The following is a 139794-nucleotide window of genomic DNA, read 5'->3' as shown; positions in this document are numbered from 1 at the left end:
TACTTTAGGCATACACCAGCCTGATAAATATTAATGTCAAAATAAATCATACACTCCTCCTGACTTCCACAGAAAATCATGCATGAGACATTAAGAGAGCTGGTAATAGGAAAAAACAGCACAAATGGGCAGATGGTGTTGTCAGAACATTGCTCTCTACATGCTGATTCTGTAACACTCCTAGTGCAGATCGTGGGATCTCTTTTGCGTATCTCATTTTGGGCTTGGATGCTTTCTACATTCATTATGTTTATCTCACAGGAAAATACGCTAAAAATAAAAAGCCTCTTACTGAGTTTATAAGTACTTCATAAAGCTGCTTTTATATTTAGCTTTTGAATTGCTACTATGAGCTCCTAATATGTCTGAAGATCCTTTATAAACAGATTAAGGGAACCTATGGATATTTCCGTACTTGTTTGGTTTTATCTTTTACAGTACTGAAGATCAAAAGGAGTGGGCTGATTACTGATTTCTTTCTAAAGCAGCTGGTTTACCTTCAGATCTTGACCAACATATAGCAATTTTATGGGAGGATGGGGTGGAGAATTTTTGGTCTTTAACATATGAAAGGTCAAATCCACACTACAGTGCAAGGATTACTTTTGTATCCTCAGGAAGAGAGAGTGTGGAAATAACAGGAAGGAGAGCATCTGTAATTTCTATGTAAGAAATACTAATCAAGAGATCTAATTGCCATGTCAGCTGGCATCGCATCACGGCAAAGAGACACTGCATGCCAGTCAAGGAAGAAAACTGGGTAGATATTGAAGTCTTAAGAGGTTTCACAGCTAATACTTAAGCTGGATATATAAATCACTGCTGCATGTGTGTACACGCTTGCATGCACGCACACATTTTCTCTGTTGCCCCTTTTTTTATGGGGCTTACTGAGCTGGTTTGTTCTGTTGAAAAGCCTGCCTCTTGGCATGTTTGCACATCTGGACCTTTCCTGTCATGCATTTCTTTGTCAAATACTATACATTCACAGCAGGATTACTTCTTGCTTATGTGTACCTATGTAACTACTCATATTTAAAACTAGTTCAGCAGAACCCATATTATTTTCCTCTCTCCGAGAGCCTAGAAAAATACACATAACCTGTTTTCTGCATAGAATATTGAGCCATTTGGTTTAACTAGACAGACTTCATGATGTCCAGATTATTATGTATATATTGACACATTTCATGTTCTAAACATATCATTAAGTAATTGAGGTGAAGGTAAAAAAATCTGCCCCAGTTTCTCATACAATGAGACAACAACACTTTTTCACTTTTAATCACATCAGATTAGGACTGTAAAAGCTATCTAATGTTTTGGCATTCCTCTTGGGAATTCAGTATTTATTATCTTCAGCATGACAAGAAAAGTGAATTATGCAAGTTTCATAAACCTTTGAGATTGAAATGGGATGAGGCAGACAGCTGGCAGAGGTAGTAGTAGTATCCTAAAATTTCACTGGAAGTGAATTTTGTGTGAATGAATCAAAGGATGAGATGCCTGTTATACTAAAATATCTTATGCACAAGTGGATGCATGGGAAAGACTAAAAATTATTAGATAACACACTTGGTCATATGGTAGTGGCCATATGCCTGAATTCCCATGGCTGTTACTGCAGGCATCTAAAACTGTGTGTAGAATTATCTTAAAATAAAAAGCAGATGGTAGGTTTTAGAATATCAGCTGAATTAGCATTGCAGTTGCATTTTACTTCCTGATCCAAACTGTTGAATGACAGTGCCTTTAAATGCTTGACTGAAAAGCAGCTAGAAAGGCAGGAGGGATTCACCCACAGTGCCAGGGAAGCATAACTACCTCCCCTGCTCTGGATTCTCCTACTTGCATTGTCTGTTAGAACTGTAATGTAACCAGTGAGATTTTATATTCTTTACTTCGTCCTCTGCTTGTTAGATCAATATGAACCAATTGGAGGTGAAATGATGGAAAGCTGGAAATACTAAGGATTCAGTGGGAGAAAGGGAGTGGGGAACTGGAAGGCAGCCACAAGATTAAAAGTAGAGAGGTAGACAAAAAAAGGAAAAACTCCTACAGGATACAGCCCTAAAATGCCACTGTCACTTGCAGATTCTTCATTCATTCTTCATTCCTGCCTTTGCTTTTATCAAATTGGCACCTGACACTGTATTGCCATCTTCATTGGCTTCTCCTGTTCTGACTTATCTTCCTTACTATTTTCATTTCCAAGTTACACAGGAAATAATTTCTTTATTTCCCTTTAGCTGGCAACTAAACCCCACACAGTTTCTCACTCACTACTCCCTTGTGGGGAGAGAATCAGAAGGATAAAAGTGAGAAAACTCATTGCTTGAGACAAAGACAATCTAACAGGTAAAGCAAAAGCCACGAGTGCAGGCAGGTGTTCAGCCATCCCCAGGAAAACCGGGCTCCATCGCGTGTGATGGTGACTCGAGAAGGCAAATGCCATCACTGAGTGCCACCCACCTCCCACCCCTTATTCCCCCAACACTATATTCTGAGCACGACACCATATGGCATGGAATATCCCTTTGGGTCAGTTAGGGGTCAGCTGTCCCAGCTGTTTTCCCTCCCATCTTCTTGTGCACCCCCAGCCTCCTCACCAGTGGGGCGGGTGTGAAAAGCACAAAAGGCCTTGACTCTGTGCAAGCTCTGTGCAGCAATAACTAAAACCTCCCTGGAACATCAGTACTGTTTTCAGCACAAATTCAGAACACAGCCCCATACCAGCTACTGTGAAGAAAAGTAAATCTACCCCAGCCAAAACCACCACAGCTTGGAAAAGTCAACTGCATACAACAGACTGACAGTAGTCACTGACAGAAAGCACTTTCTGGAATAAAGTGCTGTGCTATCTGTCTTTGTGTTAATCTGGATGCCTGTTTATAATAGCTATAGTTTCATGATACTTTCTAAAGTGTCCCTGAAATATACAGATCATGAAAGAGAAGGAAATGCAAAATTTTCACACGTGAAAATAATTTTTCCTGTTAGGATTAATACTGCAGAGTCTGCAGCTTAAGTGAAAAGTAGCAAGAGGGTTTTCTTTAATGGGGCAAATTAGAAAGAAGGAATAAAACCCAGCAGCAGCAAAACTCCAGGTCTAACTGGAAAACTGACTGATGAAAGTGGACAAATACATGTGTCTGCATCCTATTATAAGGGGCACCCTCTTATTTGGCTGACAAACTGGCTTTTGGCATACCAGCTAGCTTGTTTCTAAACCTTAGGCACATCTGCCCTTGCCTAGCATGGGCGTAAACCATGTAGGTCTCCTTGGGCAAGTAATCAAAGTAGGATTGGAAAGTAGCTGTCTTGTCGTGTTTTCTTTACAGACAGGCAGAACAGGAGCCATCTGTTATGACAGTGTTATGTTAGCAATTGGATGGATGTCAGGTCCTACTGGTGCTGTATCTGGCAATAGTTCAAAGTGAAATAGTGGATTCTAGTTGTGCTATACAAGTTATGATCAATACAATTGTCACATGTGCCCAGTAATAAAATGTCACTTTCTCAAGGAAACACTTGGGAAGTTGCTCCAGTTTAAAAGCACGTTCTCAAGTTCTATGCTCTGGGGTGTTTTGTCAAAGATATTGTTCAACAGCAAAAGGTCATATTGTTAAAATAAGTAGAATGAATTTAAGATTCACCAGAAATGAAAACTGCTTCTCTGATGCAGCAAAATGACCTGGTAGTGAAACTTCATAATTAAAAATCATTTAGATATACATAAGGCCTGAGAGTCTAAAACTTTCCCAAATAAGTCTGTATCACAAATATGTTTATTAAAAAAAAAGCACAGCAAGATATCAGATTGTATCAGCAACAACTCACTTATTTCAATATCACAAATAATGTACAAGTTAACATGTAAAATCACTGTCCTCAAAATATACCTTCTAAAAGGTCAGAATCAAAGTCAAACAAACCTTTTGTTGCAGCCATTTTAATTTTTTTTTTTTAGTATCAGCACATCTAACAACAAAAGGAGTAAGAACTAGCCATGCTGCTAATAGTTACATAATTAAGTATATGAGTACTGTCTAATTGTTAGAGACACTTGGTGCTCTAGATTGAGCTCTGTATGTCTTGCCAAGTTCCCTGCACTATCAATTTCATGAACATCAAAGCCTTAGAGTAACTTGCATAACCTATAATAGGATTATTTTATATGTTTATCTGTTGTTTTCACTCTGTGCATTTTGAATAGATTACACATTGTGGATTAGCTGGGAAATAACTGGCAAAGATGCTGTTAGTGTTACACAGTTTTTCTGGAAAATGAATTTCAGATTTATAACAACTGGGTGTTTAGGATGACAACACAACTGTAGGAGTTACCTTCGTGGGGCAAGTGTCAGATGTCCTATTTCCAACCAGCATAACACTGACCTGAAAGGTTGCAACACCATACAGAAATGGGTGTAGTAATAAGCATTCCCAGAATATATTTTAAGAAATAAATGTGTTCATATGACTGCTTAAAGCTAGTGCTCATTATAAACTCTGCTTATATCTATTAAGAAATCCATAGAAAATGTGTTATACAGGCTATTTTCTAGCCAAAATGGCAGTGAACTATCTCCAACTTGTTCCTAAATATGATACTAGAGAGCTGAAAATCAAAAGTCTAGCAGATTAATGTTGTTTGAGTCAGGGCTGATGTTTACTGCCATTTGTAATTATCCAAACAAATCATAACTGTGTTAGTGGTTGGTTGTATGTGTATGTAGACCTTTTTACTTAAATGTTTTGCTCTGTATATCACAGTTCTGTTGCCTGGGCAGCTGGACCTCTACATAACTCTGCAGATGTTTGGGTCTTCTTGCACCAAACTACAGGTCTCTAAAACCTGAGACTTTTACTGGCTTTTCAAGGTGTATGTCAATGCCTTAAGGTACCACCACACCCAATCCCGCAGACAGGGATTATCTTCTGCCACACTAGTCTGACAGTCACAAGTCACAGCCCATCCATGTGGCTTCAGCAAAGCAGAGAGGCTGTTTTCCTGAAGTTTAATGAATTAATGGGTTTTACTTGAGTCAGAGGTAGGTAACCTTCTGAGGCTGCAAATGATGAATAAAACCTCAAAGGCACCTTTACAAAGGTTTTGACTGTGCAGGGAGGTGCAAACAGCCTTAGTGTGGCTCACACTGATGGCTTGGGTGGTCTTCCATCAACAGCTGACAGCTGTCTGGGTGAGCACTTTAGGTCACTAGGTTTCTAAAAGGGTACCCACAAGTGTGGGCTGAGAGCAGACAAAGAGCTACTGCAGTGTGGATACCATACTTCACTACAGACACAGGCCAGGGTAACGTGGCAGTATAGCCTGTAGCAAAAATGGAGGCAGTTTTGTTTGGGAACTATCAAAATAGATATGAGTAATATGAATAGTTGAAAATCCAGAAAGTTGGGTAGAAGATGCTGGTTGGGATTAAGAAAATAACAACTTGATTTGAAAAGACAGATGAAATCCTGCCTTTCTGGTGCCATCTTAAATTATTGTTCCCTATGAAAGTTAACACGTCTAGAATATTCTATCCCTTAATCTGGACGAGAGTCTCCCCACATAGATCCTGATGAATGCTTAAGCAAAGCTCACAGTCTCAAACTGTAGAAACTATCCAGGACCCAACTAATGTGCCTGTAGCTTCCCTCCATGCAGCCTCTGGCATGGGAGAAGGACGGTCATCTCACTTTATGTCACTGAACATACGCTTGAGGCCGTGAGGGAAAAATAATAGCCCTGCAGTAGCAGATTAGGCTCAATCATATCCATCTCCTCTCCTCGCTGAATATTTTGCAAAGTGCCTTTGAGATTTATGACAGAAAATCAGTCCCTTGGTCTGCAATTAATTTTGTTTGCAGTTGCAAAGGCTTGTTAGTTTGGGGGGAAGGAGGAAGAAGGAGGGGAAATCTACCCCAGTGATGCCTTTTTTTTCCCATGCAAGTTATGAATTTGAACCATAGATTTTTCTGGTTTTCCTATTTTTATGCAAGTCTGAAACCTTCCAGAGAAAGTTTTATTTTTCTGAGTCCTGAAACAAACATTTCTCAGTGTGAGTCCAAGGTTTATAATTTGTCACTGAATTGGTAGATGTCCTGTAACCAGGAGATTTACAAACCAACCATTCTCAGCAGTGCAACAGGATGAAAGACCAGGAAGGAGAAAATCCATTTTCAAAGCAGTTTAGGGTTTTTACATCTAGGAAGCTCTTGTATTTGAAATTATAGATGAATATAATTAAAATTACTCAGTAGAATCACAGATCTTAGCAAATTACAATCACAGGAAAAAATGGGTTTTATTGTACAACCACACAAAAATGGATGTTGTCAAAGTTGAGTATTCTGGGCTCAGCTGCACACTTTTGTAACTGCTAAAGTTGAAGTCAGAGGAGTTATTCTGACTGAGATTTGGAACTGAGCTCAAAGTCATCAGAAATTCAGTCTAAGAGGAAACACAAGAAGCTTTGAAAGCAAGAGGCATTTTCCAATAAGATATGTATTCGATATCTTTTCCACTGATACAGATTTTACTAATCTTCCTGTGTGTAAGTGTGTGACTGTTGCAGGATCTTCCTTTCCTTTAAGTACAAACTTCTTTAGCTTTATTCTATGACTGGTCATTCGAATTACCTGGAGTTGTTATGATGAAGAACAATCTTTAAGAACCCTATTTAGAAAGTCTGAATAGACACTGTGTATATGGCAATTAATTTTTTATATAATTAGAAAAAAAAAAAAAAGCTTGCTAGAGAAATAAAATGCTCTCATTCAACTCAAGTATTCCCTTTCTTCATTATTTGGTGCCCAACAACAGGCTTAATCAACATGATCTACTTTCATTTAAATATTATACACTGTTTTAAGTACTAGTACATTGTTCATCCATGTATCCATCTGAGGTGAGATGTGCAGACTTGATAGGGAATCGGAGGAGGGGAGAAATGGGAGCTGGCTCTTACATTATGTTTCTGGGAGAAGTTTCTCCAAGTGCCATTCACTGTTTTTAAAAACAAGATTTTGAAGGCTTTTGGGGAGACAGTTCTTAGATTTGAGTTATTTCATTAATAGAAATTTGCGTTATTCTGAGTTATTTTAATCCAGCAGAATAACGATACATAAGAGAGGGAAAACTAAATTAAAAATTAAAAAACCAAAAACAAATAACAACAATAAAACCCAAACAGACCCAGCTGAGCGGAGGGGGAGAGATTAGAAGGGAATGCAGGAGTGCCCCCGGGAGAGGAGCGGTGCAGGGGACAGGCTCCCGGCGGGAGGTGCCGCGTTCCCGAGGCCAGCGCGCCTTACCTGAGCCGGGGCCCCGGCCCCGCGGCGGGAGCTCCGCGCAGCCTGGCAGCCGGCCGAGCACTGCGCGGCCGCCGCGACGCGGGTTCGAGCCCGCCCACGGCCGGGAGTGGGCGGCAGAGCGAAAAGGCCCCCCTGTCATTGTAGCTCAAGCCCCCATAGGTGCCTCCAAGCAGCATTGCCCCTTCCCTGCCCCTCCTCCCTTGCTTAATCTCGCTCACATCCCTTTTCAGTTTGCGGTGTGTCTGGGGGAAAGGATGCTGGGCAGAGAAGTGGTGAGGGATCCCTGACGGATAAAACTCTCTGGGGAAACGCTTCCCACGGCTGCTTTGTTTGCCATGCCTCCGTGGCAGCACATCGCAGCTACTCTGGGTAGAAACTTCCATCCTTGATGTCTATTTGATGTGGAAATGTTCTGGGCATCTTTAGGTAACATCGCTGGAGTCCTTCTAGGACTGACTGGAAGAAAAGTGTTGGTTTTGCAGATATTGCTTTCCTTTCTGACCTCTCACTTCAGGAGCTGTTGGCAGTTTGCAGGAGATGAAAGTACCAGTTTCTCTAAGGAAACACCATTCCACACAACACAAGATAAAGGAAGCCACTTACGGGGTGTGATTACCAACCTAGGCTGTGTTAGAAAAAGCAATATCTGACAGAATTTAAGATCTACTGTCAGAAATCATTGCCTGTAACTAAAATATTGGGGCAGGGGGACAACACACACACACAGGAACACATGAAACCCTTCCTGACGCTGTCACCAGTAGTATTACTGGTATTACACAGTATTACTGGTCAAAGGTGTGAAGGAAAGGAAAGAAGATGATTTCAACTATTTCAGTTTTAACTCCTGGTGCTGTTTTGGGGATTAAAGATTTGATAATTGTTGAGGAAGGCAAAGTCTGAGCGGTCCCAATCCTGTATCTTCTAGTAAAAGCCCTCCTATTTTACTTCCTAGCACACGCTAGTCACAGTTTATGTCAGGAGTAAGCATGCTTTTTCATAGAGTTATAGAACTATTTTGGTTGGAAGGGATCTTTAGAAGTCATCTAGCCAACCCCTCTGCCATGGGCAAGGATGTCTTCTGCTGCATCAGGTTACTCAGAGCCCTATCGATCCTGGCCTTTAGCACTTCCAGGAATGAGGCATCCATCACCTCTCTGGGCAACTTGTGCCAATGTTTCACCACCATCATTGTAAAAAATTTCTTCCTTATCTAGTCTGAATCTACCTCCTTGTAGTTTGTCCTTTTTCTTAAATTTATTTTAAAACTAGTTACTGACGTGTTATCCTAAGGGCCTATTTTGACATCATGTACCTGCTGTGACTGCACTGGAAGCTCCTCCATAAGCTACAGAACATGAGAAGGTCTGAGGCCCAAAATAGGAGAAGAAAAACACATCTCTCTGTGGCAAAAAATGGAGCAGGTTTCACTACTGCAGTTTGCCTTTCTGCTATTGTTATTTTTAAAGCTACTGCATCTGTGAGAGAATTGAAAGGAATGTAAAAAACATTCTTTCCTGAATGTTGATCCAGCTATGAGTCAAGAATATGTGCTGAGTGTGTCTGTTCTGGGGTGCTCCCCCCACTTCCCCCCACCATTTCACTCGAACAGTCTGTCTACTGTGTGAAGTATGTAGTGTTTATCTTTCATTCATTTACCAAGTAGAAAGAAGCTTGAAACCCAGTGGAAAAAAAAAATCCCTGATTGTTTCTATTGCAGAACAGTTCTAAGTGGGAGAATCAGAAAGTTTGGTCTCTTGTGGCATTTCATGGCATTAGAACTGAGAAAACAGCTTTAAAGACAATTCTGTTAGCAACTGGCATAGAATCAGTGCTGGCGTTTGTCACTCCCAATAGAACTCCAAGCACAGGTTACATATAATGGACAGTATTAGAAATCCTGAAATTTCTAGGGATCTCTTTCTATGTACTTCTTAAAAACTTCTTTCAAGTTCCCACTAATTGCAACTCATCATCTAAACAGAATGAAAACATTGTTTGAAAACTCAAAGCACCAATGTGCTATTGCCTGTTTCGGCTCACAGTGCTCAAATGGAGAATTCTGAATTCCCACTTTAAGATGTTATTTTTCAGTATTTCAAGGCTCTAAGGCAGCTGTGATGCATTTGAAAGTCTTGAGCAGCGCACATTCTCCTCTTCATACAAGAGCCCCGAGCAGAAGTGGTCACTGGGACTCCAGATCACCTGAAGCAAAACCTGTGTCATGACTGCTGGAGACAAGCAAGTAAAAGACAATATTAAAATTTAGTTGCTATGGCCTGTAATAGTAAGGGTGGCAGAAAAACTTACTAATATAAAACTATATGTTGCATCCTCAGCAAGGGGTATGTTAGGTTAGGAGCAAATGGCTAACTGTGGGTCTGTCCCCATGCACAGACTGTCACCTTGAGACTCACCTGGCAAGTCCACATTCCCTTTGTGCTCCCTGCAGCAGTAGGACCTCTGAGGCACCAAATGCACATCCTGCCCTTAAGCTAGTCCCAGAAGGGGACAGCTCAATTATTAACCAAACGCTTAAGTCTTTGAATAGAGCCATTCATCAGCTGGGAAAATCAGCTGACTCCATCCTCAGGCTGGTAAAGAGTAATGAAATTGTTCTAGAGAACAACTTGCAGAAAAGACTCCTTGAACACAAAAAATTTAGATGTCCACTGTAAGAAATCATTTAACTCCGCTGTGCATTTAGTCCTGTTCATCTGTATTGGAGCCCATGTTGGGTAAGTTGGCTTTTTTAGTAGCTTTTCCTCACAGTTTGTAACCTCAGAGTGTTGTTGTAACAATCGCAGCACTGATTAAACAGCGTTGTATTCTGTAATGTCTTTCAACAGCTGCAATGCCAAGAATAATAGAAAGCACATTGAGCTTTTGGTATTCCAGAGATTCCTGGAGATATGTTAAATTCTGATCAGCAGTCTGCCTGTGAGATTATTTGGTGCTTGAACTGTTTGTCCAATAATACATAACCTTTATAAATCAGCAAACATTAGCATTATCACTTACGTATTATATTAATACATTAAATAGGGTGCATCATAAATCAAAATGTCCCCATTTTTAATTTGATTAAATTGACACTTAATGGATATTATTTTGGACCTATTAAGGTAATTGAAAATGCTTGGAATACTGACCAAATGAGTACTGAATAAATGCAGTATTGAGTGAGGACCTGAAAATTAGACCAAATAATACAATTTTTATCTAAGCAAAAGGCAAAGAAAGAGTGAGAAAATACCCACTGATCTATTGTTTTGATTTAAATCTTCCAATTTTAATGAAGTAACAGGTAATACTAATGTTGAGGACTTTCAAAATCTGCTAATAGGGGAGCATTGATTTGAAATTACTAGAAACAATTCTATTTCATTGTCCAGTGGCCCAGTTTAATGTTTAGAAAAGAAAGAAAATAACACAATAAAATGTGCTCCATCTCTGGAATTCTTTAAGAAATAAAGTTTTCTGATTACTATAAATTAAGTGGGAAGCATTCTAATACATGGTACAGTCTACTTTTAAATACTAATGTTTATCCATGAAAATCCACATGTATATATGTATATAAACATAATGAATAGTTGCATTTTAAATTATTATAATAATAGCCCTTACCTAGGGGCTACATACTCAGCAGCCCTTACAGATTATTTGAGTGGAAGATAATGAGCATATAAAATGGATCAAATTTAAGGTCCATATCTTTCCTTTTTCTGTCTTGTTGCCCAGTCACACAACAAATTCTTTGAACATTAACTGTAGAAAGAGTCACACATAAAATATAATTATTTTTATTAATTATTTGGTATCTTTGTTGAATTTTTTTCTCCTGATAAGCCTTTACTTGCCAAGTGAACTTTTTATATCACTAGCTGCTTTTTTCACTGAAGTAACTGAAGCTCAGTGAATTATCTTAATGTTCATCTGACCTTTTGTAGGATTACTCATGCCAAAATTAAAGTATATTCTTAATAAAATTGAGGCTTCCTACACCACCTCTCAGTCTGGAGCATTATAGCTCTGTTACCTTGAGAGCTGCAGGTTGCACCTTGCACCTAAACATCTTCAGCTCAGACCATGCTTTTGGGCACTGTGGTAACCTTTGTTCTTCCCACCTGGAGTGACAAAGCACTCCAGGATGAACCTCCCTCGAAGCACGGCATCTTCATCTGAAACCACTGTTTCTTTAAAGGTTGTTTGGAGAAGCACATACTTTTGATTGTATCACTTGTAAGTTGATTCATAACAGCATGGCTGCATTTGTCATAGCTTTCTTAGCTCTTGCTACACTATTGAATATTTCCAGGTGTTGCCTTTAATGAAGCACTTTTGTTTCCATTATGCCTGGAATAATGTCAGTACTCGAGAACTAGATTAAATGAGTGACAAAGCTGAGATGAAGACAGTGGATTTGATTATCTTGGGTAATTGATTTTATTTGCATGATGCTGTCAGTGTCTGAAAGGCCAGGTGGATTAACTGAGTCTGTCAAGAACAGGAAGGCTTGTGCTAGTCCTGCATGATATAAAATTTTCCCGTTTATTTTCAGTAGCACAGTAGAAATGTGTAAGCCTAAGATGGGATGTCTCCTGTTGTTTTATAAGACTTGGTTTGATAGGATTTTGGTTTTGTTTTTTACTGGCCTAAAATGCTTACTTTTCAAAGTGTACCTCTTCAGCTATCAATAAAAAAGAGCTTTCAACAAGTGTGCTACTGAGACATCAAAAAGCTGGTTTCACAATCCCCATTGCCACAGGGAACTGTACAGACATTAATGATATGTGCTGTGATCACATCACATGTGGGTATTACATGGGGTAAGACAAATACACTGAAGGTAGTTAGCACATCCCAGTTTTAAGCAGGACCAGGAAAAGCTGTGAGGTACCAAGCTCACTCTAACTGTCCAGCCAGACAAACTTGAGTTGCTGTTGTGTAGTCCTAGAGATAAAGTTGAAATGCTGGGAAAAGGTTGACTTGTCTTCCTCAAAGAGAAGCCCGTGTGGTTACGGGACCTTTCCTACATTTCCTCATGAAAGAAGTGGTTCTTGGAAAAGTGCCGCTTTCCCCTGTCCATGTTTAGTTTGCCTGAAGATGCCACCAGTGTTCATGAATGTAATGATTATCTTATCATCAACTCAGAGATATACTGAAATGGTAAGAATTAATATATCACAGTTTTGTTTCTTAAGCCCTACCTGCTGCGTGATCTGAGAAAGACTAAAAGAATTGATGACATAATATCAAAAATCTGCTTTGACAGAAAAGATGTTTTTTTCCAGCCCAAATGGGATTGCACAGTGCTGTGAACAAATACTGCATGGCTTCATCTGTTTATGGTTTAATTTTTTGCATTATACTCTATACCAGTATACAAGATATTATAGAGCCAAAGCTTAGGGAGAAAGAACATTTATTTTGTTTGTTAAAGGAAATAACTCATTTTGATTCTTCCTTTAATTTTACATGGTACTTTTTTTACACAAGAGTTTTCTGCTATTAATGTACTCTTAGCAGCTTTTAAAGCTTACTGAGGAAATTAACACGTCTCTTTCTGTAGTTGGCTTTGCACTACCCCATAATCTAACTCCTACTTATACTAAATGTAGGCTTCAATGTGCTATTTATTAAGGCTTAGTAGCTACTTAAAACACAAAAAGGATTCACCAAGATTTCTTTTAAATTTAGGTACTAACATGGAGAGAGTATTTCTAACAGACACTTGTCAGGCTTTCACTTAGTGTAAAATTATGCAAGGAGAATAATAGCAAGGGATAATCCTTTTTATGTCAGTTGAATTATGATCTCTTAAATTTATCAAATTAAAATGTAATATCCACTTCTGTCTGTTTTATGAATATACTGGGTATGAACCTCATTATATAGAAATATGAACCCACAAGTATTTAAACCAGTAGCTGGTGAAGATAAAATTTCTACAAGCTCATTTTAAATACGTGATGACAACAATAATTTTTGATTGAGAATACCTCTTCATAAGGCTGTCATATTTGGAGCAAAAATTTACAGGGAAAAAAAGGAATTTTCACTTTGAGAAACTATGCACTCAATATAAGCTATGTGGCCTTTTTAGGAGTGTTACAAGGGGAAAATTGGAAGCACCTGGGCAAAGGTAGTAATGTGCATTTTCCAGGAGCTGCCTCAGCAGTCCTTTGGAGGACACAAACAATCCACTCAGCATTAAATGCCTCCTAGAGTTTGCAGTAAGGAGGAGTCCAGGCAAGGTTAGAGGAACACAATGGTGGCAAAATCTCAGGTCCTTGTAAAGAAATAAGTAACCTGATGCTCTGGCCTTCCTCACGCTGAATCTTGTGCAGTGGGTGGAGAACATGTGTCTCAGTGCCTGTGATTTTGACTGGAATTACAGATTCTAGAGTTAGTTGGCAAGAGTATGAAATAAAGACAGAATACTGAACTAGGTTTCCAGGCTTAAGCCTAAATATCCATGTTCTAAAAACTTTACAAGAGGCTGAGCGATAGCTCTCATACCTTAACATACCTGCAATTTGAGTCATGAAAAAGATTTTCTCATGTTCCTGTGTAAGTCAGGAGTAAAAATCTAATCTGTGTAACAACAGGCCTTATTTTCACAGAAAAATTGTTATTTACGTTATTCTGGGGGCTAAAGTTTTAAATTGCAAAAAGACCATGTAAGAAGGTAACACCATGTAAGGTGTGGTAACGCTCAAATCATTTTTTGTTTCCCTCAGGAGTGCAGGGGAACTTGCTATAATTCAAAAGAGATAATATCTTTCTGATCTATTAAACTAGAAGAAAAAATAATTCTGAGAACAGAAATGGCAAAGGCAGTTCAAGGAGTTATAGATGTACATGACATGAAAATCTCCCAGCAAAAGTTAATGCAAGTCAACATCTACAATGGTCTTCAATGCCACATTGATTCAAAATCATACAGTTATTGATGAAATGGGAATGAATTCTCTTCAATGTCTCTTTTAATGTACTCAGCAGAGAATTTGGTACAAGCCTTCTAAAGGAACAGTCCTTGGGATATTAAGCCTCATAAACCCACTGCTTTTTTAAAGTGTGTGTATGTATGCTTAGGGTATTCCAAATGCTAATTTTTCTTATTTTGTGGGGTTTTTTATTATTCTTGTAGTACTGATGCTGCCCTGTGTTCTTCTCTTCTGTTCTTTAAGTGTATTATACTGAAGTCTCGGAATTTAGATGGGAAATCGTCTTTTAATGCTTGAAGTTTATGTAATTATTAACCTTTTGGTCTGATTTATGTTACTCTATGATCAAACAGAGTAATAAAGTTTATACAACTTGATTAAGTTAGTTTTACAGTCTAATTTTCAGACCACTATACAGGAATACTACTGCCCTGTATTAACGGAGAAGCCTGGAAAACCAGTGCAGTTGGGCAAAATGCCCAACCCTTGGATCTGGGCTGGCAATGAACCGCTGGAAGATAAGAACTGCCTGTAATAATTAAGTTATTAGGACCAGATTGTGAGAATACAGTTCCTATATTTGGCCCATGGATGTAATCTCTGTTGTCTAAAAAGATATTTGGGCTGATGGTTTTTCCTGTGACTGAGGTATCATCAGCTCTCAGCTGGATACTTCAAGGGCCAGAAAAGGTTCAGCATTTTGCCTTTCTTCTGGGGCAAAGATAGCTCATCTGTTCTACACTAAAATATATGCTCTATTTCCATGTTTATGTGCATGAAAAATTGGCTAATTCAATATATTTGAGAGTAATTATCAAATCTGAGGCAGATTAATGAATGCCTCAGGAGAAATTAGGTGGGCACTGAGAGATATTAGCTAATAGATACTCCACATACTTTATTTCCTTAAGCAAGTAGGTTGAAAAATAGCTGAAAGCTGCAGAAAAAGTGAATTTCAAAAGTGAAATAAAACAGTTAAGTTTTGTCAGTTCTGTTATGACCGTATGATTACACAATGTCTAGAATTAAGTGTGATAATTAACCTAATTTTTTGAAGTAGTATCAGGTTTATCTCTGAAGTAAAAGAAAACTTTTCAGGAATTTTATTTAAAATGTAAACAAAGTAGAGAAAGTTATCACACTTTGTACAGCTAAAATTTAAGAAGAAGGCTAAATTTTTTAATTTTAATTAAACAGTTTTGCAGTAGATATTCTTTTGTCGTTTAGTTATTAAAATATATATCAACAAAAAAATTGGGGTAACTGTGAACCTAGAAAATTGAAATTTTGCCTCCTGAAGGTGAATATGGAACACTGGTTTCTGTGAAGGAAAGTTACTTAAATTAGTTCATCTACTGTCATCATGTAAACTAGTAAGCTTTAAGAAAAACATCATTTACAATATATTAATATATTTTAGATTTAGAGTGTAATACCAACATGAAATTAGAGGGGTTTGGCCCAAGCTGCAATTCTAGTTTACTCTGTTCTGCCCATTTACCTATTGATGATCATTTTTCTGATAAAAAAAATTTGAATTTCTGAATTTGTAAGACAGAAATCTGAAAAGAAAAAGAAAATGTGACTTCAGACCAAAAAAAATGCAGATGTCACTCTTACTCATAGATTACACCTCTTTGACACTGTTACATATCTGCCTATGTATAACTGAAGAGTCCCTGAGGTTCATTAATGAGCAAAGCAGGCATAAGTGTCGACACAAAAGCAAGCCTGTACAGACACTATTTTGTGACCTGAAATGTAATAACTGATTAAAGAAAGAGCCTGCAGGGAGGAAAAAGCATATGGGCTTGAAAGAAGTTTAAGCTATTACTTAATATTTCTGAAATTGCAGGTTTTGATCTTTACAGATGTTGGCATACTCTTTAGTGAATGAGAAAACACAGTTGACTCCAAGACAAATAATTATGTGCCCTTCTGAACTACTTTGAGCATTACCTTAAAAGTAAGATTATATATAATATTTAAAGAAAACAGGATAAGAACTTCTAAAGTGTCCATTATGTCAGCAGAGTATCTAGTGTAATATTTTATTATCAACTACATAGTATCAAAAATTGGTTTTCCTGGATGTATGTGTTTCCATATGATTGTACAATGGGAAAAGAAGAATCAGTCAGTTCTGGCTTATTTTCAATCACTGTGCACCTGTGAATAAGACATATCAAAGCTGGTTTTTAGTAATTTAGACAGGCTACTTACTGCAGTAGTTGCTCATCAGTTCCTCGGTACCTATTGGCTTCCCACATTCAAGAGGAGCCTGAGCAGAGCATGGCAAACTTTACTGGCGCAGGTACTTCACGTCTTCGTTCCCTAAGAAAAAGTCCTGCTCATGGCAGTGACACACACAGTGGATGGTAGATGGGTTTATTACTCACCGAAAGCAAATTCAAGTTCATTTCATCCTTGCCTTTTGGAAGGAGGAAAAGGTTTGTGTGAAGGACGGTACTTCGTTTCTGCAGAGGGTGGCAGTGTGGTACCATCCTCAAACTCCGGGAAACCCTCAGCTGCTTCAGCAGCCTCCAGACTTTGGAGGGCAAACGTGCATCATCCTGCGCTCTCCTAGGCCGGGACCGGGGCTCACACTCCTTAAAAAGACCATATAAGAAGGCCTGACCCAGGTGAGGTGCATACAGCAGTATCTGTAAATAACTATAAAAAATAAGTTTTTAATGATAGATTGGCCAGGGCAGGTAGTGCGAGGATTATCATTGCCAGGGATGGTCATTCCAACCCCAGAAAAAGACCAACCATGATAGTTTTTTAAAGAAAATTCCTTTCCTGTGGAGCTGGTGGGTATACAGGTGTTGCTGAATTGGAAGCATGAGAGCTGGAGGTCAGCATGCTGGCACATGTAACCAGCTCAGGTAATGGGCACAGCTCGTATGAAACACCACCACGCCTTAGTTTAAAATGGTTGATTCACCAGCAGGAGCAGGACAGATGACAAGCTACTGATGCAGAGTTTTTTTAATAACTATGGACTGATGTTGAAAATATGTTGAGCAATGTAAAATTTGAATCTTCCCCTACTGTATTGAATGTAGTTCAGTCCGTAGCCAATGTTACAGGTGTAGTGGTTTGTTTCAGGGAGGAGCTTTGTGTAACTAGAATTATTTCCTTGTAGATGTGTTTAGATACCGCTTACCTAATCAGACCTCTATTGCATAAATAATCCTGCTTGCTTGAATGTTGATGAGTGTTCAGGTAGTTCAGAGTGGGATTTCTATCTTTATAAACTCTATAGACACCTTTGGCTTAGTCATGCAGTACAAGCAGTTAACTTGTTAAAACTTTCTTTGACTCAGGTAAATGTCTTTTTTTTTTTCATTCTTTCTGTCTGTATTAGGAAAAGACTGCCTAAACAACGAGGAAAACTAATTCCATTATTTAGATTTTAGTAGTTTCATGTGAAATGAAACTACTAAATACAGAAGCTCCACCACAAAACTGATTTTATTTGAGAGTAATTTCTTTCTATGATAACATCTCAATGATGTAATAAAATTGAGTTCTTTTCTAATACATGCTTATGAGAGTTCACATGGAAGGAAACAGTGCACTGGCACAGTTTTATTTTGAAAATAATTTGAGACAATTATTAATATTGGAAATAGGAAAGTTAGTGTAATTAACATGAACAGGGAAAATACGACACACTGAGTACTGAGGGATTTGTATAGGTCACTATCTTCAGTGATTTAATGTAGGTGAAATTTCAGAGTAGCAGAACTGCAGCCTGGAAATACTCCAAGAACTTTATCCCCTGTAAAGAAACTTACACATGAAAGTTAGGGGAGCTATTTTTTTGCTCACATACTGTCAAATATTAATTGATTTTTAAACAACTATTGTTAAACTTTAGATATCTACTTGCTTTGTGTTGCATAGGTGGTTTCTTTTAATGCCTTTCCCAAACTGGAATAGGCTTGTTACTGTGATTTAAAAAAAAAAAAAATCCAAATATTAATTGAAGTCAAATTCACTTGCAGTACTTTGCTGCTATAGGTCAAGGTAAGCATGGCATATTGGCATTAAAAAAAATCCCTCTAAGTTGTGTAGTAAAAACTTTCACAAGCCCAAGGGAACAGGCTGGGAATAATGTTAAGGTTTAAAAAAAAAATTGCATATAATTAATATTTGTTTATAACTTGGTTAGCTTTAAACCAAGTCTTTAGCAATATTTCTGCATTTGTGCACTATATAAGCGAAGTGTTGCAAGTACCAATCCTGTTTATGCTGACCAGTTTGTGTTTAAACACTGGAATTGTTAGTATACCATGTGCAGTTAAAGGCCTAAAGAACACAAAGCCTTCTTATCACAGTACTGGCAGAGTTGTGCTCAGTGCTACCATACTAGGAGAGCTCTTTGCTGGAGGTGGGAGGGTTCCTAGCTCAGCAAGTAATTATAAAATTACTTCCTAGAGCAAATGTTTTGATAAAACCTTACATTGTTTAAGCTAATACATTGGTGAAATAATTTAATTTTTTTTAAGGCAAAAAATTATGACTGAGAAATTAGCTTATGTGGAGTAGTTATTGTTTTTATCTGACATGCCCAGTGTCACCATGGCACTCTAAATCATTGCCTTAGTAGTGACATTGCCTTATGTAAACATCCAGAGATATTCACATACTTTGTGAGATATGCTACTGTATTTAACCTGCAATATTCATATTTTAGTCTCCAGAATGAAAGAAAGAGAACTATGAATGCTTATGTTCCTGTTTCTACAGGGTGATATAAATGCACATAATTCATTTTAGATTCTCTTTTCCTAGAGAATTAGTATTTTGGCGCACCTCAAAGAAGTTTTGGATATTATGAGTTAAGCATTGCAGCACATGGACTGGCAAGTCAGCATTCAACTATCACCATGTTTTTTAAATATCTCAAAATATTGGCTTTCACTATACTTAGAAATGCTTTATTTGGAAAAGTTTCTGCTTAACCACTTCTTGGAGCTTTAAGTCATCTCAGATATTTCAGTTTGAAACTGCTTCCTGACCTATCCATCTGCAAGAGCTTTTTTGTTCACTTTTACCATCATCTTGAAGAAATTAGGATTATATTAACAGTAAAATTCTTGAAATATTTCTAATTTGCTTGCATCTGCAACTCTACTTTTTTTTACTTTCCATTTGCTGTGAGAAGCAGGGTTGGGGAAGCATCCACCACTTGGATTCCTTTCAAGTCAGACAGTGAGTTTAAGAAGCAATTTTATTTTTTTGAGGTACTTGAGGATAATACCATAAATAAGTAATTCTCAGTCTGTGACATAAAAGCAATAGGCCTTTTAGGAACTATCCAAAGCAGTTCTGAAATATGATGATAACAGTGCACATGGAATCCACGCAAGTTGCTTTCCACAAGTACGTCTGAGCAGTTCAAGCAAGTTTGTGTTTTAATTCCCTTTGGTGCTACTGCTTAATTTCCACACTTGAAAACACTAAGCCCAATATCACGTCTGGTTGGCCAGTTTTAATCTACCTCAACTTTAAGTGATGTACTTCAGTGCAGGTTATTGGAGTGAACTAGACTGAAGCAGGAGCACACCCAGAGTGTTTCTAGAGCTCCTACAGAACCAAATTTAACTCAGAAAATGCATATTAAGGGGCAAGAGTGTCATGTCCTCACTGATGTTGCTGTGCTGGTGCTGGCTGTGTTGAACACCATGGAGGAAACTCTTGCTGCTCTGCCATGGGACTTAGAGTAAAAGCCCATCAGACAGTGTTTACACATCAAAACATCTAGAGGCTATTCATATGGGAAAATTCTTTCAGACGCTGGCAGTGGCACAAACTAAGACAGACAATGTCTAGATAGCTCTCTCCATGCATTTCTGATCATTTGCACTCTTGCTTGGCCAGTGGTGGACAGCCTGCAGGGCAGCCCTCAGCCCAGGAGAGTTTTGCAGATAAAGATGCCCAAGGACATGGACCAGACTGCTTCTGGGATGCCAAGTCTGGGACTGACTATATCTAGACTGCAGTAAAACAGTAAACTGCAATTGTTAACCCACTGATGCTCACTGTGCAAAGATGAGGTCTGACTGGAGTCACCTGTTAGCCATGGACACAGCGCTTGCAGTGGATGAGCCATACAACCCTTGCTGTCCTCACCAGTACAGTTCATATCAATATACTGCATAATTGCAGCTCTTTAGAAAATACACTTGTACAGCCCCTGCAAGCCCCTGTCTCTGAGTTTCTCTGCCAGGTGATTTAAATTCCAATGAGACACTTGTTTCTTTCCAAGAAACTGCCAAAAATGCTACTCTGATAAAAACAAAGAATATTTTTGTTATGGTAAGGATTTAAAAATCTGTGTAAAACTGAAGGAGGCACAGGCAATCCTGAAAAGCACTGTGCTTTGGAGATGCTTCTCAAATACCATCCCACCTACTCAGTTTGTAAAAGACTTTAGGCCCGATAGAGGCATGTGGTCTTGTCACAAGAACTCATGACATTCAGCTGCACCACTTCAGCAATGCTTTTTGTTATATTTATTTATCTTTTCTGCAGAGAAAATAAGAAAGACCTATATACACCCTGAATCAGGAGACCAAAGAAACAGGTAATTACAAAACCAGCTTAATCCTGGTTTGTTTGGGTTTGGATCTTTTTTTTTTTTTCCCCCTGTACTCAAGAATCTTGAACATTACAGCAGGATTTTTTTGTTTTGTTTTGTTTTGTTTTACATAAATGAACTCTTCATGAATCTTACAGTTTTTAGACACTTGTTTCAACAGTAATCCTGGGGCAGCTGCCTAGTCCCCAGTGCCCAGGCAGCAGCACAGCTCATGTGGTCAGTATCCTAATGCTGTGGCACTCACAGAGTGGCTGCCAATTGCTTTGAGTTTCCAACTCCAGCCTGAATGACCAGTATTATTTTACTCTTGTGCTGAATTTTGGCTGAAGTCCTGAATTCCTCTTGAACTCACTTTTTTTGAATTGCAGCTGAGGGTGTAAGATCAGGACTTGGGCAGCAGGTCCTGAGGGATGGTGTTCGGTGGGTTGGCATTAGGATTTGGTGTTGCAGGACTTTTGTTGCTTGTCTTATCCTTGCCTTTATTTCTTTATAGTCACATAACAGTTTCTTAGAGGGTAAGGTAGGGTTATAGATTTCCTTATTGAAAGGGTAATTGAGGAAACAACTCAAGGAAGATGGTTTATTCAAGAGTAGCTTGGCTGATAGATTCATGAGGATGCTAAAGGTACAGAAGACTACCTGGAAAAGGGTGATGCAATGAGACCAAGAAGGTAAAAAAAGGAACAGTGAGCAGAACTGGTTGAGTGTGGAGAGGTGATACTAATTACTGCTGAGACTTGTCCTCCCCACTATAAATTAATGGTAGGATTAAGTTGTCTATATTAAATCAAACTAAAGGGATGGACCATAATTATCCAACTTCCACTAGAAGATGAAAACTACCTGGAAAAATTCCAGTAGAGTTATCATTTCTTGGGAAACTTGTACAGATGTGAGTCTAAATATATAATTTTAATGTAAGTACTGCATTCCTGCATTTTGTTATTGCTGTACTGCATTAAGATGAAAATAGGGTCAATCTGCAGAACTTTTGGATTCATACTTTGGGATGAGAAAAAGGGATGAGGAAAAAAATTGGGGATAAAAATCAACAGCTGCAGTTGTCTCCTGCAAATAAAGAATTAATTACTAGTGAGGATATGAACAGTATTCTGTGGCTTAAATGAGTGCAGTTATTAGAATGTTAGCAAATACTCTAAAAATTAAAGATTGTACATGCCATCTTTCTGCAGGTGACAAATAAATCATTTCATCAAAGCAGCTATATTGCAGGATGTTTGCCAGGTCTCAGTTATTGGTAGTCATTTAGAGTAGTGATGACAAGCTGCTGCATAAATTATGCAACATTGGTACACTGTATATACTGTTGTATTTAACTTTAACATCTGGAAACAATTTAAAGTAATGTTATTACTGTTTTTCTAAAGTAAAACAAGTTTTCATACTTTAAACCTAGTTTAGCAGCATTTCATTCAGGGTTTCTTAGGCATAAAAGCACACCAATGGTAACAACTGGAAGACGCTCAAAATCCTCTACAGAGAAAAGAAACAGATTAAAACCTCAGGTGAAAAAGCCTGATATCAAAATATGAAAGGAGGAAATATTTTTAGGAGAAAAGGACTACTAGAAAATGAAAGAAGGAAGCACTTAAAAGAGAAAGAGCAACCAATAGATGGAGAAGGGAGCAAAGGAAAGTGAAACATTAAAAAATGAAAGAAAAAATACTGCTGAGGCAGGAGCTGAAGGATAGGAATGGAAACTATGCAAGAAAAGACTAACAGCTTGAGGTTGGCAGTGTTTGTGTTTGTACAAACTCACGTAGCCCACCCAGCCCCCTACCCCGCCCCCTCCTGAAATTCTAGGAGCTTGATAAGTTCAAGTGAAAGGTTACTCTGGGAAAATGCATTTTCCTATTTCATACTGCTAGGCAGGCCTTTGTCACAGCGGTAGGTAATGCTTTTCCCTGAATTCCAGACTGTTCTTTGAAACAGCGTATAAAAAAAAATTAAAATGAAAAGCACTCGGAGCAAAAGAGAAGCAAAATAGACCAGGGCTAATCTGCCAGCACTCAGAGGAAAAAACATCTTTCCCCAGCACAAAGAACCCTATTGTTCCCATGTTAAGTATTTAATTTTGCCTGCATTTAAACCAAGCTGTCTTAAAGTCTGTTTTCTTACGATGGGGAAGCATGTGCCAGTTACTGTGGCAGTGTTCAGTGGCTCCAGGGAGGAGCTGACCTCTGTGCTTTCCAGGGCTGTTCAATTTTATTCAGCCTGCTTAAATTGATCTTTGGTGGAGGAGAGTGTGACCCTGCCCTTTGTGGCTGGGAAATCTTACCACCTGTTCAGCATGTAAAAGTTGTTACATGAGGAAAAGAAACCCATTAGAAATCTGAGGATTTTGGTAAATGTTGAGTATTAATGACTGATATACATATATGTCCTCCTAGTAAATCTTATTAATGAACCTTCGGTATATACATTTTTCTAGAGGCTTTGTCACTGTGTTGAAACTCAAATTTTCATTTGTTCTGAGCTAGGAAATTTTTGTGTGGATTCTTTACATAGCTAACAAAAGTCAGGCAAGTATCAGTACGCAGTGCATTTCCCTGGTAGGGCGTCAAGTTAGGGAGCGTCTCTCTATCAATATTAGAAGAATTTCTCCTTTATTTAGCAGAAATGAGGTTGCTAATAATATAAGCAAGCTGTTATTAACAGACAGTTACTCACACGGTACTTTCAATTATTTCCTCCTACAGTCACATTCACTCACTCGCTCGCACTTGTTTCCCAGGGAGGAGATGGAGAGGTTGGCATGCTATTGTGTTTGCTCCAGCAGACCCATTTAGCATGCTCATAAGAGAAGAAACCAGGAGAGGACCATCGGGGAACTGTCACTACACAAACATGTTTTAACAGGACCCGATAATGAATGTGGATTGTTATTGCCATAGCACTCTCGCATAGCACTTCTGCCTGTGACTACAGCCTGAGGACTTTAAGCTATGAAGAACATACGAAAACATGACACCCGGAGAAATTACTGTTGTCTTCAATTCAAGTTTAGGCTGCCACTTGGAACTTGTGCTCTCAATATTGCAAATTATTTAAAGCAGTGAACACTGTCTTGAAAGCAAGTGAAAAACACCATTTTTCTTAAACCAAGCTTAGTTTGTAAGGATAATATGCTTAAAGTTCCTGTACAACTTTGAATGTTTGTGTACTTTCTTTGGTCCTATGGAGTATAGATTTGTGAGTTTAAAAAAAAAAAAAAAATCGTTCCAGAGTAATGTAGTTTAAAAGTATTGTATTTTAGACCATAAGAGGCTAAAACATCTGAAATCTCCAAAGTGTACTGACCTGGTATATTTTTACACTGTGTGGTATTGTTGCTTGGAGAAGTTCTTTGATGCTAAAAATAATAATTTCTAACACTGTTTTCTATCTCCAAGGTTACTAAATCTTTTTAACCTAAGCATAATTAAGATTATACCTACAGGAGATATTTTTAGCCTATTAGATTTTCTGTGATGTAATGTTGTTCCAGTAGATACAGCTGTGCTTCAGGAAGTCTGTTCTATGTGAGAGAGAACAGTAGAAGTGAAATCAGTAGTTCCTAAAGGCAGTTGTTCTTTCTGCAGCTTTTTGCATTGGTCCAAAAATATTGCTTAATGACCCAGCTACCCATTTAGAGAAAGAAACTTCCCGTAAACCCTTATGACATTTGAAATCTGAGTTAAGATTGAAATTTTGATGTTCTAATGGGTTTGAAACTGGAATTATTCACTGGATTTACTTTTTTACACTAGTTTCTTGCTCCGAAGTCTTTTAAGAAGTAGACTGAAAAACTAAAAGTGTGAATGGAATTGATGTACCTGTTAGTTCAGACAATTTCAGAGGGCTAAAAACTTTTTCTTTTTTTTCTTTTTACATGCTGTATTTTGATGTTTAGATGTGTAAGGGCTGAGTAATTTGAAAATCTGTTGAAAGCCTATGAATCAAACAACAGAACTGCTGTCCTAAAAGTCTGACAGCCATCCTGCAGAGTATTTAAATTAATATCTGCTCACAAATTATTGCCTTGAAGTGGGAGTTGCTATCCATTCCTTGCAGGGTCTTGCTGGTTGCAGTGGGGCTGGAGCTGGCAAGGGCTGAGCTGGGGAGCTCTGGTGCAGAATCCCTTCCTGATCCAGTCTGGTGCTGCTCCAGCCCTGCCACCCCTCCTGACCTGAGTGTCACCCAAGGCTGTGTATTGCTTTTTGCTTCATTACTGCAATTGCTGCTGTTGAATGAAATCTCTTCTGGAAATATCACCAGCAGGATCTGAATGGGTGGTTAAATTCTTATTCCAAGTGTGGTGAGCACACCTGGGGAAGGGTAGCCTCACGCAAATAATAGGGTTTTTTCTGCAACTGAAAGCTGATTGCAGAGCCTGCTAATTTTTAACTGAGATAGTTAAGGTAACTCATTTGTGAGGCAAAAAAAAAAAGCCAAACCACTGTGCCAGGAAGTGTGTTGCGCAAAATCTTTGGAAATGTGACAGTTCCCTTGGAAAAGAAACTTCCTTGAAGGAATTTCTTAAAAAGACAGTCAAGCATATTTGCCTAGTCCTTCATAAATCTTTTTGGTTGGGAATAATTTTTCAGACATAAATCTTTCCTTCTGCATACCTATTCACAGCATTTGGTTCCCTTTCTAACTTCCTTTTTTTCCAAAAGATGCTTGGGTGAAATACTGACATAACTGTTTCATACATACTAGAATAAAGCTGAAAAAACCTGAAATAACTATTGTAGAAAACACCTTATTGAATGGAGATTTGAGTTAACAGAATTTATTTTAGTGGTGCTGTCAGATTGAAGGTTTGAAGAGTTAATGATTCAGCCACAGAATGAGAGAAACAGAGATATTTAACTTAAGAAAGAAATGCTTTCAACTTGAAAAGACTCAGCCATCTGATGATGCTGAGAGATGTAGAAAGGCTATTTCTAGAACCAAGACTGTTGGACAAGAATATACTTACACATTTAAGTAGGTGAAGACACTGTTGAGATTATATGGGGAAAATACTGACAATAAAAATGACAGTTAAGACTGGATGCCAAGTTGGAGACATGTTCATGGGAAAAGTGGATGAAAGAATGCTTCCTGCATGCTGAATGATTAAAGCTTACATTTGGTATATAGAACAGCTCATGGAGAAATGTGCTTTGAAATGATCTAGGTATATTTAGTAAGGAGGCAGATCTGTGCGTAGAATACAGCGTTGAAGTTAATAACTTGTAGTCAGTGGTGGAAAAATGGAATTACACTAAGGAATTTAGAAGGGTTGGAAAGCCATTTATATCATTTAGTCATTATATAGAAATCTATGGAGCTCAAACCAATCCCCTTTTATAAATATATGCACAAATTCTGTATTTCATAAACTAACTTAGTGTCTCAACATTGAATTGAGTATGAAGCTTGACATAACTGAAACTTATCAAACTTAACCTTTTTCCCCAAACTCATAAATCAATGCAAGTACTAAAAACTTTAAAAAAATGCTTGCTTTAAACATACAGTTGTTTATTTTTTTCAGCTAATTCGAAGAGAATTGAAATGGGATGAAGACTTCATATAAAGCAAAAGGACTAGAACCTGTGGAAGTAATAAATGTCAATCACCAATAAACTTAAGATATATTATTTTCTAATTCAATATTTCTTTGAAGTCTCCTTTTTCTCTGCATTTATGTAGTCTATTGAAATGCAAAATTAAAGAACAGGAAATCTCTCAACAACTCAATAAAGATGACCACACTGAAATGCATGTAACTGAAGTCTTGTAATACGTACATAAATTCATAGAGAGAAAAATCTCCTAGTGGGAATCCAAAAGAAAATCTGAAAATATCCAAGACTTGCATCTCTATATCTGATAATATCCAAGACTTGCATCTCTCTTCTTCGTGGTGCTCATGGACATGCATAAACTCAGTGCAGGCACATAGTGAAGCAAGGTGGGATGTAGAGAAGGCAGCAGGTTTTTACATCTGTGAAGATTTTAATAAAGGATAGTAAATAATCAGACACAAACTGATGTTTAATTATTTCCCAAAGCAAAGTTTACATTTGAGGCTTTCTTAGAAGGGAAAACATTTTATGCTTCTAGAACATAGGAAAGTAGGTGGGTGAATTATCATGGGTTTATTTATGACTGTGGTTAACAAACATATGTAAATTAGAGATGTTTGGGGGTTTTAAAACTTCTGCCTTTTTACCACTGTCTTCAGATAGTCCCTTTGGATGGACACAGTCAAATTCTCTTCTGCTGTTGACTGAGTGACGTCTGATGGGCAATGCATCAACGTGCTGCAAGTGGTTTTCCTCTGAAGATGCTCACTTATTAAAGACCAAATCACTTAACAGAGGGTGAGTGGGTAGTCAGGCTGAATTCAGACATTTAAAAAACATTTCTTTTAAAATTTTTCATTTTTTGCATGTTTTCCACATTCTGTCTACTTTTATCCTTTTGAAGAAATATCAAAATGAGTGACTTAATCTGGTCTAAATATGTACAGTTCTTTTTTTTTTTAATATATGCTTTGAGGTGATTTGTATATTTATTTTTTTCTTAGCTACTAATGTGTTGCATGATACATTCAGATTTAATAAGACAAAAATTAACTTTGGTCATAAAACCATCGAGATGGGCTGGTAATAAAATGGTCTCCTTTTTTCAGTCTTAAGGTATCAATTATTCAAGGCCTATATGCATGCTGCTAATCTACTTTTTCTTATTTTTTTCTTTCACTTATTAAGTTTGGGTGGTATTCTGGTTGTTAGATGGAGCAACTGGTACTCACTGTCTTCCCTTAATTATTTATGATGTAGTTATTGTTCTGATACTTTTTTTTCCTTGTTATATCCTCTTAGAGCTTTGAGAATATTTTTTCCTATGTTTTTCTTAACTTTTTCCTTCTCCTACTGGAATACCTTTTCATAAACTATTTCTTTTTATATATCTCCTTTCTCTTCTAGATACTGGTGGCTCCACAATATTGAAAGTGAGACATAGGAGGTTAAGGTTGTTATTAGCTGGTCCTGAGGGCTTCCTACTCCGGGAGCATTGGAAAGCTGGAAATTTTTGGTTTAGTGAGCCATTATTAGGGATTGTCTGCCTCTCCCGTCAGATGAAACAATAGGAAGATGGAAACCATTAGACTGAAAGACCGAAAGACTTGGAAATACCACTTACACTCATGTATTTGCTAAAAGCCAATAATAATAGTTATGCCTAGCTCTGTTTGCAGTTGCTTGGAAGGAAAAACAAGAGCTTTGTTGCCAGCAGGGACATACTGATGTGCTGTATAAATACGATGACTAACAATCTGAGAAGTAGATTTTTAGGGCAGGGTGCTGCTTATGATTGGGACTGTGATGGTTTTGTTAGCATTGCCAAGCACATTGAAGATTCTGTATAATTTGGGTTAGCATATTTACTGCTGACATGGGTAAAATATCCAGTGCATGAAATAACCTGAGCAGAAAGAGCAACTGGTGTTTTGTTAATAGGCACTTGAATAATGAGCAATATGAAATGTTTCTTTGAAGCATATACTTTTTGGTTTTACACTAAGCTGTACAGCTTATGAAGACTGTTTTTACTTTTACTATGTTAATGTGTCTTTGCAAAGTTAAATAAAGTAATAGAATCTTTAATGATATTATGAGACACTAGTATCAAAGGTATGTTGAACCTATAGAATAAGGCACTGCAAGCATGTTATAGAATTATACCTAATAGATAATTTGCTAATGAACATGTAAACTGGGTGGGCAGTCAAAGGTTGAGAATGGGTCTTTAGTACCACTTCTTTCAAATGACTGTCAGCGCCCATCATTCATGTTGCTTCTGTTGTTCTGAGGCTGAGTGGGAATTTGTTTGCATGTTTTGCTGAAGTTTTGTGGATTTTTAACAAGGGTGTTAACTTGTTTCATTTATTGAGTAAAAATATAATTTTTCTTCAATAGCTGGGAGTGTTTAGAAAACCAAACCTAACAAATTAATTAGAAAATTGATTCACCTCCACAAACAAATACAGGAACTTTTTCTGACAGTTTCAATGAGCATCATTACCTCTGTGCTATTCAATTTTGTAGAGATCATACAAACCCAGGAAATAAGTAATTAACAGGATGCTCTGCAGATGTCATTGGAGCACTATGATCCCTATATCACAAAAATAATAAACAGAGGTGGGCAAACGCTATGAAATCTTAACATTAACTGAGAAGAGAACTGCCAACAGAAATAATGACAGAGTAGTAGCTGAATTTCAGACTAGCTAAATGGCCTTCTCTGTTGCACTTCAAAACAAAATAATATCAGGATTTCTAAGGAAATTGAATTAAAGTGGAAAAGGAACCAGCAGTAGACATATGGTCTGATGCAAGAAACAGCAAAGAAATTAAAGGGATTTATATTAGAGAGGAATGGTAAGGGTGACAGTCATGTTTACTGATGACTAAAAAAAGGCAGAGATTTAATACTGTAAAAAAAGGTGGAAGAAGAAGAATCATCCAGAATATTCTGAGTTGGAAGAGGCACCATGAGGATCATCAAGTCCAACTATAAAGTGAATGGCCCATGCAGTTCTTTCTGTGGAAACAAGCTACTTGTGCTTCTAATGCCTGTAAGTTTGTTCCCAGGCTCCCTAACTCTTTTTTTTCAATGGCTGTTTCCTTTCCCCATCCCAAAGCTGAGAGATTCTGGCCCTGGATTTCAGTGTTTATCACCTCGATCGGTCTCCTGTTTTCTGGAAATGGAGCTAAGATGTCCCACTGCTCACTCACTCTTGCTCCTTTTCTGAGTCCTAAAGGCAGCATACCTCATCTGCAAAACAGCAAATTCTAGACATAATGAAGTTTCACATTTTTAGACACAGGCAAACACACACACAACTTGTGTAAACTTAGAGCAAGGTGACTGCCACTAAGTTCTTACTGTGGCTAGGAAAATGGATATCCAAGACATATTTTGTTCCTCCAAATCTGCTCAGGATGCTGTTTTGTCCTGGGAGTAGAAGAGTGGCACTCTGGGTTTTTGCTATTCTTACCCCCTGCTCAAGATGTGTGGAAACTACATCCTGAGCTCTCTGGTTTCCTCTTTTTATTTGTGTTTTCAAGCTTCCTCCTCACAATGTCTGGAGCCTTATCTAAGTACAAATGCCTGCCTCTGGGGCCACTTTTTTTCCTTATTTTGTTTTCTTATGGAAATGACTGTGACAGAATCTGTTGAAGCCTTTTGCTAGTTTGTGGATTGCAGGCAGGGGTTTGCCCAAAGGCAGGAGGAGCGTCAGAGCCAACAAAACTGCTCTGGCAAATGTGGATCTGACCCTCTGCGGAAGGGGAACTCCGCATCTCATGTCACATGAGGTTATGAAGTCCACCCTTCCCTTTAGGCTGTGACAGAGGAAAAGTTGTCCTTGTTTCGTTGCTGTCCCTTACACCTAAACTTAATGGCTGCAGAATAGAATACCATTCACTGCTCTTGTAGCTGTGGGAATACTATTCACATGTTTATCAGTCCATCACTTAAAGTAGATCATTTTCAACACAGAAATCTGTTCCCTGTAACTATGTGAATGACCTGGATGCTTTTAGGTGTAATAGACCATAACTATCGTTCATGGCAACCCTTCCCCATGGAGCCCATACGCTCCAGGTAACAACTTCCCCTTATGTGAAAACACTGCTGTCTGTTTCGTGATCAGTGACTCTTAGTGTATCATCCTTCCCCATAAAAGTTTCATCTGTCTCAGTTTGAAACTGAAGTTCCTCAGGAAAAAAACCCTAACCACAAAACCTGTCACTGGCAGATGGGTAAAAAAGAGCTTATTGTGGTTTGTCAGGTATATATACATTTTGAAGGGACTTGAAATACACCAGTCTGGGCATCCTAAGAGGTTCAACATGGCATGAAGTCATGTCTATCTTTCTCTGAGAGGGGCCTGTATATACCTTCTGCTTGTTAAATTTGGACTCTTCAGCCCTTAGGTGAGCTCTTTGGTAAGCCCAGCTTAGATTCTTGAGTTTCTACCAGTAGTGGGTCTAAGCACAGCATTTGAAAATCAGTCCTAAATTCCAACTATTTTTTAAAACTACTGTTTGGTTGGGTTTAATTTCTTTAATGTGTGGTGTATATATATATATATATATGTGATTTATTTCCTACGATGATACTCTACTGTCAAGCATTCTTTACAGAAATCAGTGTGTGATTGGTTCATAAGCATTCATACTTCTATCAGTCTTGTTCCAAAAAAAAAGTATTTCTTACTGATACATCTGTGCAGTTATTTACGATAGTGAAGACATTTAAAGTTGCATTTCTTAACTAAACATTATATCAACTGGACTCTTATTTTTTTTAATAATGATGTTTCAAGGTGAACAAAATTACTTCTGCCATGCTAAGCCCTCTAAAAATGTTGCTGCATTATCATTGCAGGTTAGGTCAGTTGACCCTTGTACTTCCCAGGCCAATTTTTCTCAATAAGATGATAAATACTTAAAGTTTACCTTCAGCTTCATCTGCTAAAACACTTCTCCTTGAGCTTTTAAACCAAAGCTAACAGTAATTTAGAAAGAATCTACTCACTAAAGCCTTAATTATGTATATTGTTTTATGATGTTGATCCCTATTTTCCTATTCCAAGAAAGATTATAAACAGGAGTGTTGTATATTCAGTTGGAGTGATGCAAGCCAAGTGAACGTTTATTTGTGAAGGAGAAAGTACTGGTCATTGTTTGTGACAGGGCTGCAATAATGGAAGGGATTTGAAAGCCCATGCCCAGGTGCAGTTTGCCAGGTCCTAGCATCAGAATCCTGCTCTTCCTGCCTCTCTTTGGGGCAAGACCTCTGGAAGTTGGTGCTAGGCACAGAGCCGTATGGGCTCCAGCTGTAGGGCTGTGCACTCACTTGTCCAACTGCAAACATAAAGTGACACCTCTGAGAGGGGAGCAGGTTCTGGCACAGGCAGGGCACAGCAGCTGGCTGCAGGTGCTCATGGCCTGTGCCCCAGTGGCTTCACCTTCCGGGTAACTCGCAGGGAAGATGCTGGGAAGCTGGTCTTCACCAGTCTGAGAAGGAAACAAAAGAGCCAGGGTGGCTGGCAACTTCCTTTGGAGTGGGAGGCTGACAAATCTGTAGGTTGGGAGTGTGGGGCCACTTGTGCCTAGAATGGGACTTGAATGTCAGAAGATATGGAGAAAAGTTGCTAAGACTCTTCCACTGTCCTATATTTCTTATTTGTGTGAAGTCAGTCAGGGATAAAAAGTGGTGTAGGGAGGGTTCCCTTCAGGCCTTCCAGGCAAGTAGGCTAAAATCAGCTCTTTCCTGAAGTTCCCCTGGAGATGCAGCTGGAGGTGAGAGCTCATTCTATGAGTGAGGTCGGTACAGGAGATTACTTTTGAGCAGCTATTGCAACTTTGTCTCCTTTCATGATTTGGTGGGGTTTTTTTCCTGTGGGCTGGACCTCATATTTGGAAATAAGGAAGGTCCTCTCCTCTCAGGGCAGTTCCTGTGTCGATGGAGTGTACCTGCTCGGTCTTCTGCGAATTAAGAAAAACAAAATCAAACAAACCTTCCCCCCAAAAAAAAAAAATCCCTAACAAAAGACTTTCTCTCTGCAGCCACAATGCCGTCTACCCCCTGCCCCGAGCCAGGGATGCAGTCCTGCTCCAGAGCACGGCCCGGTGGAGCCGGCCGTCCCCTCGGGTAGCTCCGGACGCGCTCCGCTGTCCCCGGCCGTGCGGGACCCTCCGAGACGGCGGATAAACCCGAGGTGCTGGTAACGCCGTAGCTCTGAGGTAATCTGCTTTGAGGAGACCAGGAGGTCAAGCCTGCAAGTTAAATGGATTTGAGTCATGTAGAGTTAAACTAACCCCTCCCACAGCCATGGACCACTAAAGCGCCCATTTTCATGAGCACCTCTCACTAAGGCAGCTCGGAGCCGGCGGAGGCTGAGAGAGGAAGAGGGGGGGAGCGAGGAAGGAGGGAGCGAGCACCAGCACTGATGGACGAGCCAAAGGGTAAGGACAGAAGCGAACCGCTGATCTCCAAAGGCAGCCCTCACCCCCGGCGAGGGGCGCGGGGGTGCGGCGGGGCTCCTCGGGGAGCCCCCAGGGTGGCGGCATCCCGCGGCCAGCACTCGGGGGAGGCTGTGCATATTCATGAGGAGCTCCTTAGGATGTGCCAGTCAGGCGAGAGCCGTGGCTGCGGCATCCCCGGGCGGCGCGTCCCTCCCTCCGCGCCCGCGGAGCGCTGCGGGCGGTGGGCGAAGGCTCCGCGGCGGGGGCTTGCCGGGGTGGGCGCAGCTTTTGCCGCAGTCCGCCCCCGGCTGACATCATCTTCCAGCCCTTGGACTCCTGGTCGCTCCTGAAGGGACAATGCCGAGTTGTGACTGGGGGGGCCGGGCGGGGGGCCGGGGGGAGCCGGAGGTGCCCGCGGACTGGGGGGTCCCCGGGCGGTGCAGCGGGGCGGGCGGGAGCGGGGGCTCCGCGCTGCCGTCTGCCAGAAGTTTGGACGCGTCAGTGCGAGGGATTCCCTCCCGCGGCAGGGAAGAGCCGGCTGCGAGTCCCGGCTGCCGCCCGCGCTGCCCGCGGGGCCGGGGCCGCTCTCCAAGGGCGAAGGGGGCGGGGAGGGAAGAGCAAAAACTCAGTGGAAGTGTAAGCTGTTGGAAAACCGCGGTGGGAGGCAATGGCTCTGAGGCTGGAAGCAGTGCTGTGCTAGGTACGAAGGGCTCTCAGTGCATGGTCTCGAAAAAAGAGGATTCGCGATTGGGCAGCCGGGCAGCCCTCTGGCCTTAACTACTGTCGTGGGGATCGATGGAGGGACCCGGCAATAGCTCTGTTGCACCGTGATTTTTCTACAAGATGCATGTCTTGTACTAGGCTTTGCCTTTTATAATCAGCTGACACGGTGCACGTAGCAGCAGTAGTCACACAACGTTTGGCAGAAACATTTCCTAGTTTAGTATCAGCTTTTGTCTATCTGGGTGCCTTACCCTCTGTTTACAGCGCCTTCTGCAATATGGTCCGTCTTTCTATACTGCTGACAGCACTGTGCTCTGCGGGGCTTTCGAACACAAAGCAGGAACTCAGACAAATAAGCAAGAAGCAGTACACTGAAAAAATATCTGTGCAGAAACTTAGCCTTTAAAATGAGCGAGAAGCTTAGGGATAATAGTTTCCACTATTTTGATAGTTTCTTGTTCAGTACCAGGTGGAAGTCTCTAATTTATCATTGTTATGACAACAGGGAAACAAAATGTGATTGCTTTTTTTCCCCTAGAATAAACAAATTGGTAAACTAGACCTCCCCAAGGTTTTAGCTTCATAGAATGTAATGAATACCATTTGAGAGAAAGAAGCATTTTCTCAGTCTGACGTACATCAAAATTTAAAGCAAAGAATGGCAGAAGGAGAAGGTTAGCTCATTAGTTTATGCAGTCATGAGTAAAGCTGGAAATATTTAGAGATAATTTGCCTCTGCTGAGGAGGGAGATAAGAATAGCTTTGAAACCAGTCTTTTAAAAGTTTCATTCCAAAAATAAAATACAATGCGTGAATGGAGATTTCTAGTGAGTGAGGAATCACAGGGAAGAAACTTAGATAATGAGAACTGATTTAGCAAAGAGGACCAAATAAGTCTTCTTTTAGAAAGTGGAATTTTAAAGAGACAGAAGGAAACTGAAGAAAACTGACAGTGCTCAGGATAGTTGCAGAAGAGTGGTGTCAGAATGGACTGACCTGCAGAGCATGCAGGTCTTGCAAGAACCTAAAAAAAATTAGTGCCATAAATAGCAAGAAACTGTGTTTTGTGTGTGGGGAGAGAAAACACGACACTGTTTTTGAGAACTCCTCTTGCAGTATCTTTTACAGAGGCAGCAATGGGTTTGACATGGGGGAGTCCAGGATAGGCGGTATCTATCAGGTATCAGGAAAGTTTTCACCTTGAAATAAGGCACAAATGCACACCAAGGCCATGTCCTTTAATCAAAAAGGAATTATTAGGGAGTGTTTCAGTAAGAGGCCTGTTCCTGTGAGCCTTGCCCACGAGGACTGTAAAAACCAGGTTTGAAACACTACTATTTAGTTTTAGGAAGCCTGATTTTAAATACTGATGCTGTCATCTCTGCTTTGATATTTGGATTAACATACTAACATGGCCAAGGAAGGAATTCTGCTTGGGATGCTACAGAGCAACAGGTTATATTAGAGATTAGTGTTGACTACCTTCTTGGACAGAAAGCATGACTACCTGAAAAATACATGTTACTGAAAAATACTTAGGTGTGCTTCAGTCCAGGGAGAGCATGATGGTGATCTCACTCAGCAGTGAAAATCAGTAGACCTTCTAAAATATATCTGTTTTAACCTAGAAGGTACTAAGGTAATAACTGTGATTTGGAGCTCTCTATATACATGATGAATTAATCACTGTCAGATGACCGCTCTCTATGGATTCTTCCAGCATACAACAGTAATCAAGTAAAATCTGATGGGAAAAAAGAGAGGAAAAAAATGTGAATGGAAAATCACAAATTTAAAGAAGACATACTGAACAGCACTTCAAAATCAAGAATGAGGATAACTTTGACTTGTTCATTCAGGCAGTGAAGGCAGCAAGTAGAAGTTAACACAAGTAAATGGCAAGGAAGTGGAGAAGGAGGAACTGGAGAACATCTGATGAAAAATACAGACTGTAAATTGGGGAAGATTATTTAGAGAAAGTAAAGATGTCAGGGGAAATCTAAATTTAGCAGGACCAAGCGCAATTCAAAGGAAGCATTTTATGTGTCTTAGGAACAAAATAATATATATATAGCAATTGTCATTATGGAGGTGGACAGGGTTAGATTTTAATGGTGATGCAGGAAAAATCCTGGAAAAGTGTTAGTTAAATACTTTTTCAAATTTGAGGGGAGAGAAATGAATTCTGATATGAAGGAATATTTCATGGACATACGATAACTAACTAGCTTGTTTTGTAGATTAGCATTTTGGGGGGCAATAAAGTTTTAAAACAATTTGAAATTAAATATGCCAAATACTTACTGAGAAGATCTATACTCAATGATTTTCATTTTCAGCAAACTGGAACACTAGGGATATCTCAGGCAATGGGAAGAATAGTATTGTTGATGCAATATCCCAGCAGCATGATGGTGGGTAACCTGGAGAACTATTTCCAGTTTAGGTTGACATCAGTTTTATCTAAATTACTGGATAGATCACCTCAATAATCAGGTTTTAATAGCTACTATTCTTTTGATTTTGTAGAGCACAAAACTTGTCAAAGTAGCGTTCAGAATAATGTTGTAGAAATCGGTAACTCTGTCAAAAGGGATAACAGAATGAATGCATTGAAAAGGAAATTACTCATTGCAGATGGAAGCAAACATATGAGTTCATGTAGTTCCCTCAAGTGAGCATATTAATCTGCATCCTGAAAAAGAGAGTCCCACCTTCAAGAGTTGGCAGCAAGAACTTCAAGGATTGTATTTCTTTTGGGTTTGGAACTTGGTTAGAGAATCCATTTATAAGAAGGGGTGATGGGAAGTATTTCAAGTACTGGCAGATCTTTTTAATTTGTCTTTGCTTTCTTAAAGGCTCTTTTGCTTACACAGTAAGTCAGCTGATCGAACAAAATAGATGTCACACAAGCCTGGTGTGATTCTCATTTGGGAAAACAGGCTGCATTTTGTCTAATGCATGTTTTCATTTACTGAAGTTCTAGGAAAAATTATGTATTCTTAAAAGCTTAGTGACTTTTGAATAAATCTTGACTCTAAGTTAAGGGACTGTAAAACCTGACTTCCTTGATAGTTAGGAACTAGTGTACAAAAGGGGAACTGGAAGAACTAACTTCCCTGGTTGCTATTTTATAGCCATGAGCTGATTGTAAGTGTAGGACTGGGAAGGCACTGGTCCTTTATTTTCCAAATAATTATTTGCACTTGTTCTATTTTTCAGAGATAACAAATGTGGTTGAAAACAGCAAATATTAATATCTTCCATGTTTAAACTTCTTCACAATAGATGAATTTCTGATGTTGTTGTGATTATAGAAGTCTCCCTTTGACTCTCTAGCAGAGAATGAGCTAATGGATTATTAATAATTAAGACCTGGATAGCAATAAACCTCAAAAATATTCATCAAAGGAAATAATTACTAAACAGCTGTGTTTCCAGAGATATTCTGCAAGAGGCCCAATGGCATTAGACATTTTCAATAATGATCTAAAAAGTATAAAATCGTTTCTGATTTACAGATGGAGCTTGTCAGTGCTAGGAGGACCAGTACAAATACCAATTAAGTCAGAGGAAAAAGTCTAAAGAAGCCAAGAGTGGTTGGAAACATAAAGAGCAAATAAAAGGCTTCAAGCCAAGCTTGTAAAGTACAGCTAATGTGACTTTGGGAGGAAAATTGGCCATTCAAACTCTGAATAGATTAGAAAGATAATGTTGTCCGGAAAAAAATATGCATAGGGGTGTGTGTGTGTCTGTGTCTGTGTCTCCGTGTGTCTGTGTATATGTCTGGGACAGCCATAACTCACAGTTTTAATTTTTTGATGTATATACTCAGCTACCTTACCATGGACAGAGAAGGTTGTCCTCTAGTAAGCTTTACTGTGACCACTGCAGTAAGCTTTTTGTTTGCCTCGTGACTTCTAATTACCAGAAGCATATAGAAAACCCTCAAGGAATTTCTAGAGGAGAAAAAGTAAATTTAAGAGGCTGGACACCTGAAAAGGGAAGGGTTATAAAAGCTATAATAATTTATAATCTTTTTGGCTTTTCTTACGTTGCATAACTAGCTTAGTATAGTGGAAAAGTATCACTCTTGGTCACACTTCTTCTTTTCCTAAGACATCTTTACACCTTTAGCACCTGTTGGTTTGGGAGCAACTAGGAAATGAAAATTTTGGGTTAATACCCTCTGGGTAGGTATTTTGTACCATCTTACTAGCTCAGTGCTCACTAACAGTGTTCCACAGAGCTGGATCTGGTTGGAAGTGTGTTGATACAGAAGATGAGTTCTGAGCTTGGAAATTATTTGTTCAAGGTAGTTAGGATGTTTTTAAAGACAGAAGGGTTTGAGCTAAACGTTGGGATGAAGTAGATACGCTGAGATGACTTTGGGGAGCCACCCCGTAAGGGATTAGTATTGCTTGAGACTGATCAAACTTAAATTGTAAAATTTGAGATCATGTTCAAAAGAGAAGCACCACTGTTGGTTTTCTGAAAGCTGGGATAGATGGGGACCACTTCTAAAATTCTATTTTCTTATTGTTTTGTTATCTAGATGTGAGAACTGGCTTTATCTTTCAACTCAGTGGAAACTTCCCTTCCCTGAGCAGAGCTGAAGGTTTATGGCAGGCACTTCCATCACTGTCTCCTAGTCACAGAGCTGTTGCCAGTACGCTTTCATGGAGAGCAGCAGAGTCTAAGGGTGTACTTCTACAGCTGGCGTAATCTGACATAAATCTGTGCTGCTGAAAGAGAAGAGAAAAGGCGCCTGTCCTTGTCCCCTAGCCTTGTTCTTTTTAATCTGCAATAACTTTCAGCTTGTCTAACTTGAAAGCCACCACCAGCCCAAGTGAGAGAACAGAAGGAGGGTAAGTGTAAAAGTCACTTAGATTAAAGTTATTGGGGGGGAGGGTGGGGGGTGGAAATCTTCGCTGCAACACAAGGAGATTCACAAAAACAGCCCTGTGCTCTGAAACAGTGCTGCATTAGCAGTACAAATAAAGAAATGAGTTAAGGGAAAAAGTGTGAGAGACCAGATGGAAGGGAACAGAGTCGACTAAGTGCACACTGAACAAATTCATCTGCTCACATCCTCTCATGCATTCGCTGCCCCCAAATGTGGAAAATGCTGGAAAGATCTGTTTCCCAGCCTGCTCTCTGGGCTCCTTGTCCGTCTGTCCCTAGTCCTGCACTGGCTGCTCACACTCAAGGGTGATGCAGGCAGTGTCGTGGTCACTGCTGTCACTACTCTGCTGGTGTTTAGCCACCACCAGCAATGCTACAACTATGCCTCTTATATTCTTGTCTAAACCCTTTGAAGCCCATATTTGTCCCTTCCAGCTTGGGAAGAGCTTTCCATGAGGATGTGCAGAGCCGCTTCACTGTTTGCCTTCACGCTGCCTTTCACATTCCCCTTGTGATGTCAGCATAGGGATTAAGTTTCTGAAATGAGGAGACATACGTCCATCAGTCTGACCCATGCTGTCCCATGCTCCTTTGTGACCTTCATCCAGCTGTATGCTACATCTCTTCTGACCAAAAAGTAACCCTTATGTGGTGGCTGAATGGTTTACAGGCTGGAACTTGCACCTTTGACCAAACACTTTTATTTTGCTTAAGTAGAAGTTAAAAGCTTTTAGTTGATTTGTATTCTCTCCTTTGTTTCTGATCTTCCTGAGAGTCTTGGCCCTGATCACATAGGATGGTGAATGCCAGATTGTTCTTGAGGGAGAAGATGCGAAGAAAATGGACCCTTTTTAAAAAGGAATGAGAATTAGCTTGTCTTCATTAACTATCTGCAATCTTTCAGCCAAAGCTCAAACCATCTCTGGCCTTTGAGCTCTGTGCTGACTGGAAAAGGTGACTCAGCAGTGCAGGATGCAGAAACCACTTCAACCCCTCAGATGGTTCACAGCACTGTCACATTCTGCTCGAAGGGCACCCGAGACGGCGGAGTGACAGGAACGACCACTTCAGCTGCTGTGGTTTCCAACGTTCACCAGAAGTGACAGTGCAGATGGGGGCAGGGCAGGCAGCAGCCTCCGCACCTTTCTCCCAGGGCTGTAGCAAAGAGAGGTAGACTCCTCCAAAAGTGAGGGATGGAGGGAATTTGGAGACCCCTCAGTACAGCTAATGGGATGGAAACATCCAGAGTGCATGCCCAGGGAGCAGGCAGGCAGCAGGAGAGAAGATGGAGCTTCTATGTGGGGTGTGGGTTGCTGGTGAGGACAGGTAATGGAGTGGCATTTGTTCCTCTGCTGAAAACTGTCCCTCCCTGCCACCTGCTCTTTGCCAGAATGGGAGGGGGCAGCTCTTGCCAGGGAGAACATCTGCTCTTGGCCACAATCAGCCTTTGGCTGTTGGCTCCAGCTGCTTTGTGGGAAAGGCACTGGAAATCTGCAATTTTGTCTTGAATTGAATGTGCTCAGTAAGCTGATCTAAAGCTTCTATATATTTAGTTTCACTGCCTGAAATAATGTAGGAAGCTTATTGTTTGTCATCTTTGTTTGAGACTGCAGTAAATATGAAAACAGCGGAAGCTGAAAAGAACTTCATTCTGCTAAATCTAGTGGCCAGGCTCTTGTTTACAAAACTTAGAAATACTGTTGTGACCAACGGCATGAAAGTCATACAGAAAAGAAGAAACGAATGTTCCAGCAATGTTGTTTAGGATTTATTCTTTCATTAACCAGAGGGAATTGGGACTTTATTTGAAAGGTGGAACTATGGCATAAGACAGAGGTACTGTGGTCCCTTTCTGTGGCGGAGCAAACAGCAGTTAAGCAAACTGTGAAGTTAAACCTTTGCACTTCATCTTAAAAATAGTGGTTTACAATAGAACCTGGCCCCATGCTATGAATTCCATGTTAAAGACAGTAATTTTACAGTTGCTTTTTAGGTTACAAAGCATGTCTCAGCTGCAGAGACTAGTAATTTCTCTGCCAATTTAAGGACCTTCCAGTTTTTTGTCCACTTGGTGTCTTAGAATGCTAACTGGATTCCATAGGCCTTGCTGGGAATAGATGTCCTTCTGTAAATAGGGATTTGGAGAACCTCTTCTGCCCCTTTATTTCTCAGAAGACTATAACTGTAAATTTACACATCCTGGGAACCTTTGGTGTGATGTAGTGGTTAGTCTTTATGTTTACTAGCATCTTTCTAATGTAGTAATGAACACTTTTAACTCTGATGGTTTCTCTTTCCTCCGTCCCTGAAGTCAGACAGCAGGAAGGAGACACAGGGAATGCCTTTTTTCCTCCATGGGACTCTACTGGCTTTGTTTCTCTTTTTCAGCACGTTTCTCCTAACGTAAATGACATTTTCAATTTTTATCGCCTGTTTTTAAAGTTGTAGCAGAACTGCATAGATATTGTAGCATGAGTCATGTGTGTACTTTACTAGACCATTAATCTCCAAATTGTTGTTAGTCTGGCAGAACATCAGAGAATATATCAAAATGATGGAAGATGAATTTAAGAGTAGTTGTAGTCAAAGTGTGCTGCTCTTTCCCTGGACCCTGGGAATTCTGCCTCTCTGCAGGAAGGGAGTGTGCTGTGAGCCCTGGCACATGAGAGCTACCCAGACAAGTGGATGAGGTGGTCCAGAGGACAGAGAACCAGGCATGTGCTGCTCCCTTAGGCTTTTTTATCATCTGGGGAAACGGGGCTAATGGTGCTAACCTCTGGCAGCATATGGGTCAAAAGCACTGTGACGAATTTAAATGTTTCAGTTTGTTACTAGGGAAAGGCTGAACTTCAACAGACAGAAGTATGATGGTGGCCTCCAGTATTACCAGTTTTGTATTAGTTTCCCATATGTTGTGGGCAGACAGCACTGCTGAGAACTGGAGTCAGCTGTGTAAGCCACAAAGTTGAGGGGAGCCTGGGAATAGTGGGAAAGTACTGAAAGAGTCCCAGCCTTTCTTCGTGTCTGTGTGCTGGGAGAAGGCTGGACTCATAAGATTGTGTGCACAAAAGCCTCCTTGTGAGCATTGTGGTTCTGCTATGGGAGAACTGCAGCTATCCTGTCTCACCAGAGCTTTGTGGGAGAGGCTGAGGTTAATGCCAGCCTTACCCTGCAAGCCTGGGTATAAGAACGCTACCAAGTCTGCGCTACACTGGTGACAATGGTCTCACCCTGTGCTGTCACAGGAAGCTGCTTGGCACAGGACAGACTGTAAACAGCTCCAGCTTTAAAACTGTCAGTAGATCTTGGGTGTAAACTATTTTAAAACCTTTGTGGTGCGTCTGGTAGTGGCACCCAGGAACAGACTGTATTGTTCCCCTCCAGAATTTCAACATCCTCTAACTTCCAGAAGACTGCCACTGCTGCTGCGCTCATGCATGCTGTGCCACAAGCTCCGAGCAGGAGACCTGGCTACATCTGAGCAGCAGACTGAGCAGCATGGTTACCACAGCAGCCCTAAAACCTACTGCCTTTGCTGTTGCTGTAACCTAACCAAACCAAGGAGACCTTTTCCCATGTGTGATGATGGCCTGTGCAGTGAAGCTCCTGGTACACCATGCATAAGGTAGGCATGCAGCTGGAGAAGCAGAAATACTACAACAGGCCTGAAGGAAATGTGAATGAAGAGTGTGTGTGTGTGAGGAGTAGAAGCAGCAACAGATCAAAGGTTAAAAGAATGGTCTGTATTGATAACCAAAGGACACGACCGACTGCACTAAAAGTGGATAAATGCTGAAAAAATGTGTTTGTGACAAGTCCAGCAGCCTGCACCCCGATAAGGCTCACATGGTCAGCAAAAGGCATGGGTGCTGATAAAGCTCCTCTGCGGATGACTCTTTGGGGAAGAAAACTGTGCTCCAGTAACAGAAGGATCACAGTAAGCTCACAGCACATCCTGTGTGCAAGTTGTCCTCCTCCTCTCCCAGCAGGAAGACAGACCATGGGAGCTAAAGTACCCAAAATGAGAGGGGAAAAAAGGCAGTGAGCAGCCACCTGTCCCAGGTAAATGAGATTTCAAGGCAAGTGGATCACACTGTAGTATCCGTTAGCTCCTGAAGACGGCAAAAGACCTGCTCAAGAATTTTTAGCTTGCCTATGAAGAGGAACCCAAGAGATGCAGTGAGGACTTGGTATCTGGTACGCTTGGTCTCATCTCACATGGGATCTTGCCAGAGTGCCTGGGCAAGCTTGGTGCCTGTGAGTACAAGGAGAGTGAGCAGGGGTGAGAAAATAAGTGTGACCAAAAAGATTTTTCAAAACAAATATTATCTTCCTGTTTCATAAGGTCTTGCACTGTTGCTGCATTAATTTGCTGTATCATAGCTACATTAAAAACTGCTCCATTCTTAAACAAAGCTTTCACATCTTTTTCTCCTTTACAACTGGTAATCAGAGCTTAAGAAGCTTTTGTTTTGATGTGATCAATGGTGCAAAAATATAATGAGTTCCAAGCTGAGCTGTAAGAGGCTCTGAGGGCTGAAAAATACTGGATGAAAATATGAGACAAAAGAGGAGGGCAAGAAAAGTTGTCAGATGTTTTCAGTGATGGGAAGTGCAAAGCTGAAACTACTCAAAAGCCTTTTGCCTTCGCTGTTCCCACCCAAAGTAAGTTGACTTCCCTTGTGTCTGCATAAACAATGAGCATGTCATGACCCAGGAAGAAACTCACTGCTGAGAGTCATCTGAATAAGAGTGCTGTGGGAGCCCAATTTATAAATGGATTTTAAAGCTAGGTCTCCCACATCTGCCCCATGGGGTTACTGTAGAGCTCCTATTTCTCCTTCAGCCTCTAGCCTTTATTTCCATACTTCACATCTCTTTAAGTGAGCCCCGATCTCTTTGGGATCAAATCCTGCTCTCAGTGTTGTCCTTATGAGTATCTGAAGGTGGAGTTGTTTTTCTCTTGTTTGTCTTTTTATGAATTTTATTGTTCCTGTGTAAGATGGTGGTTTCCATAGATACTTCGAACATTATTTATCTGTCCTCAGTGGACATACAGTTCCTCCCAATGAATTACAGAGCAATTTGCCCCTTGTGCTTGAGGCCTTGACTCCTTCATCCATATCACTGCTATACTGAGCATTTTAAAACACTCTTGTTGTAACATGGAGCCCCTGGTGGTCTAGGGGGTAAAGGCGCCGCGCTATCACCGCGGAGACCCGGGTTCGATTCCCGGTCAGGGCCACTCCCGGGTAGGTGGGGCTCGTTAGCCCTTAAAGGCAACCCACCTACGTCCTAAGGACCTCGCTGCCACCGTCCAAGCTCGCTTGGCCCCGGCAGATGAACCTTAGGATTAAAGGGTGGGCTCAGTTCCGCGCACACTGTGTCTCACCTAAAAAATCCAATGCGCAGGCTGGAAGGTGGAAAGACCTTCCCCGGATCTTCGCTCGCGAAGACTGGCCATTATTATTATTATTATTATTGTTGTAACATCATCTTGATCTGTTGCCTTGTGTTCATTACACAGCTTTCAATCCATGACAGAACTCTTGTCCAACCAGTTTTAAATTCAAAAATGGTACATTGCATGTCTAATTTAGAATTTGTCCTGATAACTATTGGAAACTTTAGCTCAGCTTTTCTCTGCTATGGGTAACTGTTAAACAAAACAGTGTTTTGTTTTTCTTGTTCTCCTTCCCCCCCCCTTGAGAAATGTTATCAAAGGACAAAGTCTGGCAAAGTATTCAGGACTGGTATGCTCCTATATGAGTGCTCAGCTAGCACCAACTGCTGTTCTTTCAGACAGCTCTTGCATGAGTTTTCTGTCTTTATCCTGTCTCCACCTTGTCCCAGAGGAAAGCATATATCCTGGATTGCAGAGATAGATGCTTATGTGAGTCACTGCTTGGTATTTCGTGGTGAGAACACTATCAGTCTCCCCAAATCCTAGCAGAAGCCAAGAAAAATCTGGATGTGGCATAAGTTAGTTCTTTCTTCTTTGGGTCTATTCTGCTCTTATCAGGGTATTTACTGCACAAGTGGGGCTGTTCTGCTGACTCAGCATCACAAGAAGTGATGCCAGGCCAGCTCCAGGCCACATTTAAGGAATTACAAAGGAGACCATTAGAGTCACAAGTTTTCTCTTTTGCTGATTTGTAAATGGATTTGTTTCCTTTCTTGCTCGTTTGTCCCAGAGCTGTTAATAAATAACTATTTCAATGTCCCTGCTCCTGCAGGAGATGTGAGGAAACTATGTGCTCATGTGAATTTGTTGCAAGCTCTGCAGCTGGGCTGGAGATCCTGCGGCTGGAAGGTAGGTTCCAGCTTGAACTTGGGACTTCCCATCCCACATCAGAGGGAGAATGGTGCTGAAAGAAGCTGGGAAACACAGTGGCAGGAAGGAAACAGCAGACCTGTAGCTACTTTTTGAATGGGCTCAGGTTTGCTGGCCAGTCCTTCTGCTGGGGAGCTGTGCTCATCTTCACAGAGCCAGCTGGTGTCTCTTTTCTGTGCTATGGATTTGTCCTCTTTCCTGTAGCAGCTATGTCACAAGCTTGTTGTTTCATCAGCTGAAGTAACCTCTGTTTTGTTGGCTTTGACAGTGGGGAGTGTTGATTTCTGTGTCCCAGTAAGAATCTTTGGACTCCCAGGCTAGAGCATGGAAACCTGGAGGGGGTGTGGAACTTCTCAGCTTGCATCACCTTGCTGGGAATGGAGAGCAGCTGGTAGGAGCTCCCCCTTTTACTTCTCTGGGGGAGATGCAGTGAGATTTCAGAGCTGTGAGGTCCATTTGCCAGGTCGAGTCCTGGGTGCAGTGTCTGCAGATGCCTGGAGGCTGTTCAGTCACCCAGAGGTGATGATGCTTTGGTGCTTCTGCTGCAGCCCCTTGCACATAATGTGCGCAGATGGGACAGCTGACCCTGAGATCAGCTCAGTTGGTTAGAGCCTGGTGCTAATAACACTGAGGTTGTGAGCTCAATCCCTCTGTGAGCCATTCACTTAAGAGTTGGACTTTGATGATCCTTGTGGGTCCCTTCCAACTCAGAATATTCTGTGATTAAGCTCGTGGACTTGTCAGAAGGATGGGCTGCTCTGACTGTCCCTCTGTGCCCATGCTGCCTTATCCAAAATATTTTGTGTTTGTATTTTGAAATATTTGAGGCAAGGACAGTGGGGGGAGGTGCAGGGAAGATTAATGAAGACATACGGACTGAAAGCCAAACTGTGGTTTGATTAAATGGGTTTCTTTTCCTGAGCCTGATTTCCCTTGGGATTCACTGCACGTCCCAGTAATAAGTAATCTGAACTTTAGAGATTAATAACATCCTGTGCCAGCCCATTCATCCAGCAAAACTCCTTGGCTCTTTTGTTACATGTCGGCATGAGGCTCCAGCCTTTTCAAAGTGCTCTTCTGACTGTGAAAATTTAGATTCATATTTACCTTATTACCTTTGTAACATCAAGAAATATTTCTTCTCTTACGCTCAGGAACTTTGTCAAGGCCTGTGCCCCGCAACAGGCTTTGATCCCGTGTTCCTTCCCATTGGTTGTCACTAGAAATGCCACAGGATAATTTGTTTCCTGCTATTTGAAATGGAAATTGTAGCAGGATGAGGAACAGAGCATGATATTCATGCCAAATATCATAAACTGAATTCTCCTCGTTGTTTGTGGGAATCCCAGTTATTAAAGTTGACCTCTGAGAAATCAGTATATTTTTCCACAAGGCTTGGACAGTGGATGTGCTCCTCATCAGGAGACAGAAACTATTCCAGCTGTTCCCTGTCCTGTGCTGGGAAAAGAGGACTGGAGATAGCAGTGCTGACAGCTGGAGGTATGGGGGCAAACTGGGAAGTGTTCAAGCAGAGTGCTGTCTTTTTTATCCATGCAACCCTAACCCCGGCTTACTGAAAGGAGGCAGCAGGGCTGCTGCCCTGCCTGGATAGCCAGGGGCCTTTGCTTCATCTACTAGGATAGTTGCAAATGGAAGGTGCCTACAGTTTTCTCTGCTGCAAATGGGTGCTGCGCATGTTAAGGGAGGAAAAGCTCCCTGGGTATCTTGCAGGATTCAGATATGCTCCTCAAAGAATGTAGACAAAATCCCAGGCACAGATAAGCACTGCAGCTTATGCACTTGCATGAGGGGCTGCTGTGGAATGGGCATCATCATCCAGGGGCTTTGCCAGTGGTTCTGTTGATGCTGCACCAGCTTGTAACAGTGTTTGTGCTTCTGTGGTCCGTCTCCAATTGTTTTTGCTCCTGGATGGGAAGTGAAACTTCAGGAGAAAAGCTGATTGCTTTGCTGTGCAGAAATACTCGGGAAACTCGCGTTCCTGCTGGCTGCACAGGCAGTGGCTCTGCTTGCTCACATGTGGCACTTTGGACAGCTGTGTTTTTTGTTTGGAAACCAGGGAAATGAGCCCCTGCAAGCAGGAGTGTTGTTCAACACACAAGGTGATCCCAGGAATCTGCAATTCAGAGAAAAACATCTTCGAGATATTGCAAGAGGCTTGGCGGCCTCAGACCCTCAGTGGAGAGGCGTACAGGGAAACTGGTGGCTTCTGGGTGTTGTATTTCGACACTGCTGTAAGCTCTTGAGTGCAGAGTGTGCTGTGGGTGATGAGGGATCTGTTTTCTCTGCACTCCTTCTGCCTGTCAGAACTTCCTGTGGGGCATAGCAGTATTTGCAGTGCTCAGGACTTTGTGTTCTCCAGAAAGTTTCTGAACTTGCTGGCCCAGTGTAGATATTGAAGGGGGGGGGGTGGAGCAGTTGTTCTGGAAGCTGCTTCCTCTCTTTTGTTTTTCCATGACAAATTGTATACTGCTCTGGTGTGGGTGGTTGGTGGGACATGGGGAATGGTGGGCTGCACTGAAACGGTAGTGCGACTCACTCACCACCCATCTTCCAATATAAGCTGTCTTAAACAGCAACAATAATTCAATAGTTGTACACAATTGCTGCCTAGTGCTGAACCGGGACTACGTGACCAAAGCAGGTGAGGTTTAGTGCCTGTTACCACCTGGAGACAGGGAAGGGAGTGACAGTCTATATTGGGATGAGGAAAGCTGATACAATGGTGGATTTTAGTGGAAGACAGGGTAATTCCTCAAAACTGAGGTTGATCATTTCATAATTTGCAATGCAATACTTCCAGCTCAAGAGAAATGTATGTTGGCCCGTTTCGACACAAAAAAGAGACATTGCAATGAGAATGTTGAATTATTACAAAAGCAATTCACAGTTACTCTGTGTCAACAATGTCTAGTTGTTAAAAGAAGTGACTTCACAAAATAGAAAATACTTTAGCTGAGTCAGCGGAGTATTTTAAGTGGGCAAATAGGAATGCTAATCAGAAGGAGACTATTAATTTCTTATGCTCTTCCACAGAAGCCATAATCCAACTGTTGAAAGTTATGTCAATTTGAAAAATAATAAAATATCTTAAAGATGAATATTTAGAGGCAAAAAAAGGGAAGATAAAATTAGTGCAAATTTAAAGTTGGAAAGCGTAAAAGATGGTCAAAAGAAACATAAGGTAAAAATCATGGCCAGAGATTTAAGAAGAGCAAAGAAGAATGTAAGGATCTTGAGCACAAAAGGAAGCCTGGCAGCACTGTGCACCCATTGCAAGGCAGTGTATTAGAACTATCAGTGACAAAGATGAAAAGGTGTCAGAGTTTGACGTTTCTTCCCCCTCCTCTCGAAAGACAAATAAACACCTTCACATCATGTGATAGTCAGGTATATTCAAGAAATAACTTAGCTGATAAACCAGGGAGGAGGGGAAGCCATCTGGAGCTCCCTGGATATTTTCTGATGAAACTTCAAGTTTTGTGCATAGTGGCAATAAATCTCCAGTTAAAATACAGCTTTGATGGGCTGGTAGCAAATTAATACCAGAAGTTTCGTGACAGGAGACTGATGTAACTGATAACAGTTTTCTTTTCCGATTTGAAAAACCTCTTTGAATTGAGAATCCTAAAGAAATGAGTACAAAGCAGAAGTAGGGTACAGGCACAGAAGTTCAGTAAACACCATATAAATATGAAAAATAACTGTCTAAAGGTCACTGTGTCAGCAGTATCCTACCGCTTGCTGGTTGTATATTAAATGTCTGGGTCTGACTGCTGCAACATAAGCCAGAAGAATATCTTCCTGCTGAGACACTATTTAATCAGCAGGCATCGGGAAAGCTTGGTGGGGCCAGTGTATAGTAGCAGGGAGATGGGCTGTGATGCCAAGGTGGGAGGCAGTGTGAGTGCCTTGCAGAGAGCCAGGGAGGCTGAGCACCATACCCAGCACTGTAGGGCACCGTGGGAAGGTCTCTGACAGGGGAACCTGCTTTGTGCACAGGGTGAATGGGGGATTTGTTGGTGTGGCAGTCCGGGTCACTGGGGCTCGTGCCCAGAACCTCCCCGGGCGTTGCCTCTCCAGCAGTGTCGCAGGGCCGGTGTAAGCAGGGCCGTGGGACTGCCCTGAGCACAAAGCCCCTCTGTGCTCTGGGCAGATGCAGAAGGCAGAGAAGGGGCCTGTGTGCTACCCGCTTCTTTGTGTCTGTCTCTTGATGCCATTGCTCAGCTTTTGCTGCCTCTAGCACCTGCCAGCTCTCCAGGATTTCCATGTACTTTTCTTTTTTCCAGGAAAACAGGGCTCATCCAGTGTGTCTTGTGCAATTTCCCAGGGTCATATCCCAGTCACAACACTAAAAGCAGCAAAAGGATGAGTTGCTCCCACACCAAGCAGTGTTGTACACATGGATAGCATTTTGCAGGATGGTTGCCATGACTGAATTATGACTGAATGCAACCTGGGCCTTTGCTGGGGAAAGGAGGGAACACATTTATTCAACTGCATCTGTATCCTACAAGGAGAGCATAGGCATTGCATTGGCCTTTGCTAATAGCACAGCTTACAAGTTCGTTGGCCTCTTTTTGCTGACACCCTGCCTCCTGAACCAAGGAAACAGAGCTGGGAGAAAGTCCAGCAGCCAGCCCTGTCCTAAGGCAGGATCAGCTATCACAGTGCTGGCAGATAGAGATGTCATTTGTCTGAAGACAATTAATGAGTCTCCCTTGTTCTTTTTTTCCAAACTTAGCAATACAATTGCTTCAATCTTTCCTCATAGGTCAAACTTTTAGACTTCTGATCTTTCTTCTTACTCTCTTCTGGAGTTTCTCCAAGTGGTCTACATCTTTCCTCAAAGGCAGTGTCCAAAATTGGTCACAGAACCTCACGGGAGACTTTACCAGCTTTAGATGGAGGGAAGGATTACTATAAACTGCTATATCAGCAGTAATGTTTTCTCTAGAAGAGCTACTTAACAGATTGCTTACCACGCTGTCTTTGAGTGATGGCTATTATCTAAATATCATATTTTCTCTTGTCCTTAAGTGAGTTAGGCTCTCCCCTATTTGTCAAATTTATTTTCAGTTCCAGTCCTATGTGTCAGTGAGCTTTTCTCCTAGCTTGGTGTTATCTCAGAGACAGGCATACTCTATCTTCCAGCTCACTAGTGCACAGGTATGTGTGTACATGGGACAGATTAGTTCAAGCACTCTGCCCGGCTATGTAGCCTCGATTCATAGGAGTCTGCTAGGATTTGAGACATGTAGGGTTGCGTGATTTCAGTATCAGATGTCTCTGAAAGACAGTATCCAAAAAACCCATTATGTTGTTTGGATTATCAGTTTTGCTGACACTTCAGTGTTTGTACTTCAGCACTTACAAGTATTTAAACATAATCCAGTAAATGTGTATTTATTATTCTACATAGCACTACTAGGAGGGTCAGAGATCACACCAGTATTTAGGCCACAATCTTTGCCATATGAATACTTAAAACTTGGAGCAGAGTCTCCCACGCCGTTCCATGTAACAGTTATAAAAATCCTGATCTGGAGCTTAAATGCTAATTTTAACATGCTCAATGTCTTGCCCTGAGATTTTGAAATAAACCCTCTTAAACCAAAGCCATTGACTTACTGTATATGTGTTTGTATGTATATTCTAAGCGAAACCTGAGCCTCTCCACAGCCTAAGACACGTTGGCCTGAAACAGGTGGTTTACATTACTTTGCAAAATCTTCCTAGGTAACCTGGATAAGAGCATGTTTAAATGAAAAAGGCAGATGAAGAATGGGGAAGAAATCAGTTGGAGACAGAGGAAATTTCATAAAAGGGTTGATAAATGAAAGAGTGTGGTTCTTCTGAGTGTTTATGGTTTCAAATGTTTGGTTGTGGTGAGTCTGAAGACAGGAGTGCCTTTTGAGTAACGTGCATCAAAACCTGATGCAAGTTCAGCAACCTCACGGAGTAATTGGTGAGTTTTTCAGGCGATTCAGCCTGAAAAGCTTAATGACTACTGAAATCTCATTTTCACTCTCCAGGAGGATAATGTGTGTATCCCCTCTCCACCTTGAACGGCAGCGCTGCCTGGTCCTATGCCCTTTCCCTGACATCAGTGCTGACAGAACTCCACAGACATGAAACCCTGCAGATAGTAAATGAGCACAGACTGCATTGCCCAAGCCCCTCTCTACTAGGTGGATTTCCTGGGATTCTATGGAAAAGGTGCTGCATTGACTTAGCTCTGGCCATTATGGTATATGGTCATGTTTCTGACGTAGTACAGGTCCCTACCTCACTTCATTTTGGGCTGGAACTGTGTCATGTCCTGTGTTCATTACTGTGCAAGGCTAGCCTTGTGGCCCTGGTCAGAATGCTCAAGAAAAATAAAAGCAGATTATTCTGCATGCAGAGAAGTGCTGCTGGACCCTTTGGGTAGATGGAAAAGGTTGGAAACACAAAAATCCAGAAAGGATCACTGTTTATAAGTTGACTAAGAGAATAAATTCCAAGAGGATTGAGAGTTGCAGAAGTTATGAGATCAAAGTGAAACATAGACAGAAGGAATAGACTAGCAATAAATAAATAAGGACCAAAAATGAGAATGTTTCTGAACATACAGAGGTGTACTGAGAGCATAAAGATGATGGTGGGAACTGTCTCTGTCAGTGTGGCACTTGTGCAGTGTAAGAGTGATGGCCTTGCTTTACAGTCTCTTGTGATCTCTTCTGTAACAGACTGAGTGTGAACACCCAAAGGAAAGATCACACATCAACTTTAGCTGTTGTGCTAAGCCAGAGTTTACAAAAACATTTGTATTTATTAGAGATGATGGGTTACAGTGAGGTTACCTGAACTCAGCATGGCTTTGGACTATGGACAGCATCTTTCCTTGATAGTCCTAATTTCAGTCTTCAAACAAGCCTTAGTCGCTCCTTATTTCATCTCTAAAAGCAGCTGGTTGCCTGATTCCTTTTAACTTTTGTTCCTAAGTCTTGCTTGGTGAGAAGAGAGTTGGTAGGTGTGCAGCCTTGGCTATGAGTGACATCTCCTGGTAGAGAGAGCTGCCAGTGACTTAGTGTCATTTGAGGGGTAGTTTCATATTTGTCTTGAGGCTCTGGAAGACAAAGGAGTCAAACCTGCTTCCTTGCCTTCACAGAGCTGTCTCCCACACTGGTGTGGTCCTTCCTGGGTTATGCACAGAGCAACAGGGTTTCTGCAGCAAAACTGCCATCAGCTGGAGTGGCTGACAACATCCTTCTCAGTTCTCTGTCTTAGAGACAGAAAGGATATTAGATCTGGTTGTGTTTTGAGACCATCACTGGATGGAACCAATGGTAGCCCTTACAAAAAAAGCAAAGAGACCAAAATTAGAAACAGACAGAGATGCCTGAGCAGCTGGGCTGTGCTCCAACATCTACAGAGTGCTTAATGCCCATGCAGCCGGGCAGGGCTCCAGCACCAAGCAGCTCTGAGGCTGGAGAGAAGAAAAGCAGCATCATTTCTATGCCTACTTATGGCCTTATGTTTTTGTCACTGCTTACAGAGGGCAGTATGGGAGAAAGAGTAGAGATCTGTCTCTATTTGGGGTCTAGCTGGGCACAGAAACAGAAGATCATGTCTGCTTAATCTTTAGCTAAGGAAAAACTGCTAATGGAAGAAAAGTCCTGGAGTCTGGCAACCAGGCAGTCAAGTACTGCTCCACTTGGTGGACACTGGGAAGTGTCTGCATGACAGTGGTGTGAATTTAAAACTCAAAGGAGCTGGAAGAAGTGAGAATAAGTTCATTCTTTAGCCACTGCAGAACCTAGAGCTGATGGAGGTAACCAAGTGCACAGAAAAGGGAACTTGTTGAAATGCCTCACTTTTCTGAACAAATGGCAGGTGAACTTTTATGACATTGAATTCCTTACCTGGATTTGCAATGTTGTTGTTTGGTTTGGGTTTTGTTGTTTGGTTTTTTTAAATAATCAAGTATTCAGTATGTACACTTTGAGTACTATTTAGAAGGTTATTACTTTGCTAGGCTGCCTTCTGGATTATGCTTATCATTCTGTACATTCTTTTCTTGTATGAAACATTTCAGTAAAATGCTCCTCAGTAGCATAAGAGTTCACAGATGGATACTCTGATACGGGATACAGCAATGAAATCACATCTCTACAACCCGCAGAGTCCTGAAAAGGTCTCATGATCCTGAACTAAAATTCAGGCAAGAGTCATATTCAGGGTTAAGGAAATAAAGTGCCTTGGCAAAAAAATGACTGATCTCAAGCTACAGGTGGGACGCAGACAATTATCATTATGTCTCTGCCTACAGACAAGGGATTTCTACAGGTGTTTATTGGAATGGTCCATTATAGGGAGAAAATTGTTCCTGCTTTGCTGCTAATGCTGGTACTTTTCGGAGTGTGGCTGCTGAAAAGATACAGCAGTCAGACAATACCCACCACAACAGGAAATTTGAAAATCTTAGAAGTTGTGCAAAGTCACCCAGCCTTCGTTCCTATGACAGCAAACACTCAACAAAACTTTTAGTGGCTGCCTTTAGGCAAGATTTCAGAGTAAGGGTGACAATAATTGTGTGAATGTGCTGTGCAACTGTCAGCAGCACTTTCATTTTTCAAGCACGCTAACTTATCTATACTGTGCAGCTAATTTTACATTACAGCATCTGGTTTTGTTCATTTTCCTTGGGTTAAAATAATCTTTGTTTAACAGACATGCTCAGTGCTATCGTAACCTGAGCCAGCTACTCTCTCCAATAAGAAGAAAAGTCTCCCAGCTGTCACGCTCTGCTGTTTCTAATCGCTTCAAGCCTTGGGTTCTGGGGCATTTTTGAATAAAGCTGGATAAAATACATTCTTACTTCCTACTGTCTGGTATGTGCACTAGACTATTTTTTCAAGCTGCATTCTTGCAGATACTGGCAAGCATGCTGTGCCCCTAACAGGCACTCACAAAATGTGAGTGTAACAAGCTTCCAAATTTCACAGTTAGCCTCAGCAGATTTACATGTGAGTGTGATGAGAGGGAGCACAGACCTCCAGGTCTGTGTTATGTTTCCAATGGACATGTCTGCAGCATCTTCAAAGCAAGCTCTCTTGGCATTTCTAGGTTCCATTTTCTCTAGGTAGGTGGGAAGATGTTATTTGTCAATAGTTAGAGATTTCCAGAGGTGCATTGCTTCTTTTCACTTGGGCTAACTTCTGAAAATAACTCTAGGATTTGGGGTCATTAGTAAGGTCAGGTAACACTATATAGTTATGGCGCCTGGGACCCCCTCTCATAAAACCAGACCAGTGAGAAGATGGCCCTGATCAGAACTTACATGCTTTTCATAGTTGCATGCGTGACATGAGGTGCCAGAATGGATTTGGAGCACTGACCTGGTATCACCTGAGGTCTGGAGACTGCTGGAGCCCCAGTTCTGGCATGCAGATGCAGAACAGGTTCAGTCACCTTACCTTATTGAAGTGTGACAGTAGTTGATGTAGTTGCCTGCACTGAAGTATTGTCACCATCCTGTAATGTATTTCTAAACATCTCCTACAGTATTTGTGTATAAGGAGAAGAGAAATTAGTATCCATGTGAGCAGTGATCAGTGCTTTTGAGTATGGAGCATCGATATGGGTAGAAATGGATTTCTTGTCACAGTAAGAGCAAGTATGTCCACTAGTGCTATTTAGTTGTTATATCTGTTGAATTTACATCTAGATTATAAATCTGGGAAATACACTGGGCACAGGGCGGATCATGGAGATGTGGCATGGCCCATGAATGCACATCTGCAGGACACCGGGGACTGAGCTCTGCCTCTAAGAAATCCCACACAAGGACGTGGAGTAGGAGATGGGACAGGGATGGACAAAGGCTTCATAGTGGAAAGAGCCTGCAGGAATGTGCCTAAAGACCTTTGGAGTGTGAGGTAAGATGAGCTACTGGAATACTAATATCTTTTTTCTGCTCTAGTCACAGGTACCAAACCAAAGATGTCCTCGACAAGAAAGATTCTACTCATCCTGGGATTCCTCTCTACTTTGGCTGTAATTGCTTTAATTGCTGTAGCAGTGACCCAAAACAAGCCACTTCCGAAGAATATTAAGGTATTATAAGCTGGTACTCTTAAAAGAAAACAAGCTGGGGAGTTAGGTGTTCATAGCGCTCAAGGACATGTTGCTGCCCTTGCTGGGTCTGGCTAACCTCTTTTTCTGGCTCCATGCACCTCAACATCTTGTTTTACATCTTTGTCAGGGGATCATCTCTTAAGTAATCAGTCTCAATTTTGCTGCTTTTCTGCTCTTGTATCTTTTGGTGGAAACTTTACACTGAAGCACTACCGCTAAGAGTAATGACACACATTGCCACAGCTGCCAGATAAGCTGTTCGCTTCTGGTCCCGCCGTGTGTGGAGGCCAGCACATACTGTGTCTGGTTTGGTGCCTCAGGTGTGATAGTGGCTCTGTCTTGCCCACAGTATGGGATTGTGCTGGATGCAGGATCGTCCCACACTAACCTCTATGTGTACGAGTGGCCAGCAGAGAAGGAGAACGACACTGGGGTGGTGAAGCAGGTGGAGGTGTGTAAAGTTGAAGGTAAGAGGAGGAAAGGGAGCTATGGAAGGGGCATGGGATGAAGAAGAGAGAATGCAATCAAAGGGTGGGGGAGGAGAAACCCAGAAGAGGTCAATATTGAAACAGTGTTATGTCACTTAAGAGTTAGACTTGATGATCCTTGTGAGTCCCTTCCAATTCAGAATATCCTGCGAGTATTCTGATTCTGTAATCTGTGAGCTAATGTATATCCTACCTCTTCCCATGGGGAGCTGTATATGTTTGACCTTCCTGGGGGAAAAATGGATCCACTTTTTCCTTTGTTTTTAGAATGCTTGGAACTAAGTGCTTTTTGGAAAGATCTATACTAAAGAATGTATTTAAATAAATAAAATGTCAGCATGCACTCTTGCTGAAGTGCTGATGAACATCAGGCAGTGAGAGGGGAGGGCATAGTTTGCTCTTTTTCGAGGCTTTTGTGCAAGCTAGGCACTGGACTTGAGGCCCAAGGTTGCTCAACTTAAGCATGTCATGGTTTATTTTTTATTCTATTTAATTGCTGTGTAGATATTTTATGGTTCAGGAAGGCATAAATGAAGCCTGAGGGTGCACACAACAAGGAGCAGCACAGACTGTCATGGATCATTGCACTCTGAAGGGATGAGAGGTGTTGTCAGACGTGCCTGGGGTCTTTTCAAGCCCCCACAGTGTAGGGAAGAGCCATGCTGTTATCAAGCTGCTGCAGTAGCTGCTCAGCACTGCACCATCCCATGTCATGGGCAGCACACTGAGCATATGGAACCTGGAGCGAGTGCAGCCTGGGCTTCACTGCTGCACAGGCACCGGGCCTGGGGCAGTTCAGGGGACATGTGGTAGAGAAGGACAACAAATTTTTCTTTGTGTTAGCATGAAAGGCAATAGCTGCAAAACACCCAGTGTTGTAGTGTGACTGTAAAGTACACAAACAAATGATAGCATCTGCCCCTTGAGGGCCCAGCAGAGTGAAGGGTCAGGGATTTTCAGGCACAGATCCAGGGTACTCCCAGGCAGACAAAAAAGTCTGCAGTTGTTCAGGACATGCTCAGGAAACGGTTTGTTTCACTGCAGTCCTCATTACCGGTTCATAGCCTGCTTCTTGGAGAACAGGTGGCAGATGCTGGGCACTGTGGCCATCCTCCTGTGCATTGGGTTTAGTTGGTGCTGTAGGACTTCTAAAGCCTCTCAGGAATGGGGTGCTTGAATCTGATACTGCTGCCTGTGATATGGTTTAATACACCTGCTCATGGCAGCATTGTGGGGTTGTGCTTGGAGTTGGAACAATGAAGTGTCTTTATTTCTTGCAGGCCCTGGGATCTCAGGTTACTCCCATGCCACAGAGAATGCAGGTCCCTCTCTGGCACAGTGCCTACAAAAAGCAAAAGAGGTGATTCCCTCAATGCAGCACAAAGAGACACCTGTCTACCTCGGAGCAACTGCTGGCATGCGGCTTCTCAGGTACTGCAGGGCCTGTCCCGTTCTCCTGCAGCACTGCACCTGGGATCACCATAGATGCTCAGTGGGGGCCTCTTGGGAAAAATCCTTGGAGATACTAACAGCTCACACTGTGCCCAGATACCCTCTTCTGAAGCTGACCTCTCTGAACCCTGAGTCCTCCTGGCTCTTCCCTTGCTTGCCCAGCTTGCCACTCACTCCAACCTTCAATCATCTCCTGCATCCAGATGCAGCACAGAGACACCAGGAGATCAGCAGTGCCCAAGCTGATGCTTAGACATCCCCCACATCAAAGGGATGCTCAGACATCTCCACAATCTGGTATTAGGCCTAACCTAGAATTTTTAAGCCCAACCATGTTGTAACTCCCCACATATCTTGACTCTTCCTGGGGCCATCGGAGGATAAGGTAACTTTATAATCACATAGTCCTTTAATTCTAATTTGTGATTTTCGTGAGTGTGCCCCAGAACTCTGGCTATAACCCAGAGCTGATGTTATGTATATATTGCCTGGGAGATCTCCCTGGGGATACCTTCTGGATTTCTTCTCTAATGGTGGTGGTGAAGAGTGAGAGGAATCTCCTCAGTGCAATTCCTAACAGGACACATGCTCCAGGTGAACAAGAGCTCTGGTCTCTGCTCGAAGTACCACTCTCAGCTCCAGGGTCTATAAGTGTCAGACCTGGTGGCAGCTGTGCTGTCAAGGTGTTGACAGAGAGGGACTGGCCAGCTGGAACTGGATAACCCATATGAATGACTATTCTCTTATAATTAACATTTCGTGGGTAGTTACAGCCTGCCTACTCAGAGTAAAGCTCATAGACTACAGAGAGCTGTCAGCCAGAGTCACTCCATTCTTTCTTCCATTCATCCAGGTTGGAGAATGAAAGTGCAGCTGACGAAGTCTTATCCTCAGTAGCGAAGACACTACGCTTAGCTCCCTTCAACTTCCAGGGTGCCAGAATCATCACTGGTCAGGAAGAAGGGGCCTATGGATGGATCACCATTAATTACCTTCTGGGCAGTTTCAAGCAGGTAGTATATCTGTAGCAAGTATGTTTGAATAATTGGCTTGCAGCACTTTGTAAATCATGTCTTCCAAGAAGCTGTTGCAGGCACTATCTTCCCTTGCAAGCCATTTACCAGGGATCAGGAAGCTGCACATCTTGCCTCAGCAGTTACTGCAAGTACATCCTGATATCAGGCTGCACCACTGTAGTCAGGCTTAAAGCACTGAAATAAAATACCAGCATCTTCAATAATTTTGCTTGGGTACAGTGTCCTCCTCACTTCCTGATCTAAAATACTTCTGTGTCTGTAAAGTCTGACAGTGATTCTTTACTACTGAGCTTATAAGTCATCTGGGATCTGAAACAGTAAGTTGGCTGTCTTTTTCTCATAACAATTGTATTACATTTCATATTCTTAGTCCTCCTGCAAACACTATGACTTGATCGAAGTTCTGCATTTACAAGCCTGCGTCTTTCTTGTGTCTTGTTTCAGCTCTCGTGTCATGCCCCTCTCCAGGACTTCCTGTGTCTTCTGTATTCTGTGCTTCGGCTTCTCTTCTCATAAGTCTTTCTCTTTTTTATTTTTATCTCCAAAATAAAATCTTCTCCATGCCTGATATATCTGTTTTACTTTGAAATTAATTGTTTTTTCAAAGTCTGGCTGGAAAAAGCTTCTGCATTCCCTGAAATCCACAAGTGAGACATCAGGAGCGCTAGACCTTGGAGGAGCCTCAACACAGATTACCTTTGTATCAAAGGAAATCTCTTCTGAGTCTCCAGAGAACCAGCTCTACTTCCGTCTCTATGGCAAGGATTATCAAGTGTACACACACAGCTTTCTCTGCTATGGGAAGGACCAGGCTCTGCAACAGAAACTGGCCAGGGACCTACAGGCAAGTATATCTACACCTGTAATTGCACATGGAGACCCTGGACCCTCCCATCTTTGGCATACTGGTGCTGTAAAAGTTGCTGTGTCCCAGATAAATGCTTCATTGCTTAGTCTGGATTAGGGAAACGTCATTGTCCTCCATAAAAACTGGGCATGAGATGCCCAAAGAGGTGACAGTCAATACTTTCAGAAGTACTACCAATCTGAGATACCTTGATTCTTGGGCACAGGACACCAAGAGAACTGCATTTAATTGAAGTACTCAGGGGAGGCGACATTTTACCATCTCTGAGAATCCCAAATCAACAGCACCTTCACAAACTGTGGCTGAAAGTAATTTGCCCAGGGTCCTACAGGGAGGCTGTGGCAGTACCCACATCTTTCCTCTCAAAGCCAGTGTCTTAAGCCATCCTCATTGCTTTGACCTGATGTGTGCACCTTGATGTGATGTACTTGATGAGACAAGTGCCTTGGGGCCACCATTCCTTGTGGCTCTTTCTCAGGGTGTTACTCTAGAACAAAGTGTAACAGCTTGAGTTGATTTTTACTTTCAGACCGTGGAGAGCAGCAGTCTCCTTGACCCATGCTTTCACCGGGGTTATCAGAGGACTATAAATATAAGTGACTTCTTCAAAAATCCTTGTACATCAGACAAGAAAAAGCAATTACCTTTCAGCCAGCTATACATAGAGGGAGAGGGGGATTATCAAAAGTGCCGAGAAAACATCCAGAAACTCTTCGACAAAACCAGCTGTCCTTACTCCAGTTGCTCCTTCAATGGGATATACCTACCTCCATTACAAGGGGATTTTGGGGTGAGTCTTCACAGTTTTCAACTCTTTGTAATTCAGAATGTCAGAAGAGCAGAAGCTCAGTGTAATGCTACAGTGCATTCTTCATGACTGAGGCAGGAAATAATTTATAAGGTGACTTTTTGGACATATAACTACAAAATTAGTGCTGCACTTGTGGTGAGGATAGACATGAAAGAGCTACTGCAGTAAATACTGGCCTGCCAGTACTGCACTGTTCCCATTCTAACCCAACTCCTCGGGGTTCTGTATTTACTAATTCATTTTTTAAGCAGTCCTTCCTGATGGCCAGCACCAGAGGCAGGAGAGACTGCTGCAGGCAGGTCCCCTGCTCCGCAAACCTTGTCTCCTGAGGTCAGTGGTGGAACGAGACCTGAAATTCACCCAGAAGTGTCTTGAGTGCTACTAAAACCAGTCAGCTCACCTGTCTGCGTCCCAGACATGATGAGGAGACAGTGCACACTCCGAACACACATTATGGGTGACCATGCTGACCATCAGTCCTAGAGCTGTAACTCTTCAGTGACTTTGAGGTTTTCTGGGGAACTATTAATACCCCCTTGCCCTGTTCATAAACTGCCCCCTACCTATCAGCTACTGGCCATAGTCAGGGGTTTTCTGGACTCTGGATTATATGATGGGGCACTGTACAGTCCTTTCAGACCATCACCTCTGCTCTTTTTGGTGATATTGGTTGCACGTTCACCTCATTCAGTTGCCGAAATTGGATCACAGTTGTGATGGCAATCAGCGTTCACTGTATGCCAATGGCACATGTAAAGGTGAGAGATTACAGAAGTTCTGCAGGATACCATAATTCCTACCTCCACCTCTCAGCAGTTCAGTGGGGTTGTCTCAAAATGACATCAGTCTTGAAAGTATACCTGCTCTTATGTGTGGGATGTTGCTTCTTATATTTCTCCATCTGTAAACATACTGATTTTTTTAAATGGGATTTCTGCTGTTCTGCTCATGTGGAGGCCCAGTCAGATTAAAACAATCTTTCTTCTTCAGGCTTTTTCTGCTTTCTATTTTGTGATGAACTTTTTGAACCTCACCAGTGAATCAAGCCCTGTTCCCCTGAACAAAGTGACCAGAACCATTGAGAGTTTCTGTGCTCGACCTTGGCAAGAGGTGAGTAGTGCTTGTTGCAGTAGACTATGGCTGCTAATACTTTGATGTAGGATAAATGTCTGGGGTTAATTTCCAAAGCAAGATGGGGAAGATTCCCCCATCACCTGCAGTGGATGCTCAGGCCCAAGCTGGAACAGTGGGAAGGTGTGTTTAACAGCCTGGGGATTGCCTCCTTCCCTAGGTGAAGACAATGTATCATGACATCAAAGAAAAGTACCTGAGTGAATATTGCTTCTCTGGAGCCTACATCCTCTCTCTCCTGGAAAATGGCTATGAATTCACTGACGATAACTGGCAAAGGATCCACTTCCTTGGACAGGTTTGTATCGTGGTGGGGAGGGCTCTACCCTACACACCCTTACTGCACAGCCTGGCCCTGTATCCCCAGGAGGTCACTGCCCCAGCAATGCCACAAGCATCCCCCGCGTCTCCCAGTGCTGATTCTGCTCCTCTTCTGTTTCAGATCGGTAGCAGTGATGCAGGTTGGACCCTGGGCTACATGCTGAACCTGACCAACATGATCCCTGCAGAGGAGCCAGCTGTGCCCCCTCTTTCCCACGGCAGCTACGTGGGGCTGATGGTGCTGTGCTCCCTTGTGCTGGTGTCTGTGCTCCTGTTTGCCTGGCTTCTCTTTCACAAGCCCAAGTGCCTGCAGAAGGGGGTTGTTTAGGAAGAACCCGGACGGGAGAGGGGCCATGTCACCCTGGCTGCTCAGGGCTAGGAGACCCCAGCAGAGCAGGCTGTACTGCAGAGTTCCTCTCACTGAAGCTACTGACTGTACAACAAGGGCATTTATTTCTTCTGACTCACACTTGCACTGAGAGATGTTGGGACATCAGGCTCGCCGCCTTTCTCTGCCAAGGACAGACAAGCTGGTGTCCCCTCCTTGAATGGGTTGTACTTTCATTCAATGAAACTTTGCTGCTTGTTGGTTTCTGCCTTGTGCACAGCATTATAAAGAGAAAAGTGGCAGCAATCTTTGGGAGCCAGTGCTCCTGCAAGGGTAATCTCAGGGTCACACATCCCACTGAGCTCTTGGGAGCTGTCACACACAGGGTGATCCTGCTCCTTCTCTGCTGAAGTTGTTCCCAAGAGCCCTTTCCACACCAGCACACCTCTGCTCACCTCCCCGCACCCTGAGCTCTCGCAGCCCTACAGCTGGGTACAGCACTTGCACCTGGCTGGCCCCTGAAGGTGGGTCAGGCGCCCAAATGCCACTCTGGGAAAAGAAGGGATGAGGATGAAGAAACTGAGTGTGCTGGTGGTCATCAGCCCTTAGCCGGGCTCTGGTGGCTGTCAGTTCCTTTTGCAGGTGGCAAGAAGCCTTTTTCCCACATCTTCCTGATGTTGTTGCTGGACCAAAGCTGGCTCACTGTCACACTGAGCCATTCCCATGCCCCTAGGGTACATCAAGACACAAGTTCCCAGCCAGGCATTGCTGTTTTTCGCAGGAACAGCTTGTACTGGCCAAGGGTCCTTGACCAGTAGTGAGTGCTTATGCCTACAGGGACTCAGCGTGCCTACTGGTATAGACCCACTGAAGCAATCCAGGGTCACTATGCTGATAATACAGCAGCCTTCAATCTAGGGAAAATGTTTATTAAGTAATATTCCTATAGACAGCTGGCAGCAGTTAACCAGCATTGGTTAACTTTGCTTTCCACCAGCAAAATTAGTGAAAATTTGCCTTTCCTTCCCTGATGGCATAGGCTTATCCTACGGCCATAAGACCCAGGGCTTGTGAGTGCACATACTGAGGCCCATCTTCTAGCACACAACTAGGATGATGCCATTGATTGGGTTTACAAATCACTTCCTTCCATTTTTCCACTCCTTGGTCCAAAAAAAAAAAAAAAAAAAGAGGTAAGTCAGAAATCCATCTTTGTAAAAACACTCAGAAACCACTGGTGCCTGTCTACCTCCCACAAAATCTTGGATATCTCTTCTCCTAATGGCCTGTAAGTGCTGGAGGTCAAAAGAAAGCAGATATTATAGAGAAAAAGGCATAGTAAACACATAACTTCACATGTTTCCCCAAGCAAAGGTGCAGGCAGTGAGGAGGGCGTCAGGATGTGCAAACCCAATAACACCTTCTCCTTTAGGCAAGCACAGACACAGAACTTGGAGTTTTCATGCTCTCCCAGACCGTTCTTTTGCACAGTCCAGGCATGAAAATGTCCCCCAGTTATTTCTGCTTCATGCCTGGAAGTAGAAGCCCTAACATATTGAAGGACGTAAAGGTAAGGGAAAAATCTACCCTCTCCCATGTTAAGATTTTTGGGCAGATCATTGTTCTTCCAAAACTTTGTGTCTTATTTTTGCTCTGAAGTAGCTGGCTTCAGCTTCTGTTGGACCTTGTTCTGCCCATTTCCAAAGGACTGAGTAACTCTGCTATTAAAAAATCCCTTTTTCCTTGTTGGTGCTTGCAAGTTGTCATTATATCATATTAAACAGGTTGATCTTCAATCTGTAAAGTGCTCTGTGCTGACCTCACTTGTAGCTCTTGACTCCACTTCTTTTAAAAGTTTTACATCTTTCTGAAATTGGGACACCAAAGTTTTTATCAGTGAGTGACAGTAGAGTCATTAACAGCGTGTATAAAGTAATATCCTCTGGTTTTGGTCTATACTCAATGTTTCCCATTTATCTATTTCAGGGCCAGGTCTGCTCACTTAACAGAAAGCTTTGAGGCTGTTTTGTCCAGTTGGACTATTGCAACTCTTCTTTTTTTCTCAGTAATTGCATTCCAGAACAGCTGCTGCTCCACATTGTACATCACTGTCTCTCAATATGAGCTATTTTGCCGTCCATGTAGCTCCAGTGAAACACACACTGTTCAAAGAATATTCCCCCAAGCAGGTTATCCAGTTCAATCCACAAATGACACTTTACCACACTGTTAGTCCATTCATCATTTTTTGTTTGATCTGCAAATAGATTGAGATGTTGGAATTCAGCTAGAGATGCAGTCTTCCTTAAGTTTTCTCAGCAGAGGTAGGTAAATGAGAGACTAACGGTAGTTTTTGGTCATGGCTGGAAGGCATTCTAGAGAAAAGTGTGATTAGAGCTGCTTCTGCTGCCCAGACAGCCCCATTTGCAGCACACCCTGTCTTGTGCCACCTTCCTTGCATACGGAGTCTTCATAGCAAAGCAGATGCCCCAGAGAAGCTCCCCACACGTGCTGGTGCATCCTTTCTCCCCATGAACAGCATGGAAACCTGCAAAATGGCAGTTCCTCTCCTGAGATCCCTTTGGGGATCTGGCAGCTGCTGAGTTGTGTCCATGAAGAGAACTGGCAGATTCATTAGGACATTTCAGAAATTGATGCAGAAACTCCATGTGGAAGCTGGTGTGGAAAGCAAGCTTGTGCCAGTCTGCTTTTCTGGTCCCTGCTAAGGGTTTATGCCAAAGGACAAATACAGAACCCGTGAGAAGAGCTTTCATAAAGTTTTGTATCTTTATTGCAAGTCCCATAGTATTAATATTGTTAGCTCCTGATTCTAGACCAGGTGAGCAGCTGGTGTCTTCACTTACTCCCTCCCGTCTTAATTATCTTGCTTTTTGGTTTCAGTTTTGGGGTTTTTTTAAAGCTTTAAATGTGACTTGAGTGTAACCTAAAGACCCCAAACTAAGATAAATACAAAATATGTTAAATTTTTTTAAACCTTGTGATTTTTAGACCTCTCCAGATCTCTCCAGAATTAGAATTTTAAAGGTGACAGCAGACATGCCATTTGAAAAATCACTTGAGCAGACTGAGGCTGCAGGAACTGGTTGACTGAAGGCATCCTGTCAAGAAGGGACCCTTGCATATCACTGCCTGTATGTGAACCTTCACAGAACAGTCTATCACTTTTTTTTTTCTCCCTATTTCTCCTGTTATTGCAGGACTTTATTCATGGAGGCTACTCAAAATCCTTGGTCAAAGAGTTCAAGTTTAATGAATATTCATTTCTTTGCTTCTGTGTTGTGTCTGACCCAGCTGTATTCAGCTCAAATGTATGTTTCAGAGCCACACAATGTGTACAGGAAGACCATTAATGATAGTGGAGGGAGCGTCCAAATATGCCAGTAATAATGTATCACTTCTCTTGTTAATACAGTTGATCTGCCTTGCTGATAATTATCTGTGCCTTATTTCTAATTTGATAGCTTCTGGCTTTAATTTCTGGCCACTAGCTGCTGTACTGTTTTGCTTTTCTGGGGTAAAGCATCTTTTAACACCACATGTTCTTGTCTAGCAAATATTTATTCACTATTCAGCACTGCTGAGCTGCCAAGACTCCAGACCTTGATCTCTCCTAGAAGAGAGAGCTCTCCTGAGCTCCTAGGAAGCCTTGAGATGTGCTGCAGCAAGGTGAGATGTCTCTGTTTTAGGTTCAAATGTTGATAGGTCCATTTTTGGGAAGGTTCCTTGCAGGGGATTTCATAGTTTTGGATAGTGCAGGAGCAGTCTGGTCTTGCTGGGACTGATGACTTCTGTGACCTCTCCCATATTCACTCAAGTGTCGGGTGTGGGGCAAAGCCAACGGAACATGTCAGAGGAGAGAGCCTGGCTGCCTGCAGCACACTCACCTCTTGCAGAAAACAACTGGCTCTCATCACAGGCTCTACGTACCTTTCACTCTCCTCCCTGATAAAGCTACCTCTCCTCTGTGCACGGGCTACAGCTAATTTCTCTGGCCCTACAGCAAAGCACAGGGGAGCCTCCACTTGAAAGGAAGCTCTCAGAAGTGGGGCCATCACCTCTGCAGTGGGAGGCTGATTTGAAGTGTCTGGGCTGACCAGGGCTCTCCAGCTTCTCCAAGAGCAGCTCTGAGCCGGATGTGTACCCCTTCCTTCTCCACCCCAATTCTTCCCATGCACTGTGCCAGGAAGGATGTGTAGGGCTGCCAGCTTTGTCACAGGCTCTACAGACTGTTTAGGAGGGGCTGGGGGGACATGCTGAGGACAACAGTTCCTGCCACCCAGGCCATGTGTTTTCTTTCTGTCGCCCAGCCCTGAAGAAATGGATCTTTGTTTTGATGCACACACAAGTCTCTGTATGCTTATCATAATAAAGACTTCTGAACTTATGCCAGAAAAGTTTTCGTGCTCTTTTCCAGAAGATGGGAGTTTGTCAGTAGTGGAATGAAGCTTCTGGCACTAAACATGGAAAAGTCCTGAGATGTGATTTCCTCTCTTGTCAGTTCCTTTGATGTTCTTCTGGGTCAGATCTGAAGTTCATGGTGGATGGTAGCATCCCCTCCTGGTAGGGAAAGGCACTGTGGTCTTTCCCAGGCTCTAGGCAAATCACACGGGTGGCCTCATTCCCGGGAGGAGAGTATTGGCTACTATTGTTAGTAGCCAAACCCCATCCTTCCTTGCTTTAGCTTCACCCTGACCTCTTCAAAGCAGCTTGTTCTCTCCTGCTGCTAACTAGATGGATGCAGTCCTCTGTCCTCATTTTTCCTTTCCCTCCCCCAGGCAGCACCACTGGCATCATGCTGGCACTGCAGCCCACCCTCCCATGCCCCCAGACAGGTGAAGGAGGGTGGGCCTGTGCCCCTTGTTCACAGGGCTGTGTGTCTCCATGTGCAGTCAAAGCTGTAGCTCTGCCAAGGCAAACATGCTTGCCATGGTCTTTATTTTTCTTTCAGCATGAACTCTCCACAGTTTGCTCGTTCTTACAGCTATTAGCTTGAACTTTCCTCAGATTTTCCATTCTTCCTCTGGTAACAATATGGCCAGAACTAAAAAGAACTCATCAGATGGAGTCCTCCCATGGCTGGCTCTGGAGGGATTGGCTCCTTGCTGCCTGTGACCACCAGCCATGCAGCGACAGAGGGGACAGGACTCACATTCACATTCCTCTCACTCTCCCCACTGTGGCACAGAGCATTCCTGCTTCCTCTCCCACTGCCTCAAGGTTTCTCCATTTTTGAACATCTGGATGGGGGGTGGGGGGTGGGGAGTATATGATCCATCCCAGATGTATTAGCCATAGTTTCCAAACTAAGTCTTTATTTACTTCCTGCACTGTTTCTAAGTTCTAACATCTTATATTGTTTGTTTCTGCTTTCATCGTTGTTTTTAAACATGTCCAAATGTATCACTGGATTAAAGCTTTGTTAGGATGTCATTTTCCTAGAGCGTGTAAGAGTCATGCTAGGTCAGATCAAACAGGCAATGCTTTGGCATTCATCCCCAGCTGCATGGGGGAGCAAGGATCTAGAGGGATAGTTAGGGAAATGTCATAATCCTTCTCTTCTATACATAAAGAAATTTGTGATCAAATGGCTGCCTCAGGATCTGATAGCTGTGGATACCCCTGTTCTCTGTGAATTCATCCTATCCTCTTTTGCATTCATGTAACTTTCAGCTTTGACAAGGTAATTTCAATGTGTCTCCTGTGCAAAACTATTTCCTTTTGTTTGCTTTAAACCTTCTGCCTGATAACAGGCTGCCTCCATCCCTATGCTATGGATAAGGCTAACTCCCCAGACCTAGTAGTGTGTGAGATGTGTTCTGCACCCACACAAGATTTTGCTAATGGCTCCTTTTTAGGCTCTAATGGTCTCACATTTCTCCTTTTTTACTGTTGTTTCTCACATCAGTGTTGCTTTTCTCCATAGGGAAGTGAGAGCTTTCCTCATGTATCCCTTGGCAGCACTACAGTTCCAACTTTGCCACTGCTGTCCCAGGCTACGGAAAGCAGCCTGGGAAGTGAAAGGGGAGGGGGGAACAGACCAAACATGGACTCTGTGCTATTTTACTATAGCCCTGCTTAGCACCCTCTGGCTGCCAAGTAACACTGGCTAGTGCTGGAAACCTGCCCAGGTCTTTCCAATTGCCTTCGTTGCTGAAGGCCGGGAAGGAAGCAGCTCCATGGGAACCCAGCAGGCCTGGGAGCAGGGATGTGAAGGAGGCAAGGGCATTTCCCGCTGCAGTGTGGGCTGCCAGTTCTGCAAAATACCACCAGATGTGTCTTGCTGTAGAGATAATAGCTGTCCTACCATACCCATGCTCACCATGCTCATGCCACAGCTTCAGCTTCTTTGCCTTCTCTTCTTACATGTGCTGGGAGAAGTTGTCACCTCCAGCACTGATTCTTGTTACCTGGCTACAGATGGCTGCAATGCCATTCCCGCTCCTGAATGTGTGATGCTTTCATACTGGCTGACAAGCAGGGATGCGGTGGGATGAAGCTTAACTAGGAGAAGTTATTAATATGGTTACTGCTGTCTTTATATATGTTTGATATTTTTTCTTTTTCTGATCATGTCTCCAAAAGGATGTTTTTTCAAAAACAGTAGGAGAAGGGAACCTGTGCAGATGGAGCAGAAGATCAAGAAGGCACAAAGATAAGGAGGGAAAGGACCACTATAGTAAGGGTGGGGCAGAAGAAAGTCGAAGCTGGACACAGTCTTAGTAAGCCAAGCCATGAGCAGGCAAGCCATATGCTTTGCCCACCAGCCTGTGCTGTTTGCACTAGAGGCTATAAACAGGGACTCCCTGTTTTTACCACTGCTTTTCCTGGAAAACTGAGGTAGAAAGCCATTTGGCAGCCCAAGCAGATGTGGAGAACAGGTAGGAAAGCAGTGGTGCTGGGCAGCACTGGCAGAGGTTGCTTTGCTGGGGGAAAAGGCAGCTAGAGCAGACACACAGTTAGGAGCAATGCTGTATGGATCCACCTCAATGTTGAAGGGAAGGCAAATGTTTGGCATGGCACTGAGAAAGCCCATTGCTGATGGCAGGATGAGCTCCTTTCTAGCATGGCCTGTGCAGAGCAAAATAGCATGTTACCAAACGGAGCCTTTCTCCTGGCCTGTCCAGCCGTGATGGTAAATTTTTTGGCTGTTTGTGCTCATGTTTGGGCTCTCTGTCAGGGTTGTCCTAATAAAGATCTCTGTCAGAGCTGCTAAGCTGCTGGAGTTTTAGCCTCGTCGGACAAGGCTGCAAAGCAAAGCTGCCTCCCCCATCTGTGCTGTCTGCGGGCAGAGCACAGGGACCCTGAGGTGTCTGCCAGCCAGAGGGGTAGAGAGGAACCAACTTCCCCCATAACCAAAAACAGTTTGCAACTCTTTGTTAGCAGACAGCACGGCATTTTCATCTGTCTTTATGCTGTTGAGCAATCTCCTGCTGCTCAGTGCCTGCTGGAGTTCTTTCCCATGCCCACTCCCAGAGCAGAGCAGAGCAGGGTGATACCAGACCACCGAGTGGAGCTCTCCGTGCTGGTACCTGCTCAGCAGACAACTCCTGCATCACACCCCACGTTGCTCTGTCCTCCCCCCGCCCCGTCCCAGCTCGGCAGTTTGGGCTGATGGCTGTGCGGAGGGTGATGCGGTCCCTGCCTCGGGACCGACAGGATTGCTCCCGGGAGCAGTCGGGTGAGCGGGACTGGGGCAGAGGATCGGACTGATCCACGGAGTCCGTGGCGTCTCCTCGTCTTCGTCAGGAGATGGGGCAGGAGAGGAGGTGCGGCGCGGAACCGGGGCCGGGCCCCGGGGAGGAGCGGCGGGAACTGCCCGCGCTGGGCAGGCAGGGGCTGGGCAGGGCTGCGGGAGTCGTGCGGGCATTGAGGACGGCCCAGCGCCATCCCCACCGCGCTCCGGTCTTTCCCCACGAGAGGGCTCGACGACGGCATCCCTCTGCCCGCCGCCCCCCTCTCCTCTCCTCTCCCCCGCCCGCCGCTCTCCGTGCGCTTGGCAGCCCCGACGCCCTCCGCAGCCAGTTTTCCAGCCCTGCGCTTCTTCTGCGGTGACAGCCAGTGGCTGCGGGGGCCTGTTTGCTGTCCGGTTAATAAGTGAGCTGGAGCGGGGGAACTCCCGGCGGAGAACGAGCTCGCCAGTGGGAGGGGGGAGCATTCCTGCGCCGCGGGGCCCCGGCGCGCCCCGCTCCCGCCGCCCCCCGCCGCCCCCCGCCCGCAGGTGCAGGGGGCTGGCACTCGGCAGCTGGAAAGAGCTGGTTGGAGTTTGCACTTTAAGCTCACGGCTTGGAGGGAGCCGGGGTTGGGAGCTGGTCCGGGCGCCCAGCGCCGCGGGAGGATGGCGCGGTGGCTGCGGCCCCTGGTGGGAGCCCTGCTCCTGCTCGAGGGGGCGGCCACCCTCAGCTTCCTCCACCATCGCTACGAGGAGCTGGTGCAGGCCCTGTTCCGCGTGCAAAGCCAGTGTCCCTACGTCACCCGCATCTACAGCATCGGCCGGAGCGTCGAGGGCCGACACCTCTACGTGCTGGAGTTCAGCGACTCCCCGGGCGTGCACGAGCCCCGTAAGTACGGGGGGATGGGGACAGCGGCTCCGAGGGGACGGGCTCGCTGCCACGCTCCCTGCCACGCGGCACTGCTGGGGCACCGGGTGGGGGGTACTCCCGTTCCAGGCAGGACTCCTGGCAATGTCCAGGAGTCGGGCAGTGCCGTCTCCATCGGGGACCCCGCAGCCAGCCCAGGGGCGCGCACGCCCAGCCCGCACGCCTGCACTGTCCTTGCGTGAGCTGCAGCTTCAGCGCGGCCCGGGCGCGCACTTTGGACGGAGCGCTGAGTTTTCAGCGCAAGCTAATGCGAGAACCCAAGCGAGTGTGTCCCAGCACCCCACCTGCCCTGCCACCCTCTCCCTCCCAAAACAGTGTTGCTCAGGCAAGGAGAGGCAGCACCCACCCTCTGCCCTTTGCTGCTGGGGTATTGGCAGGGAAGAGTTCGTGCCTTCCTCCTCCCGACCGCAAAGCCAGGAGGACAGAGAGCAGGGACCCCGGCAGAGCAGGCGCCGGGCTCCCAGAGCCCTGCCAGCCCCGTGGGCTGTGCAGCCCCTGTGACAGGCTGTTCTCAGGGATCTCCACCTGCTGCCACGTGGCCCTGTGGAACCTTGGCAGCAACGGCTCCTTGAGCTGCTGCCTGTGCAGCGTGGAGACATTGCCTAGCCAGACCTTGCTGACAGCCAAGTGCCACGGGGGGCTGAGGGGACCAGCTGGCTCTCCAGGCTGGGTGGCTGCACACAGGACTCCCTTGCATCCCTGCCCGGTGCCCCTGGGCTGCAGATAAGGACAGAGCTCTGCCTACTTTTTGCACGATCTTTGCCTTTTCAAATCCTGGCTGATGTGGTTAAATGTGAGGGCCAACAAGTCCAGGCAGATTAGTCACGTGGAAAACTGCCAGCAGTGCTGCAGGGGTGAGTGGAACCTGAACCTGCACCTCCCTCAGTGGAGCAGCCCCAACAAACCCCACAGCACCCCGTGCCTAGCAGCAGCTTACCCAAGGACACACTGCACTGGGGGCGTGCTGATCCACTCCTGCGTCCCAGAGTATCATCTTCAGAGGTACCAGGAGGTGAGATGGGAGACTTCCCACCCTGACCACCTCTACAACAGCCCTGTTGGGCTTCCCAACAGGGAAACCTGCTGAGGATACCTGGGGCACCACTACAGTGTATCAAGGGCTGATTCAACACAAGGAGTGAGCAAAGGGCACTGGCAGTGCACCACTGGGTTTTCCGCTTGGCAAAACCACAAGAGACCAGCTGGAAAGGCCCAGACTCAGATCTCCCTTGCCCCAGGCAGGCAGCATGAACCTGTGGCCCTGCTTGTAGCATGGGCCACCCTCAGGCTGTCACTTTCAGCTTGTGGCACAAGGAATTTGGAACACTGTAGATTTCCTTAAAGGACATGGAAAGTAACTCCAAAAAGTAAACCTAGAGTCAATGTGTTTACATGCAGTAATTAGGGCTTGTGTATCCATGTGCATAAAGATTAGGCGTTTGCATACTGAAAAAGGCTGACAAGTCCTGCTGCACACTCAAACAAAACAGAGAATCCCTGCTGAGACTTTATTTTTTTTAAAAGGCTGCACATATGCCCAGGATTTTTCTATATTTTTAGTAACTGAATCATCTAATTAAATGAGTTCTCATGTCCCTGAAATCTAATAAGGTCAAAATATGTTGCCCACTTCTGATATCTTGCACTGAGACAAAAGATTCGTAAAAGCAAAATCTTTAGTCAAAATTAGATATTTCTTTTGGATGCAGTGTCTCCTCCCTGTGCAGCAAAGGTGCAGGGGCTTTTGCAAGCAGGAGCTCCAAATGAGGGGCTGCAATGCCTTGTACCCCAGGGACCCTCATGGACACCATACGTAGGAGCTTTGCTGCATTCTGCCACTGCGAGTCTGATCCATGCTGGTGGCCAGAAAACTCACTGTTCAATGGGAGTCTCAAGTTCTGGCCAGCCAACATTTTTAACAAAACTCTTTTCTTTCCTGACCCTTCCATGTGACAGTCAGGCTACCTTTTTAACTGAGTTCCCCTGGTGACTTTCATCCTACCAGTGCTGACTCTAGCCTGCAATTTGACATTTTTTTTTCCCACAAGTAACTGCTTTAAAAAGACCCTCTGGGAAAGCATAACCCATCCCTCACGTGTCCTACCTCGCTTTCAGCAAAGCAGCAAGTCCCGCTCTGGGCATAGCCTGTGGTCTCCAAGTCTGTATTTTGAGAACTTATTTTAGAAAAGTCGGTGGTAAGAGACCTTTTTGCTCATACTGGAGCTGCCTGAGGGACAGTTTGATTCATATTCAACTTAGCGGCTGAGGCTTTCTCCAGGCTCTTGTCCCTTCAGAGTGAGGAAGGCCTTAAACCTTGACCTTGGAGGGAGAGAGGAAACCACTGCTGCCTCCCATCAGCACAGGAGTCAGGGGCTGATGACAGCAGTCAGAGGTGACTGCGCTCTTCCAGCGAAAGAGCACATCTCACCCCAAGCCAGGAATTGGTATTATCCTGACAAGTAATGAAAAACTCCTTAAAGTATGCAGTCAGGAATGTGCCATGCTGGTGAGAGGCACTGTGAGCAAACTTGGAAGGGCAGAGGTGGGAGAAATGGCCTGTCTCCTCCACTGCCATCCACCACATTGCTCTGCGGCCCTGGCACCCCAGGGCTTAGGGTGGCAGCAATCCTGCCAATGCTCCCTGGTCCCTCTGTGTTGCCTCTCCCCAGTCTAAGACAAAATCACTCCTCTTGTGTGGTCCAAAGGCCCAAAGTAACCTACTGGGGAGCCTGAACTGCTTCCAGGAGTGCTGTGGCAAAACAGAGGGGAGCCCAAATGAGAACTGTGCCACTCTCCCTCGCTGAGGTTTGCATTTTCCAAGGGAAAGGGTCATTTCACACCATTTACTGGGTGTCCCTTGGGCTTTGCCTGGGGCTCCCTGTGGTAGGAATTTGCTCTTCCCCTCGTCCCGTCCCAGCTCTGGCTGATGGTGTCACTCTCTTGCTCTCTCCAGTGGAGCCAGAGTTCAAGTATGTTGGGAACATGCACGGGAACGAGGTGCTGGGCCGTGAGCTGCTGCTGCAGCTCTCCGAGTTCCTGTGCGAGGAGTACCGCCGGGGCAACGAGCGGATCACCCGCCTCATCCATGACACGCGCATCCACATCATGCCCTCCATGAACCCCGACGGGTACGAAGTGGCTGCCAAGCAGGTACCAGGCAGCGATCGCCTTCTCCAGCTGGGTAGGGGCAGAAAACCCTTCCAATCCCTGTGGGATCCCCTTCACCACAGTTAGGAGGAGCGGGCATCCTTCCTCTTCATGCCCTGCCAAATTTGTCCCCTCAGCCGGTGTTGCTGCTTCTCACCTCCCATGCCAAAGGCTTGCGCTGTGTGTCCTGCCACAGGTGACCTTGGAAGCTGATTAAAGGAGACTTCCTACACCATCTTACTCTCCTTAGAAGTTTTTTGTCACAGGAGGGTCACTGCAAATCCCCTGGCCCAGACTGGGGCAGTGGCAGCTGAATGCCACTGTCAGCAGCAGGCAGGGACATGAGAGATGGGGGAGGAGTAAGCGTCCTAGTCCTCCCAAAAATCTTCACCAATTTCTTTGTACTGCTAGACTTCAGGGAGATATCCATGGCTCTTTCAGTTAAGGCAAATTGTTTATTTGTCCCTGTTACCCTGGAAAATTAAGATATTGTTACTGACTTTCCCTGTCAGTACCAATATTCTTTACTGTCCTGCCAGTAATAAGATGTGTTGTGACTCAAAGGCACTGAAGTGCTGTTATGATGGCCAGTCCCTGCCTTTCTGACACCCAACCTGCCTTCACCCACCCCGTACTCACCCCTGTGATGCACCTTTGCCCTGCAGGGCCCAGACAGCAACGGGTACTTGACAGGGAGGAACAATGCCAATGGAGTGGACTTGAACCGCAACTTCCCTGACCTCAACACACTCATGTACTACAGCAGGGAAATCAGCGGGCCAAATCACCACATCCCACTGCCTGACAACTGGAAAAGCCAGGTACCGGTCTGGGAAGCCGTGAGAGCTACAGCATCCTTTTAGAGTGTCTCAGCATGCAAGCAAATACCACTGTCATTTGGCTTGCATGGTGCTTGACTCCTCTGAGCCTTCTGCATGCAGAGAAATGGTGTAATCCTGGTCCCCTATCACGGCTTGCAGCTCTGCCAGGAGAAGGGGCTGGCATCACAGCACATGCTACCTAATGCCTCTGTCTCAGGTTTTGGGGTTATTCTGGGACAGCTGTTGCAGGGTATGCACAGGAGGAGCCTGCTCTGTGTATCGGGGCAGGTGGTGGAGAAGAGAGGAAGCTGCAAGGGCTGCAGCAGACACTTTGCAGGACAGGGTCTGACATGACTGACCACGCCTCAGCCCAGGATGGAGCAGCAGATGGCCCAGAGGTAGCTGAGCTCTTCTCTCCTCCTCACAGGTGGAGCCAGAGACACTGGCTGTGATCCAGTGGATCAGCAGCTACAACTTTGTGCTCTCAGCCAATCTGCATGGTGGAGCAGTGGTGGCAAATTACCCCTATGACAAGTCTCAAGATCAGCGGTTCAGGAGCCACCGACGCACGGTCAACACACCTACCCCTGACGACAAGTTGTTCCAGAAGGTGAGCGCAGCCACATGAGGGCATTCCCTGGCAGGGTGCAGTGTGTGAGAGCTGGATGGGAGTCTCTGGTCACTGCATCATGCAGGAGCTGAGCCAAGAAACGTGTTGGAATGAACCATTAGCAGACTCCGGCATTTCTGCCAGCCATCGGCTTGTGAGCCAGGTTCAGGTCAGTCCCACTGTGAGCCGGTCCCACCACAAAGACAGGCCAGTTTTAACCCTCAGGAGCACCTTCCTTGTCTGTGCTGTGCTTGGGTTCCCCATAACCCCAGTGCCACTGATGTCTTCAATACCAACCTGCTCTTCCAGAGCTGGAGCCTGCCCCCAGCTTTGCCGCACCATCGTGGCATGCATAGGATTCTTTTCCTAGAGATGTTGCAGAGTCTGGCTGGGGGTCTGCTGAGAGCAGGATAAGGAGGGTGGGTGCCCAGCAGGGCTTGCAGGTGGTGAAGAACAAGAAATAGACAGCAAGAGTACCAGGAGCATAAGCAGACATCAGGACATGTATCAGTCCGTGCAGCTGATCCTGTTAGCACTAGCTGCAGCCTGTGGTTTTTCTCCATTATCCCAGAAAACAATGCCTTCAGTCTGTTTCCCCAGCACAAGAAAAAAGCAAGTCTGCGTCAGAACAGTTAATGAGAAAAATAAGTGAGATAGAGTTCCGCATTCTCTGGAAGCAGAATCTATGCAGGGGCTTGCCAGGACCTCCTGGGATCACGACTGTACTCAAACCCAGATGTAAAGAGACTGCAGTCTGGGGTGTTGGCTAATGATACCCACATAGCCTCAGAAGTCAGAAATGTAGAGAAGTAACTGTTTTCTTCCTGAAAGAATGAGATTACACCGTAATACCATAGTACAAGAGTACACAGTTTGCATTAGAAAATGAAAATGCCAGTTTCTCTTAAACTGTGTCTTATGCAAAGGACTGGCTTTGGAAGCAGCAGCATAGTTTTAGCTCTGTCTTCATGTCTAAAAATAAGCAGTAATCATAATAAGGGCAATAAAGAAGTGGTTGCTAGAACAAGAAGTTGTCCAAACTCTTTCCTAATCCAAATTCCCCTGATCTATATGGTATTTGCATCAGGACTGATACTGGTGAGTTTTCTTCGCCTATCTTTTTCCCCTGTTAGTGCCATTTGCTGTGTGGGGCCCAGCATCAATGAGGCTGAGTGTCCCTTCATGGGCCCAGTGCCCTCTGCTCCCCCTCTTCTCAGTGGGAGCAGGGGAGAAGCTGCCTGTGACATCAGCAAGCTTCCATCTTACCAGATTACTGCTCTTCATCTGCCTACATTTTGTAGAGGTCCTGGACACCTCATGTTGTATTTTGTGGCAGTAAAATGCAAGATCTCTCTCCTGTCTGACTTCCCTCCCATACTGCTCAGTGAAGCCCATGCAGGAAGGAGCATGTTTTGTCCAGGGCCTGGCAGGTTCCCCAGCCACACGGGGCTGGAGCGGTGACCACTGGCTGCTCTCCCTCTAGCTGGCCAAGACCTACTCGTACGCCCACAGCTGGATGCACCGAGGCTGGAACTGCGGGGACTACTTTGCCGATGGCATCACAAATGGGGCATCCTGGTACTCTCTCAGCAAAGGTAAGGGCTGGGCAGGTGAGCACCACCCACAGTAAAGTGTTGAGCTGAAGAGAGGTGAAGGGATAGAGAAGAAACCTCAGGATAGAATGTGTTGGGAAGGAGTGTGGTAATAGCACTGTGCCCATTACTGGACACCATTCTGGTGTCTGCATCTCAGACCAGGAAATGGCTTGGGAATACTGGAAGTGGCTTGAGAAAGAATCACAGAAATAGTCAAGGTCTACAGAGACATGCTGTGTGCTGCTGGATAAAGGAAGCATTAATCTCTTAATGTATTTGAAAATGCTACAGCATAACTCCATCAAAACCCAAAACTGACCAAAGGGAAGACATCTCTTGTAGCTGCTGGTTCCTGAAAAATCTGATTAAAAAAAGGCACTGAAAAATCAACACTTTAGGCTACAAAAAAGACTGAAGAGGAACTGGACAGAGGTATTTAGGCCCTGTGGCACCCAACCTCCCTGATCTTTTGAAGGCAGAGAGGTGAATGATATAGCTGAAAGGAAGAGTTGGGCAGCCACAGGGGGAGGGCTGCATGGGGTGGGGGGGAGGCTCTAGTCACACTGTCGTGGAGGGAGGAGGCTGCTCCTGTGGTGTAAAGGAGCGTGGGATGGTACTGGTTGAAGAAAGACAGGGGCCAGGATGACTGGGACATGGGAATAGGGAGGGAAGGGGGCCTTGCCCTGGCCACAGGCATTTCTTCTCTTTCAGGCATGCAGGACTTCAATTACCTCTACACCAACTGCTTTGAAATCACCCTGGAGCTGAGCTGCAACAAGTTTCCGCCCGAGGAGGACCTGGAGCGGCAGTGGATGGCCAACCGGGAGGCCCTTGTTGCTTTCATTGAAGAGGTAAGGGGGCAGTCCTGAGATCTTCACCTTTCCTGCAGGTCCCTGTGGGCCCTGGTGGTAGGGGACCAGTAGGCTCTAGGGGTGGAAGGGAGGTGGTTACAGAGCTCAGGGGGTGATTTAGGTGGGGAGGATGTTGTGTCTTAGAGTGGCTCTGCTGGGGATAACCAGGAGAGCCAAGGGTACGGAGAAAGGTAGGGTTGTCACCAGACCTCTGCCCTCCTCCACTGCTCAGCAATACCCTCTTGAGCAAGGGAGGGCCCTTGACCCATCAGTCTGTCTCCCTCCCTGCAGGTTCACCAGGGCATCAAAGGGCTGGTGTCAGATGAGAACAACAATGGCATTGCAGGAGCAGTGATTTCTGTCCAGGGAATCAGCCATGACATCACCTCTGGTGGGTTGCTGGTCCCCTTGCATGCTGGGTCTTTTCAATACAGCCTCTTGGAGGCTATCTGGATATGTGGGTGGAGGTTAGCAGGTGAGGCTATGTGTGGCCAGCATGGTTTGTTTCCCAAAGACAATAGCTGTGAAAAATATGCCTGTGCGCCCTTGACCAGAGAGGGCTTAGGAAAGCCTAGGGAAGACAGAGGTGAGAACTGGAATGCAAACCTTGTTGTAAAGGACTTCAGAAACTCAGCTCCTATTTTATCTGAGAGACATGATTGAGGGCATAATCTACTCAAGTATCTAACTATATACAAAGAGCTGAAACAATGGATAGGAACTACTATGACAGCAGAATAAGATAAAAGGCTGAAAGTTCAAGCCTGACAAGCTTAGACTGAGAATGGAGTGCCACTGTAGCTTATCCAAGTTGTAGTTGTTTCTCCTTTGCTGTCCAATTTTAACCTCCTTTTCACGAACACCCTCCTCTAAGCAGACCAAACATTACAGACCGGCTGCAGAAAATAGTCGATATTACAGCTCTTCAGAGGTCAGACTACAAAATAATCAAAACTACTCCTGGCTACAGATCTGTGACTCAGTAACACTCTAATATTTGGCACTTTTGCCAAGCTGCATAGGAAAGGGGAGTGTGGAAGAAATCACAGAATCACAGAAGAACTGGCTGCCAAGGGCCCTCTGGGGTCTCCTGTCCAGCCTCCTCCTTGGAGCAGGATTGTCCCCAGCATTGGCTCTGATCAGCCATTGCTCCCTCTGGCCAATTCTCACTGACCCCAAGGATGGTGATTTCACAGCCTTTCTGCTGTTCTGTGCCAGGGCTGTACCACCTTCACGGTGAAGCTGTGCTCCCCGATCCACCCTGAGGCAATTTGCAATACTCATCTAATTCCATAGATGGGATTATACTCCAGTTGTCAAAGTGATCCATAATGTGGTGCTACCTCACTGTTGGTTGTCTCCTGTCCCTGTTCTTGCATCTATTTTCCCTAGGCTTTCCTAAGCCCCCTCTGGTCAAGGATGCACAGGTATTTTTCTCACAGCTGGTGTCTCTGGGAAGCAAACCATGCTGGCCACACATATTACACCAGTACACGGTCCACCAAACTGCTCCTGGGGCTTTCTTATGCAGGGAGAATCAGGGAGGAGCTGAGCTGATCTGCAACTAAAACCCTGCTAACCCAAATGTGGCAAAATTGTGTGTGACAGGAATTAGAGATTGTGTTATGCATAAGGAGTCAGACTGGAGCTGTGATTGCCCTTAGGTCTGCTGTCATCTGACCGGTGAACGCTCAGATTTGCAGGCTCCCTACAGACACAGCCAATGCTGCCGTACAGTCCCCTTTCATTTGGCATTTACTTGCAGACTGACCTGTCCTCCTTGGCACTACTGAGACATCACTTGCAGTGTACCAAAATGAATCCAACCTTGCAGTAGCCAGCAGATTTGAAAAAAAAAAAAAATTCTTAGTTTTGAAGGCTACACATCCTAGAGGAAGTACCTCAGCAAGAACAACTGGAATGTCTTTTGTTTTGCTCCCTGAACATCCTGAGTGCTTTCTCTTCCTACCTTGTGTTCCAGGTGATATGGGGGATTATTTCCGGCTGCTGCTGCCTGGCACTTACACTGTCACAGCCTCTGCAGAGGGGTACCATCCCCAGACAGTGACAACAACAGTGGGCCCAGCTGCACCTTCATTGGTGAGTCAGGCTGCATAGTCACAAGGGTTTCTCAAAATATCTTCACCCCAGGGAGAAAGAAATGCAGTAGAGGATGATAAGTGAGCAGTAGAGAAAGGAGATGGGATGTCAAGCATTACCTGTGGCTATAGGCTGTCTGCTTTGGCAGATACAGGGCTCCTTCAGCTCACAGAGGGAATCAGAGTGAGGACAATGCCATGTGCCTTTCAGTTCCTTACTGAGGGCTCGCAGCTGCCCTGGGCTGCCATGCCAGCTTCTGTGTCCCTCTGCCACTTGGCCATGGGGAGAGCCCCTGACTGGCTGGGACTGCTGCTCTTTAGCCCTCCCTCCATTCTCTGCACTCTCCAGGATGAGATGATGTGGAGATAGCACATGTTCCCTGAGGTTCAGTTATCCCTCTAGCTTTGTGGGTTTCAGCACTGATATCATCTGCATTCTGCCTGGGACCAAACACATTATCGAACTCATAGCAAGAGGCTGAAGTCTGCCTTTCTTTCTGCTGAGAGCACCCAAGATAGATGGAAATTGGGTGCCAACAAAGAACAGCCAAGCACCTTTGGGAGATGGGAGATGAAGTGCTTTTGACACTGCTGTGTCATCTATAGTACCTTTCTGAGGGCAGACTGATACCTAGAAATTGGTTATAAAAACAGTGGGTGGTGATCCCTGCCCCTGCTGTTGCCTTGTGAACATGGTGGAACCACAGATACAGTCTCCTCTAAGGACCATCAGGAACCCCCCCGTGGCATCCTGGTACATCATTTGCTTTGCTGTATGTGCACTGGTCAGGCTCTGCTGTAAATACTCTGTGGCTGTTCTCCCACCATCCATCTCTTCATCCCACTCTGCCCAGCCTCTGAAGTTCTTCCAGAACTGCCCTTTTCTCAGGATTAGAAACCTTCTAATTTTCGTCCTAAATTTACTTATGGTCAGTTTATCCTCATTTGTTCTTACGCCAATGTTGTGCTTTAAATAGCTACTCTTCTTCTCTGGTATTTATTCCCTGGTGTATTTATAGAGAGCTGTCAAGCCGAGTCCTAGCCTTTGTTTTGCTAGGTTAAGCACCCATCTCTTTCACTCTCCTTTTTAAAATAGGTTTTCTTTTTACTGTGTTACTGTAGAAGACTGATTTGTTCCCCGATGATCTGATTTATGCAGATCTCCTCTCACAGCAGCCCTCCTGTCCCCATCTTGGCAGTACCTCCCATACCCACTGCTTACTCCATCCCTCCCTGAGGAAGCCCATACAGCCCCATTCCAGTTTCACCTTTCTGTATGGCCTCCCCATTCCCCATTTATCTGCTGCTGTGTTTTGCATGCTTGTTGTCCCCTTTTCCCTCTTGTTGTACCTGCTTGCATGGCTGGGGTGGATGAGGGTTTCTTTCCTGAAAATTTTTGCCTGGATCTACTGGAAGCACTGGTTGCTCAAAGACTGATTAAGCAGGATTCAGCTAACAAGATGAAACTGAAAAAGAACTGTCTGACCTAAAGCATCCAGTGTATTAAATATTCACAGAGATGCAAAGTAATGCTATTTTTCTGGCAAGAAAAGGTGAAGAAAGAGCATAGGTCAGTCCCTTGCCTTTTACAGTTCCTCTTCCAAACCATCCTAGGACATCACAATGCCATAGGAGCAATTCTCTGTATAAGAAATGCCGCTCGTTGTTTGTACAACATTTTCCACAGTAAAAAAAGAAAGTTTTCAGCTGCTTCAAGAACTGAGTTCCCTGAACACTGGCTGAGGCCCCTTATTGTTTGTCTTGGCCCCAGAGTCAGCTTCCAATGCAAGTGGTAGAAGCAGGTCCTGCAGACCCTGAGCCTGCAGAGCTCATGCACCGGTGTTACACAGTGTAAGGTGATAGATAAGGCCACACAAAAGAAGAAAAAAACCCTCCTGATGGTTTCCTGGACCCCGCCCGTCCCTCCACCCAGCCCCCCCCCCCTGCACTTGGGGACACATTCCCAGAAAGGGATAAAAGGATTAAAATGAAGAAAGGAGTGATATGGAGATAACAAAATGGCCTTTTTTTGCACACATCCTGGTCGCCATCCTGGCTGACTGGAACTTGGGAAGTGGATCCTTAAGTCTATTTCATCAAAATTAGTTTATTGACTATAGCCACTCAAAAACTGCCTCAGGAGAAAGGTATAAAAAGAGATTTGACATAAGCAAAAACTGGGGAGACGTTCCATTAATGCTGCAGAGGTAACCGATGGGCTACCTTTTTGGCCTCCACCTTCTTGGGACACCTTGGGGTGAGCAATTGCTTTATACACATACACTGATTTTACTTTTGCTCCATAGTACATTAAAATCTTTACTTATTCTTTGTTTTCTTTGTTAGTTCTTTTGCTTTAGGGCAGGTGCTTAGGTTTTGCAGTATTAATATTCTTTGTAAGCTGCTTTTACTTTAGCATTTGTGCCTATGTTTTGTATTATTATCACTATATAGTTTAAGTGTGCTTTTTTTGCAGTTAGACCCTATTCCAGACACAGCAAATCCCATAAATTGGCACAAATTTGTATTAATAAACGTGTTATTTCATGAACTGTTAGAGTCCGTTTTTAGGTGCTGACAGTTCATCGACGGTGAAATAACTCCTAGGAAAAACCTGCTGAGGGGTTTTTCTACTGCTGTTCAGTGTAGTCCTTATATAAATAGGTATCACACAGTTATTTTCTATCTCCAGGTGCATTTCCAGCTCAAACAAGAAGTGGTGAGGAAGCCCCCGGAGCGTAAATCCTCAGGCACACGCATGAACAACAAAGCCCTTCAGAAGAAAGTTGTGCCAAGAGCCACCCACCGGGGGACCCAAAGATGAGGACAGCTCACTTGGCAGAGAGCTGGGGGAAGCCGTTTACATGAGGTCTGGCTGATGACTCCAACAGTGAACTTTCCAACAGTCCAGCATGAAACTAGCCCACATTATTAGGTTATTAAACAAGGAAGTATTTAATCCCTGATCAAATTGTGAAGTCATTCACAACAAAATGGGCCTGGGCTACAGTTCCCTGGGAACTGTGTCTGGTATCTGTGTGTGCTGAGTTCTTCTCCTGCAGTCACTCCATCCCAGAGAGCTCTGTTCCCTTTACTCCTGGACTCAGTTGCTACAGCCCACCTGAGAAGCCCAGACACTAGTGCCTTACAGGGATAATGAATCCAGGCCCTGGTGTATGTTGCACTCACAAGCTGGGCACAAACGAATCTTGGCACTAGTCCTCTGGGCGCGAGTGCCACACTTCTCCCTCAGGTAAGGACATTTGCTGCCTGTAGGATGTGAAGTTAGGGGAAGGTCAGTTTTAAAGCAGACAGTGATGTGAGCAGCTCTGAAGACAGTTTGAACCATATGCAGCACACCTATTGCTGGTTGGCAGCACTGGGAAGTGGTGGTCCAAGGTCATGTCCTGATCTAGATCTGCAGATGGGACTTTTTAGTATCTGGTTTGGATTATTGGTAGTCAGACAGGCTGAAATGATGCACGCTGGCAAAAGCCAAAGATAATCCCATCTCCTTATGTCTTCAGACCCAAACCAGATCGTTTGCTGAGGGGTCTGCTCTAGCAAACACAAATTATTAGTCTGAGTACAGGAGCAACTAGGTGAGGTTTTACAATTGGTGAGGAGTAGAAGTGCAAGCCAGTTTATTTGATGTTCTTTGAGACAAATACCCTGAACCCTGGTCCCATCAATGTGCAGCACGGAAGTGTGCATGCTTGATGCCAGCAGTGTGCTGTGCAGGTACCACATAAGCCATGTGAGTTGTAATTGGGTTAGGAGAGACAGGATCCATTGTTCAGTGAGGTGGGGTACTACACGCTGAGGCTTAAAATGCTGCTTAGGCTGTGCAGACAGGTTTGGAGTGGAAGCAAGAGTAGAAATGAAGCTGGTTATTTCCACGGTAAAAATATCTTAAGCAGGCAAAACCTTCTGAGCATTCTTCATTGAAAATAAATAACTCCAGAGGGATAAACAGTGTTCCCCAGTGACTTCTTTTTCCTTGGCTGCTTATCCCCATCTCTCCCCATACAGCCACTGTTTGTCTCTCTGTCTCAAGCCTGTCCAGAAAGTGTTCCCCAAACATCCCTTTGCTCCTCCACTTTTCAAAACCTATCTTCATTTCTTGAGAACAACCTGTATTACCCTTCTGCATAAGCAATATTCTGCATTTCATTCCTCATTGTCACCTCCTCCTCTGCCTGTGCAACAAGATGCTGGTGGCATTTTCAACATTAGCAGCACACACACACTTGTAGCTCTGCTTGCTAACAGAAGCCCTTTCTCTGTCATGCCAGTTCTTGTAAAGGCAGAGGAAACTGTCTCTTGCAGGTTAATTATACAGGCTACAAAGTGCCAGGAATGGTAATGCACTTAATCATGGCTGAGTGATTTTGGTCTGTAGAGGCCAGAGTGGGTTGGAGACACTGCCCAGTTCAGCAGTCACAGCCAAAACTGAATTCCAATTCTTCAATTTTATCTTTTTTTTTAAATTTTTTTTTCCTGTGACAGAAGAAAATTAAAAAGAATGGCAAGGCTGAGATGCTCAAAATTTTGTGTGGTTTAACACCTCTTCCACTGGCCAAGCCCAGCAGCATCACTGCAGACGCTGGACCCTCCTGCTTGAAGCCACATGTCAGTGCACATTCACCCAAAAGATTTCCTGGTGGACATGCAGGACGAGGGAGGGCAACCCGTGTCCCACGGCCTAGCCCCATGCAGCGCACAGAGGGGTCTCCTGTCACCTCATGTCCAGCCCCTGTGTGGAAAGATAACTTCTGCCCCCCAACTACGGCACTAGCTCTGCTGGCTGAGCTGACTGCTGACCTCTGTGGATGTGTATGAAGCTGAGAGGAACAAAAGGGCTCTTGGTTAATTCAGCTGGGCGGTCCCTGGATGATGCTGAGCCCACACACAGCAGCCCATTCCACCTGCATCCCAGAAGTATCACAGGTTACGTTGCTGAGCCTGCTGGCTGCAGGGTGCTCTCATGTTGCCCTCTTGTGGTCCTAGAAAATGTGGGACCATCCCAATTCCACTCACTTTCCAGGGCAGTCAGTGGAGGAGGGTTTCTTCCCTAGAACAGGACAACCAACCCAGGAGGTTGCATCACCCTCACAGGCTGCTCTGGGGCTGTCAGTGCAGCAGAAAATTTACAGTTTCAGTCACAAACTTTTTTGTCTACAAGAGGGTTCCTGCAAGATACAACCCTCTAGAGGACTCTTTCTCTAGGCTGGGATTCGTCCAGCTTATTCTCCTCCCAGCTCTGAATATTTTTCTGTTGAACAATTTGGTAAAGCTCCACTTGGCGGTGGCTGAGCTCTCCACGTGAAAACATGGTTACAAAATATTTCTGAGGCAGGACTCTTTAAGCACGCCTCTCAAAGGCTGGCCATGAACTTCGCCCCCAATATAGCAAGAGGTGTAGGCTAAAAAGGGCACTAAACCTTTGGACAACACCTGCAGCACAGTGTTTTTTTGTGCTTTTGAGGCTCCAGTCAAGGCAGAACCAGTTGACATGTTTGACACAGCAAATAATCAATCCTCCCCATCTTCTCTGGGCCACTCATGATTTTGTAGACCTCTTCTCCACCCTGTGTTCTTCCAAGCTGAAGAGTCCCAGCCTACACAGTTTTTCACTGTACAGTTTGTTCCCATATCTCTGAACATCCTTACTGCCTGCCTCCAAACCTTCTTTCATTCTCTTTTACCCTTTTTGAGAGAAGGGGAACAGAACTGTATGCAGATGCTAGAAAAACATTTAAACAAAGTGAAGCCCAGCCCAGTAAAATGAACCAAAACTCTTCTAAGCAAAACTGTGAGGATCCTGGGAGAAGCAGGAGCACGGGTGCCTTCTGCTTTCTGTAGCTGGCATGGAGGAAGCAGAAAATGGGAAAATACAAATAACTAAACTCAATGAAGAGCAGGGCAATTTTGACAGGGATGTCAGCAAAGGAGAGCGGATCGTGGCAGTGACTTGAAAGGCTGCAGGAGGAATTGTGATGATGAAAAAAGCTCAAAACTTTCCCTGGCAGGCAAGAACAGTAGAAATTTTGGGTCAGAGGACATCTAGAGCCCTATAGGTAGGGGCTGGTGTCCAATATTCAGCACCAGTAAACTGCCTACAGGCACCAGTACCTGCGAGGAAGAGAGAGCACTCAGTTCCCTGTGCTTCAGGCCCCCTAACAAAGTCACCACACAACGCCAGCAGTGTGGGTTCCCCCCCGGGAGAGCAAACGGGGAGTCAGCGCCCAACAACGTGCGGGCACCGTGCTCTACACACCCGCTCCTGGATGGTGGCAAGTCAAGCTGGGATCTCTGTGGTTGCTATGGCGAAGTGTAACTAAATGCACAAACAAGTGCCAAACGGTGATAACTGCTCAGTGGTGCTGAGAGACTCTGGGCTTCACAGTGGGTTGCTGAGGGATGGTGTCCCTTGGGACATGGAGGCTTTTTTTGGCCTGCCAGGAAAACCAGTGCAGGACCTCCTGTACTTAGTGTGCCCCATTCTCTGTGATACACAAACTGTCCCTTCCTGCCACGGATTTCTGCTGGGGACCTATTTGTTTTTCTCCATCTTAGTGCTCTGGCATGATCTTACAGTGTATCCAAGCAGCCAAGCTAGCTGCTAGGAGCAAAGCTGAGCCTGCACCAGATGGACAGTGTAGACCCACTCGTCAGCTGCTGCTAAAGCTGAGGCCGACAAGGCAGCGAGAGATTCCCAGGAGAAGGCAACAGCGGGGAAGGGGAGCCCCGGTGGTGTCTGAGAGGCGGCAGCTCTCGGCTGCCTGCCGTGCCCCGCGCCGGGCTCTCGGGTGCTGTGCCAGCAGCCTGGCAGGGCGCACGGGTGCCGCGCCCAGCCTGGAGGATACGGTGGTGGCTGCACCCCGTGTCCCCGCGCCTGGCACCCACGCTGGGCACCGTGTCCCGCGTCAGGCTGTCCCCGCGGGGGAGAGACGCCTCGCAGGCTGGGGCCGGGCGGTGCTGCAGAAAGGACGATGTCCCCACGTCACTCGAGGCCCCCGGGCTGCCCAGGCTACGGGCCAGCCCCGCGGAGCAGCCCCGCCTCCCGGAGGCACCACGCCGGGCCGGGCCGGGCGGAGGCGGCCGGGCGGCGGGGCGGGCGCTGGGGCCCGGGCGGGGCTGGGCGGCCGCAGGGGGGGCGGAGGCGGGAGCGGGACCCGCAGGGCCGAAGCGGCCGCGGCACCCGGAGCGGGCCGGGAGAAGGTAGGGACCCGCTGGAGCGGCCGGGGTCGGCCGGGCGCTTCCTGCCCGCCACCGCCGCCCGGCCCGGCCGCTGCCCCGCCGGGCTCCCCTCGCCCTGCGCGCCCCCGCGACCTCCCGGCCTGTGCCTCCGCCGGGCCTCGGCGAGGCCGGGCCCCCATCCCGGCACCCGCTCGCCCGCCCGAGCTCGCAGCCCTGCCCGCCCCGGGGGCTGCTGTGTGCCGCGGGGCTGCCCTGGGCCACGATGCCCGGCCCGGCGGGCGGGTGCCCCTGGCTGAGGTGCCTCTGGTTTGGGGGGTGCTGCGAGCTCGGGTGGGTGCGCTCTCCTCGCCCAGCAGCTGGGCTGGGCACCGTGTGGCTCTCCGGCCCTGGGTGCCCCGCCGGCTCCATCCCGCAGCGCCCATGCTGCCCTGGGAGCACTTTGGGCACCTCGTCAGCACGGAGCAGCTGTGCGGCACAGTGGGAACCGCCCTTCTGCCCCGCACATTGCATCCCTTGGGATTGTCGTCTATTAAGCGCGTTTTAAGCGTGTCTGTGCACGCAGTGGTAACCCGGGTGGCAACCCACCAGGCAGGCATGCAGCTGGTGATGGCTGGTTGCAGGGGAGCACCTGGCCCTTTAGAAATAGTGTGGGCATCCCAGAGTGGTCTGGTGCAGGGCGCCTGGAGTGGTAGCTATGGTGAAGGGTGGCACAGGTGGTTGTTCACAGATAGCAGAAGTTCCAGGCTGCAGCCTGTGTCTTTCCCAGATCCTCTTCTGAGGCCATCCACTCTGTTTGAGCCAGCCTGAGAAGAGAAACTTATGTGAGTTCCCTGTTTGTTTTCATTCCAGCAAATGCAAATCCTTCTTGCATAGCTCTCAGCCTGACACAGTTGCTTTGTACTTTGACAGAGATGAACTGGAGGTGCCTCCTCCAGTGGCCTTGCCAGGGGATGGAGGCTTGAGTCACCCTCAGCACACTCTGAGAGGCAGCTGCTGCTGCTTTGCTGTACATTTTGCTGACCCTAAGCAGTGCCTCAGCTGATCTTGTCCTTGATACAATTTGGCCTCTGGGTTCAAACACCTCTGCTGCTGTTTCTGGTGTCTGAAGTGCTCCCCCCACCTCTGCCTTTTCACGTCTAGTTCTCCTTGCCCTAGTACCTAGGAAGCCTTTAGCTGTGTCATAAACATTAACATCTCTTTTGAGGTTTGTCATAATTCCGTAACCTTCAGTTTCTTCTGAAAAGGCTCTCTTTCCCATTGCCTCTGCCATCCTCTCCTTCGCTTGTATTGCGATTCTGTCTTCCTCTGTTTGAAAGAGTTCAGAGATACAGAATTTGCAGTTTTGCAGATGCTTTGCCAAATACAGCCTCTGTGCCGTGCTGCAAGACGTCACCATCAGCCCCCTCATCTTGACTCACTCTGGCTGCGAGTCGTGCTGGGCAGTGTCTAAATGCGTCCTGCTTGTGTGAGAGGCCCTCCGTAGCACCAGTAATGCCCACGTCTCTGAGCTGGCCACTGCTGTTCTGTTCGTGAAATCCTCTGCTCTGCCAAGGCCAAAGGTTTCAGTTCTCTCTCCAACTGCTCCACTTAGAATTAGCAGTGACATTAAAAACTAGTACAGTTTTTAAGAACTGTTAATATGGCAATAGGATGGGAGGAACTGAGCAGTAGGGCAGAGGAAAAGAGTGACGCTCAAAGCTGTGCAGAGCACCACCTCTGCTAGCCATCGTAGGAGGTGTGGCTATGTGACATCTCAGGGTTCTGAGTGCAGGTGAGGTGTCCCTGCAGTGGGTGACTGTTCAGACAGACTTTGTGACAGTGGTGATATGAGCTCGGGTGGGACAGCCTGAGTTGTGCTTACCTTAGCACTTCACTACCTTAACTGGTAATTTCCCTTCATCCTCCAGCAAAAGTATATTTCTAATCACATTCTAAGAGTTGCTCAACCCCACTTCTAAGTGACACAGCTTTTAGTTTGTCTTATCTTTAGAACCTTTCTGTTAGGAAGTAAAATGCATTGCCTCCTTCACAGAAGCACGTAGGGATTCTGAAAGGAAGAGGTCTAGGTATCAGCAGAGTCCCTGCTGGTGCTTTAGGTTCTTTGGAGATAACAGGCATTGCAGAACAGGAGTGTTGGTGGGTTAAGAGCAAAGCTTCCAAGTTAAATAATTTCCAGATTTCTGGACGCCCTGCCCAGCAATCAATGCATCATAATGGGCTTCTGTCCAAAAGTTATCTGGAAGAATATTGTTCAGGGTGCAAAATCAAGTGCTGCAGTGTTAAGGAATGTCCTTGTCGCCCCAGTTCAACTTGTTTTGGACATGTACTTAAGGTGTAATGACTACTTTTGTAATTGTATACTGCTTACCCCCAGGAGCCCAGCCATGGGTACTGCACAGCAAAAGTGGTGCTGCTCTTGAGGTTTTTTCTGTTCCTTCTTCTAAGTTGTATTGTTTTAGTCTGTCTACAAAAAACAGTAGGAGAGACAACTGTGCACCTTGGGGTGAGAGAAGACAGGACTTGGTAACAGGGTCTGTAAGGTGTGTGCAGCCACTCCATACAGAATTTGGGGAAACCCTTGTCACCTAAGCTGGTGTTCTGGTCTTTGCATGCTTAGGTCCCCAGTGCCAGAGATTAAATTTCCATCACAGTTGTCTTGCTCACATGTTGTGGCAAGGTGCTCTGCTTTGCATTAAAATTTGATGCTGTGTTCTAGTTTCCAGATGACTTTCATTTGCTTGCCTTCTGGTCCAGCACAAGCCCCTCTTCCTTCCCCACGCCACACCCCCCACAAACACCACCAGCCTGCCTTCAGCCACGTCCTGAAATGGAGCCAGTGAGAACACTGTGACAGCCAGAGCCCAGCTGGAGAGAAGCAGTGGTTTGAATGACTTGTGTGGTACGTGGCAGAGCTCCCATGGCAAATACCCCAAACCACCACGTGTGGTGGGAGGCCAGAGCTTGCTTAAGCAGCCCTTGCTGTTGGTAGTCTTGGTTCTGGAAGGCTTGGTGATCCCAGATGAATTAATTTCAATGATTTTTGGTATATCAAGTCACAGACAAAGCAAAAGAGGCTGTTTGTTTTTGAAGTGAGGAGATTCTTCTTCCTCCTGGGAGCCATATGGGGTTAAGAGGTGGAGTGCAGAAGAGATCTCATTTCCCACTGTGTGAAGCTCAGCAGGGGGACTCTTTGGGATCTGCTGAGACAAGCAGCATGTCCTAACAAGAAGCTGCAGCGATCAGCATTTCCCCAGTGGGAGAAGGCTCCTCTCCCCAATACCGTTAGTTGGGTTTTTGTCCTGCTTGCTGCATCGTCTGTTGTTGGGATTCATAGGGTCAGCTCTGCAGTTTGCCAGAGCTGCAGTCCCTGCATTGGCAACATCTCCAGCTGGGGCCCAGGCACAGCTTGGCTCAAAGGGTTATTGTTTATTCCACCCAGGAATGTGCAGGTACTTCGGGGAGCTTTACAGAGCAACATGTTCTGCTGTGAGCAGGGAGAGTCACTGCATGTGGCGACAGCATTGAAGGCTGGCAAAGAGCAGTGAGGGCATGCTAGTGTGCAGGTAATGTCCTGCCCTAGAAGTGTGGATGAGGACTGTGCAGGCTGTACAGGTGCAGTGGGGTATGGAGGAGGGAAGGAGGGCTGTCCAGATTTGGTGAACATGGGGAGGAACAGAGGAAAAAAGTAGAAATGCCTCAGCACATAGTTAGTAAGCTTCTATTCTTGACACAATGGGGTGTGAAGCCAAGTGTAACTCCTGTTTCCCTCCCACTGTGTGCTGTGTGTTGATCCTGAAAGAGCGCAGTGAGAGCTACAGTGTATCTCTTGTCAAAGCCAGATGCATCAGCCTGAGGGTGCACTAAACAGGGCTGATGGGGATCTCTGTCTCTGGGAGTGGATTGCGTTTCCAGTGAACAGACATTAAGCTATAATGAGTGGAAGGAGGCATGAAAAGATGTAGGTTTTCATTTTTAAAAAATATCACTGGCAGTATTTATTTAATATTTTTAATGATAGTTTCTCTAATCATTCTGTGACAAGCTTGTTTTTTGTACATTTCTTTGAGTCTGACCCATTCCTGGTCTCTTGCTCATGCAGGCTGTAAGGTTTTTAAAGAGATTGAGACATCTGCTGCACAAGCATCCACTTGTCCCTCTTGTGCAAATCCAGTGTGCCTGTGGAAGCCCACACAGCACGTTTTGGTCTGTTGGTGAAACACTAGTTTTTCAGTTATGGTACTGTCGTACTGACCATAGTCAGTGCTGCTTCTTCAGTGAGAAACTGAAATGTATTATTGAGTGGGAAAACAAGCGGTGATAGCACCTGCTAAGTTTGGTTGCCTTGCTGCTAATTTGTGGCATCCATCCGTTACTGTTTTTTATCTCATAATCTGAGCAGCCCTTTGGGAATACCACTGGATTAGCTATCTTCAAACTCTTTGGATATCTCCTTTTTCTAGGGCTGTTAATACTTTTGTAATGAGCCTTCACATTGCTGCCTTATCTCTTAAGTGGTTGAAATCCTTGCTTCAGCATCTTTAGTAGGCCTACTTCCATCTAAGTGATGGTACTTTGAGCAAGGGCCTGACAATTATTTGTGATGCTGGTGAGTCCGTTATTTGAGATTTCTTACCCTGCACAATTTCAGCTGCCAAAAGAGAGGAGGGATACAAGAAGCTGTCAGTCAGTGTGTAAATGCCTTTTCTTGGCTGTGGTGACTTGAGCCAGTCTGTGCCTAAGGTCTCAAAACAGTATTGTAACAGAGTTAATAGCCGTCATTTCGTTCTGGCCTCTCCTTTCATCAGCCCATGCTGGACCAGACACGCTCCAGAGCTAATGGCAAAACCCAAGAGCTAATGGCAAAATGGGATAGGCAGTCTTCCATGGAGGTAATGTTACTGTGTGCTGAGCATGCAGGCAGGCAGGCTGGGGGGTGGTGATTAATGCTCTGGGAATCTGCTCTCTGCCTTGCTGCACAATGCGTTTGTGTCAGGCCCAGAGCTTAGCACCAGGCGGGCTGCGGTCGGGCGCCAGGAACACGTTACCTGGTTTGTGCAGGATCAGGCAGCGAGACAGAGCCCGTGTGTTCTCAGCAGGGTGAGTTTGCTGCTCCACCACAACTTCATACTTTCACAGTGAGGCTCTCCTTGGATGCGGGTCTGCTGCTGGGTGGGGGCAGGAGTCCTGCGCCTCGAAGTCCTGACCTCCTCCAGCATGAAATCCCTGAGCTTACTCAGTTGTGGTGGAGCCCTCCCTCCTTCCCTCTGGCAGGCAGGGATCACCCATCCTTGAGGTGAGAGGGCCTGGTGCTTGGCCAGCTGTCAGGAGCCATGACTCACTGGGGATCACAGGCAGAGCCTTGCTCTCCCTGCAATCTGCTCTTCCTTCTGGAGCCTCTTCGTGAGCTGTTGCTGAATGTTTGTTTTCACCACATCTAGGGTGGATCTGGGAGAAGCTTGGGCCTGCTATTAAGCCTGAAGAGTTGGAATCAGTAAGTTTCCAGTCTGGAATATGTTCGGAGGCTTCCTTCTGTAGGTGGGGGTTTGTAGAAAATTTGGCAGACAGCACTGCATGGAGTAACACAAGGCCAAGGTCCTGGAAAACATAATATTTTGTGTTCAATTCTTGTCATGGAGCAAGCAAACCCCACAAGACTGATTCACTGCTTGTGAATACAGGGGCATACTGTCTAGACTTGGACGGAGTCAGAGAGCGATCCTGCTCTTCTTGGTACTGCTGAGGGAACATGAGCCTGTTGGGATTCTTTTTTTGGCAGTTTTAGAAGTTACTTCACACTTCCTTACAAGCTGCCTCTCGGGGAATGCTTTTGACATGAATACGTTAGTGTTTTATTATAACTGTAATTAATGTATACATGATGGGGCAATTGCAGCTCCTGCCTGTCACTCTCAGTCTTCTGTCTCGTTGGAAAATCTTGCACATTTTAATGATGAGTCCCCAGGGTTGCAGGTGTGTTAAGGAAGTGACACTCCTCTTCTTATGGGCAGGATCAGTGGGAGGGCCATATCCTCAGCCACAGTGGCTGCAGCAAAGCCAGGGTTTGGGCCTGCAGCACACGTTCTGTAATCTTTGCATGCCTCAGCCCATTCTTACATTACACCTTTGACAGAAGAAATGCAATGCCTTTTCCCCTCTTTGTCTGGTGCTGCTGTGAAGTTTGAATATTCAGAGTATAGCAAGGATTCCTAGGACCCTGAGCTCAGTCAGCAGCCTGTCTGGGGGGTGGAGAGCAGCCCGGGGCACCTGCAAAGGTCTGCTACTGCTGGGCCTGTTGCTGCTGCTCTCCTGTTCCCAGCATGCAGAAGCATGTCTCAGCCACCCCACCTCAAACAGCCCAAGGATCCTTACTGGTCTTTAGTATTTCCAAGCTAATTGATGGCTCTTCCATCTTTTCCCCTGCTCCACATGGTCATGTTTTTAATACTGTTACTCCTTCCGCCTCAGTAGGTTTCTGCTATCCTGAACTGCAGCTCTTTGTGCTTCTGATTCACTCCAGTCCATTCATCTCTTTTTGGTGGCAGAGTGCTGTCGGCTGCTGGATATTGGGCTCTTTGTTCGTACAGCCAGCACAAAGCTGGTGACAAAGGGACAGACTGTGTCCCAAGGAGCCCACGTGCTATGGGGAAAAGGCAGTGGAGAGTAATAGGAGCAACGGATGGGACGGCAGAGGTGAGGGTGGACAAGGGCCAGGGCACAGTGTGCTGGCTGCAGCAGGGGTATGGCTTGGGGGTGGGGAGAGACATGCTGAGGAAGCTGTTCCTGCTGAGTACAAACCCGCTTTGTTCCCAGGAGGTGAGTCGGACTGGATAAACAGAGTGATCCCGTCAGCAGAAAGCCTTTCCCTGGATGAATCCCCCACTGGCACTCTCACTGGAAGTTGGCTGCACGTCATCAGCAGGGATGTTTTCTCTTCTCTGTGTTAGCTTCCCCTCTTTCTGATTCTTCAGGGCTCAGGTGGGCTGTGTGTGGCTCTATGGAGAAACCGGCTCACTGTGGGCCTTGTGTGTTTTGTTGTGTTGTCGCTGTGCTCTTCGTGCTGTTAGGTGGGCAGGGTGATTTGATAAGCCATGCAGCCTAAGGGACGGGTATCACCAGCTGGGCTGTGCTTGGACTGTGATCGTTCACTGTACACTTAGAGGCGCTTTGAGAAGGGTGAACATTGGGTCCCATTGTAGGGAATTTAGGTCCAAATGGGCAGAGCAGGGACTCTGCTTGTGATATGGGAGGAAAGCAGCCTGTGCCAAGGGGACTGGTGGGGAGAGTGCTGACTTCCCAGCATCACAGAGGGCAGGGCTCTGGAAGCACCTCAGAGAAGAGTTCGCAGTGTCATCCTGTGCCTGTAATTGCAGTGGAACAAGAAGTGTAGGCAAACACTCACTGGCCTGAGGTGTTGATGTTGAGGAATAATCTTAAAAGTTCCTGGTTGCTTTGGATGGATGAATTTCTTCAGTTCCCATTCCAAGGAGTGGGAGGAGGCGAATGAGCAGCTTAAGCTGCAGGACTGCTGCTGCCCTGGTGCAATGTATTGCCTTGATGGTGAGGCTGAAAATCAGAAATGATACAGGAGAGTGTCCTGGTTCTGCAGCCATTTCCAGAGGAAGGGGGAATCCAGGACAGAGCCCTTGAGGAGGTCTTTGCCTGCCTTCAGGTCTCCTGCCGGAGGAATTTCAGCCTTGGCTCCCAGAGCCTTGGACAGGGTCTGTACCCTCATCTCAACTTGGCTTCTGCCAAGAACCATGGTGACGCCTCACAGAGGATGACTGAGCCTGGTACGTAGAAGGCAGAAGAGATATTTCTAGTCAGGTCTGAGGATGCTCAGGCAGGGTCAGCCCAGGTAGGGATGGGAAGAGTTCACTGGTGGGGAAGAGGATGGTGGCATGAGTGGCCTCAGTGGATTTTGTGCCTCTTCTCTTGCTGGGCAAGAAGTGTGACACTGCTTCAGCATGCAGCTTCTGTGGCCCTGACTAGTGGCATGGGGAAGGGGATTCCTGTGCCATCCTGCCAGAGCACACGTGGTGGGATGTGCAAGTGGGTGGTGCTGTCTGCCCACCCGGCCCTGGCGGGCTCAGAGCCCTGCGCTGTATGTCGGGGAAATGCTGAGCTTCCTCCCCTCCTCTTGCTTCCTTCCTGACGGGAATTCACTTCCAAATTTCTTGCTGCTTCTCCCCTCCTTGCAGCACAAATACGTGGCCCTACAGGGATAGCCAAAGGGGCCAGGCAAGGCAGCTTAGACCACAGGGGCTGCATTGCTGGAGACCCTTGGCTCCTGCAGCATATGGTGAGGGGTGTTGGGGACCTCAGGACAGGACCCCCCTACACTGTTCCCATGTGTCTTGTGCTCAGGAAGGGTTTTACTTTCTGAGCATGTATGTGATAATTTCATGTGTTTCTGGCTGCTAACAAACTTCTCACTGTCTCAGGCACTGATCCGCCTTCAGACCCTGTGCAATGGAGGCTGGCTCTGTGGTACGGGCAGTCTTTGATTTCTGTCCCAGTGTCTCTGAAGAGCTGCCCCTCTTCGTGGGAGATGTCATTGAGGTGTTGGCCGTGGTGGATGAGTTCTGGCTCCTTGGCAAGAAGGAAGGTGTCACAGGTAAGAGTTGGAAGTATCTGCACCTGAATCCATAGATGTGTCACCTAAATGTCCACTCCATGAACACCCCTTCCCCTGGCCAGCAGTGTGCAGGACCTGATTTGATTTACTAAATCTTTCATGGGATTTTGATTGGGACTTAGGGTGCAGGTTGCCTGCCAGCTTTGCCTCAGCTATTCAGACAGCTTGTTTGTTGTTTTTTGAGAGAGATTAGTGGAGGGTCAGTTCTACGAAGATGAGAGCTTCACAATACTGGTTGTTCCATTCTCTGTGGTGAGACAGCCCATTTCCTGGCTACTTTATGTGCTGACCTGCTGTGGCAGTGGAAGGAGTGACGGGAAACAGATGCACTGAGACTGGAAATGGATCCACATCCAAGTGACCTTGTCAGGTCAGATCAGTTGGAGATGCAGCAATAGAGTCCATGTGTCCCCCCAAGCCCTCTGACTCAGCCCCACTTCCTCTTTTCCGCTTCAAAGCATTTTCCTGCATAAACTGCCATCGGTATCTGTGTGCCTGAAGTAGTGTGCAAGTCTCAAACTTTTGGAGGGGTGTGAGAAACTTCTGAAGCAGCAAAATTCTCGTAGTGAAACAGAGTCTGTTTAGGCAGCACTTTCTCATCTTAATACTGATGTTAAGAGAATGTGTGAGCTCTCAAGGAGAGGAAGACCAGGCCACTTCAAAGCATAAGCCTGCCTCTGTCTTCAGCAGAAGAATGGGACTGAGGTTTCATCCCTGCGTATAGAGATGGAGCTGCTATTGTAGCAGCAGTCTGGGCTCTCCTAACAGCCTGTCTGTTTGGAGAGCCTGTCTGTGCTCTGTCCATTTTTATGGACAGGAGCAAAGTTGGAGAGGACTTCTCTCTCCTGTGCTACATGTTGCTGAGAAGTGACACTGAATGAATGTACCTGATCCTGCTGCTGCTGCCGAAGTCACTGGGCAAAAATTACATCTACCCATTTCTTACCACAGTTTGGTCTCCCAGTGGTGAGATTGTTCTCAAGCAGATGAAGCTATTAAGGAATAGTAAACAGATGTGTTTTGTAGCTCAAAGATAAAAAAAAGTGCTGAAGTCAAACCAAATGATTTTTAATGACCTTTAATTCAAAACCCACTTGCATTCCTGCTTTCTCTTGGAACAGCTGTTGTAGTTTTCTGTCCAGCTTTCTAAGCTGAAGTTGCAGGGAATTGGAAAAGCACTTTTGAATAGAAGCTGTGAAGGTGCTTAGTATTCATTAGTCTGGAATAATTAGTGTGGAATAATTACTCTAACTCCATGACTTCCTTTCTAACAGCATTATGTTGTTTCCAGAGAGCAGGAAGCTAAGACATGGAAAAAGAGGTAGAACTGGTTAAAACTGTGAAGGGAGCAGCTGAGGCTGGCGGACATCAAGCTGCCTCAGTCTAGTGTTAAGCTCTGGATGTCTAAGATATGGTGTTTCCAGGTTTTATTAGAAAATACTGGGTCATTGAGAGGGAATGCTGGAGGTGCTACTAGCCCACACTCCATCACATTATGTAGGAATGAGTGAATTTAGTGGCCTTTGCAGTGGGCTCTGCCATGGCCTGTGCTCCAGGACTGAAATTAGTAGCTGAGTGGTATCCTGTGATGGCCAACAAGTGTGCTCTGCCCTGGCTGGCTGGGGCCTGTTCAGAATAGCTGGGCATCCAGCAATGGGAGCCACGGTGAAATAGGTGCACAGAATGACAATGTGGGGAAGGTCCCTGGAGTCTCAGCAGTGCTGAAGCTGTGACAGAGTCTGTGACTCACCAGTTTGGCCATCCTCAGTGTGGTGGCCTGACTTCTGGGCTGAGGCTGCACAGGGGCCAAGCCTTATAGAGGCAGGAGCACCAGGTAGATATGCCCAGTCAGAAAACAGCAATCCAGCACTATGGATCTCTTCATTCTCATCTGGATCTGAGTTGGGAAGGAAGCAGTAAAAGCAGAGAAAACCTAGTATGTCTGTTCCCAGAAGCTCCATGCTGATGGCACAGTCCCAGTGATGAAAACAGTGTGTTGGTTGCCTGGAGTGATCTGAGGGCACAAAGCTTTTTGTTCTCTGTTAGTTCATAAGCATTTAAAACCCCAGGAATTCCTGACTCCCAAACTCATTCCTCTTCCACCATGCTATTGAGGCACCCAGGATAACTGGGTATTTTCCTTTAGCAGGAGATGAATAGATCCCAAAATCTGGAAGGAGGATGGAGGTAGTGGTGGGCTACAGAAAAGACTCATTGCTGACAACTGCTTCTCCTTTTAGGGCAGTTTCCTAGCAGCTTTGTTGAACCTGTGGATATTCCTCCTTTGAAGCAGGGAGAAAAACTTCTTGTTTGTACCAATGACTTCACATCTCAAGAGCCAGGGAGCTTATCATTGCAGAGAGGTAATCTCCATTCCCTTCCTTTGCTTTGCAGCTCATAAGCCTCATCTGTCCTTCCAGACAGATGAATCTAGTCACAGCATCCTGCCTAGAGTGACAGAAGAGAGAGGTGGACTTCCTAATACGTCATGACATGGTTCTTGTCAAATCTACCATGAACCTCTGGGCCTCTGCCACTCTGATACCTGTTTCTCATGATCTATCATTACTCATGAAACTCAAAAAATTGGAGTAGTATCATAGTAAATTTACAGCTGCCTTTTAATTTAACTGACCTCCAGTACCCAAATCTTGCATTTGGGGGAGAAATCAAAGCTGTAATGCACCTTCATGTCTTTGCAGCCAAAACTGTGTATCTTAGATATACGTGTGCAAGAGGCTGCTGATACTTCATGCCTTACCCCATCCCATTCTCCTGTGCATCCCCAGCATGTGCTGTGCTCTCACAGAGTGCCAGACCTCACCCATGGCCAGGAGGGTCACAGGAAGGCAAGAATAAGAGGTGGGAAGCAATAACGAGAGCAGTTTTGAACTGGTGTTTGTCATTCTCTGCAGGAGACCTGGTGATCCTGGGGGGGTCTCTGGCCTCTAGCTGGCTCCAGGGCCGGAGCAGCTGGGGTTCCAAGGGCTTTTTCCCCTCATCATGTGTGCGGGAGCTGTGCCTTTCAGTTCGGAGACGTCAGCTGTCCCAGAGCGCTCTCCTGGAAGTGCCTTCCTACTCACTGGGCCAAGCCCGGGCCTTGATGGACCTGTCTGCTCAGCTAGAGGAAGAACTGGACTTCAGGGAAGGGGATATAATCAACATTGTTGGTGTCCCAGAGCCTGGCTGGTTTGAAGGTGAGCTCAGAGGCTGCAGGGGCATTTTTCCAGAGGGTTTTGTGGAACTGCTTACTCCTCTACGAGCACCAGGAACTTCAGTGGATCCAGAGCCCACTGGGACTTGTGACACCAATGGGACAGTGAAGATGCCCCCCATGGAGGACGAGGAGCCAGGGAGCACTTACGGTGTTGCCCTCTATCAGTTCCAAGCCCTGGAGTCCAAGGAACTAGATTTTGATGTGGGTGACAGGATTCGGATTGTTAGCGTTCTGGAGGATGGCTGGCTGGAGGGGGAGCTGAAAGGAAAGCGTGGCATCTTTCCACACAGATTTGTGAGGCTGGAAGCCTCTGAGGCTTGCAGGATAAAGGTGTGTGCTGAGGATCTGCAAGGTGGAGACAGCTGTGGATCGTCCATCCATCAAGACCCAGAAAACACCGGCTCGGAAGCTGTTCCTTTGCTAGGGAAAGATGGCAGGGGAAAGGAAGAGGGCTTGGCTGCACACCCTGAGCCTGCCACCATTTTATCTCATAAGGTGGGGAGGTCAGAGGGTCCTCTTGCAACTGACTTAGGACAGCATCAGGCCTATCCCAGCACAGGACACCAAGGGCTACATCCCAAAGGCATAGTGGACTCCCTCCCCTCTGCCTGCACGAAGACGGTCAATGGCCTTTTCCCTTCTGCTCAGCTGCCTCCTCCACAGGGCAACAGGCCTGGGCAAGCAGGTGAATTGGAACCTGGGGGGACCAGTTCAGCCTCCCCAGGAAAATCGGAACGTCACGCTCTGCCTGAGCATGATGGAGACAGTCCCACTGTGCCCTTGCAGGCTTCTCAGTTCCCCCAGGATCCTTACAGGAGCCAGGCGATTTCATCTTCTAACAGCTGGGCAGCATCCCAGCCCCAGGAGATCCAGAGCAGCACCCAGGACCTAGACAATTGGATGGACAGTCAGCAGGAGAAGTCCAAGCCCTGTTCCTCCAGCTTAGGAGCTACCCAGGTGGGCCTGGACACATGGGCTGGGAGCTGGGGGGAGTGCTGCCCACTTGCAGTGCAGGGGGACAGCTGCACAGACCTTGACTCCAAACTGACAGAGCAGCTGGCACAGTTTGAGAAGAGTCTGTCAAGTACCAGTGCTGAGCAGGACAAGGTCTCCCGTCACTTCTCTATCTTGGACTACAGCTCTGAGAAGGACATTGTCCGTGGGTCTCCTGTGTCTGTCCCCCACTCCAGGCAGACAGAGAGGAGGAGGGCCCTGAGGCCGCCCCCTCCTCGGCCCAGCAGCCTTTCGACAACCCGTGTGCACGTGCTGGGCGGCCAAACGCCCAAAGGCAGGTCTCTGTCCTTCTCGGTCAAGCCCTCCCGGCCTGCACCCCGGCCTCCATCGGGCAGCCAGAGGAAAAATGTGGCCCCTGCACAGCTTCAGCCCAGCACCCCAGAACAGCGGGTGGAGGAGGGACGTGAGGACTTGACACGGGCAGGATCAGCTTCCCCCTGCTCCATTCTGCTAACTAGGATTGGAGAGGTGGAGCGAGACCTGGAAGCTTATGGCAAAACCCGTGCTGAGCTAAGCCTGATGCTGGAGGAGCAGCAGGATGAGCTGGTGAGAGCAGAGACCATGGAAAACCTTGAATTCTGTGACTCCAACATTGAGAGCCTCAGCATGGAGCTGCAGGAACTGAGAGGTGAGTCTACAGCAGCACGGGATGGGGGTTCTTCTGGGGGACAGCTGCCCCTGCTGTTTAGTTGAAACCAGTCTTTTATACCCTTCTTCAATTCTTGGTAATTTTGTAAGCACTGTTGCATCACAAATCATCATGTTTTTGCTTTGGAGAATCACAGTGTCTTTCTCTGAACATCCCTTTGCCCTGGTTTTCCCCACCCACTTTTCCTTTCAACTCTCCCGTCTCCTCTTCCAGCCCCACCATACATCCAGAGCCTTCATCTGATCCATTCCCAGTACATCATTGCTATTAAGCAAAAGCACAGCTGCTGCAGTTTCAACCTCCCTGCCTCATCCCGTCTTAGCTGTAGGGGAGCGAGCAGCAGCTTCAGAGTGGCTTTGCTGGTGGTCCTGCCGTTGAGATTTGAGTTGCTGTCTGTGGTGAATGCCATCAGCCTGTCAGGGCACTGGGTTTCCTGTGATTTCTGCTTTGGTGGTGATACAGACCTGTGGGGACTTTTCACTCAGATCACAGGGGATGCACAGTAGAGGACTGAACCTGGCCTGGGAGTGTGATGGATTAGTGGGCAAAAAGGAAAGCCTGACCCTGTTCTTCTGTCATCCATGGAGTCCTGGACAGGGAAATGACACTGTGCTGTTGGTAACAGCACAGTAACAGCAAAAAAGAGTGTTAAATTGTGGCAAATCTTTAGCTGGAAAGATGACTTTTGTCCATGCAGCCCAAAAAAATTAGTCAGGGAATAGGAATTTGCGATGATTGTATCAGTACATTTGGCCTCTGAAATCAGAAGATGCCATGTAAAGATCAGTGCTGTTAATTATGTTACACTTGGTATTACAGTAGACAAAGTATAAAGATGGGACCACATACTTTCTATCCCACAGTCCCTTCCCCAGCTTCTCCCAGGAGCTCTGACACCGCAGTTCTGTTACTGAAACCCACGATGTGCAGGAAATGTGGGCACTGCATTCAGGAGGTGGAGTGAAATGCCAGCTCCTGCCTGGGGATTACTCACTCTGACTTCATTGCCTCCATCCTCCTACTGCTTTGTCAGTGCTGGGAAGCCCAGGCACTTTGTTGCACGGTCGTGTCTGATGCAGAGCACGTGGGAATGAAGACTGATACAGGTGCACCAGGAAAACAGGGTGACAAACAGCCTCCACGTCAGTGGCGTGCAAGAGGGACACTTGGAAGGAGGCTTAGAGGATTTGAGACGAGACGAAATAACTTGAAGGTAGGAAGAGAAAACTCTAGGCTGAGTCTCAAGGGAATTTTTCTCATGGGATGGATCTTGCTGGGAAACTTCTCTTACTGTCCTAGTGCTTCCTGGCAGAGGACAGATCCTGTAGAACGTGTGCCCTGTTGGTTCCTGAAGCTGGAAGTTTTAGGCAAGAACTAATGCACTATCCTGAGACATCCTCAAGTTAGTATCCCCTCAGTAGTCCTAGAGGATTTTTTACCAGTTCAAAGAGACCTGAGGATTTGTAAATAACCTCTCTGGTCCTGTGATAAAGATGTTTTCTACCCAAGCTCTGTCACATCCTTCCTGGGGCATCTGAGTGTGGCCAGAGAGCATGTCTCAGGCTTCCTAGCTCAGCTTTAGTGCAGCAGGCCAGATCAGTAACAGGGTGTTGCATCAGCTCAGCAAAATGGGTTTGTGCCATGCCTGAGGCGTGACCTCTGCCTTGCCGCCCTTAGGGGACCAGGGAGGCACAGTGGTGGGAGAAAAGCTTTCACTAAGCTTTGACCAGCAACCAAAGCAGTGCTGGTATAGTCTTGAGGGAATCCAGCCCCTTAGTCTATCCTTTGGGGAGCCAAAGGAAGTATAGAAAGTATGTGGTTTTCTACAACACATTTAAAATTGTCAGGTTGCTTCTTCGGTGTGTCTTTGTGCACACTGTGGATTCACCTGGCTTGGGCAGGATTAGCGCTTGCCCTCCTGCAGTTGGAGTAGGAGAGTCCATAGGTTTTGTCTTCTACCAGCAGAGAGCATAGGCTGTGCATTCCTAACAAGTAGTGAAAGAACCTGAGACATGGATGACATCCACAGACTCCCACGCTTTTTGTCTAGGGCATGTTGTGGTTGTCTCTTGGATTCTTACAGGAGCTCTGCAGTTGGTATGGAAAACTGGGAATATGCTGTGCCCTGCAGTGAGAGGTGTTACTAGAGTGTGTGTTTCGGTAGCCTCCTGAAAATTTATATTTTGTGTTGGCACTGGACTCCATAAGCCAGGTAATTCCCTTGAAGGCTGTTCCTGTCAGCGGGTAGACCAGCTGTTCACCCTGGAGCTGGGAACCACGCAGCTGTGGCTGCACGGCACTGTGTAGGCACTACTGGCGCGGGCTGTGTCTTTCAGGGAGCAGCTTGTCTCCTGACCTTCCAGTGACTGTGGGTGAGGGCTGGGAAAAGGATGAGCTCAGGATCAGGTTTGAGCCGGGGCAGCCTGGAGGCCTCAGTTTGCCCCTGCAAGGTGTGCAGCAGAGCCCAGCCTCTTCTAGACCAAGTTGTTTAGCCTCCATGCCATCAGGGGTGTGAAGACAGTGGAAGGAGATCTGGTATCCCATCTCTGGTTTGTGGCTTCCTGCGGTCTCACACACGCTCTGTTTCCCTTCCCTGAGGACATTGGTCTGGGGCAGGGCCTCTGCCCTCCTCTTCCTTGCCTCTGAGCTGCCTTAGGAGAGGCTTTGGCAAAGCCGCGGAGCCGGTTTGGGCGGTGAGAGCCTGCCCAGCCTCAGCTTCCCTCCTCGGGGCTGGTTACTGATTACTTTGGGCAGCAGGTGGAGGAGGCCAGGGCTGGCAGCGATTGGGCCTGCGCCTCCTCCTATCCTTGCTGACTGGTTTCAGGAAGCAGTACCTGCATTTCACTTGGGACAGGAGCACTGGAGCAGAGCGGAGAAACAGCGGCAGCCCGGGCTTGGGCTCAGGGAGCAGACAGTGAGGGGAGTCAGCCCCTGCGCCATACCCCACAGGACTATGTGCTCTTATCCTGGGACGAAACACTGCACAGAAGATCCAAGACGGGAACGGCGACTCCTCGGCTGGGAATATGATGACTGTTGTGCCGTACGGAGAGAGGACGTAGCTGGGGTGGCTGTGCTGTGCAGGGAGGCTGGCTGCAATGACAGACCCAGGGCGACAAGGAGGCAGTACTCAGGCAGCCAGGGAGCAGATGGTGGCTGGGACAGTTACAGGAGAGGAGAGGGCTTCTCTGCGGACCAACGGAGCATGACTGGAGACACTGGAGGTTTTTGGAAAGGAGATATGCAGTATGTGGATTGCAGGAGAGCAGATAGTGCTGGGGAAGGCAAAAGCCGGAATACAGGGGGTAGAAACTACAGGGTGTACGAGAAGGAGGACATTCAATACAGAAACTGCAGTTCTGAGATAAGAGAAGGGCGGAGCAGAGAGGACAGAGTACCTGGGCAGTACAGGGAGGGGGAAAGGCAGTATGGAGATGATAGAGGCCCTGAAGGCTGTAGGGAGGGGGAAAGGTGGTATCAGGACTATAGTGAGGATGAAAGACATTATAGGAAGAAGGAAAGATGGTATAGGCAAGAGAGGGACTCTGGGGAGTATAGGGAGAGAAGGCGGCAATATAGAGAGGACAGAGGCAATCAAGTATATAGGGAAGGGGAAAGGTGGTATAGAGAGGATGGATGTTCTGGGGCATATAGAGAGCAGGAAAGGCCGTGTGTAGGTAGCGGGGACCAAGTAGACCAAGAAGACATTGAACAGCACAGACAGCCCATAGGCCACGTCATAGACCACAGCAGTCTGGACAGAGGTTGTGAAGTTCCTGCTTTGGTAGGCAAGTCCTCAGGAGACAGTAGTGTGAGCCTGGGGTCAGGTACCTGCTACACACAGTTCAAGATGTGGGACATTGACTCCAGTGGCTGTGGGGAGTTGGAAGAAGCAGCCCCAGGGCCTGGGATGCCAGCCAAGAGCAGCAGTGGAGCAGAGCGCTCGAGGGTACGCACGGGCCGGCCAGACTGGAGCCAGGTCTGGGAGCAGGAGGCTGAGGACACGAACAGGGTGGGCTCTGTGCTGCAGCGAAACAGCTTCTACAGGCGGACGGCTCCCAGTGCCCTGCGGCACTCAGAGTTTGTGCAGACCAGGAAGGAAAAGCAAGGTACCTGGGGAAATGGTGGGCAATTGCATTGGGTGTGCCTGTGCTCTATCCTGGCACCGGGGCAGCACCAGGACTCTGACACAGATGGGAGTGGCCAGCACAAATGGGCTCTCATGGGAAGGCTTCTCCCTGGGACTTGCTGAGATGAGCATCATGGTCATTACTCCTCTGCACAGTTGCTGATCTGCCCTGCAAGGGGATTTTGCAAAGACCCAGGTGGGAGGGAAGCACAGGTAACACAGACTTGCTGCTGTCCTTTCTCTTGCTTCTCCATCTGTGTTCCCAGGGTTTTAGGTACACCCTAAAACTTTTTGGCCCTGTTCTTTTGTCTGCTCTCTCAGGGCCCTGAGAAGGTTCTTCATGCAGGAAAGGGTGGGGTGCTGAGGTTATTCCCACTGCCTGTTTTAGTTTTATAACCCATCATGAACAGATTCTATGTTTAGGAACCGATTCCTGACCCAGATTGTTAGTATGGCAGCTGATCACCAGGAAGTAGAGGAAGTAGTTGTAGCATTCAGACGTAAGCGGAGAGCAAGTTCTTGTAGTTGTGTAATGCACATGGGCAGGATTGAGGTACCTGCATGTTGGGAGGCTGTCACGTTTGGGAATCTCCTGCATCGCCAGCCCCTCACTACTGCAGTGTTCCCTTGCCTGTGTTACAGTAGTTCCATGTCCTGGGTCTCTAAGCCATCCACAGGTCTCCAATCCCATCAACCAGCACTCTGGAGCTGGAGAAATACCAAAGTGAAAGGCCCAGGCTGTCTTGGCATGGGCAAAATCATTCCATTCATGCTGTGGCGGAGACAGTCAGCTGTAGACAGCTTTGTGCAGCTTGGCTTGTTCTTGCAAGAGTATTAGTGTGTGTTGGGGAAGTGGCAGCAAGGTTTTAAGGTCTGGGCAGAGGGACTAAAGGAGCCCTTCTTGATGGACAGGGCTCCCCGTTGAGCAGCTGTGTGTGTGAAAGCCGGTCTGTTTACGTGCCCTTTCTGCCAGTGTCTGTCTCGGGTAGCTGTGTGTGTGAACTCTCTGTGAAGTGGGATTGAAATGCAGAGGAAAACAATGCAACGGCCAAAAAGCTGGCAAAGCTGGACACTACAACTGCCTTTGCCTTAGCATGAAGTCTGTCCTCTGGAGATTGAGCCTTTGATTAAGCAGGTTCCCGTGGCTGCATTTCTGCACTCTCAGGCCGCCCTGTTAGGATGGGACTTTGCTCAGCTGTGTCCCCAGGGTGAGGAAAGGGAGAGGCTTTGCAGTGCCAAGACGTCCAAAGGGCAGCAGGGGAGCCAGAAGGGGCCAGGGAGTGGGGTGGGAAACAGTCCAGAAAGCCTTAGGAGGCTGAAGCAGTGCTGGCCTGTCCAGCTTCTCCTAGAGTTGAAGGGACTCAGCAATGCTGAGTGAAAATCTTCCCTTTTGAGGGTTCTTGAATTTTTCCTCACTGTGGTAGTCTCAGGGACATGGGAGCGGCTGTGAGAGGTGCACAGCAGGATGCCCTCGCCATCAGCACCAGCATCCCACAGCAGGAAAGGAGGGAAAGGGCCCCAGGTATTTGATATACTCCATGTCCATCCTGTGGCCTGTTTCTGGCTGCAGTTGTCTGTACATTTGTCCGCCTGCCCTGCTGGGGCACAGTGCTGGCCCAGCAACAGCCCTTGGCATGTAATGCTTTGTTGATGCAGCTGCCTCAATGTAAGACCCCACTAGCACCTGGGAGCCTCCCCAAAAGACCCTCCATTGTGCTCGGCAGCAGCCAGCCTCCTGCCCAGCTGGCAGGAAGAAGTCAGCTCTAGTTTCCCTCTGTCTGTGCTGCTAATGCTGTCTGCTTCTCTCACAGGTTCCCCTTCCACCCACAGAGTAACAGAATTTAGGACTTGAAAGCCCCAGTAAGAGATCATAGAATCATAGAGTGGCTTGGGTTGGAATGGACCTTAAAGATCATCTAGATCCGACACCCCTGCCATGGGCAGAGATGTCACCCACTAGATCATGTTGCCCAAGTTCCCATCTGGCCTGGCCTTGAACACTTCCAGACCAGTAGAGGTGATCTTTTCTGCAAGTGGGATTATCACACTTCTTACAGATTTCTCTATGGTGTAACCTGGTGACAGCTACTTGGTTAGAGCACATCTTCTGGGATGAGACTCAGATGTGTCTGCCTGACACATCAACAGAAGGAGAACCCACCTGTCATAGTTTTGCTGCTTAGTCACCATCACTCTTAAAGGTTTTGCATGCTAATGTGTTGCATTTCAGTTCTGAACTCCAACCTTTTTCTGCTAAATTAGAGCTTTTTAGTTGATGGATATTCTCAGGCAGGTACTGTAATTAAGTAATTTCTTAGTCTTCAGTTCTTTGCAGTGATCAGAGTCTTAAAATGCTCATGTCAAAGACTCACAGGAAGACCTCTCAGTGTTTTTTCTTCCTGATGCTCACTCATTTTTCAGTTCAGACTTGAACTTTGCATTCTGGGTGGGTGTCAGCACTTGCTCGCACCATTTACCTTGCTGTGTTCCCGTGTAGCACTTGGGGAACTCCTGCTGAGTTTTGGCTGGCCAAGCAAAAGAGTTACTCCCCAGAATACAGTCCTGTGTGTGGCTGTGTTTCTTGTCCCCATTAATATATTAATGCATTTGTCTGCATTTCCTTGGTTTGAATAATTCCATCTTATTCAGGATACCTTGGATCACTCAGTGACTCATGCCTCATCTTTATTTGTGATCCTGTTGAATTGATGCTCAGTTCTCTACATGACAGCAGTGATTTTCCATTTACTGTAAATCTTTTGTAGGATTAACTAAATACAGTCTCTGGAGAACCTGATTAGAAATGCCCTCTCTTCTGGATAGTCTCCACTGACAGTGAGTTTTCAAGGTACCAGTTAGCAAGGTCTTCTTTTTGCTTTTTAGAAAGAAATAAACAGAATATTTATTGTATAATTCTACTTTTTTGCCAGGCTTACAAAAACTTTTATTATATCTGCTTATTTGTGGGATTGCATCATTGTAAGGGTTTTTTTTGTCCTGGATGGAAATAAATCTATTATAAAGTAATATTTTATTTCCTCATTTTAAAAATTAAAACTGAATTCTTAGTCCTATCATCCATGGATTTTTTCTTTGTATCTTTCTTTTATAATTTTTCTGTACTTCAGAGTTCCTGGTGTGTCTAGTGTCTATTATATGGTATTCTATGTTCATTAATTTATATTTGCTGCCTTTATTGAAGCACAGATGCACGCCAGATTTTTCATCAATACTGTTCTCTTGATGATTTTGGATTATGTATTTAAAACATCCTTTTAGGGAACTTTCAGCTTTCATTCTTTCTTCCATCAGTGTTTTTGCTCACACTTTTGTTGATGCCCTTCATCAGTTGTAGGTTAGCTCTTTTTACACCATCATATTACTTGACTTTTTTTCTGTGTCATGAGTTGGGATCATCCCCTGTTCACCCTGAATACATTGGGACTGTTTAGGGCAACTACAGGCTGTTTGGGGTGATGGTTGTGGTCTTACCTGACACAGAAACATCCCCACCGAGCAGGCTGTAAATCCGACATCAACCCATTCCAGTGGCCCTGGGAAAGCATCCCCATTCTGTTGCTGTTCAGCTCACTGGCATATTACCAATGTCCAGAGTAAGAGTTTCCACCCCAGCCAGATCCTGCTTCTGGCAGCGAGTTTAGCCTTTTGCTCAGATTAATTATTCCCTGCCCTAGTTTCATCGCCTCCCCTCTCATGGTCGGCAGTGGCTCCTCCCCTCCTGGGCTCCACATACTTCAAATATTTGCAGCTGGTTTGTTTTGTCCTGACTCACTGCTTGACTCTGCTGAGCTGTGAACCTGGGGCCGGGCTTGCCTCGGGGCTGGGTGCATCTCCCACGGAGGTTCGTGCTCACCGACCAGGTGCGAGGGGTTGTCCCCAGCGGGAGTGGGCGGCACATCCTCCGCAGACTGTGCAGATCGCCTTAGCAGCGTGTGCGCCCTGCGAGGCTGCGCCGAGCCACGGGGGATGCTGGCAGGTGAGCCCTGATGAGGAGCAGCTGGGGGGCGATGCAGACCTTCGGGTGAGCCCTGCAGCCTGTGCGTGGTGGACATGGATCCCATTGGATCTGGTCTTTGTGGGTCAACTCTGCTTCCGTAGTGGGGCAGGGAAAACCTCTAATTGCATGTGTGCTCCCACGAGGAGGTTAGGTATCAAGAATTCGAAGAAAGTCGATGACAGTGGCATTTCTCAGACAGGCAGGATGAGCTGTGTGATTGTGATAGTAAATCACAGCTTCCACGGGAAGGGCAGAAGTGGGAATGTGCTCCAGCTTGACACCTCCTTTCCAGGGTGAGCTGGTGTTGAATCTCTCAAGGTTCTGCAGGCGTACTAGCAAAGCTCAAAAGCAGGTGCTCCTGGGAGGCTGTCACAGACCATCAAACCAATCCAGAGAGCCAAGGATGGCTCTAGCCAAATTTGCCAAAGGGGATAGACAAAATGATGTTGTTAAGAGGTTTGAATTTAGAGAGGCAAATCACAGAGCAAAACTTACAAGAGAACAAAATCCGAGCCTCTGAAAATCATGGTTGAGAATATTGCTTTTGGAAATGTATTTCTAAATGCCCATTTGGCAACCGTGTCATGGGTAAAGTTGAATTTGTCACTGGATCGGAATTCGGTGGCTTCATTAGAAATACCAGTTGCATTCCTGCAGGCTAAGGGAGCCTGTTCTATCTGTGGTCTTAGTGCCTTCAGAAGTGATGGTCATGATGACTCAAATTGAAAGGTAACATTTAAATAGAAAATCCGTGAAGTAAAACAGACCTCTGTTTAAAATACATTTACTAGATGACCAAAACCAATTTTTACACCTGTGAAATCAGTGGGTTTAGTTAAATTCTTAATAAGCCTCATTTAGGGAAAGCTACTATTAGACATACAAGAATGTGTAACAAACAGGAAAAAATAAATTGGTGACAATCAATAGAGATGGTATGAAATACAAAAAGTGAGAGTTTTTAAATGCATCAGAAACAAATACTAAGTTATACATGTTGGTTAGATAGAAGAGCCAAATATTATAACAAGTTCTGTATTTGAAAATTTTGACCTACCAGTGTTTGGAAAGAAGCAGGACTTTTGAGTTCATTGCTGAAGGAGGATGCTAGACTAGTAATAAACTGCAAGAGTCCTGAGATACTTGACTGCAATGTAGCCTTGGTTTTGAATTAATCTTGAAATATTCAGAAAGACCAAGAAGACCAGAAGAGAATTAATTTGTGTGAGTTTTCAAAATAATGCAAATACTGATACAGTGTAAGTGGGTAGAACTAGTGCCCAGCATTGTGCGAGGTCAACCAAGCTGAGCTGATGACTACAGTGAGTTTAAAATCTGTGCAGGGAAGGTTTTAATTTCCCTTCCATAGGCAGGGATTTGAGACTTGCCAAAGAACGGTGTCATGGAGCTGGCAATCTCACGAGTGTTGTCTGAATCCTTGCTGCAGGGTGCTTTCTGTGAGGGCCTGACCTAGATTTTCTTGCCTGAGGTTCCCTTGGTGGAGCGTGGGGAGCTGCTGTGTTTGCCAGCAGTGCTGGACATTCCCAGCTCTGTTTTGGTGAGCTGGAGCCAGCCACATGGTGTGACTGCAATTTACTATGGCTAAGGCTGGGAGCACAGCAGGGTTGTTTGGTGGTATGGTAAACTCCTGAGGTGTCCTTTAGAAAGCTTCATCGTGGCATTTTGCCTGCATATAAATACAAAATCCTATTCTTTGACCAAGGCAAATGTAATCATTTCCATTTATCTTCCCAAATGCTGCTGCATGGGTCATTTCCAGCTGTTATTCTGGCTGGTCCTCATTTTCAAGATTCTTCCCAGCCCACCCCATGCAGTAGTATCATCTCACCCTCCCACCTCCTCTGGGTTTCACACACCTGTTTGCATTGCAAATTAACACCTTCCTGTTTCTTCCAAGTGGCTTTTCCCACTTGAGCTTGCTCTCCTGCAAAACAAATGCTATTCCTCAAAATATATATTTACTTCTTTAAAATAACTCATTTGTTTTTACTTCCTTAACTCTCTGAGCCGCAGAGACCTGCTGACTGTTTAGTTGTCCCTCCTGTAGATTTTTCTGCCTGTTCAGGCTCCAAGTGCTGTGTCTCCGGCAGGATATCCCTGTGAGTGTTTGTAGAGGGCCTGGTCTGCCACTGAGGCTTTGCAGATGCTGTGGAAATGCAAACAGCAAATGTTAAACCCGTCAGCTGCTCCCAGGCCCTCCCTGTGGATTTCTGTTGCTTTTGAGTTGATAAAGTTTATCATCGGGGATTGGTGGAAACAAGCCGAGACAGCCACTGACTTTGCTGAAAACAGCCTTTTCCCTTATGCAGTTTGGCACTGGTGGGAGTAGTCTTAAGGATACTTGCCAGTAGGAATCAGTGAGACCTTCTCTTCCCACTGACTGCCTTCTAAATGCAGTGCTGGTTGTGTCACTAAATCCTCCTCTGTGGAGCTAGCCGTTTTGTCTCTCCCCAGGCTACATTTCAAGGCAGGGCAGCAGAGACGCAGGTTGTAGAGACAGGTACCTTCCCTCCTACATCGAGGGCATGGTCTGAGCCTTTCTGCTGGTTTTCTCGTTTGCTGCGGCTGGAAAGAGGAATGATTTTGATGTTCTTCTTTCTGCAGAGAGGCACAGCAGTTTGGCCTCAGCCCAGGTAACTGTGACAACTTGATGTTTGATGCTGATGCTCGTGGTTTCTGTTTGTCGATGCTGCTCTGCAATGGGAAGGACTGGCAATGGTTTCAGATAATTATGGGCTGAGTCAGTGTCTCATCTCAGTTTGGGTCTCTTCTTTCCCAGGTCGTTTCAGTGTGAAAAGCCCAGCCTGGCAGAGCAGTGGGCAGGATGCTTAGGCTGAGGCAGCAGTTTCCCATGCTGGTTACTGCCATCACTCCACAGGGCAAGGCTGGAGTCTGCCTGCAATCTGCCCAGCACCTGGGCAGAAGTGGCTGGGAGCATGGGGGTCTCTTGGGGCTGTTCACAGTGGGTGCTTTGGTACCAGCATAAAGTCCAAAGCCCTGCTGGGTGTCCCTGGATTTCTCCCAGGCTGAGCCCCAGTTGCCTGAGGCTGTCACCAGAGAGGTCACCGAGAGGGAGATCTCAAAGTGCCTGTCCTGCAAAAACATTCTTAGAAATGTCTGAGCTGGGGCATGTCTGCAACTCTAATAAAATCCCATTGAGAGCGAGCAGCTGTGGATGCGTGGGAGACGGCTGGAGTGGACGGGCATTTGTCAAATCAGCAATTGACATTAAAAGGGGTACCTGAGGAAGGCTGGGCTGGTGCGAGGGAGTCGGGGGGCCTCCGTGCTGCAAAGCAGCCGTGAAATGGGGTAAACCTCAGCGTTCCTGGGCCAGACCCTGCCCCGGAGGGATGTCCCAGGGAGGTGCGGGAAAGGGGCTCCCCCAGGCTGGGGAGGTGGGGTGGGAAAGCTGTGTTTTCAGCCAGAGGGCACATGCTTTCACAAGCAGGCAGGTGGGGCAGGGGGCGGCTGGGGCCCAGGAATCTGCGGGGGGATAAAATGTCTCAATGAAAACCGAGGGGGCTGGGCTGGCCTGGAGCCGCAGGTGGGACAGAAAACCAGGAGGAAAAGCGGTGCGGGTGTGTGGACGGGGCCGAGGAGGGCGGCCCAGCCCTGGGCCTTGCAGGCACCCAGGGCCGGGGGCGGCCCGGCCCCGCTCCCTGGCCGGGCTCCAGCTCCGGGCTTTGCCGGCGACAGCAGCATTGTGGGTGCCCGGGGCCCGGTGCGGCCATTCACATGGAAATGCCTGGGGGCTGCGGAGTGGAGACCCTGTTCCCGGCCTGAGAGAGGGGGGCGGCCGCCATTGCCCGCCTGGGAACCAGGGTCCCCTCCGTGTCTGCTCAGCCCCGCGGAGCTTCCTGAAGCCGCGGAGTTAGAGAGACAGGGTGGGAGAAGAGTCTGGGCCCGGCCGGCATCAGGGGGGACCGTCTGGAGCAGGATTGTTGCCCGCGGCCCGCAAAGCCGGGTCACTGCAGTGTTCCTGCTGCGAGGGTGGGCTGTGGAGCAGGCCGGGGCTCCCTGCTGCCCCGGGGTGGAGCTCTGGAAAGGCCCGTGGCTGGACAGTCTTGGTCTCTCGGTACCGCTGTTTGTCAGTCTCACGGGCTACTTGTGTTCACAGTTCAGATGCTATTTGTCTCCCGTCCTTGCATCTTCGTTGGAGCATGCTGATCTTGCTCATCTGTCTTGCAGAGATGACTCTCCTGTCCTCCCAGACACCATCCCTGGAGACATCCTCGGCCGCCACTGAGAGCGCAGAGCAAAGGATGCTGGAGAAGAGGTCCAAGGTTATCGAGGAACTGCTCCAGACAGAGCGGGACTATATCAGAGACCTGGAGATGTGCGTGGAGAAAATCATGGTGCCTCTGCAGCAGGCACAGGTAGGAGCTGGGAGGGAAGGCAAACTGTGATGCAGCGCTGGAGGATTGGGGTGAGGATACTGAGTCCATTTTGTTTTCAGAGGCGAACAAGCAGCATGGAGACCCATAAAGGAAATTCAAGCTATGCCGAGGGGAACAGGATGGTTCTCACAGCTCCTTGCATTTGTAGCAATAGCCTGTCTGTTTTGAGATCCTACTGAGCTCTCATGCTTGCTGACAGCAAGAAACCTAGGAGCAAGTATCACAGATTCATTACCTGGGGCAGGAAATATTCCTCTTCGTTTGATTTGTAGGTTAAATTCATTGTCAGGAGAATTAAAATATGGGGTCTTGGCAAGGGGACAGAATTATTGGGAGGAGAGCGAGAAAAACAAGGCAAGCAGAGGCAGGGATGGAATTGCTGGGAAAGAGGAGGGCACTGTGGTAGGATACATTAGGAGTGAGAGTTTCAGTGCACTGGGGGACAAAGGAGTGTGTGCAGTCGCTGTGATGGGAGGAGGTGGCAGCAGGTTCCTGCTGGGAAGCTGAGGACTGATGAGTTGGAGGAGGGTAAGAGGGGGCTGTTTGGTCTGACTTGGACTTGTTCCCCCATCCAGGACATCTCTTTTCCTGTTCACTAGATGCAGAACATAGACTTTGAGGCCCTTTTTGGAAACATCCACTTGGTGATTAGCTTCTCCAAGCAGCTGCTGTCCACCTTGGAGGCTTCAGATGCCATTGGTATGGATTCTGCTGATAGTTTTTGTCAGAAGGCTGGGATGAGCTTTGCTAATGGTTGGACATAACAGTTTAAATGGTGGGAGAGGATCACTGGGACTGGGCTTTCTCCCTGATAGTCTCTGTTGCTGCTTATTAATCCAGCAGTGAGGCCAGGGAGATCGATGTTGCCCCATGGGTCACTGCTGAGAAACACGGTACCTGTAGCCCTCCTGTGGCCCCTTGCCCCAAAGTGAGCCCCACTCCTCGCTCCTGTGCTGCCCCTTCAGACTTTGGGCTGCCGGTGCCTTTGCTCTTTGGCTACCAGTGACCAGTGTCTCCACTTCTCACCCCTGGGAGACCTGGATTGATTGAGCTCTACATTGCTGGTGGGTGATGAGGAGGTGTCCTGCATACTCTCGTAGCCCTGTTTTCTTAACCTGTTTGTATGGAATGGGAACACTGGACATCTCACCATGAGGCACACCAACATTTTTGACCCAGAGACAAATCCTGCTTTGTTGCTGTCTGCAGGGCCAGTGTTCCTGGCACAGCGTGCAGAGCTGGAGAGTGTCTACAGGGTGTACTGCCAGAACCATGACGAGGCCATCGCACTGCTGGAGACCTATGAGAAGGATGAGAAGATGCAGAAACTACTCCTGGACCTGTTGGACAGCCTCAGGTTGGAGCCTCTGTCTTGCAGCCACCAGGCTGGGTTAAGGGGGATCAATGTCCAGCATCCCTGCCTCTCTGTCAGCAGTGTTTGGACAGTTTGGGTCTGACTGTGTCACTGCATTGTTGATCAGGCACTGGGTTCAAATGGCCCCCTGCCCCAATACACATGTGCTGGAAAACCTGCAGACCCCCTTAAAATCTGCATAGAAGCCACCAAGGTGCAGAGAAGGTGGCACGTGCTGTGTTGATGGCTCCTGTTCCCCAGATCCTGACCCACCATGGCTGGTGAGGAAGGAGCCGCTTTGCCTGGCTCAGTGACTGCCATGGCTCCAACTTGTGGAGGTTAATGCCCCAGGAGCTGGCAACTGCTCTGAGGGGACAGGGCTGCACACCTGCCACCACATTAACCCATTGCTTTTCTTTGCTTTTTGGCACTCTGGGGGCCGGCAGGAACCTGTACAGTGAGTGGTAAGTACATCCTTCCACTTAGTCCTTGCTTGTCTGTCTGTCTTGGCTTTGCTTTCCTTTGTAACTAATCTGCTGCCACTGGCTGGGTGTGTGCTGAGGGGCCCTAACAGTGCCTTGGGGCACGCCTGTGAGGAGAGGGGGGTGTGTGGTATCATTGCAGCAGAGCCAGCGGGTGGGCTACACAGGTAGGAGTACAGGGGATGAGGCATGGGGAGGTTTTGGTCAGGAGACAGGTTTTGGGACCCCTCAGCCCCAAGGAGCCAGGAGAGCCCTGCAGTGACAGAGCACAGTTGGGTGGTGGGACAGAGTCTGACACAGCTCTGGCAAGTGTGAGGTTGTGTCTATGTAGAATTTCATGGTGGGTGTGGTGATGGAGAGGATCCTGGCTGGGAAGGATCACCTGGTATGAAAGAGAACTGGAAACCTGGAGTTGATCTGACAGCACCAGGAGTTCAGGAATGCGGTGAGTTTGGACACGAGGGTGGCGTGACGTAGGGAGTATGGTGGATTTAGAAAGTGTATTCTGGCTCTGGTTGGCTTGGTTTGAGGAGGCAGAATTTGTGTGGCAGAGCTGGACTGACACTTTGTACATCTCCTGTGTCTTGACTTCCCAGGGGCTGCACAAACTACATTAACCTGGGCTCCTTCCTCATCAAGCCAGTGCAGAGGGTGATGCGGTACCCACTGCTACTGATGGAGCTGCTGAGTGCCACTCCCGAGGCTCATCCTGATAAGGCACCACTCACAGCTGCTGTCCTTGCAGTCAAAGAAATCAATGTCAACATCAATGAATACAAGCGCCGGAAGGACCTGGGTGAGAAGCTGGGCAGTGCTGGGCAGAGAGAGACAGGAGTGAGTGTGTTGAGATTGGCATCTGCTGGCCCCTGAGCCTTAGCTGGCAAACACAGTCATGGAAGATGACCTTTAAGGTCCCTTCCAACCCAACTCATTCTGTAATGATATGTAGGATACTTGGGACTACAGAGGCTTGGGGAGGGGGAGAGCCAACAAGGTGATTGTTAATGAGGCACTGTAAGACATGAGTGTTGTGCTTACAAGGGTTTTGATTTCTATATCAATCTCTTTAGTGCTAAAGTACAGGAAGGGGGATGAGGATAGCCTCATGGAGAAAATCTCTAAGCTCAACTTCCACTCTATCATCAAGAAATCTAACCGTGTGAGCAGCCACCTCAAGCATCTCACAGGCTTTGCACCTCAGGTAATGTACATCGTACACTTACCTGCAGTGCTTCTCCAGTGGTATCTGCTGTTCCTCCACCCCCTTCCCCAAAGTGTAGCTCTGATCAAGAGCAGCAAGACAGTGTGAGCTTAGGGTCTGAACCACCCATCCCTGCTGTTCAGCTTGTGGGCAAGAGGCCCCACGTCTTGCACTCTGGAAGGTGCTGGAGTCATGCATTGAAACACTTTCTCTCACAGCTGAAGGATGAAGCCTTTGAAGAGATGGAGAAAAATTTCCGGATGCAGGAGCGGCTGATCAAGTCCTTCATCCGGGACCTTTCCCTCTACCTACAGCATGTCCGGGTGAGTCAGTCTGGGTGTGATGCCAAACCTGTGGGGCTTGCCAGTCACTGCCCCTCCTGTCTGCATGGTGTGTACCTGCAGTGCCTCTGGCGAGTGCTTTTGGCCTCAGCCCTGCTGGGCGGGTGGTCTCTGAGAGTCTGGCTTGCCCTGGGAGGCCTCTACTGGGCAGCAAGCGTAGTTGAGCTGACTCTGTCTCCCTGGTGCAGGAGTCTGCTTGTATGAAGGCACTGGCAGCAGGGAGCATGTGGGACTTGTGCACAGAGAAGGCGAGTGGGGACTTGGACCAGTTCCAGAAAGTGAATCGTCTCATCAGTGACCAGCTCTTCTCCAACTTTGTGAGTGAGGCTGTGCTCTCATGTGCTGGAGGTATCCCTCAGGATCCCTCCCTGGGGGTTTGCTGCAGAAGGGCAGCCTCTGAGAGGCTGCAGGGAGGGTAACTTGGGAGAGGTGTGAGCACTACTGCTTAGTTCTGAGAGCTTTGATGCCTGGGAATTTATGGATATGCCTGTTAGATAAACATTTGGTAAGCTCTACCTGAAATGCTACAGCTGTTTATGTGAGTGTTTTGGGTACTTTCCATAGTGTTACCTATGCTGGCACAGTTATGTAAGATTATAAAATAATTCCTCTTGGAAGGGACCTCTGGAGGTTTTGTGGGTGCCACTAGGAGGACAGTCTCTATACTGTCCTAGGGAGGATATTTTCCTGCATGCTAGAAAATGAGCTGCTAGTGTTCACTGCACAGTGGGAGAGAGCAGCTTGTCTCACCTTCTCTCTGCATCTCTGCCCACCAGAAAGAGCGGACAGAGCGGCTGGTGAGCTCACCCCTGAACCAGCTGCTGAGCATGTTTGCGGGGCCCCACAAGCTGGTGCAGAAACGGTTTGACAAGCTCCTCGACTTCCACAACTACACGGAGAGAGCAGAAAAGTTGAAGGACAAGCGAACCTTGGAGGAGCTGCAGTCAGCCCGCAACAACTATGAGGCCCTCAATGCCCAGCTGCTGGATGAGCTGCCCAAGTTCCTGCGCTTCGCCAAGGAGCTGTTTGCCAGCTGTGTGCGGGGCTACGCCGAGGCACACTGTGACTTCGTGCGCCTGGCCCTGGAGGAGCTGAGACCCCTGCTGTCGGTGAGTTACTGGAGTGCAGACAGTGCTCTGGGCTTAGTGCAACACTAAACTCTGTGCAGAGCTTGCCACTGTTTAAGACCACAAGTGACTTGTGGAGGACTCCTGTGGGATGCTGTCAGGACAGGGATTGTGGGGTCATGATGCGTAGATATGATGAAGGTTCTGGCTACTCTTAGACCAGTGGCAGAAGAGGATTTGCCTAGGAGAATCGCAGGTCATGAGTTTGAGGACCACTCAGAGCTGAATCCAGGCAGGACTGCAAATCTGGGTCCCGTGCAAGTCACAGGCAGGATGCAGAACCCTTGTCATGGTCTTTGCTGTAGCTCTTGGCCTCTTTTCCCAGCAGCTGTCACCTAACAGGATATTCAACTCTGCTCTGGTTCCAGTTGCTAAAGGTGTCTGGCAGGGAGGGGAACCTCATTGCCATCTTCCAGGATGAGCACAGTCGAGTCCTCCAGCAGCTCCAGGCCTTCACCTTCTACCCAGAGTCCCAGGCAGCTCCCAAGAAGACTTTTGAAAGGAAGAGCATGGAGCGGCAGTCTGCCCGGCGGCAGCCCCTTGTCGGCTTGGTGAGTTCCCCCTGCCCGATGTCAGGGCTTGCAGAGCCCGGGACAGCCACTCACACCTGCCTTGTTCTTCTGCAGCCCACCCACCTCCTGCAGTCAGATGATGTCCGAGCTGCCCTCCTGGCCCGCTATCCCCCAGAGAGTCTCTTCCAGGCAGAGCGCAATTTCAATGCTGCCCAGGACCTGGATGTCTCACTGCTGGAAGGAGACATTGTGGGTGTCATCAAGAAGAAGGACCCCATGGGCAGCCAGAATCGCTGGCTGATAGACAATGGGGGTAGGTGGCTGCTCCCTGCCCTTGCCTGTGGGGAGTCCCTTCCCCTGGTTGTCCTGTGTCCCAGTCTGAGCTCTCTTTCTTTGCCTCTCTGCAGTGACGAAAGGCTTTGTGTACAGCTCCTTTCTGAAGCCCTACAACCCACGCCGCAGTCAGTCAGACGTCTCTGTGGGCAGCCACTCTTCCAACGAGTCGGAGCACAGCAACTCCTCTCCCCACAGCAATGCCACGCTGACCTTCAGCCCCAGCGGGGCAGCCGTCACCTTCACTCAGAAACCCCTGCAGGACTCTGCCTCCCCAGCAGACACATACCAGCCTGGGCAGTCCCCACTGGAGAGGGACTCCCCCTCTCTGCCCCAGCTTGGCTGTGGTGACAGGACAGCCCCACTGGAGGCTGGAACAGTGGTGTCTCAGTGCCGCTACAGCCGCCCCGAGCTGGGCTGCAGCCCCAGCTCTCGCAATGGGCACCCCACCAAAGCACACCTCAGGCCCACGCCCTCAGTGGAGGACAGAGACTCTGGATTGGAGAGCAGCGAGTCAGAGGGCAACCAGGTGAGTTGTCAGCCACTCTGGGGAGACTGGGCATCCCAAGGGCTGATCCCCTTGCTTAACTGCAGATTGAGTCATCCTCCTCCCTGGGAGTGACCAGGGAGAGGTGAGAGGTGAAGTATGAGATCTTTTCTCCCAGCAACAGAGGTGCAGAGACAGAGACCCAGGCTGCACATGGGGGTGGGCAGGTGGAGGCCTGGCCAGGATGGGGCTGGGGCTGGGGCTGGCGCTGTTTGGTGAGGACAAAAGCCCACAAGTCCTATGCAGTGCAACAGCAAGGCTGTGGTGTGACCATCCAAGTGATATTCTCCCTCTGTCTGGCAGGTCTATTACGCTCTCTACACCTTCAAAGGCCGAAACACTAATGAGCTGAGTGTATCAGCTAACCAGAGACTCAAGATCCTGCAGTTTGAGGACATCACAGGCAATCAGGAGTGGTGGCTGGCCGAGGCACACGGGAAGCAGGGCTATGTGCCCTCGAGTTACATCCGGAAGACAGAGTACACATGAGACGGCAGGCAGGAGCCTGCACCCCATGCCTTGTTCCTGCCAGGACTGCTGGGAGTCTTGGGGAGGCTGGCCAGCCCTGCATCCCCCACTACTTGCCACAGGACTGTCTGCCTCACAGCCGTGTAGTGCTATTGGGCCCCAACACACTGACTGCCACCTCCCCTTCAAGGGAGGAAGAATAGTGAGTTGGCCAGGTAGGCAGGACAGGCAGCTTGTGTGAGGGCAGGGGTGAGTTCAGCTGTGCTGTTTGAGCCTCCTGTGTCCAGCTGGGGGCAGGGGAGCAAGGCTTGGGGCTGTGGCCTGCCCAGGAGGGTAAGGCTCGACTAAAGCTGAGGAGCTGCTGTGGGTTTAAATTGTGGAAGGCTAATGCCAAGTTTCTTGAGACTGCGCTTAGTGAAGTAGTATTAAAAGCAGCCCAGACCTTGCCAACGTGCTCTCTGTGCCTTCTCAGGATCACCAGCAGGAGCTGGGTCTTGCCTGTCTGTGCAGGACCCATGGTGGGACATCTACACACTGCCTGGGGAAGCAGCTCTGAGGTTTGCTGTGAGTAGCTGAGCTCCAAGGGTGGGATGGGCCTGGCCTCTGAAATTCCTGCAACAAAGCCCCCAGCAGGTGCCTTGTCCCTGTGCTTGGCCTCCCGGGGGCTCGGCCTCTCCAAGCTCTGCTGCTACCAGCAGCCATCTCATCTCAGGTGAACCAGAAGTCCGGAACACCATCTTCCCTTGTCAGTGCAGGATCTCCCATGCCCAGGACCCATCTTTGCACTGACAAGCCAACCTGGCAGCTCTGGGCTGGGGCAGGGCAGAAGGCAAAGCACAAATTGTCCTCCACTTTGATTTTTTGGGGGCTCTGATCAGAATTGCCTCACCTGTGTCTTCTTTCAGGGCACTGGAGACAGTGCTGACATTCTGGAAGGGCAGGACCATCCCTGGGAGGGATGTGTTGCCTTTGCTGGGTTGGTGTGTGATACCTGCTGCTGCCATGCCCAGAAGGGAGGAAGCTCCCTTCATGGAGTAGTGTTCGTATCCCCTGTACTGCTGCTCTGTAAATAAAGATTTGCCCTTGTGTATAGAAGGTGCCTGTGCAAATGTTGGGAGAGCTGAGAGGAGAGCCGGGCCTGTGCTGCAGTGGGGCCAAAGCCCACAGACTTCATGCAGACCCCGCAGGGCCAGGAAATTTCCCTTTCAGTGGGGTCCAGCATGCTTCTGCCATGGTGTTTGTGCCAGCTCCAGCTCAGGCACTGGCAAACCCCCACAGGAACGTTCTTCATTAAGATTAAGTGATTGCACTGCCCTCTTCCCCTACAGGGTAGCACTGAGGTCAGCACTACAGCTCCTGGCTTTGGTGTCCAGGAACAAAGAGTTTGTCAAGAGTAACCACCATAGTTGGTGTGTGCATGGCTGTAGCACGGACACGTGCTTGCACCTCTTCAGTTTATCTCCACCACAGTCATGTTTGCAGTCTGTACCCAGAGCCCAAAATCCGGTTACGAATAGCCTCAGGGAGGGGCTTGTTACTTATTTGCACTACAATTGAAGGGATCATAGCCACAGGGAAGGCTGGCAGACCCTGGTTTTGCCACATAGTGTTTATGCCTGGGTATAGCTGCGCCTCTCAGTTTGGACTGCCTGCCCCTCTGTGTAACCTCTGTTGGCAGCTTCCTCGAAGCACACTAGCCAGGTTTAAGGTTAAACCATGGCTTTTTTGATGTCAGCCTTTAAGTTGAAACAGTTAAAAAAGTAAATAAATTATAGCATCCATTCTTAGATTAAACAGCAATTTAATTTCATAGTGCTAAAGCATCTAAGGTAGGTTCACTGCGCATGGTAAAGTACAAAAAGTAAGACCACCCCAAACAGGGGTCATGATCTCCCTGCATCGCAGATAGCTTTTCCCCTCTGTAGAATAAGTTAGGCAGCTCCAGACCCTTGTGTGCACAGCAGGCAGGGCATGGTAGCAATGTTCTGTCTCTGGACAACCAGAGAAGCCACCCTCTCTGCTTCCCAGCTGCAGAAAGGCAAATTCCTGGGCAGCTTGGCTGCGGGGAGACGCTGACGCCAGCTCAGTGAGCGCCAGCAGGAGGGAGCTGCCCGCACACGCCCGGACACTGCAGCGCTCCCCCTACAGGGCTGTACTTTCAGTATTGGTGATGCCAGCGTCCTTTGCCATCGCGGAGAAGATGCCCTGCTTCTGGAGCAGCTCCTCAGGGCTGTCAAATTCCACAATCTGCCCAGCTTGCAGCACCATCACCCTGGCAGAGGGGAACAAGAAGGCCTGAGCTCCCAGGATCCAAGTTGACAGCACTGATGGCACCAGTGGTGCACCCCCACTGACCCTCACTGCTGCAGCCACATTATGTGGTTCACCTCTCAGCAGTGGTGAGGGCACAGCCCTCCTCCCTGTGCTGACAGGGTGACTCATGTAAGGTGTCAACAGTGAGTGCCTCTATGGTCTGTTGCTGTAAAGAACGATCCCAAAAAATGTTTCTCCCACAAACGCCTAAGTACTGCATGGCCAACCTTCCTATTCTCCTCTTCTAGAACCACTGTATATTACTGCCCCAGGCACTACATCCACCCCTGCCCCTCTGGCTATATCCTTGCTTCTGCTGCTGGCCACCTCCTGCCCCATCGTAGGAGTCCAGATTCCAATTCCTCTTGCCCCATGGTACTGTCCCATGGTACCTGTTGCTGTCCATGATGGTATGGAGGCGGTGGGCGATAGTAAGGACAGTGCAGTCAGCAAACTCGCTCCGGATTGTTGTCTGGATTAAATGGTCAGTTTCCAGATCTACGGCTGCTGTTGCTTCATCCAGGATGAGGATCTTGGCTTTGCGGAGAAGGGCCCGGGCCAGGCACACCAGCTGCCTCTGCCCAACACTGGGATGAGATGGAGAACATGAGCTACTAGACAGACACTATCAGAGCTTCTGCAAGCCTAGTGGCACACACTGCCCTGACCCAACACCATGCCTGGCATTCCCCCTGCATCTGCCACCCTGAGCACCACATCTCTCAGCATTTTTCTCTCTGGGCCCTCATAGAAGGGTTAGTTCACTCTGGCTTCCTAAAAGCTCTGGCTCCTGGACCCTTTTCTGCCACCTTCTTTTCCCAGAAGCTTCTGTGCCCTCATTTCTGGACAGCCACTCTGCTGGCAGCTGCTGTTCCAGGCGGGTCCCTGGGAACAAGAGAAGGGAGGGGAGCTGGACCTGCTCACCTCAGGTTCTCCCCTCCCTCGCTCAGGGTATGCAGCAGTCCCTCGGGATGGCCTTGCACATATGTCTTCAGATGAGCCAGCTCAAGGGCCTTCCAGACCTCCTCGTCTGAGTACTGGTCAAAGGGGTCCAGGTTCATCCGCAGGGTTCCAGTAAAGAGCACAGGGTCCTGCCAGGGACAGCACTGTGTTCAGCCACACCACAGCCATTCAGCAGGGGCAATGGGTCCAGGTCCCCAAATCCTTCCCATGCCACTGCCTGCAGCTGGGCAGGGGAGGTGGTGACAGCATGCTCACAAGCCTTTATAGTCTCCACAGCACCCAGGGATGCGCTGAGGGCAATACATAGCCCAGGAAACAGCCTGCAGGAGCCACGCAGCAGCGGGATGTGGAAAGGTGGGGATCAGCTCACCTGGGGGATGATGGTGAGGTTCTTGCGCAAGTCATGGAGGCCAATTGTTGCTATGTCCACCTCATCGATGATGATCTTCCCTCCAGCAGCCTCCAGCACTCGGAAGAGGCAGTTGGTGAGGGAGGATTTTCCAGCCCCGGTCCGGCCCACAACCCCAACCTGTGGAAGCAGCTTTTTAAACCAGCTGACAGAGCTGAAGAAAAGAGGGCAGATGCTTTCCATCTTGGTCTAGTGGGACTTCCCACCCTCACCATCTCCCAGACTGTCCCTTTCCTGCATCTTGAGTCCCCAGGAGCCACATCCCATCACAATCCCTCCCCAGCGCACAGACTCAAGCCAAGAGGAACAACACAAGCTTTAACACAGTGTGACTCTGTAAAGAGTGTAATGAGGGCAAAGGCACCTTCTCAGTGCTCCCAATATTGCAGGTGATCCCCTGAAGAACCAGGTCCAGTTCAGGTCTGTAACGAACTTTGTAGTCAATGAACTGGATCTCGCCTTTGCTGGGCCAGCCATGTGGTGGTCGCTTTCCTGTCACCCATGGAGCCTGGGGGAGGGCACAGGAGCATTAGGTGGGGACTTGCATTCTGAGAGGCTGTTGAGCACGACGTTGTACAGCAGGTGCTTTCCTGGACCCTGGTTTCCTCACCTCATTCTTCACCTTTGTGTACTCGTGTACCCGCTCCACAGCCACGATGTTTGTCTCCAACTCCGAAGATGTCCTCACCAGCCAGTTCAGTGTCTGGGTCACCTGCATGGCAGAATCAGAAGATGCAGAGCTCAGTGGGACCCAGGAACAACCACCTCCCACCTCAGCTCAGGGATTCAGCCTGGACACGAGTGTCCCTGGTCTGGGATCTCCAGTCCTCAGCCACAGCCCACCATCTCTAGCTCTTCAAAAACTTTGCTGCAGCATCTCTGACCCACAGCAGGACTGTACTCCTCCCCATGGAAGCCTGTATCCACTCACACTGGGATGTATGCTTCCTTGGCTCCATAGCTGCTACCCAGGTGATGTGACACCCCAGATAATCCCTTTTTCATGAATCAGAGCTGCAGGCAGGGCAGCATCCTGCAGCCAGCCCAGAGCTCCCAGGAACAGCCCTGTCCTGGGATGAAATGTTTTCATTGACTCACACTGAGAGCAGAGGAGACAGAAAGACCCACGATGCCGCCCTCCAAAGTGCCCTTTGAAATCACTGCTAGAAGTGCAGAGAAGAAGACCACCAGGCTCCCAACGAACTCCAGACGGATGGCCAGCCACCTGTTCCAGGAGAGAACAGCTGAAGGGCAGTGGGAGAGGCAGAGATGTATCTGCCTGTGCCCAACAGAGCCCACCAGTAAGAGCAGAACCCTACCAGCATCCCTCACATCCAGCCCAGTGCTGTTCACATGGTACACGTTGCAGGTCATTTGTGGCCTGCAAGCAGGTTCATTTTATGCCAGTCCATGTCTCACACATAACCTCCTCTGGAGAAGCCCCAACTGTACAACCCTCACACACCCAAAGGTGTGACCCAAAGCATCAACAGTAAGACATCAACACCGAAGAGTGCCCACATCACGCTCCCGCCTGGCCTGGAACATCAGCCTCTTCCCAGAAGCTACCAAGAGCATCTCAGTCCTTGACTGCACAGCTCACCCTGCCCAGGCTCTGGACACTCTGTAGGGTCCACATTCTGGCTTTCAAAATCACCCTAACATGTCTCATTCCCTGAGATGGCACCTCTATCCTAAACTTCCCCAGTTCCTACACAGACCCTCAATGCTGAGATCAAGAGGGAGAACTGCAGCATCTCAGGGACCTCTCTCAGGACCCAGAAGCCCCTGGAGAGAGGTGCTGCAGGCTGTTCTGTGACATAAGGGGTAAAACTCACCTATTTGAGATTATCCAGGAATAAACACTTTTCTGATTGATGTCCATGATGGCCTCATTATGCTGCAGGAAGCGTTCTTGGTGTCCATAGGCCCGGATCACAGAAAGGCCTGACACTGTCTCACCAAAGTGGGAGTAGATGGGAGACCTGGTGACAGAGTCCAGACGCCTTAGCTGACGTGACGTGGAGACATAGAAGCGCTGAAATGAGGAACACAGCTTGGTTACCAACACAAAGACCAGCAGCCACAAATATACTGCTCTCAGGAGGGAAGAAGCTTCACTCAAGCCACAGTTACTCACCAGCACAAAATAGTAGAAGATGCTCAAGGGAATGATAATGAGAGCGAAGTATGGAGTGGCCAGGCAGATCATGACCAATGTGCTAATGATGCCCATGAAACAGGAGAGCCAGCTGCGGAATGACATGGGAATGGTCTCGTCTACCGTGAAGATGTCCTGGAGCATATGAAAAAGCATAGAGAAGCAGTCAGTGACCACAGAGAGAGGGAGAAGCCCAAAGACCCCACACATACAGGGTTCCTACTCATTCGTATGGCAACACAGTGCCAGACACTTGTAAAAATATTGGATGACCCTGGATTGGTGTTATGGTTACAACCTCATTTAGGGCTACAGCTCTTAGCTAGGGAACAGCTGATATAACAGAAAAACTTCGTATAATATTCCCCTGTTGCACAGACCAGCTTTAGGAACTGCATCTTCATCTGGACCCAGGATGCAGGAGCAGGAATTGAGACAGAAGGAGGGACAGGACTAACTGCAGGTCCATGCAGACAGGAGCACACAGGTCTCCAATTGGCCCTCACCCATCTCCTAGCCAGGCATCACATACTTTCTCATTTCAGAGTAAACCCAGCAGGCCTGAGGCTTGATTTCAAGAGAAATTTTATTCCCAAAAATCAAGACATGGCACCAAAGGAAGAAGTAGAGCAGCAGCACATTTGAAATTACCTGTCTGTATTTTCCTCCTTTTCATCTTCGCTTTGTTTTGTGAGCTTCACTTACATAGAAAAGACTATATTTTTCTGAAACTCCATAACCAGAAGGACATCTCATTGTGGGACATGAGCTCTAGGCTCCTACCTCCCTTGGTGATCTACTATGGACCCTCTTCAGTTTCTCCACATCCTTCTTGACCAGGTGATCCCAAAAGAGGACACAGTATCCAATTGTGACCTCCTTAGCACTGAGCAGAGGAGATAACTTCCTATGATTTGCTGGACACTGTCTTTGAAGTATAGCGCAGGACATGGTTTGCCTCTCAGTCAGGCTTGTATCCACCATGCCCTTCTGGTCCCTTCCTGGCCCTTATCTGGGCTCAGCTGAGCTGTGCTTGACAGCAGTACGGTTATGTCAGTACCCAACGCTCTTCAGACTTGCTGGAGCAAACACCTTCTCCATGCTGGGGCTGTTCTCTTACCTTGGCAAACCTATTCACAATGCGGCCAGTTGGGGTCGTGTCAAAGAAGCTCATGGGCACACGCAGGATGTTGCTGAGCAGCTGCTGATGCATAACCCGTGAGGCTCGCACGGAGCCCCGAGCAGAGAGTATGGTGGCAAAGAGCAGGAAGAGAGCTGCAAGGACAGCACAGAGGGGGTCACACCAGCTCACCAGGCCCTCTTTGGCTTAACAGAGTAACACCACAGCTCCAAGCCAGCAGCTCTGCAGTGAGCCACTGGGATAATCCTGCATCCCACCTTCCTGCGTTGCCCCAGTAACTGCATGCCACCCCAGGGCAGGAAAGCTAACCCTTTTGGAAAGCCTTGGGCCCTAGCACTATGTCCAAACTGATTAAGGACAGTGATCTTCAGCCTAAGGAGGCCACACAGACTTCCTGGGGCAATTTATGCTGGTTTTGGACTGGTATCTGCCCCCAGTTCGGCCAGGAGCTGGAAGGAAGGCAGCAGCAGGCAAATGAAGACAATGCTGGGTCCCCTGCTCCTTGCTGCGCTGCTGGCTGCAGGTCTTGCAAGTCATATATCCCTTCTGGACCACACAGCTGAGGTAAGTGGGGCCCCTGTCCTCCTACACCCACCTTGTGACACCCCGAGTGCCCCAAAGACACCGATCCGCAGGTCTCGCTGCTCCGTGGGATAGGTCTGGTTCAGGTAGCGCTGCGCGTCGTCCGTCCAGGCACTGAGCCACAGGCTGGTCCCCACATAGGCAACGTACTCTCCAACGTAGCCCATGGCGATCCAGAAGGAATAGCACAAGCCCACAGCACGCAGGTACCGCAGGTACATGGAGAACTTTACCTGTGGACCAATTTAGCCCATTACCACTGCCCAGCAAACCTCAGCCAAATAACACCCAGCACAGACTTGGGACTCCCACCTTGCTGCCCAAGTGCTCTCTCCACCACCTTGCCCACCAGTCCCAGGCAGCTCTGTCCCCTTTGTGTCTCTTGGCTGCAGTGGGGCTACACCAGCCCACACCAGCTTCTCTGAGCCACAGTCAGGGTCTGGTAGCACTGAGCCAGGGCAGCACAGTGCTTCATCTTCCATCCTCCTCACCTTGCCGGTTTCCACAGTTTCTTTCTCAATCAGTTTCTGTCCCTTCACCTTCTTTGGGGGCTCCTCCTTGGCCTTCTTCCAGGAACTGGTGCTTTTTTTACTAAGCCTGCAGGGAGGTGATAGGCATCATTAATAGTGGGATGTTGGATTGGTACTAATCTCCTGGGGGTCCATCTCTATGCTGCATTGGATCTCCAGTGCTGGACCCCACTGGAAATTAATGTCCCAGCTGGGCCATCTTTGAATAAGCCTTGTGGAAGCACTAGGCATTTACAGCCATAAAATCATAGCCCTCATCCCCAAAACCAGAACCATCCAGCAGTGTGAGTTCCAGGGAAGACCACAGAAGGTAAGGAGTAAAGCTGTGACACATTAATGTAAGTAATGTGAGTAAACGCCCCTGACCCAGACCAGCTTGTAGGAGCAGGTAGGGAGGCTCTCAACAGGAACTTCCTGGGAAGACCCCAGACCCATGTCTCTGAGAGAGCAGTGCATGGGGCAGGGAAGAGAGCTGAGAACTCAGGGCACATCTCACCTGTGACTCAATTGTCTCCGATGGATGCTGGCCTCTCGCTTCAGGGTCATAGTCACCACATCTTCAGAGCCCTCCTCCACGAAAGGCTCAAGATCATCATCACTCTGTTCTTCACCCCCAGCTAAGCCAACAGCTACAAGAACAGGGATGAGGGAAGGTAGGATCAGGCACAAGAGAGAGCAGATCAGATACACCACACCTCTGCTGCACTCAGCTCCACCCCTTATCCCAGGCTCGGGCTATGTCCTACCACTACTTATCACACCTTCTCCAACCCTGCTGCAAGCCCAGTATAGCAGAAGGAGAAAGAAATCCACTGTGCTGGAGGGAGAAGTTACAGGGGACATAGGGCTAAAGGCCTGCGTGAAGGCAGTCTCTGCTGCTCACTACCACTGGTGTGACCTCAAGCAGAGGTTTGTGCTAGTTTAGCAGGTGCGAGAGGTAGTAGGTCATATCAGTCCAGTTCAGGAACAGGTGAAGATGGGTCCTGTCAGAGTGGTCTGGGAATAGCCAGGCTGCAGCTGGACAACTGTGCTGAGCCCGGGCAGGGTGGGCATCCACCTGACCTGATACCACTCCTCCCCATGGCACTGGGAGACATAATAAAGATTAATGTTATCCAGTGGCATGTTTAGAACAAACCAAAGGATCTTTCTCACCTCAGCATCACTAAAATACAAAGCCTGTTGCCACATAAGATTTTGGGACACATATACATAAATGAACTAAAAAGGGAGTAAAAAAAATCAGACAGATCCTTTGCTGACTGCTCAACATAATGCCTGGATGCAAATCTTAGGCAGGAAGTCCTTGTGCTGCTGATTGCCAGAAGCTGGGAAGGATTCACAGCAGCCACCATTCGTGCCTGGACTGGATAGAGCCAGGTCAGACTGACAAATCAGATCTTCATATCCACAAGATCCATGCACAGCCCCTCTAACTGCCACAGCCCCATTGTGTTCCCAGTACCTGTGGTATTTTTCTCTGAAACATCCTCCTCCTGGTTGCCATACAAGTTCAGGAATTGGGCAAAGGCCCCCTTGTTTGCCAGCAGGTTGCTGTAGGAGCCATGCTCAGTCACTGCTCCTGCTGCCAGCACCACAATGTTGTCGACCTGGGGCAGGAAGCTGATACCGTGCGTCACCAAGATCCGCGTCTGCAACAAAGCGGTTGCAGGGTAGTGGATCATCAGAACACTCGTTGCCTCCCAGCCATGGGCCTGCAGGCTCTCCATCCCCTAGCTGGGGACTTCTCTGCTTATCAGTGCAGACACAGAGCACCCATGAGGTCTCTCCTGCCTGCTGCAGCCCCATGTGAAAGCCACAGGATCCTTCTCTGTCCCAAGCAGACAGCCTCAGTCTTCCCTGGCTCATCAACACTGTGCCAGTGCCATTCCTGCCTGGCTGTGTGGTGGGTAGGGGGGCATGTGTGCTCACCTTGTTTTGCAGCAGCCCTTTTGGCCCCAGCACGTGCTCGAAGAGGTACTTGCCAACGTGAGCATCCACGGCAGACAGCGGGTCGTCCAGCACGTAGATGTCTGCGTTGCTGTACACTGCCCGGGCCAGGCTCACTCGCTGCTTCTGGCCCCCACTCAGGTTGATACCCTGGAAAGGAAGAACTTCTCTGGGCATGGGGCTTGGCACAGGGCTACAGCTCTGTTCTCTGCTGCAGGTGTTATGGAAAATCCATAGCCCCCAGGGCTGTTACCTTCTCTCCAATCTCTGTCTGGTCACCTGCAGGCAGCAGCTTCAGGTCTGGAAGGAGGGCGCAGGCCTTAAGGACCTGCTGATACCGGGCTTCATCCAGTTCTGACCCAAAAAGGATGTTGTCTTTCAGCGTGGCATTCTGGATCCAGGCCTGCTGGGGGACATAGGCCAGGGAACCCTGGAAGGAGAGACACAACAGTTACCTTGTCAGATCATCAGCTTAAGCACTGCCACCTCCTGCAGCCTGTCCTTGCCCTGAGCCACCACTCTGGGACAGTCCTGCCCTGCTGCTTCCCCACTGAGCTCACAGGTAGCCCCAAAGCCCCCTGCATCGGCCGGCTCTTCTCACCTGGATGTTGACGTGTCCCTTGATATTCTCCATCTCCCCAAGCATGGCTGACACCAATGACGATTTGCCTGAGCCCACAGCTCCCACCACGGCCACCAGGCTCCCAGGTGCAATGTCCAGGGTCACACTGCAAACACATGAGGGCTGAGGAAGCAGCACTGCCAGGTTGCCCACAGCTCCTGAGTGGGACCAGCACAGAGTGGAGTGTCTCTAGGACACTCGTGTCTAGCACCACTGTTAGAAGTGATTGCCTTCCCAAATTAACAACCCAGAAAGGCTCCTGCTCCCCAGCCATCTGCCCCCAATATGGTGCAGAGCACTTACTCTCTTATCGCAGGACTGCTGTCCTGCTCCCAGGAAAAGGTGGCCTCCGAGAAACGCACAGCGCTGCCTGTCAGCAGAGAGGGCCCTCAGGACTGGGAAAACCCAGGGCTGGGACAGCCTGTGACCCACGGGGAGTAATCTGGGGGTTCACCTGCCTGGAATGGTGTTGTGGTAGATAGCTGAGGTGTCCAGGTTTTCTCCACTCAGGTAGCGCTCCAGCCTTGCAGTCGACACATTGGCCTGCCATGGTAGAAAAAGGATGAGGATGGCACATGGGCATGGGGTGCAGCTGGGTGGGCTGGCAGGAGCCCCATAAGCAGAGCATCACATCACACAGTCCCCATCCAACCTCTGAGCCCCAAACCTGTGTTATGCATGTAAGTCCTGTCCCACCCCCCTGCCAGCAGAGTCCTGTGCACTAACCCCTGGGTGTCCATCACACACCTGAGTCCCATGTTCTGGTTTGGGCAGAGGTATCATAGGATCCCTCTGCACCCCCTGCCCTAAGAGAGGGCTGACCTGCACTACTGAAGAGAGGACCATGGGCAGCATGGCCATGGGGAAACGCAGGACGTTGAAAAGGGAGATAGCAGTAAAGGCCTTCTGTGCATCCAGGATGTTGTTCTCATCCACTAGCACATAGACAGCAAAACTGGCCAAGGAGACCTGGGAGAGATAGCAGGGAAAAACACCATCAGTGTGGTTGTGTGTCCAGACCCCCATGTTACCCTTAGACCTCAGCAGTGCTTTTCTGCTGGGGACCCCTCCTGCTACCCCCTTCTCCTTTGGGCCCCATCTCACCACCTCGATGGGACTCCCTTCCACCACAGCTCTCCTGCCAGCAGCCGGGATCATACTCTGCATCCCAGGCAGAGGAAGGGATGCCAGCCCCCTTCATTGCTGCAGGAGCACTCCATATGAGGTTCCCAATAATTCCCATCCCCTTGGGATGGGAAAGCCCCAGCTCAGAGGAAGGTGCAGCCCTCCCCTGGGCTGTTGTCACTCACCAGGAAGGGGGCACACGTGAACACAAAGACAGAGACAGACTGCAGGTAACTGAAGTTCAGCAAGTTCTTCAGCTCATGTGCCCGTATGCCATTAATTCGCTTTTCAAATGAGGGCTCCCAGGCAAAAAGCTTCAGGATCTGCAGGATGAGCAGGGTGAGCAGATGCTGGTTTCACAGGAAAGCCCACCCCCACACTCAGCTCACTGGTGGCCAGCACCTCCATCACCAGCTCCTGAGGCCTGTTTGGCCATTGCATCTTCCCTCTCCTGTCCTACCCCATGGCTTATAGCATTCCCCCACTTCCACACTGCCACTCCCTCAGTTTCAGCTTACAGGTCACTGCCAGCCCCTCTGCCACTATGGCAGTGGGCTCACTACCAAGAAACACCCAGAAGACCCTCTCTTGGCTCCCAGGTCTTGGTCCAGGAACCCAGAGCGCCTCCCCACCCAACTTTTCAAGAGGTGAGGAAGCCAAGGGAATTGCAGAGACTGTGGTTTGGACATCCCAGACACAGGGGCCCCAAGCTGGACTATAACACTGGTGCTGTAGAGTTACACAGGTACTCTCCAGGTACAGTGCATCAAGAAGAGGGGTGCAGCACCTGCCTGGGGAGTCTCCAGTTCACTGCTCACCTTGATTCCATTGAGGATTTCAGTCATTATTTTCATCCGTTCATCCTTGTTCTTCATGTTTCTCACCTATAAACAGAAGAACCACATGTTATCAAACCCATACAGCAGCTCACCCTTGGAAACACATCTGGGCTGCCACAGGAAAGGGAAGGACAGGCTCCTGAACCCAGAAAAGTCATCCCACCAAGCTGGACCTTGGCTTCCCTATGTCTCTGGACAACCTGGGTTAAAACAACACCCTGCTGTGAGGTAGAAGCCAGAGCTTTAGCTTATGGTTGGTAATATCTCATTTTCAGTCCTCAAGGCTGCCCCTAATCTTGTTCAAGTTCAACTGTGATGGTAAAACAGACCTGTCTCCTGCTCATAGCAACAGATCACCCCTGGCCCAAGTGATATCAACTTCCCAGGCTGGGAAAGATCCATAGCATAAAAGAAAAGGGTAGGGGAGTGCGGAAAATGAGGGAAGAAAGCAACAGTGGGCCTCAGGGGTGGGAGACCAGGAAGGATCTTGCACCCACCTGAATGGTTTTGGCCTTGGCAACCAGGAGCGCGTTTATAGGGATCAGTAGTACCATGACTGCAAGGCCAGCCAAGACAGAGGGGCCCAGCTCTCCCCAGAGGAAGACAATGGACAGGATAATTTGCAGGGGACATGACCACAGCTGGTGAATAAAGTTGGCCAAGTCCATGAACCTCTGGGCATCAGCTGACATCAGATTCACAGTCTCTCCCACTGTGGACTCCTTGCGGGTGGCACCGGACATGGTGAGTGACTGGAAAGAGAAAACATAGTCACCCCAAGTCAGTCTGGGAGCAGCCTAGCTCCCAGAGCAGGCAGTTAGCAGGCCAGACTGAAACTGCTCCTGGGTCTGCTCCTGGCACCTCTCTGCTGGCCACAGGCACTCTCCTCACTGCCTGCGTACCAGGAGCCACTGGATGCTGGATAAAAAGAAACACATCCTCGTGCAGGAATCCTCGTGCCAATTGCCCTAGGTGTTGCACTGCTCTGAAAAGAAATCTGCCTCAGCCCCTGGTAGCTCTCAAACACGTGGCTGCAGCACCCAGGTCCCAAGCAGAACTAAGACCCACAGTGTCCCCAGTGCTGGGTGGGCATCCCACAAGCCAAGCTTTTCCTGTGCCTTCCTAAGAAGTAAAGTGCATACAGCCCAGTCACCCCAGGTTGCTGGGGCAGGCAATGAATTATTATATCCACAGCCCAGCTCAGAGGAAGCCAACAGGGACGATGACAGGACCATACAAACCTTCTTGTAAATGGCAGCGATGAGGCTGGCACGCACATTTATGCCGAGCTGAAAGCATAAGCTGAAGTGCTGCTGCAGGCAGAGGGACTGGATCACTGCCGTCAGGAAGAGCAGGATGGCGTATAAATAGCCTTGCCAGGCAAAGGAATCCTCATTCGACACAAAGGCAATCAGCAGCCTGCAGGGTAAAGAAGCCCATGAGACCCTCACTCTACTGGGACAGACCCGAGCAGGACACTCCACATGAATGCAGGGAGAGCATCCTCATGAGAGTGGTGACTGAGACCCTGCCCTAGAGAGCTGGCTCAATGCTCAGCAAGCTGGGGACCCTTGATCTGCTGGACATCCCTGTTCTGCCAAGGACACTGCGTTTCACACACAGCAGTGGATCAGTCATGTCGGATCATCCACAGAGACTGTGCTGCTCTGCAAAATGAACTGGAGAGGCCCTGCTGGGCTGAGCCTGACTGACTCATGAAGGGCCCCTGGAGAAGAGCCAGGACTGTCTCCAGGGAGGGAGTAACAGGGGATGCAAGGAGCAAGGAGGAAGCTATTACCCATAAAAGCTGGCAGCCAGCTCAGATCAATTCTTCATTAAACTATAACCCAACATATTCTCCCACCTTTGGTGAACGCATAAAATGTCCTGAGGGTCTGGGGCTGGGAGAGGTAGACATATAGAGATGGTGGGCCTGGATGCAGTGCACAGAGGGAGGTGGTGGGGCTGGGTGCAAAGTCAGAACAGAATATGGACAGGGACAGAGAGAGAAGACTCACTTGAGCAGCTGGGGGCTGACAAACACAAGTGCATCATGCACCACCTTGAATGCCACTGCTAGCATGAGGTTCCGCCGGTAGGTCTTGCCCAGGGTTTTCATCAACCAACCCCTGGCGTAATCCCCGTGAGGGCCAGAGTCCCCTTCGTCTCCCTTCTTCTTCTTCTTCTTCGGCTGCTTCTCCTCCTGGAGGGAAGCCCACATAGAAGTGAAGCAGTTGGTTGTGCAGGCTTCCTGCACCTGGAAGGATGCTTCCAGAGTAGCATCACAGACACAGACCCTAGATCAGGTGTCCTGAATAAAGTCTTTGCTTTACCTCCTGTCACCTTCTCTCTCACTGATCTCTGCTCATGTCATACATACCCAGGACTAACACATCTCTTACATGCCAAAGACAACTGTTGCAAAAACCAAACCACCCTGAATCTCTCAGGCCAAAAATCAGGCACCCCAGGAAGAACCTGAGGCCAGGGATGATCATAGAGTGATGTTCAGTCTGACTTCTTTGCTGGGAGGTATTTGGGGTAGGGAAAGATAGAAATAAGGAAGCTGCTTGTACTGCAGACTTGAGGGTGGTTCCTGTCCTTCTCTCCTGTCCTCTACAGGGCAGAAGGATGTAGACTTTCTTGGTCTTTCAAAACACAGGAATCTGCCAAGGACAGGGAACACCCTGTCATGGATTCCCCCATCCTTGTCCATGGCCCTGTAGAACTAAAGAGCGGCTGCAGGGAGATAGGGTGATCCTGCTCCCTGAGGCTGGACCTGGATGTCTCAGTCTCATACAAGACAAAGAGTAGAAATGGATTTACCAGCACCAGGATGTCTTGGCTCTGGGCCTTGGTCATGTTTCCATGGTCCAGGTCAACTTTCTGTCGTCTTTTCTTGTGTTTCCGTTTCTCCAGTTCTGCTTGGGCCTTCTGCAAGGCAGTCTTCATGTTCTTCTCAAAAGCAGTGGAAAGTGCCTGTGTCCTGTCTTTATCTTTCAATTCCCAGATATCCTCTATCTCCAAAGGCTTGCGATAGCCCTTGAGAACAATGCTGTGGGGCAGAGAAATCTCTCAGCAAGTTTCTTACATGACACTTGTTGCAGAATCCCTGCTGAAAATGCAAGGACTTCATACCCAGCCTGGCACTGGGCTCAGGTTGCACAGACTGAACTCAGTGTGGTGCCTCTCATTACTAACTCCAAGCAGCCTGTGCTGCAGGCTACCCCAAAGAGCGCTGGGCCAGCCCTGAAGCACTCTTGTATTTTTCCAGCCCAGCCTCCCATGGAGCCCTGCTCACCTGCTGTACCATTCGAAGGTGATGGAGCTCAGGAAGGAGGCTGTCACCTCTGGGTTCTATGGTACAAAGCAAAGTAGGTACCAAGAGATCATTGATGTTGAAAGGTGGTGTTGACTAGAGTTGATTCAGCACCCCCAGTCATTAAAGAGCCCCAGAAGTTTCCAACTGTGCCAGATCCCACCCCAGGAACCCCATCTCATAGCCAGCAGCAGCCTCCCTTGGATACAGATGCAGATGTCCCAGGCTGCAGGCTGCAGCTCTTGCTGTGCCATTTGTTGATGCCCTCAGGTCTTTCCTCCCTGAGGGGCCTGGAGCATGGAGCTCCAGGTTCCAGAGCCTACATGGAGCTTGCCCTGCCCAACACAATGCATGGGATGTGGTGCCCCAAGCCCACTCCCACATGGTCCTCTCACCTTCTTCCTCATTTCCTTTGTTTCTGGGGCAACATCTGAGAAACCTGAGACAAGGAAGAGGAGCAGCTGGAGCCCATAGGAGATGAAGAAGAGGATAAACCGTGGCAGGTCAGAGATTGGTTCCTGCAGGGATGGAAAGCCCAGGGTTATTGTTGGGGATTGTCTCAAGGACAAGATCCGTCCCCAGGAAAGTGAACATGGCTGAGCACAATGGGGCAGTACAAAACTCGCTATGCAGCCTGGATCAGCTTCCTTTTGCCACTTCTCCCTGACCTCCTCCCCTAAGTGTGTAAGCAGAGAAATTGGTCCTGGATACCTTATACCTCCCCAAAGAGATAGGACGAATTCAAAAAACAATTCCTTCTCAGGTATTTTCTAGTTCTGGAAGGTTGCCAGGGCAGTTGGGATCTCTGTGATACCACAGAGAGCTTGTCAAGAGACAAGTATGAAGGACTTTCCTTGGGGACAGAACACGACCATAGGAAAGCACAGAGCTTCCTGTGAAATCCAACCTGCAGGGCTCTCCGGACAAGTGACTGGAACGGCAGTATCCCACAGAGCAGGGACAGTACCCAGAAGCAGAAAAGTACACCCGAGTCTCTGCGCAAGCAGAAGCGTCGTGCCTCGTGGATCAGCAGGACCAGGAGCTGGGGGAAGGAAGACCAGTCAGAGGTTCAGGTAGGGTTGCAGGACTAAGTCTGGACTGTAAAAGTGCCTTTGAAGCATGTGTCCTGGGGTGCCAGCACTCGTGAAATGCTGAGATTCACTGCCTTGAACACACTGAGCTCCCAGTGCCTGAGCTCACTGCCAACTCTACATAAGCTTCAGAGTTAATTGCATATGGCAAAGGTTTATTTCAGGAAGATATAAGATCAGGTCTGAAGGTACCCTGACATTACAGCAGGGCACTATTTCTCTTTTTAGCTCTTCCCACTCCAGATTCTCAGACATGCCCAGCTGTCAGGGGTCACACCCTCTCTCCTGCATATTGCCTCCAGAACTGGAAACTAAACCCATGTCACGTGCCAGCAGTGCAAATTCCCCTCTATAGGCCCTTGCCTTATCATGCCACATGGACTCTGCATGTGAAATGAAATGACAAGACAAAATATGAAGGATAGCAAATGGGGGTGTTACTTTTAAGTGCAAAAGTAACATTTCCTGAGCATTTTGGCTTTGTTAAGACTGTTAGAATACGCCATGTCTCACACAAGATATCTGTAACTTCTGTGCACATATTCCATCCAGCTAATAGCCCCCACGTCCTCAGCTTTCTCCTCTGCCTGGCCATCCCATGGTACTTCTCCTGACTCTCTGTAGAAAGGGAGCAGTAACCCATGGGAAGCTGTGAGACATGAGAGCAGCAAGCCATGGTCTGATGTGCACAATATGCAATCGGTTCTGTGAAACCCATAGTGCTGCTAACTAGGCTTGTATCAGAGACAGCTCAGCTACATAGGCATAGAACCTATCCCAGTTTTAAGGATAAAAGCAGGGAACACTGTACAACCAGACACCTGTGCTCAATGAATTGCCCTTATGCCCCACTCACACATGTTCAGGGCTAGTCCCTGTCCAATTTCCAGGCTACACTTCCCTCGGGGACACAGCTTCCTACTGATCTCTCTGCCAGGGAAGTTTTCTGCTGCTTGGCCCGCGGTCTCGCACGGTGTCTCCTTGGTGACACACAGCACATTTACCAGCTGATCCCTTACCCAGGTGGCGATGTACAGGCTGGGGTTGGTGTACTTGACAGCTGGCACGGTGTTCTGCTCCGTGTCCTCTACAAACGCCAGGGCCAACTCTGCCACTGCCGTCAGCACCAGCAAAGCAGCCAGGATCTGTGAGGAGAGGGGGGCAGCCTTGAGGGGAGACCCAGCCCACTGAGGAAACTGGGAACCACTGGAAGACAACACAGTTCGGCACAAAAGCACTGCGTTCCATGCACCATTACACGTTTTTCAACCCAAACTTGCCCTGGGAGAGCTTTCATCGCCGTGAAGCTGCTACAGTTCCACATTAGCACTGCCACCATTTTAAGTTTGGAGGATAACAGACCACAAGAGAGGCCTCAGTATATACTCTGCCCTCCCTCCCAGTGCATTCTAACCCTGTTGTCCCCTCTGTCCCAGATATGTGCATCATCTTAGACTCCTGTCTAAGATGTCTGTCCCAGATGGTGCCCTATCCCACTACTCCTTCTCTCCTACATTTATCATCTCTCCATCCCATACCTGACTGCAGCACAGAGGCTTTCCACTCACACCACCTCCATTCCAGGCTGCCCCAGCCTGTCATCTGTGCCCCCTCAGCCCCACTCTACCTGTTTGATGATGTAGAGTTTGGTCACAGATGATTTCTTGGCTCTGGATTTGCACATGGGCAAGAGCTGCCATGGAGCCAAAATCCAGAAGAAGCCAAGGGGGACCCAGACCAGCACAGTCTGCTGGAAGCACACAGGCAGGTCGGCATCTGGGCGAGCAAGGTAAGAATCATTCTGGGGGCAGCAAGAACAGAAAACAAAGTTACTTGGGATGGATTGACTCTCACCTGGCTCACAGCACAAGAGCCAGCACTCCTTTAGGTCCTGCCCCCCACCACTGTACCCCTCCTGACACCCACCCTCCTGGCTGAGCATTTCAGCACTCAGCCAAAGTCTGACGTGATATCCCTCTCCCCATCTATCTGCCTGAACCTGGGATGGGCTCCCTTGCTGGAGCCAAGTCAGCTGAAGCAGCCAGACCCAAATCATTCCCCAAGAGGTCTATGCAAGGTGTACTGTGTTTCCAGCTGGGCCAAAACAGGCCAAGGCTAACTTAGGGAGCTGTCATTGCCTCAATGTCCTGTGAATACCACGCAGGCATCGCATAGCTCTCAGTACTGTGGCAGTCCTGGATAAATATCAGAATCTCTGCCAACTGCTGGCCGTTGGGTTCCACTGGCAGGACAAGGTGTGAGCCTTGGGATCTGCTGCTCTCCCTGTCCACTGAGTGTCCTACCCCGAGAACAGGCAATAGGGATGATGCCGCCACTCACCCAGAAGACAGAGCCGCAGAACTCCTCCAGGGCCGCTGACATGGCTCAGGGGAGAAGAGACGGCAGCTCCTTTCCCTTGGCAGCTCCTTCCCCTTGCTCTGCCTGAGTCCTGGGTGGATGCTTGGGATAAAAGTCCCCCCACGCCCTCAGGTAGCGCTGGGACAAAATCCCTGATGACACGCAGTTATTTATTAACTTGGTGCTATTGCACAACACCACAAACCAAAGCTGTGACCAAAAGGGCTTGGGAAACCACATGGGCTCAGGGGAAGGGAGGAGAGGAAGACGCAAAAAAGAGATCAAAGGGGAGATACAGGGACGCCAGAGAGTCACCGCAGGACACCATAGCCACCGTTCAGAAACCACCAGAAGCCTTCATCAGTGTACACCAACAGAGACAAGCTCATATAGACCCACTAAAGACACTGTTTTTTTGCAACAGATCTCTCCTGCCAGAACAAGCCTGCAGAATGGTGACAAAAAGTCCAGCAAGAGTTGGTCCCACAGAAGCCAAAGGAGACAGTACCCTTTTTTTTCCATGTGCCACCAGCAGTGCCCCAGGCCTGAGAAATTTGCAGCATCTGGCAGCTGAGTTGACCACATGCTGCACTGGTCTTTCCAAGTACCCAGGATCTGGGCTACTTTTACCAACTTCTTGCCTGCATAGCCTGGAGGCTTTTTGAGCTATTCCTTCTGCTTCTCCCTTTCCCACATTTCCACGTTGTCTGCGTGTTATGGCAGCTGCCTGGCCACAAAACCCCAAAGAGACTTTGAATCTTCATTCTAAGTAAACCCCTATCGTTGGAGACAGAGCAACATTCCCAAAGATAGTGACTGCCATTAAATCATCACCCTGCTGCTTAGAAAAGTGGAATTATGATAGGGACACGTGGGGGTGGTGCTACTCTTAAGGATTTTCTTTATCATGTGTGCTCTTGAGGAACGGTAGGTAAAAGGGGACAGTAGAGTGACTGTAAGGGTCATGTTGTCTCATTGTTCACGAATTCATTGAGTTAGTAGATAACTCAGAAGTCAAGGGTGACACAATGAGTAATTGCTAAGGAACCACCAATACCAGCTGGACATTGAGCCTTTGCTCAATGTCCAACTCCTTGGTTAATTATTACTGGTTTCTCTGATTAAATCCACATGTTTTTGTAAATAAAACTACCCCTATTGGTAGGTCCTCCAGGCTAGAATCAGTACACTGCTGATGAGAGCTGTAATCTGATGTGATAGGTAAGAAATAAGTGAATGAAGCAGTCACTTCCTCAATCCTTCTCCATCCAGACTGATGATATGATTCTTTTCTGCCCACTGGCACAGGTGTCCTGTGGCTTTGTTCAAACCCACCTGAAGCATTGATGCCAAGGGGACCACCTGCTGGTGACACCTTCCTCTGTAATGCTCTGTCCATTGCTTGTCAGTTTTCAGTACAGGTCACAGCCCATTCCCACCTCATCTTTAGCCTCAGTCAGAGCTGAAGTGTTTCCCTCAGCACAGGATGCCAGCTCTCCTTAATGTTCAAAGCAAGTGCACCCTCACTTTCTCTACC

The 139794-nt window shown here is 47.2% G+C and overlaps 4 protein-coding genes across 16 annotated transcripts; 3 read left to right on the top strand and 1 right to left on the bottom strand.

Annotated features, from left to right (window-relative positions):
- Window positions 1-20852: 20852 nt before the first annotated feature.
- ENTPD1 (ectonucleoside triphosphate diphosphohydrolase 1) lies at window positions 20853-65878 on the top strand. Of its 7 annotated transcripts, XM_050338889.1 has the most exons (12): window positions 27125-27263; window positions 32529-32927; window positions 38206-38518; window positions 54875-55008; window positions 55379-55496; window positions 56798-56948; window positions 57823-57982; window positions 58614-58844; window positions 59398-59664; window positions 60676-60795; window positions 60977-61114; window positions 61259-65878. In XM_050338889.1, exons 4-12 carry the CDS (start codon window positions 54895-54897, stop codon window positions 61463-61465), a joined length of 1506 nt encoding a protein of 501 aa, XP_050194846.1. In that variant the 5' UTR covers window positions 27125-27263; window positions 32529-32927; window positions 38206-38518; window positions 54875-54894; the 3' UTR covers window positions 61466-65878. The 7 variants fall into 7 exon arrangements, with proteins under 7 accessions (XP_050194877.1, XP_050194846.1, XP_050194845.1 ...); XM_050338888.1 differs by lacking the exon at window positions 38206-38518; XM_050338901.1 differs by lacking the exons at window positions 27125-27263; window positions 32529-32927 and adding an exon at window positions 33252-33266.
- Window positions 65879-69610: 3732 nt separating this feature from the next.
- CPN1 (carboxypeptidase N subunit 1) lies at window positions 69611-82165 on the top strand. Its single transcript, XM_050305404.1, has 9 exons — window positions 69611-70044; window positions 73037-73233; window positions 73896-74051; window positions 74479-74661; window positions 76145-76256; window positions 76968-77107; window positions 77399-77498; window positions 79089-79207; window positions 81899-82165. Exons 1-9 carry the CDS (start codon window positions 69822-69824, stop codon window positions 82028-82030), a joined length of 1362 nt encoding a protein of 453 aa, XP_050161361.1. The 5' UTR covers window positions 69611-69821; the 3' UTR covers window positions 82031-82165.
- A 4214-nt stretch (window positions 82166-86379) lies between these two features.
- Window positions 86380-119944, top strand: DNMBP (dynamin binding protein). 7 transcript variants are annotated; one of them, XM_050305225.1, is made up of 17 exons: window positions 86380-86430; window positions 94851-95023; window positions 97285-97407; window positions 97960-99903; window positions 112281-112468; window positions 113089-113188; window positions 113699-113846; window positions 114290-114307; window positions 114922-115121; window positions 115396-115526; window positions 115745-115849; window positions 116056-116184; window positions 116644-116976; window positions 117363-117545; window positions 117621-117819; window positions 117914-118368; window positions 118690-119944. In XM_050305225.1, the coding sequence occupies exons 2-17, from the start codon at window positions 94879-94881 to the stop codon at window positions 118873-118875; spliced, it is 4587 nt and encodes a 1528-aa protein (XP_050161182.1). In that variant the 5' UTR covers window positions 86380-86430; window positions 94851-94878; the 3' UTR covers window positions 118876-119944. The 7 variants fall into 7 exon arrangements, with proteins under 7 accessions (XP_050161182.1, XP_050161181.1, XP_050161187.1 ...); XM_050305224.1 differs by lacking the exon at window positions 86380-86430 and adding an exon at window positions 89734-89972; XM_050305230.1 differs by lacking the exons at window positions 86380-86430; window positions 94851-95023; window positions 97285-97407; window positions 97960-99903 and adding an exon at window positions 101117-101137.
- Window positions 119945-120635: 691 nt separating this feature from the next.
- On the bottom strand, window positions 120636-138444 carry ABCC2 (ATP binding cassette subfamily C member 2). The gene is made up of 32 exons (XM_050340812.1): window positions 138240-138444; window positions 137527-137700; window positions 136919-137044; window positions 135716-135850; window positions 135204-135326; window positions 134791-134846; window positions 134316-134544; window positions 133508-133692; window positions 132731-132908; window positions 131987-132241; window positions 131469-131534; window positions 130836-130973; window positions 130348-130494; window positions 129980-130068; window positions 129829-129891; window positions 129505-129631; window positions 129157-129333; window positions 128886-129053; window positions 128419-128605; window positions 127450-127582; window positions 126915-127020; window positions 126437-126656; window positions 125821-125975; window positions 124680-124835; window positions 124378-124577; window positions 123638-123764; window positions 123150-123251; window positions 122904-123047; window positions 122501-122659; window positions 122092-122258; window positions 121560-121754; window positions 120636-121126 (listed from the first exon to the last, which is right to left on the bottom strand). Exons 1-32 carry the CDS (start codon window positions 138279-138281, stop codon window positions 120997-120999), a joined length of 4659 nt encoding a protein of 1552 aa, XP_050196769.1. The 5' UTR covers window positions 138282-138444; the 3' UTR covers window positions 120636-120996.
- Window positions 138445-139794: the final 1350 nt, after the last annotated feature.

This window comes from Myiozetetes cayanensis, unplaced genomic scaffold (genome assembly GCF_022539395.1).
Source record: "Myiozetetes cayanensis isolate MyiCay16 unplaced genomic scaffold, myiCay2020 scf10, whole genome shotgun sequence".
Taxonomy (NCBI): Eukaryota; Metazoa; Chordata; class Aves; order Passeriformes; family Tyrannidae; genus Myiozetetes; species Myiozetetes cayanensis.
Note: the sequence above shows the minus strand (reverse complement) of the source record. Positions and strands in the feature narration are given on the sequence as shown.

Coding starts and splice junctions, on each gene's coding strand:
- CPN1 (XM_050305404.1), top strand. CDS start 69,822: ATGGCGCGGTGGCTGCGGCCCCTGGTGGGAGCCCTGCTCCTGCTCGAG. Junction 74,052..74,478: donor CTGACAACTGGAAAAGCCAG/GTACCGGTCTGG, acceptor TCCTCCTCACAG/GTGGAGCCAGAGACACTGGC. Junction 77,108..77,398: donor TTGTTGCTTTCATTGAAGAG/GTAAGGGGGCAG, acceptor CCCTCCCTGCAG/GTTCACCAGGGCATCAAAGG.
- ABCC2 (XM_050340812.1), bottom strand. CDS start 138,281: ATGTCAGCGGCCCTGGAGGAGTTCTGCGGCTCTGTCTTCTGG. Junction 137,045..137,526: donor AACTCTACATCATCAAACAG/GTAGAGTGGGGC, acceptor CTCTCCTCACAG/ATCCTGGCTGCTTTGCTGGT. Junction 129,054..129,156: donor AGACAGAGATTGGAGAGAAG/GTAACAGCCCTG, acceptor CTTCCTTTCCAG/GGTATCAACCTGAGTGGGGG.
- ENTPD1 (XM_050338888.1), top strand. Junction 55,497..56,797: donor GGAGGTGTGTAAAGTTGAAG/GTAAGAGGAGGA, acceptor TATTTCTTGCAG/GCCCTGGGATCTCAGGTTAC. Junction 57,983..58,613: donor TTCTGGGCAGTTTCAAGCAG/GTAGTATATCTG, acceptor GTTTTTTCAAAG/TCTGGCTGGAAAAAGCTTCT.
- DNMBP (XM_050305225.1), top strand. CDS start 94,879: ATGGAGGCTGGCTCTGTGGTACGGGCAGTCTTTGATTTCTGTCCCAGT. Junction 99,904..112,280: donor GGAGCTGCAGGAACTGAGAG/GTGAGTCTACAG, acceptor TCTGTCTTGCAG/AGATGACTCTCCTGTCCTCC. Junction 115,527..115,744: donor TCACAGGCTTTGCACCTCAG/GTAATGTACATC, acceptor TTTCTCTCACAG/CTGAAGGATGAAGCCTTTGA.